The 144,179-nt window shown below is 40.7% G+C and overlaps 1 protein-coding gene and 1 pseudogene across 2 annotated transcripts; one reads left to right on the top strand and one right to left on the bottom strand.

Annotated features, from left to right (window-relative positions):
- Nucleotides 1-42,850: 42,850 nt before the first annotated feature.
- LOC141499561 (integrator complex subunit 6-like) lies at nucleotides 42,851-112,737 on the bottom strand. 2 transcript variants are annotated; one of them, XM_074202235.1, is made up of 18 exons: nucleotides 112,408-112,737; nucleotides 110,267-110,344; nucleotides 82,497-82,646; nucleotides 81,579-81,668; nucleotides 81,197-81,380; nucleotides 80,305-80,448; nucleotides 75,226-75,389; nucleotides 73,742-73,894; nucleotides 68,792-68,924; nucleotides 64,865-64,959; nucleotides 63,703-63,813; nucleotides 61,441-61,650; nucleotides 59,802-59,925; nucleotides 59,477-59,619; nucleotides 51,767-51,965; nucleotides 49,343-50,101; nucleotides 46,543-46,636; nucleotides 42,851-44,004 (listed from the first exon to the last, which is right to left on the bottom strand). In XM_074202235.1, exons 1-18 carry the CDS (start codon nucleotides 112,516-112,518, stop codon nucleotides 43,884-43,886), a joined length of 3,063 nt encoding a protein of 1,020 aa, XP_074058336.1. In that variant the 5' UTR covers nucleotides 112,519-112,737; the 3' UTR covers nucleotides 42,851-43,883. The 2 variants fall into 2 exon arrangements, with proteins under 2 accessions (XP_074058336.1, XP_074058337.1); XM_074202236.1 differs by having other exon boundaries at nucleotides 49,343-49,765.
- A 22,198-nt stretch (nucleotides 112,738-134,935) lies between these two features.
- LOC141498626 (transmembrane protein 187-like) lies at nucleotides 134,936-138,015 on the top strand (annotated as a pseudogene).
- Nucleotides 138,016-144,179: the final 6,164 nt, after the last annotated feature.

The following is a 144,179-nucleotide window of genomic DNA, read 5'->3' as shown; positions in this document are numbered from 1 at the left end:
TCAATGAAAGCTATGAACGATGTAAATCAAGATTAATGTAAGATAAAAGAAAAAACACTGACTGCGACATGTCCACAGTGACCAGTAAAAGGTCTTGCATGCCCTGGGACACCAGCCAAAATAGGACTGATATGGCATCTAGGTGTCTGGGGCCCAAGGTCAACTCTGAGCTGAGGAAACACCCAAATATTAGCCAATCCATACTAACATACTCTATAACCCTTCCTCCCTTTGTCTGATTTCTATAATCCCACAGGGGTTTGGGGAGCGGGGTTTCTTTGTTGGAATTTCAATATGTTATCTAACCAGTCAACCTCAGACTGCCCCAATATGCAGAACCCACTTTGATTATTAAATTACTTCTATAGTTAATCAGGAGCTCCTGATCTCTTCATAATTGAACTGGATCCTTTGTTTAGGATGGAGCCTTGAATATCCCATTATGGGGGGTTGTTGGGTAAGACAGTTATCAATAGCAATATGAAAAATTGCTCTAAATCACTAATAATTGGAGAAATATAAATTAAAACGATTCTAAGATACCACATCACACTTGTAGGATTGGCTAAGATGACAAAAACAGAAAATAAGAAATCTTGGAGGGGTTATGGGAAAATAGGTATACTGATGCACTGTTGGTGGAGATGTGATCTAGTACAACCACTCTGAAAGCTATTTGGAACTATGTCCCAAAAGCTACTGAATTGTTTGTACCCTTTGACCCACAAAACTGCTACTAGGTCTATACTTAAAGAGTTAAAAGAAGGAGGAAAAGGATACCCATGAACAAAAAATACTCAGGGAAGCTCTTTATGCAGTGGCAAAGAAATGGAAATATAGGGTATGTCCATTAACTGAGGATTGGTTGAATGAATAATGGTATATGCATATAAGGGAATATTGTTGTGTTATACCAAATGATGGAGACAAGTTCAGAAAAACCCAGAAAGATATTTATGAAGTGATGCCAAGTGAGGAGCAGAACCAGGAGAACAATTCTTTCATTTATTTGTTTGTTTGTTTGTTTGTTTGTTTGTTTGTTTAGTATTTTGTTTTTTCCTAGTTGTATGTAAAAACAATTTTTAACATTAGTTTTTAAAACTTTAGTTTCTAAATTCTCTCCCTTTCTTCTGTTTCACCCTTCCCCATTGAGAAAGCAAGCAATTTGATATAGGTTAAAAATGTGTAGTGATGGAAAACTTTTCCATAATAGCCATGCTATGAAAGAAAACATAGACAACTCCCCCACACACAAAAAGAAACTTCAAGAAAAATAAAGTTACAAAAGTATGCTTCAATCTTTATTTGGACACTATCAGTTTTTTCTCTGGGGATGGATAGTATTCTTTATCTTAAGTCCTTCAGAGTTGTCTTGGGTCACACTGTTGCTGAGAAAAGCTAAGTCATTCAATTGATCATCCCACAGTATTGTTGTTACATTACATTTCACTTAGCATCAGCTTATGTAAATCTTTCCAGGTTTTTCTGAGAGCAGCCTACTCATTTCTTGTAGTAGAATAGCATTCCATCATAATCACATACCACAATTTGTTCAGTCATTTCTCAAATGATGGATATCTATCAATTTCCAATTCCTTGTCACCAGAAAAGAGTTGCTAGAAATATTCTTGTACATATAGATCTTTTCCTTTTCCTTTTTCCATCTGTTTCAGAATATAGTCCTACTAGGTCAAAGGGTAGGAATGATTTTTTAAGCCTTTGGACGTAGATCCAAATTGCTCTAATGAATGGTTGAATCAGTTCACAACTCCCCCCAACAGTGCATTAATGTTTCATTTTCCCTACATTCCCCAGGAGACCAATTTATACAACAGCAGCAATATTGTGAAGATAATCAACTTGGAAAGAAAAGTAGTTTAAAATACTTTTGTCAATGAAATGAGTGCTAGAGGATAAAATGAAAAAGGAACAAGAGCTTTGGAAGAAAGAATTGGAAAGGAAATTACTAGCTTGGCACAAGAGGTAAAAAACTGCCCAAGCAACAAACTCCCTGTTACTCAATTCCTGACAGATGGGTGAAGGCCTGAGAGTGCAGAATGAGACACATACACTTTTTATCACGGTCAATGTCATGATATTTTTCTTTTGCTTGAAGATATATATATATATATATATGTATATATATATATATATATATGTATGTATGTATGTATATATACATCTATATGTATATTTGGAACAGGGGTTGAAGTTTTATTTTTATTCTCAATGGAGAAGAGTGGAATGAGAAAGAAAGAATAAGAATTTTTCTGATTAAAAAGTATGCTATTAAAAAAAGAAGTGAGAATGGCAATAATTGAGAGAACAATCTACTGGAGAAGATAAGATGGAACGGGATCACTTATGGATGTGGGGATTTGCTCTGGCAAGGAGAAAAGTCATTTTTTCATGTGAGATGGGGTGAAGGTGTACAAAGTGGCAGAAGGCATCTGAGAGATGTAGGAAGAGAAGGGGAGAAGAGAGAGCACTTGGTGAATGATCTCAATTTATTCAGTAAGATATGAAACAAAGTTCTCAAATGAGAGGGTGAGTGAAGAGGAGCCATAATTTGACAAAGGATGAAAGGTTTGGAAAAGCTGCTGTCATAAGTGGGACTATGAATCAATTAGCAAAAGTAAGGACTTCCTTGTCACAATATATATTTATAATTTCCAGAAATTATCTAAGAAAATTGCTCAAAACTCTTAAAACCATACGGCAAAGTAAGAACAGAAGGAATCTACTGATCACCTCCAGAAAGAAAACTCAAGATTAAAATTCCCCAGAACATCAACACCCAAATCTAGAGCTTCCAGAAAGATGTGGGTGATTTCCAGAATCTCATCAAATAAAATGTAAGATTCTTAAGAGAAGAAATTGTTTCATACTTTGTGTGATAAGGGCGGCTAGGTGGCGCACTGGATAAAGCACCGGCCCTGGAGTCAGGAGGACCTGAGTTCAAATCTGATCTGACACTTAATAATTACCTAGCTGTGTGGCCTTGGACAAGCCACTTAACCCCATTTGCCTTGCAAACTAAAAACATAACATACTTTGTGTGATGATCAACTAAGATAGACTTAGCTCTTCTCAGCAGTTCTGTGATCAAGGACAATTTTAAAAGGACCTGTGGTACAAAATGTCACATCCAGAGAAAAAACTATGGAGTCTGAAAGCAGACCAAAGCATATTCTTTTCATTTTTTAAAACTCTTTATGTTTTTTTCTCATGATCTTTTCCCTTTAGTTCTGATTCTTTTTTACAACATGGAAATATGTTAAACATATTATAAACAACCTATATCAGATTACTCACTGACTTGGGGAGGAAGAAGGGAAGGGAGGGTTGTAGAAAAATGTGGTACCATAGGTACCCTTTTAATTTTCCAAAACTTGTTTGTTTTAATCCTTTGACCACTTTTTCTTAAGTGGTCAAAGTTATTTATTATTTTGGATATCAAATTCTTATTAGAGAAATTTGACACAAAGATTTTTTTTCCCATTTCACTGCTTCCTTTTTTATTCTAGGTGAAATAATTTTGTTTGTGTAGATGCTTTCCACTTTTGTGTAATTAAAGTTATCCATTTTATAATTTGTAATAGTTTTTTTTAATAACATTTTGCAAGGCACTGGGGTTAAGTGGCTTGCCCAAGGCCACACAGCTAGGTAATTATTAAGTGTCTGAGGCCAGATTTGAAGTCAGGTACTCCTGAATCCAGGGCCAGCGTTCTATCCACTGTGCTACCTAGCCGCCCCAATTTGTAATAGTTTTTATGACTTTTTTGGTTAAGAATACATATCTATAGCAGGGGCAGAGCCAGGATGGTGAAGTAGAGGAAACAACTGAGTTTTTCCAACATTCCCCAAAACAATTTTAAAATGACACCTCAAATCAAATTCTGGAGTAGCAAAGTCAACAAGTGATTGGGATGAGACATTTTTCCAAAACAAGACAATTTAAGAGATCAGAAGGAGAGGTTCACAGCGTGGAATGGGCTTTGGTCCAGAGTTGTTCACACTAGCTTAGAGGAGACAACAAGAACAAAAGTAGTAGAAGCAGCTTCAGGATCTCTCAAGACAGAGATAAGAAGATTGAGCAAATGGTCAGAAAGAGATGATAGGAGACCTGTGTGCTAGCACTGGGGTTAGGAAAGGTGCTGTTTGGCAACTTCATTGCTCATACTTCTAGCTCACAGTTCTAGGGTGGAAAAAAGCACTTGCAGTCATAAGGGATCATGTGCCTAAGGTAAAATATCACTTTTGATCACAAGGGATCAGGAGCTCTGAAGAGCAGTAGAGATCATGGTTCCAAGGGATCAGAGGGTCTTTCTGTGTGAAGACCAGATTGCAGACCAGGAGAGCAGTGACCACACCTCTCCGCAGATCACACCATTTTGGAAATACCAAAAACTTCTAAATCCTCAGAGCTAGCTCTGAAAATAGCAGTATAAAAGAACCTAAAACTTGGGACAGTGTCCTACCCCCACCCCAGGAACAGAGTCCAACTTTAATATAAAATTCAAAGTCAATAAATGAACTGGAAAAATGAGCAAACAACAAAAAAGAACCTGAAGATAGAATCTACTATGGTGACAGGGAAGATCAAGACACAAAAGCAAAACATTAAGGGGAAAATGTGAAATGTACATAAACCCAACAAGATTTCCTAGAAAAGCTAAGAAGTGGTTTTAAAATGAAATAAGAAGGGTAGAGGCAAAATTAGGAAAACAAATTAGAACAATGCAAGAAAATTACAAAAATAAAATTAATAGATTATTTTTTAAAAGCACAAAAATACTGAAAAAAGTACTCCTTAGAAAACAGTTGGCAAATGATAAAGGAGGCACAACATCACCGATGAAAACAATTCCTTTAAATTAGAATTGGGCAAATTGAAGTTAATGATTTCATGGGACATCAAGAAACAATATATCCAAGTAAAAAGAATGAAAAAATAGAAGAAAATGTGAAATATTTCAATAGAAAAACAATTGACCTAGAGAATAGATCAGGGAGAGGCAATTTAAGAATTATTGGATTATACTATGGAGTCTACTATGTTCACTTTTTAAATTTTCTTTTTTTATGCTTTTTTTCTCTCATGGTTTTCCCCCTATAGCTTTGATTCTTCTTTCACAGCATGACTAATATGGAAGTATGTTAAACATGATTGTACATGTACAACTTTTACCATATTGTTCACTGCCATGGGGAGAAGGGAGGGAAGGGGGGATAGAAAAATGTGGAAATCATAAGCTTGCAAATGGATGAATGTTGACAACTACTTTTACATATAACTGGAAAAAAATTTAAAAATAAGAATTATTAGACTGCCTGAAAGTTATCATCAAAAAAGAACTTAGACATCATATTTCAAGTAATTGCAAAGGAAAACTGTCCTGATATCCTGGAACCAGAGGGTAAAATAGAAAGTGAGAGAATCTACTGATAACTTCCTGAAAGGAATCTCAAAATGATAGCTCCATAGACAAATTTGAAAACTCTCAAGTGAAAGAGAAAATATTACAAGCAGCTAGAAAGAAGTCATTCAAATATCATAGAACCACAGTCAGGATTATATAAGATTTAGTAGCTTACACAACAAAGGAGTGGAGGGCTTGGAATATGATGTGCTAGAAAGCAAAGGAGCTAGGATTATAATGAAGAATGATCTATCCAGCAAAACTAAATATAATCCTTTGGAGGAGAGGAGGTGAGAAAGTATATTTAATGAAATAGAAGACTTTGAAACATTCCTAATGAAAAACCCAGAGCTGAATAGAAATTTTGACATTCAGACACAAGATTCAAGAGAAGCATAAAAGTAAACTTGGAGGAAAAATCATAAGGGACTCAATAAGTTTAAACTGTTCACATTTCTACATGGGACAATGGTACATGTAACTCCTAAGAACTTCATCATTATTAGGGCTGTTAGACAGACTTTACATACACAAAGAGCATGAGAGAGTCAATTATGTTAAGATGATCTAAAAAATGAACCAAAAAAAAGGGATGCACTGGGAAAAAGAGGAAGGAAGAAGAGTGAGGAAAATGATCTTACTTAAAAGAGATGTACAAATACCCTTTGATCCAGCAATATCACTACTGGGTCTATACCCTGAAGAGATTATGAAAAAGGGTAAAGACATCACTTGTACAACTATATTCATAGCAGCCCTATTTGTGGTGGCAAAGACTGGAAATTAAATAAATGTCCTTCAATTGGGGAATGGCTTAGCAAACTGTGGTATATGTATGTCATGGGACACTATTGTTCTATTAGAAACCAGGAGGGGTGGGAATTCAGGGAAGCCTGGAAGGATTTGCATGATCTGATGCTGAGTGAGATGAGCAGAAACAGAACACTGTACACCCTAACAGCAACATGGGGGAGATAATCAACCTTAATGAACATGCTCATTCCATCAGTGCAACAATCAGGTATAATTTTGGACTATCTGTGATGGAGAATACCATCTGAATCCAGAGAAAGAATTGTGGAATTTGAACAAAGACCAAAGACTATTACCTTCAATTTAGTGGGGGAAATCACTTTATTTCATTATATAATTTTGCTATTATACTTTATTTTTCTTCTTTAAAGATATGATTTCTCTCTCATCACATTCAATTTAGATCTACCATGGAAACAATGTAAAGACTAACAGACTGCCTTCAGTGGGGGGCGGGGAGTGAGATTGGGGAAAAATTGTAAGACTCAAAATAAATAAAATCTTCCAAAAAAAGAGAGATGCACAAGGAAGAGCTTTTACAGTGAAGGAGGAAATAGTGAGGTGTCAGGTGAGTTGTACTTGAACCTTACCTCATTCTCAACTGAATTGGTTCAAAGAGGAGAAAACACATAGATAGATAGATAGATAGATAGATAGATAGATAGATAGATAGATAGACAGATATAGATATAGACAAAGATATAGATATAATTATATTCAATTGAATATTTTAAAAAACAGGGAAATTGGAAGGGAAGGAGATAAGAGAAAGGGGGAGGTGATAAAAGGGAAGGAAAACTGAGGGAGGCAGCAATGAGAAGCAAAACATATTTTTGAGTAGGACCATGGTAAAAAGAGAGAAAGATTAACAGAAGGAAATAGGATGGAGGAAAATGACAGTATCACAACTGTTATTATGAATGAGAGGAATTCAGTCATAAAGTGGAAGAGGATAGCAGACTGGATTAGAAACCAAAATCCAACAATTAATTGTTTAAAAGAAACATGATCAATTGAAATGGCTACATACACAGAATTGAAATAAGGGACTGGAGTAGAATCTGTCATGCTTGAGCAGAAGTAAAAAAGGCAGGAGTAGCAATCACAAATTCAGATAAAACAAAAGCAAAACTAGATCTAATTAAAATAGATAAAAAGAGAAACTACTTTTTGCTAAAAGGTGCTACAGACAATGAAGTAATGCATATATGTATCAAAGGGCATAACTTAAAGGAAAATTAATGATGTATTGGAGAAAATATACAGTAAAACTATATTAGTGGGGGACCTCAACTTTCTTATCTCACAGATAGATAAATCTAATCATAAAATCAATAGGAAAGAAATTAAGTAGATGAATAGAATTTTAGAAAAGTTAGACATGATAAACCTATCGAGAAAATTGAATGGGAATAAAATGAGTATACTCTTTTCTCAGTTGTATATGACACCTTCCCAAAAATTGGCCATGTATTAGGGCATTAAAACCTGGCAACCAAATGCAGAAATATTAAATGAACATTTTTCAGACAATAATATAATAAAAAATACATTTGATAGAAGCATTGGAAGCATAGATTTGATTTCCATTTCATTCAAAACAAAATAATCTAATCTTAAAGAATAAAGTAGATCAAAGAACAAATCATAGAAACAATCAATAATTACATTAAAAATAATGACAGCAATAAGGCAACAAGCCAAAATTTGTGGGATGCAGCCAAGTAGTATATAGTAGAAATTTTTTATCTCTAAATGAACATATGAATAAAAGAGGGAAAAGAGCAAATCAATGATTTGAGGATAAAACTAAAAAAAATAGAAAAAGAACAAATTAAACAATCTTCAAATAGACAACAGAATGAAAATCTTGAAAATCAAAGGAATGATTAATAAAATTGAAAGCAAGAGTATTTGATTAAAGAAAACATGAAAAACATAAAATAAACTATTGGCTAATTTAATCAAAAAAGAAGAAACTAGTATAAAAAATGAAAGGGTAGTGGCAGCTAGGTGGCATAGTGGATAAAGCACTGGCCCTGGAGTTTAGGAGTACCTGGGTTCAAATCCAGTGTCAGACACTTAATAATTACCTAGCTGTGTGGCCTTGGGCAAGCCACTTAACCCCGTTTGCCTTGCAAAAAAAAAAATGAAAGGGCAAATGCACCACCCATTGAGGAGATAAAACCAATTAGTAGGAGATGTTTTCCCCCAATTATATTTCTTTTTTTTAATTAAAGATTTTATTTATTTTGAGTTTTACAATTTTTCCCCCAATCTTACTTCCCCTCCCCCCCCACCCCACCCCACAGAAAGCAATTTGACAGTCTTTACATTTGTTTACATGTTGTACATTGATCCAAATTGAGTGTGATGAAAGAGAAATCATATCCTTAAGGAAGAAACATAAAGTATAAGAGATAACAAGATCAGACAATAAGATATCAATTTTTTTTCTAAATTAAAGGGAATAGTCCTTGAACTTCGTTCAAATTCCACAGCTCTTTCTCTGGATACAGATGGTATTCTCCATCACAGACAACCCAAAATTGTCCCTAATGGTTGCACTGATGGAATGAGCGCATCCATCAAGGTTGATCATCACCCCCATGTTGCTCTTAGGGTGTACAGTGTTTTTCTGGTTCTGCTCATCTCACTCAGTATCAGTTCATGCAAATCCCTCCAGGCTTCCCTGAATTCCCATCCCTCCTGGTTTCTAATAGAACAATAGTGTTCCATGACATACTCCAGTTTGCTAAGCCATCCACCACAAACAGGGCTGCTATGAATATATTTGTCTAAGTGATGTTTTTACCCTTTTTCATAATCTCTTCAGGGTATAGACCCAGTACTGGTATTGCTGGATCAAAGGGTATGCACATTTTTGTTGCCTTTTGGGTGTCCTCAGTTATATTTCAATAAAACTGACAATCCAACTGAAATGGGTAAACATTTACAAAAATATAAATTTCTCATATAAAAGAAAACTAGAAAATTTAAATTATCCTCCTAGAAAAAGCAATTGAACAAGCCATAAATGAACTCCCTAAGAAAAAAATACCCAGGACTAGGTGCATTTGCTAATGAATTCTATCAGACATCTAAGGAACAATTAATCCCAGGGCTACATAGACTACTTGAAAAAAATAGATAAAGGAGACCTACCAAATTCTTTTTATGACAAAAATATGGTTTTGATGCCTGAAACATAGAAAGAAAAAAACAAGAAATGAAAACTATAAGTCAGTTTCTTTATGCAAAAATCTTATTTTTAAAAACTAATTTATTTTGTTAAAAATTTTCCCATTGCATGTAAAATTTTTTAACATTTAAAAAAAACTTTTGAGTATCAAATTATCTTTCTCCTTCTTGCCCCTGCCCCCTCCTTGAAAAAGCAAGCAATTTAATATAAATTCTACATGTGAAATCATGGAAAACATATTTACATATTAGCCATGTGCCAAAAAAGAAACAAAAACAAAAATAATAAGAATGCTCTCATTTGCACTTAGAATTCATCAGTTATACAATATATATATATATATATATATATATATATATATATATATATATATGTATGTATGTATATACCTTTTACCAGACAGTTTGCCAATGGGGAAGGGTGGGTGGTAGAAAAATGTGTAACTTATAAATATGCAAGTGGGTGAATGTTGAAAAACTTTCATAAGATGTAATTGGGGAAAAAATTCATCAGTTTTCTCTTTGGAAGTAGATAGCACTTTGCATCATGAATTCTTTGGAATTGTCTGGGGCCATTCTCATGATCAGAGCAGCTAAGCCTTTCACTATTGATCACACTTAAGAATATTGTCATTGCTGTGTACAATGTTTTCCTGATTCTGATCACTTCACTTTTTTTTAGGTTTTTGCAAGGCAAACGGGGTTAAGTGGCTTGCCCAAGGCCACCCAGCTAGGTAATTATTAAGTGTCTGAGACTGGATTTAAACCCAGGTACTCCTGACTCCAGGGCCTGTGCTTTATCCACTATGCCACCTAGCCACCCCTGATCACTTCACCGTTCATTAGTTCATATATGTGTTCCCAAATTTTTCTGAAAATATCCTACTCATCATTTCATATAGCACAGTAGTGTTGCATCACAGTCAAATACCCAAACTTCTTCAGTCATTCTCCAATTGAAATTCCTTCAATTTCCAATTCTTTGCCAACACAAAAAAGGCTAATGCAAATAATTTTTATATATAGCTTAATTTCTCTTTTCTTTAATCTCTTTATGATACAGATATAGTAGTGGTCATTACTGAGTCAAAAGTATGTACAATTCTATAGCCCTTTAGGCTTAGCTCCAAATTATTCTCAAGAATGGTTAGATTATTTCACAACTTTACAAACATTGCATTCGTGTCACAAATTTTCCACATCCCCTCTAGAATTTGTCATTTTCCTGTCCTGTCAAGTTAGCCAATCTGATGGGTGTGAGGTGTATCTCAGAATTATTTTAATTGCATTTCTCTAATCAGTACTAATTTAGAGAATTTTTTGAATAATAATTTATTTTTCCCATCTATAAAATAATTTTAACATTTCAAAAAATAAAATCTTATTTTTTACAAAAAATTTAAAAGGAAAAATAGAATGAGAATGAAGATTAATTTTCCATCTATTCAAAATTTCCTTTTATTATTCAATTATAGTGTTACTCACTCCTAATAGTAAGCAAAATAGCTTACTCATTTGTTCAAATAAATATCTAGATCAAAATAAGGTTATATTTTATTTTTCCAACTACATTAAAAGTCAACTTTTAGCATTCATTTAAAAAAAATTTGAGTTCTAAATTCTCTCTGCTATCCCTCCTGTTTCCCCTCTCCCTAAGATGGCAAGTAATTTGATAAAAAGTTATGCATGTGCAGCCATGCAAGATATTTCCATATTAGTCATGTTGTGAAAGAGAACACAGACCAAAAAATATGCTTCAATCTGTATTCAGACTCAAATAGGTCTTTCTCTGGAGATGGATAGCATTTTTCATCATAAGTCCTTGGAATTGTCTCATTGTGTTGCTGAGAATAGCCAAATCATTCACAGTTATTTATTGTACAATATTGCTTTTTACTGTATACAATGTTCTGGTCCCATTCACTTCACTCTGCATCAATTCATGTAAATCTTTCCATGTTTTTTCTGAAATAATACTACTTATCATTTCTTATAGCACAACATTATAATCATATATCATAACTTGTTAGGCCATTCCCCTCAAATTCCAATTCTTTAGAGCTTCATGTGACTATTGATAGCTTTGATTTCTTCTTCTGAAAATCACCTGTTTATATCCTTTATTTGGCTCAGTTACCTATTTGAGAAATGAGAAACTTGATGCTAAAAATTTTTTTCTACCAAGTTTGCAACTTGTCTTTTAATTCCGGTGGCATTCATTTTTTGTGTAATGACTTTTAAAATTTCATGTAATCAGAATTATTCATTTTACTTCTTGTGATCCTCTTTATCTCTTGTTTGGTCATAAACCCTTCCCTCATCCATAGATCCATGCTCCTTTAAGTTATGTATGATATCCCCTTTTACATCTAAACCATATATATGCATTTCAACTTTATTTTGGTATATGGTGTAAGATGCTGGTCAATGCCTACATTCTGTCAAACTGCTTTCCAGTTTTCCCAGCAAATTTTGTCATGTACTGAGTTCTTGCTGTAAAAGCTTGGATCTTTGGATTCATCAAACACTAAATTACAGTGGTCATTTACTACTGTACATTATGTATCTCATCTATTTCAATGATTTATCACTTTATTTCTTATGCAGTACCAAATTATTTAGATGATTACCACTTTGTGAAATCTGATAGTTTGAAATATAATCCAATAGTTTGAAATATAATTAATATAGTGCAATATCAGGGCAGCTAGGTGGCTCAATGGATAGAGCACCGGCCCTGGAGTCAGGAGTACCTGAGTTCAAATCCAGCCTCAGACACTTAATAATTAAGTAGCTGTATGGCCATGGGCAGGCCACTTAACCCCTGCAAAAACCTTAAAAAAAATTGTAAATGTAGTGCAATATAGCTTAAAATCTAGGCTGCCTTCCTTCACATTTTTTTCATTGATTCCACTAATATTCTGTTTCTTCCCAATGAATTTTGGTTTTTTTAGTTTTGTAAAATAATTCTTTGATAGTTTCATTGGTATGGCACTGAATAAGTAAATTAATTTAGGTAGAATTCTCATTTAACTATATTGGTTTAGCCTTTCCATGAGTAATAGTTTTATAGTTGTTTAGATCTGACTTAATTTGTGTGAGAAAACTATTTTATAATTGTGTTCATATAGTAAAAAATATGAAAAAATAGATCTGAAAAATGTTGTAATTCACTACTGATTAGAGAAATGCACATGAAAACTACTTCTGAGGTAACAACTCACATCTATCAAATTTGCTAAAATGACAAAAAATAATCAATGTTGGAGAGGATGTGGGAAAACTGGGACACTCACTATTGGTGGAGTTGTGAACTAATAGAACTATTTTGGAGAATCATTTGGAACTAAGTCTAAAGGGTGAAAAAACTGTGTATACCTTTGACTCAGTAATACCACTACTAAGTCTGTATCCCAAAGAGATTAAAGAAAAGGGGAAAGGAACATTATGTATGAAATATTTGCACTAGTCCTTCTTAAAATGGCAAGAATTGGAAATTGAAGGGATGCCCTTCAATTGGGGAATAGCTGAATGAGTTGTAGTATATAATTATGATGTAACACCATTGCACTATAAGAAATGATGAATAGAATGCCTTCTGAAAAACCTAGGAAGACTTATGTGAACTAATGAAAAAATGAAATCAGCACAATTATCACAATATAGTACACAGTAATAGTAATATTAAGTGTGTTCAATTGTGAAAGGCTAAGCTTCTGACCAAGATAATGAACCAACACAATTCTTAATTTTTTTAATTTTTTTTAAATTTTTTTTTAGTTTTTGCAAGGCAATGGGGTTAAGTGGCCTGTCCAAGGCCACACAGCTAGGTAATTATAAGTGTCTGAGGCTGGATTTGAACTCAGGTACTCCTGACTCCAGGGCCGGTGCTCTATCCACTGCGCCTAGCCACCACTGACCCAACAAAATTGTATGGGACCCATGATAAAAAAAAAAAAAAGCTATCCACCTGCAAAAATAACTGATGAACTGAGTGTAGATTGAAGTATTTTTTAACTTTCTTTATGTTTCTTGTTTTTTTTCTTGTGTTTTTTGAAATGGCTAATAGGGAAATAAGTTTTGCATGACTTTACATATATAATTGATATTATATTGCTTGCCTTCCAAAAGGGGGTTGGAGGAACAAGAGAGAGGAAATTTAGAACTTAATTTTTTAATGGATGCATGCCCATAGCTGTGGAAGGTATGTGACCTACTTCTCTTAATTTTTTTTATGCTATGATCTCTAAATTTTAAGGTCCCATATTCACTTAGAATGTATTATGGAAGATAGAGACAGGTGTTGGACTAAACCCAATTTCAGCCAGACAGCTTACCAAATAGGGAGTTATTTCCTAAGTAATTTAAATTTTCAAGTTTGCCAAACACTGGGTTATTGACTAACATTGTCTCTGATTCTCCCTTGTTTAGTCTGTTCTACTAATCTAATTTTCTTTTCCACTATTACCAAGTGGTATTAATGGCTGATGTTTCAAATAATAGTTTGAGGTATAGAAGTGCTGTTCCATGTTCATCACTACCTTGCTTCATTATTTCCCTCTATGTTCTAAAGCTTTTATTTTTCCAAGTTAAACTGTTATTATTTTATCAAACTATTATATCCTTTTGTCGTAGCAAATAACTTTGATAGTGTATTGTCAAATTTATGACACTGGCACAGGGCAGTTTTGAACACTGAATAGTCCTTCAGCTAATTGTCATCCTTTATTTCTTTTTTTTAGGTTTTTTCAAGGCATATGGGGTTAAGTGCCTTGCCCAAGGCCACACAGCTAGGTAATTATTAAGTGTCTGAGACCAGATTTGAATCCAGGTACTCCTGACTCCAGGGCCAGTGCTTTATCCACTGCGCCACTAGCCATCCCTTTTTTTAGCCATCCCCATCCTTTATTTCTTTAAGGAGTACTTCGTAATTGAGTTCTTTAAGGAGTACTTTGTAATTGAGTCAATAAAAGTCTTTTATGTGATTTGGGAGATTGATAGAAGATATTCCAGGCATTTTTAGTTACTTGGAATGGGATTTTCCTTTCTATTATTGCCTCAGATTTCATTCGTAATATCTAGAAATGCCATTTAATTTTGAGGCTTTATTTTGTAGTCTGTAACTTTGCTGAAGCTATTAATTGTCTCATTTAATATCTTTGCTGATTCCCTAGGATTTTCTAAGTAAACCACCCTGTCATCAACAAGTAGGGATAATTTTATTTCCTCTTTAGCTATATCTTTCATTTCTTTCTCACCTTCTTGCTATTGCTTGGCATTTCTAGATCTATATGAAACAAGTGATAGTACTCTGGTACTTTTTAGGAAAAGGGTTACCTTGTATTCCCATTTTATATGATGTTTGTTTTTGGTTTTTAGATACTTTTTATGATATAAAGAATAATGAGAGCTAGCATTTATAGTTCTTACTATAGTTCTTACTAAGCACTTCATAATTAGTATCTCATTTTATCCTCACAACAATCTTGCAAGGTAGGTGCTGTAATTATCCCTATTTACAAATGAGAAAACTGAGGCAAAGGTTAAGTGAATTATCCAAGGTCACACAGCTAGTAAGACTTGAACTCGGGTCTTCCTGAATCCAAGCTCAGAACTCTACCCACTGTGCTAGCGTCTCCTTCCCCCAAGATACTTCTAGCCTACACTTAGTACTAAAAAATTTTTAATAATAATGAATGATTTCTTAGATAAATTGTCTGTTGGATAGGATTTCATTTGAATTGATATTCATCAATATATCTAAATTTATATAGAGTTCTGTGCTTTGTATCTATATTTGTGAATCAGGAGTATATCTATCTTATAAAAGGAGTCTAATATGGTGATTTGTCCCTTTTTTGAGAAAAATTTGTATAGTATTGGTTTTGTTTATTTATTCATAAGATTAATAGAATCTGTGCCAAGATGTCGGCATGAAGGCAGCATTTCCCGGGAACTCCTTCTACCCCAAACTCCAAAAAACAAACAAATGATGACTCTAGCCAAAATTTAGAATGGCTGAACCCACAGAAAGACTGAGTGATACGTTTTCCCAGTCCAAGATAACTTAGAAGTTCCATGGGAAAGGTGTGTTTCACTGGGACCAGGGGCTGGGAAAAAAGCCACAGCCACAGCTCAGCCCAGCCAGACCAGGGATCACTGGCAGCAGCTTGAAGGGGCAGTGAGAGAACTCTGCTGCACCAGAATGAGTGTGTAGTGAGGAACACCAGCAGCAGAATCTGCATCGAGAAATCTGGAGAAAGCAGCCTGCACCCCCTGAGACGTTAAGGGAAGTCTGCAGATATTTCTCTGCTCTCCCTTGGGGTAGGACTCAGCTGCTATCCTGCACTCAGATCCAGGTTGCAGTTTGGGCTTCCATACTAAGATAGCAGGGTCCTCCTTATAACCCCAGGGCAGAGGGAAGTATGGGGGCCATCTACATATCAAAGCATAGGGAAGAGAGCATAAGACCCTGGAGGAATAAAGGTCCCAGTGGGGTGTCCCCCCCAAAAAACCCCAAAGCCTTGGAATTGCTGTCTTGGGCTGAGGAAATGAGCAAACAACATAAAAGAAGAATCTGACCATAGAGGATTACTTTAGACCCATGGAAGATAAAAACATATACTCAGATAGTGACAAAATTCCATATCCAAAACCTCCAAAAGAAATAGAAAATGGGCTCAGAGTATGGGTGAGTTCAAAAAAGACTTTGAAAAGCAATTAGGGAGATGGAGGAAAAATTGGGAGGAGGGGCAGCTAGGTGGCGCAGTGGATAGAGCAACAGCCCTGGAGTCAGGAGTACCTGAGTTCAAATCCCGCCTCAGACACTTAATAATTACCTAGCTTTATGGCCTTGGGCAAGCCACTTAACCCCATTGCCTTGCAAAAATTTTTTTAAAAAGGGGAGGAGAAATGAGAATGATGCAGAAGAATCATGAAAACCAAATTAACAGCTTAGTAAGAGATATACAAAAAAAATATTGAAGAAAGTAATATGTTAAAAACCAGTTTGGGCCTAATGGAAAAAAGCAAAATAAAAGGCAAACGAGAAGAACACCTTAAAAAGCAGAATTGGCCATCTGGGAAAGGAGATAAAAAAGCCCTCTGAAAAAAATAGTTCCTTCTAATACAGAGTAGAAGTAAAGGAAGCTGATGACTTTGCAAGAAATCAGGAAGAAATCAAACTCTTCCAAAAAAGTCAAAAATTAGAAGAAAATGTGAAATATCTCATTGGAAAAACAACTGACCTTGAAAACAGATCCAGAAGAAATAATTTAAAAATTATTGGGCTATCTGAAAGCCATGACCAGGAAAAGGGCCTAGACTTTATTTTTCAAGAAATAATACAGCAAAATTGCCCTGAGATTCTAGAAGCAGAGGGTAAAATAAAAATCGAGAGAATTCACCAGTCACCTCCTGAAAGAGATCCCAAAAGAAAAACTTCCAGGAACATTATAACCAAATTCCAAAACTCCAAAATCAAAGAGAAAATTCTAAAAGCTTCCAGAAACAAACAATTCAAGTACAGAGGCACCATAGTCAGGATTATACAGGATCTGGCAGCATCTACATTAAGGGCTCATAGGGATTGGAATATGATATTCTGGAAGGCAAGAGATCTTGGTTTACGATAGAGAATCAAATACCCAGCAAAATTGAACATCCTCTTTCAGGGGAAAAGATGGACTTTCAATGAAACAGGGGACTTTCAAACTTTCCTGTTGAAACAACCAGAGCTGAACAGAAAGTTTGGTCTCCAAGTACAGGGCTCTGGCCAACTATAGAGGGGGTGGAAGAGAAGGACTTACTATGAGGAACTCAATGATATTGAACTGTTTGTATTCCTGCACAGGAAGAAGATACTGATAACTCATATGAACTTTCTCATTTATAAGAGCTGTTAGAAGGAACATATAGAGACAGGACACAGGAAGGAGCAGCATATAATGGTATAATATAGTAAAAAGATGGAGTCAATGGGCAATAGAGGAAAGTACTGAGAGGAAGGGAAAGGAGAGGAAGAAGAAGCTAAGAAATTTCACATAAGAGGCAAGAAAAAGCTTTTTCTTTTTCTTTTTTTCTTTTAAAAGATTTTATTTGAGTTTTACAATTTTTCTCCCAATCTTACTTCCCTCCCCCACCCCACCCCACCCCCCACTGAAAGCAATCTGTCAGTCTTTATTTTGTTTCCATGTTATACATTGATCCAAATTGAGTGTGATGAGAAAGAAATCATATCCTTAAGGAAGAAACAAAAGGTCTAAGAGATAACAAGATCAGACAATAAGATATCAGGTTTTTTTCCTATATTACAGGGAATAGTCCTTGAACTTTGTTCAAACTCCACAGTTCTTTATCTGGACACAGATGGTATTCTCCATTGCAGATAGCCCTGAATTGTCCCTGATTGCTGCACTGATGGAATGAGCGAGTTCATCAAGGTTGGTCATCGCCCCCCATGTTGCTGTTAGGATGAAAAACTTTTTCAATAGAGTGGAACGGGGGAAGGCAAGGGGGAATAAATGAGCCTTCATTCTCATCAGAAATGGCTCAGAGAGGAAATAACAATCACACTTAATAGGGTGAGGAAATCTATCTTAACCTAGAGAAAAATAAGAAAAAGGGGATGGGATAATGGAGAATGGGGGGAGGGAATGGGAGAGTAGGTGATAGAAGAGAGGGAAGATTGAGGGAGAGGGACTCAGATACAACACAATTTTGGACAGGGCCAAGATGAAAGGAGAGAGAGAATAGAATAAATGAGAGTGGGGAGGGATAGATTGTAGGTACAGCTAGTAATAGCAACTGTGGCAAAAACACTGAAGCAACTTCTCTGGTGGACTTATGATAAAGAAGGCAACTCACCCCAGATTCAGAGCTATGGGAGTCTGAACACAGACTGAAGTACATTTTTTTCTCTCACTATTCTTGAGGTTTCTCATCTGCTTGGGGGGGGGGGTGATGTTTACTCTTATAACACCTTCAGTTTACATCAATGTATAGCATGGAAACAATGTAGAGACTGCCGGACAGCCTTCTGGGGGCAGGGAAGGAAGGGTGGGGGAAAAATTGTAAAATTCAAAACCTTACAAAAATGATAGGTACATATTACTATTGTATATAATTGGAAAACACAATGTTTTTTTTAAAAAAAAAAAGGTTAATAGAATGTAAGGTTCTTGAAAGCATATTCCATCCTTCTCCAGGCATTCTCTAGGGTTTCCTTCAATTCCATAGAGTTACCTTGTACTTTCCCTTGTACCATTTCACCCAGGTTTCTAGTTGTGCACAGCTATCTGATTGATGCACACCCTCTCAACCCCAGCCCCCCAAACAACACCTGAGACTGAACCCCTATGGACAATGATAACCCACATGAACTTTTTCCTTAATGAGTAACATTCTTCTGTCATTCCCTCTCCATCCAAGTGATTCTGTACCCCTCGCTTCCACTGATCAAAATTCTCATGTCCCACTGAATGCTCCTCCCATCACCCTCAACAGAAAACTTTCCATTTTAAAGCTTCCCATCCTTCCATTGTTCACTTTGGAATGCCTGTTCCATAAGTAATCGACTTGCTTTCTAATCCCTTCCATTTTCTTCTACTCATTGAGACATGGATGATGACACAGCATTCCTGGCCACCTCTTCCCCTCTTTCACTCATATACCCCGACTCATTCATGGAGGTGAGGGATTTGGAATACTCCTTGCTCCCCATTGCCACTCCCAGGCCCTCCCTCCACCACCCTCACTCAGTAACCTTTCCTTCACTGAGATTCGTTCAAGCCACATCAACCATCGAATCAAGATTCTAGGGGCAACTAGGTGGCGCAGTGGATAGAGCACTGGCCCTGGGGTCAGGAGTACCTGAGTTCAAATCCGGCCTCAGACATTTAATTATTACCTAGGGGTGTGACCTTGGGCAAGCCACTTAACCCCATTTGCCTTGCAAAAACATAAAAAAAAAAGATTCTAGTGATTGTCTACTGAACTCCAGGACACTCCCCTTTCTTCTTCCACAAGTTTAATGCCTGGCTCACAGTCTTTCCTCCCCCCATACATATGATTTTCACCATACATATTGATAGTCCCTCAAAAACCCTAAACTCCCAATTCCTCAACTTACTCAGACCCCATGACCTTCTCTTCCATCCCATCTCAGTCACACACAGAGATGGCCATACCCTTGATCTTGCCATTACCCATAAACATACCATTTTCATGTTCATGAATTCTGAAATTTCCTTCCTTGATCACATTCTGTGGTCACTCCACTTCTCCCTCTGCCTTTGCCACCCCAAACCCTGTTTTTTGTTCAATCCCTCCATTCCCTGTTCCTTCCTAAGCCATCACTCCCACAGTGATTAATCTTGATCCCTGTATGAGCCATCCTCATCCCTGGGTGAACCAGTTCAGCTCTTCTCTGTCCTATTCTCTTCAGTTTCATGACCCATTTTCTTATCAAAGATCTCGTACTGCCAAGCTCCAACCTTGAATCCACCTGCCATCTGCTAACCTCACTCCTACTCACAAAGTGCTGAACCTAGTGGGAGAAAATCATGAGACTATGCTGACTGTGTCCACTACAAACTTATGCTACATCATCTCAACTGGGCCCCTCACTGTGGCAAGGCAATTCTCTATAATCAAATCCTAATAACCAAATGGGAGCACCTAGGTGGCATGGTGAATAGAGTGCTAGGTCTGGGGTCAGGAAGACACCTCTTCCTGAGTTCAAATCCAGCTTCAGATACTAGCTGGGTGACCCTGAGCAAATCACTTTCCCCTGTTGTGGGCCTTAGTTTCCTCATCTGTAAAATGGATTGGAGAAGGAAATGGCAAACCATTTCAGTATTTCTGCCAAGAAAACCCCAAATCAGGTCACAGAGTCAGACATGACTGAACAGCAAAAGATTCACTATCCTGCTCACTGCAGCAACTCTTCCAAAGCTTTTCATCCCTCCCTAAACCTCCCTGGGGTCCCTCTTCCCCTTCCCTCTTGGCTGAGAACCTTGCCTCATACTTCATTGGAAAATTAAAGCCCTTTGCCCAGAACTCCCTTCGCCCCTCCTACCCCTCCCCTCCTCCTCCTCCTCCTCCTCCTCCTCCTCCTCCTCATCTCACAGCAATGAGATGCTTTCTGCTTATCTTCAATCTCTCCCTTCTACTGACTGCTTTCCCATTGCCTACAAGCATGCTCCCCCATCCTTAATAAAACCTAACTTGTTCTGTCCATTTCCACTATCTATCCTACTCCATCTCTTCTCCCTTTTGTGGCGAATCTGCTTGAGAAGACTTTCTACAATCTCAGCCTCTGCTTCCTCTGATCTTTCCCTAACTGTCTGCAGTCTGCCTTCTGACTAAAACTGTTCCCTGTAAAGTTAGCAGTGATCTCTGACTTGTCAAATCCGACAGCCTTTTCTCAACCTGTATCCTTCCTGAACATTCTGCAGTCTTTGACACTGTCAATTGCCTGCTTTTCCTTGATATATGCTTCTCTCCATGTCTTTGTGACATTGCCCTCTCCTTCCTTCCCACCTGTCTGATGACTCCTCATTCTCCTTGGCTAGGTCTTCATCTAAGTCATGCCTGCTGGCCATGGCTGTTTCCAATGCCTTTGTCCTGAGTCCTCTTTCTCTTCTCCCTCTATACTATTTCACTTGGTGATTTCCATAACTCCCATCAATTCAACGATCATCTGTACTCAGATGGTTTCTCAGATTTATATATCCACTCCTAGTCTCTCTCCCAACCTGCAATCGTGTATCTTCCACTGCCTATTGGACTGTACCACAACCAAGTACTCATTAAATGGATTAAATACTGCTTCAAAGGAAGAGGGGTTGATCTGTGGAACAGATCAGGGATACAAAATACAGAAACAAAAAAGCACAATAAGCCCAAAGGTCCCAGTTACCAAAGGAAGGAAGGTACTGATTTTTTTTTGTCACTATTTGACAAAAACTTCTGGGAAAACTAGACAGCAATCTGGTGGAAATTAGGGTCAGACTGAGACTTCATATCCTGTACCAAGATATGCTCTAAATGGATTCATGACTTTGATATAAAAAGTCATATCATAGGGGCGGCTAGTTGGCAAAGTGGATAGAGCACCGGCCCTGGAGTCAGGAGTATCTGAGTTCAAGTCAGACCTCAAACACTTAATAATTACCTAGCTGTGTGGCCTTGGGCCAGCCACTTAACCCCAAAGCCTTGCAAAAACTAAAAAAAATCATATCATAAACAAATTAGAGGTCAAGGAAGAGGTTCTCTTTTATATCTATGGATAGATGAAGGTTCCCCAATAATCAATTGATAGAGAAGATCACACAAGATAGAAAGTAACATTTTGAGTATATAAACTTAAAAAGATTTTCCACAAACAAGTTTTATATAGTAAAAATTAGAAGAGAAACTGGTAACAGAGAAAAATCTTTGTAACAATTTTCTCTGATAATAGTCTCATTTTCAAGATTTATAAGGAACTGATTTAAGACTAAGAACCATTCTCCAATAGACAAATGGTCAAAGGCTATAAACAGGCAATTTTCAAAGGATGAAATCCAGGCTGCCAACAATCATGAAAAAATTCTCTAAATCACTAGTATCCAAGGAAATACAAATTAAAGCAACTTTGAGGTTTCACCTCATATCTATCAGATGACAAAAATGACAAATATTGGAAAGGCTGTGGGGAAAACAGATAAGCCAATACAGTGTTGGTGAAACTGAATTAGTATGACCATTCTTGGAAATCAGTGTGGAACTATGCCAAGAGAGTGAGCAAATTGAATACTCTGACTCAATTATTCCAGTACTAGGTTTATAATCTGAAGAAATTAAAGGAGGAAAAGGATTTGTACATACAAAAATACATATCGCGCTTCTCTTTTTGGTAGCTAAGAAATAGAAATGGGTTGCCCTATTAGGGAATAGAAAAACAAACCATGGTATGCTAATGTAGTTGAATGGGATGTAAATTGAAATGAACAGAACCAGGAGAACATTACAATGACCAGAGCATTATAGAGAAAACCAACTTTGAAAGATTTTAGAATTGTAATGACAAACCATGAGTCCACAAGACTGAAGATGAAGATGAATTTAAAATGTAGAGAGATACATTTTCTGACAGAGTCAATGAGGGATTTTTTTTAGTGCTGGACTATGCAGATATGCATTGGTGTCTTTTTTAATATCTCACTGTGGGTGATAGTATCAGAGACAGATTAATTTTAAATACTTGTTACTTGACTTTTTAAAAAGTATTTCTACCAGCTTCTAGAATAGACACTATGAATCTTTTACCTAGTCTTGGAACATAAATGATTCCCCAAGAACTAGCATTTGGGTCTTTTACTAATGGAGAGTCCCTAAATTTGCTTTGGGCTCCAACCCCTCACTCCCTAGTACCTACAACAGCAACCAGGAAGTATGTTAGTAGGAAATGATAATCATGTTGCTCTCAAAATTGACAATAGCAGAAATTTTTGTTTGCTTGTTTGTTTTTAAAAAAATGATTAAATATCTACTGTGCTCCAAGAACTGTTCTGGATAAACAAAGAGAAATACAAAAGAAACAATTCCTAGTCTCTCTAGCTTCAATTTCTTTTTTTTTGAAATGCATGATTATTACATTTTGTTTTAAAATTAACAATCATTTAAAAACTTAATCTGACCCTTTCCCAGCACTGAACAAAGAAAAATGCATACCTGAAGAACAAATGCTCTAATAAACATTTATATAGTGCAGGGGAGAAATCCCATATTGGCTCTTGAATGAAAATGTATCCTTTTCCTCTATATTTGAAGTTCATCATCTGTCAGATTGTGTAGTGTGTTTCATTTTCATTCTTTTGGGATTTGGGTTTTATCACTGCATTGATCAGAGTTCTAAAGTCATTTTTCTCTACAGAATGATGCAAAAGTCTTAATGCAGTTTTAAGGTATAAGAGCTTAAAATTTTTGGAATGTCCCACATATATATATATATATATATATATATATATATATATATATATATATATATATATATATGATCACATTGTATAAATTGTTTCCCTAATCTTGCTTTTCTTCTATTTGCATCAGTTCATCCCAGAGGTCTTCCCAATGGTTTCTAAAAATACCCCTTCATCATTTCTTATGGCATTGAAATATTCCATTACATTCATATGCCATAACTTTTTTAGTTATTCCCTAATAAGAGGACAGATCCATCATTTCCAATTTCTGGCTGCCACAAAAAATGATTGCTCCAAACATTTTTGCATATGTAGCTCCTTTTTCTCTTTCTTTGAGGCACCATTTCTAGTCTTGGTATAGGTAGATCAAAGGATAGGCAGTTTGGTAGCTTTCCTAACATGGTTCCTTTTTTCCTAACATGGTTGTCTCTTTTTTCTTTTAAGACCTCAGCCTTCCATATCACTCAGGCTGTGAGCACAGAAAATAAGGGCAGGGCAGATCTGATCAACATTTCAGACCTGGTTCAGTTTGTCCCTCTTATGACAATGTACTATTCCATTACATTCATATGCCATAATTTATTTAGTTATTCTCTAATGAGAGGACAGATCCATCATTTCCCGTTTATGGCTACCACAAAAATTATTGCTCCAAACATTTTTGCATATATGGCTCCTTTTCCTCTTTCTTTGAGGCATCATTTCTAGTCTTGGTCTAGGTGGATCAAAGAATAGGCAGTTTGGTAGCTTTCCTAGCACAGGGCCAAATGGCTTTTTTTCCCTTTTCAAACCTCAGCCTGCCATCTTGCCAAGGATGAAAATGCAGAAAGTAAGGACTGGACAGATCCCAGTGCTGATCACCATTTCTGATCTGGTTCAGTTTATCCTTCTTATAGCACTGTAATATTCCATTACATTCATATGCCACAATTTCTTTAGTTATTCCCTAATAAGAGGACAGATCCTTTATTTCCAGCTTCTGGCTGCCACAAAAACTGTTGCTCCAAACATTTTTGCATATATGGCTCCTTTTCCTCTTTCTTTGAGGCATCATTTCTAGTCTTGGTCTAGGTGGATCAAAGGATAGGCAGTTTGGTAGCTTTCCTAGCACAGGGCCAAATGGCTCCCCCCCCCCCCTTTTAAAACCTCAGCCTGCCATCTCACTGAGGCTGTATGCACAGAAAATAAGGGCAGGGCAGATCCCAGTACTGATCAACATTTCAGATCTGGTTCAGTTTGTCCCTCTTATGGCAATGTACTATTCCATTACATTCATATGCCACAATTTCTTTAGTTATTCCCTAATAAGAGGACAGATCCTTTATTTCCAGCTTCTGGCTGCCACAAAAACTGTTGCTCCAAACATTTTCGCATATATGGCTCCTTTTCCTCTTTCTTTGCGGTATCATTTCTAGTCTTCATATAGGTGGATCAAAGGATAGGCAGTTTGGTAGCTTTCCTACCAAACACAATTCTAAATGGCTTTTATTGCCTTTTAAAACCTCAGCCTGCCATCTTGCCAAGGATGAAAATGCAGAAAGTAAGGACTGGACAGATCCCAGTGCTGATCACCATTTCTGATCTGGTTCAGTTTATCCTTCTTATAGCACTGTAATATTCCATTACATTCATATGCCATAATTTCTTTAGTTATTCCCTAATAAGAGGACAGATCCTTTATTTCCAGCTTCTGGCTGCCACAAAAATTGTTGCTCCAAAATTTTTCGCATATATGGCTCCTTTTCCTCTTTCTTTGAGGCATCATTTCTAGTCTTCATATAGGTGGATCAAAGGATAGGCAGTTTGGTAGCTTTCCTAGCACAGGGCCAAATGGCTCCCCCCCCCCCCCTTTTAAAACCTCAGCCTGCCATCTCACCGAGGCTGAAAATGCAGAAACTAAGGACTGGGCAGATTCCAGTGCTGATCACCATTTCTGATCTGGTTCAGTTTGTCCCTCCTTAGGCAGCTGGGTGCCTTCATCTCTCACTATTTTGGAGCCAGATTTAGGGATTTAATGGGGATACCCTATGAGGTTCTGATTTCCTGAGCTCAAGAGATCCACCAACCTCAGCCTTCCAGCTCGCTTGGATTATAAACTTGAACCACCCTAATCAACTCCATTTTGCTTTCCAAAATGGTTGAATCATTTCGGTTTCCCCAACACTAACATACTGCCATTTTTTTTTTCTTTTAGAATTTAGAACACTTTTTCATACATTTCTGTGAAACCCTTTTCTCATTCCTCCTTGATCTTAGTATTTTCCTCCTGCAAACATCCCTGTTTCATGCGCTATATAGCTTGTTTCTGCAGGATTTGCATGTCATCTTCCCTCCCCCCCCTCCTGCCATTAGATTGTGACCAGGTACTTCAGAGTAGAGGCTTTTTTCCCCTGCCTTTCTTTCTACCGCCATTTAGAAAGGCCCGGTACCTACACATAGTAGGTGTCTGATAAAATACCTGTGGACAGAATGATTGCTGCTAGTTTGGCTTTCTTTCCTTTTGAAAATGGAATGACTGGGTTTGCAATACATTTTCAATGTCATCAGCGCTCAGGGGGGAACAATCCATTTAACAGGGTCCAATGTGTTCCGTTAATAATGAGAGTCACCCCCCACTCCTTCCTAATGTCATTTTTTTCTTAATTTTTTTAGGTGCCAAAATAATTAAATAAATCCGCGAGCAGCAGCTCTAAACAGTCATTTTTTTTTCCAAGAATCATCGCTCTGCCCCCTTTTTTTTTCCTCGTTTTGCCGCAGTTCTGTAGTACGCAGCTGTAAGGTTTGCTGCAGTCTCTCTCTCTGGTCCCTAGGGACAGCATCTCCAAAATAAACAGGATTGGTCTCTAGAGCTGGCTGCATCCATCCAGGACTCGAGCAGGCTGAGTCTTTAAAGGCAAGGGAAAGCTTAGGATGCTGAGATCTCTGGAGGAGCCGTGGCCAGCCCCACCTAGCCCCTGTCTCTAGGTGGGCCACCTGCCCGACGCCTAAATTCTATCTTTTCCTTCCTCCTTGCCAGGTTCGTGGTGGGGGAGGATGTGGAGTGGGAACGGCACGCCGGAGAAGGCCGCCCAGGCCCCAGCCCGGGAGGTGATCCAGCAGAAGCCGACCCCAGAGGCAGCCGTGGAGGTGATCGAGCAGAAGTCGACCCCCGCCCCAGGCCGGTATGGGAGCCAGCAGAAGGGCGGCTCGGCCCCCGCCCCCGCCCCAGCCCCGGCCCGGGAGGTGATGCGGCAGAAGGCAGCCCCGGGCCCCGCCCCAACCCCGGAGGGGGTCCGGCAGAAAGCAGCCCCGGGTCTGGCCCCGGCCCCGGCCCCCGGGGGGGGCCGCCAGAAAGCAGCCTCGGGCCCCGCCCCTGCCCAGGTGGGGGTTCGGCAGAAAGCAGCCCCGGCCCCCGCCCCGGGCTCCGGGGGGGGCCGGCAGCGAGCAGCCCAGGGCTCGATCCCTGCGCAGGGGGGGGGGCCGGCAGAGAGCGGCCGCACCTCGGGACTGGACCCCCATAAAGCCCGACCTCAGCAAGGTGAAGATTGAACCGGACCTGGACCGGGAGGTGGCCCGGAGCAAGGCCGCCCCGGCCTCGACCCCGAGCCCGGTGGTCCCGACTCGGGCCCCCGCCCCCGCCCAGGCTCAGGCCCCCGCGGCCCCCGGCCCGGCTCGGGCCCCGCCTTCGGCCCCGGCCCCCACCTCGGCCCGGGCCCCGCCTCCGGCCCCGGCCCCGCCTCCGGCTTCGGCTCGGGCCCCGCCTCCGGCTCGGACCCCGGCGCCCGCCCAGATCCCGGCCCGGGCCCCGCCTCCGGCCCCGACCCCGCCTCCGGCCCCGGCCCCGCCTCCGGCTCGGACCCCGGGTCCCGCCCAGATCTCAGCCAGGGCCCCGCCTCCGGCCCCGGCCCCGCCTCCGGCCAGGGCCCCGGTCCCGGTCCAGATGCCGACGCAGGTCCCGGCACAGACGCCCGCGCAGATCTCGACCCGGGCCCCGCCTCCAGCCCCGGCTCCGCCTCCGGCCCAGGCTCCGCCTCCAGCTCGGGGCCCGGCTCCGGCTCCAGCTGTGGCGCAAATCCCGGCCCGGGCCCCGATAGGGGCCCAGGCCCCGCCTCCGACTCAGGCCCCGCCTCCGGCTCAAGCTCCGCCTCCGGCTCGGACCCCGATTCCGGCCCAGATCCCGGTCCGGGTCCCGCCTGTGGCCCCGACCCCGCCTCCAGCCCAGGCCCCGCCTCCAGCCCAGGCCCCGCCTCCGGCTCGGACCTCAGTCCTGACCCAAGTCCTGGCCCGGGCCCCGCCTGCGGCCCCGCCTTCGGCTCCGGCCCCGCCTCCGGCGCAGGCCCCGCCTCCGGCTCGGACCCCGGCCCCGGCCCCAGTCCTGGCCCGGGCCCCGCCTGCGGCCCCGGCCCCGCCTCCACCTCAGGCCCCGCCTCCGGATCAGGCCCCGCCTCCGGCTCAGGCCCCGCCTCAGGCTCAGGCCCCGCCTCAGGCTCGAACCCCGGTGGTGGTCCAGGCGCAGATCCCAGCCCGGGCTCCGCCTGCAGCCCCAGCCCCTCCTCCAGCTCGGATCCCGGTGGTCCAGGCCCAGATCCCAGCCCGGGCTCCACCGACGGCCCCGGCCCTGCCTGCGGTCCCGGCCCCTCCTCCTCCGGCTCGGACCCCGGTCCCGGCCCAGACCCCGGCCCGGGCCCCGCCTGCGGCCCCGGCCCCGCCTCCTGGCCGGGCTCTGACTCCAGCTAGGGCCCCGGCCCCGGCCCCGGCCCCTACTCCGACCTCCGCCCGGGCCCCGCCTCCTGCCCGGGCCCTGACTCCCGCTAGGACCCCGGTCCTGGTCCCGGCCCCGGCCCCTACCTCGGCCCGGGCCCCCCCTGCGGCCCCGGCCCCGCCTCCGCCTCCTGCCCGGGCCCTGACTCCAGCTAGGACCCCGACCCAGGCTCCGGCTCCGACCCCGGCCCCGGCCCCGGCCCCGGCTCCGACCTTGGTCCGGGCCCCGCCTGCGGCCCCAGCCCCGCCTGCGGCCCCGGCCCCGCCTGCGGCTCCGGCCCCGCCTCCAGCTCGGGCCCCGGCCCCGGCCCCGCCTGCGGCCCCGGCCCCGCCTGCGGCCCCGGCCCCGCCTCCAGCTCGTGCCCGTACTCCAGCTCGGACCCTGGTTGCTGCCCCGGCTCCGGCCCCGCCTGCGGCCTCGGCCCTGCTTCCGGTCCCGGTCCCAGTCCCGGTCCCGGTCCCTGCCCGACAGGCGGTGCGGCAGGACCTGCAGCTAGCCCGGCCCTCGGCCCCCGGGGTGATTCGAGAGGAACTGATCCCGGGCCCGAACCCGGTCCGAGTGGTGCTGCGGCGTAAGCCCGAGCCGACTCCGACTTCGACCCCTCCCCCAGAGCAGGGGCTGGTCTGCTGGCAGCAGAGCGGCCCGACCTGGGTCCTGGAGGTGCTGCGGGAAAAGCCCCCCGCGGCCCCCGCGCCCGCCCCGGCCCCCGCGCCCATTCCCGCACCCGCGCCCCTCCCCGCTCCGGCCCCGGCCCCGGCCCCGGCTCCGGCCCCCGCCGCCGCGGCCCCCGCCGTCGCCGCGGCCCCGATCGTCGCCGCGGCCCCGGCCATCGCCGCGGCGCCCGCGGCCCCCGCCATCGCCGCGGCCCCGGCCATCGCCGCGGCCCCCGCCGCCCCGGCCATCGCCGCGGCCCCCGCCGCTCCCGCCATCGCCGCCGCCGCCGCCCCGGCCGCCGCCGCCGCCGCCCCGGCCCTGGAGGAGGGGATTCGGAGGAAGATCCCCGGGAAGGCACCAGCCAAAACGGCCAGCCGAGCGCCGACGGAAGCCGAGGTGTGCGCCGAGAAGAAGGCCAAAAGAGAGAAGAGGAGGAAGGAGAAGCGGGAGATCCGGAGGGAGCGGGAGCGGCGAGAGAGGAGGAAGAAGGAGAGGAAGCCCATCGAGGTAGTGGAATTGCTGGACGATGATGACGAGGTGCAGGTGGTGGAGGTGGTGGAGGTGAAGGATGATGAGGAGGAGGAGGAGATGCAGGTGGTGGAGGTGGTGGAGGTGAAGGATGATGATGATGATGTCGAGATAGTGGAGGTGGTGGAGGAAGAGAAGGTCGAGGTGGTGGATTTGGTGGACGAGGATGAGGAGGAGGTAGCTGGGCCAGCCGGCAGGCAGACTAGTGAAGATGAACTGTGGTTTCAGCTCCTCCGCATGGAGGATCTCACAGGGCCTTTGGGGCCCTCCCTCCCTCTGTTTGAGGACCTGGAGGACTGGACCCACACCCGGGTCAGGTCGGTCATTGCTGGCTGGGTGATGGATTATCTGTGTATGAATGTCTGTAATGCCTTCTGTGATGACCTCGCTGACGAATTCCACCAGAGTCTCACTGCTATGGAGTCTGTCTGCTGTGGGTTCCACAGTCATGCACTCATGCAGTTGAAAACCGTGCACATCTGTCAGTTTTTGAAAAGAATCTCCAAAGGAAAATCGGTGGAAATGAGGTTTGATGGTCACTTAGTCAATACTACTCCCTTGGAGTCAGCCTTGACCATGTGGATGAGAATGGGATTCTATAGGGACAAACGGTTTGACGATATTCATGATTTGCTTAGGATTCAGGCTGTAGCTATCTGCCTGGAGAAGAGAGGTTTCAGAGAAGCCGAGGTGATCTATAGGAGAGTGTTTGGTGAAAATGACAACAATCGGCCTCTCAAAAAGATCCTCTTTAGAATAGTCTACAAGAAAGATCCCAATCAAACCTTTTTTAACTACTTCAGCTATGATTGCATGATAAGGAAAATCAAGGGGTTTGTCCGTCATGTGATAAGTGAAAAGGCAACTAGCTTTCTGATCAGGAAAGCTACCAAAATCGTGAAAAATACTCCTCCGGAAAACAGAATTCCCAGGCACAGGCTACGGAGACTTAACAACCAGGTGGTGCAACCACAACCTACCGACAGGTCAAGGTTCCAAGTCAGGTCTGATGTGGGTTTTTTTTGTCTCACCCAAATGAAACGTCGTAAGTCCAAGCAAAAGGTTGAGGATGAAGCAGGGAGGGAAATGGGCCCTCAAAGGAAAAAGGCCAAGCAGAAATGTAACAACGTTGAGGATGACGAAGTGCAGACCATTGAAGATGATGATGATGAAGAAGAGGATGACAATGAAGCAGGTACCTCTGAGAGGCCTACTGGCAAGAAAAGAAGAGCCTGGACCTGGGAGGAAGACATGAAGCTGAGATCTGGGGTGAAGAAATATGGAGAGGGTCAATGGAAGAAAATCCTCTCCCGCTATGCGTTCCATGACCGAACAAACGTGATGTTGAAGGATCGGTGGAGAACCATAAAGAAAGCAGAAGGGCTTTCTTCTGATAGTGAGGCCTGAAGATGTCTGTCAAGGTTCAAAAAAGGTGGAAAAAAAAGAGAAAAAAAGCATCTCGATCAATGGGTTTGTTTAAAACTTAACCAGTTGATGTTGTATTTTGAAGTTTTAAAAATGTTTCGGTGTGATAGTATATTTTCTCTGGAACAAAGTCATTTGACAGGCTTCTTATTGCTATTTTCTTAAGCCTTAGACTAGTGGGGAAAGCCACATACTTTCTTACACACACACACACACACACACACACACACACACACACACCCCTTCCCCATATACACACAACCCCCACACATATACACAGATACACATACTCACAAACCCACATACACATACACCATACACACAACTATGATTCTATTCAGTCTATAAGAAATGACATTAAAAAAATCAGTCTTTTATCAAACCAAATTTGAATGTTCTAAGTCCCTTGCATTGTCCCCTTAAATTGGGAGACAGTGGCTTGCCTTTATGGCCTTATTATGTCACTACATTTTTAAGGCTCTCTGATAAAATCCCAAATGTACAGTGGTTCTTCAGCATTCCATATCTTCCTAGGAGGAAGGTTGAAGGTAATAAATCACATACCTAAAACAGAACCTATAGTATTAAAATGTAAGTATGTGAAACAGCCATGTTTGGCTTTTTTTTAAATGAGGGTTTTCTTTTTTCTCCCAAACCAAGATCCACCTTCTTTCTCTCCTCCCAGCCAAAACCCCCCAACAACAACGAAACCAAAACCTCAAGAACAAAAGCCTTGTTACAAACATATCTGTATTTGGCTTTGCCCACCCCCCCTCCAATGAAGTGTTAATCTATCCTCTGAGTCTGTCACCTTTCTCTCAAGAGATGGATTGCCTGTTTCATCAAGTATCCTCTGGAATTGTGATTGATTATTGTGATCAGAGTTTCTAAGTCTTTCAAAGTTGTCTTCACAATATTGTTGTTATTGTATAAATTGTTCTCCACCTTTGTTCCAATAGACATTTAACTTAAATGTTAGGCTAGACTTCTGTAGTACATGAAAATGTACACCAAGTTCTATGATTTTGATGTTATTTAACATAATGCCAGCAAAGTGGTTGAATTGTACTGTGAACGCTTGAGACTTGATACCTCAATTAGCAATTTTAATATCACTCTGATTATTACTGCTTAGCATAAGTGTGTTGTTCGCTTCTCCAGGATTTTGTTCTTTACATGTCTTGGTCAAGGAATATATAGAATGACTTATTAGTAGCTATATAAATGTACTAAATTAGCTAGAATGTGTTTCTTCCTTAAATTAGTAAACTAAGAACAAATAACATCTACCAGTTTAATTTATGATAATTCTAGAGTTGCTTGGCCTCTGTTATATGTTGAAGTTTGTATATAGAATTTAAGAAGTGTGTCTGTGTCCTTTCCATTTCCTATTATCTAAAGTCTTTAAAAAAAAATAAAGCCTTTCTGTTTCAATGTTACATGCGTTTTTTGAATCTTTAATATTTGTACAGCAGCAGCATGGCCAAAGTAATTGGCCATCTCAAATTAAAAGCCCGTGTTTGGCATCTCTTTTACCTTGGGGTGGGGAGACGTGGGAAGTAGAACCATGGGTTTTTCCTTCGTTCTTTAGAAATCTTTTTTTTTTTTAATGAATCCACTGGGGAAATAAGGTTTACAGTCATCTTTACAGGAATGTGTCTGTTCTGTAGTATAAGGGACATTCACATAGGCTTTTCTTGCCTTAAAAATCCTCCACTATGCAAAAACCCAGTCTCCTCTGCTTATAAAACCTTCCTCATCTTACTGTCACTCATGCTAATATTCACAATGGTCCACAATTCCTAATTTGATTTCCCACTATTCCCCTTCATAGCCAAATGTGCCAGCAAGCCTTTTCCAGATCTCACATTGTACCCTCCCTGCTCCATCTCCCCCCACCCCTCCCAGGGAAGGTATGCTTTGGTATAAACCCAGCTGCTTAATGCTGATTCACCTCGGCAGCCATGCAGGTCTTTTCTGTGGATCTTACAATGTACCATCAGAATCAAATGAAATGCCACCCATAAGGTGATTTTCACAGTTTAAAGAGCTGTATGAATGCTAGCTAGCTATATTATTACCATTAGTAGTAGCATTTTATGAGACAATTTTCCTAATACCTATTCCAGGGAAGGATAAAACAAAGAATTATAAACCAATATTATTAATGATTAGCAAATACAATTTAAAAATAAAATTCTAGGGAAAACCATACAGGAATATCTTTTAAAACTCACTATGACCAAGTTATATGCATACTAAGGATGCAAAGATGGTTCAATATTACAAGATGAATTAATAAGCATATTAAAAAAACAGAACAAAACCACGATTGTATATTTGGATGCAGAAAAATCCTGCGACAAAGTACAGTTCACCCATGCTAACAACCCTACCTAACATAGGCATAGAAAGATCTTTTTTAAATGATAAAAGAAGTATTTCAATCCCAAAGCTAAATTTCATGTAATGGGGAAATGCCTGAAACTTTTGCAATAAGTAGAGGAAAGCAAAGATACACCCTTTCCCTGTTCTTTAAGATGGTTTTAGAAAAATCAGTAATAGCAATAAGATAAATATTAAATATATAAAGACAGGAAAAGAGGATACAACTATTCCTATTTGCTTAGGTTTACTTGGAAAGTCCTAGGGAATCAGCAGAGAAAAAGATAATTGCTTCATTAAAGTAACAGGGTTTTTTTTTTTTAAATATACTCAGAATCAACAGCCTTTCTATAGAGCAATAACAAAATTCAGGAGGGAATACTAGAAAGGGAAAACCCTATTCAAAATAGCTGCAAAATGCATGCAATATCTAGAAATCACTCTACCAAAGCACATTTAATAACTGTAAAGAGCCAGTTACAATGGGAACCTTTAAGAAATAAAGAACAACTTAAATAATTTGAGAGAGTCAATGTTTATAGCTACTTCCAATATAATAAAAATGACAATTCTGTCAAAAGTAGCTTTACGGTGTCATAGCCATATCAAATTACCAAAAGAGGTACTTTACAAAGGTAGATAAAGTAAAAATATTTGGAGGAACAAAAATCTAGAATAAGGAAATGATGAGGGGAAAATGGAATAAAGGAGGAATTGGCAGTTCTATATTTAACATTATTTTACAAATCAAATCTATTGGGTATGGGTTAAAAAATAGAAAAGATCACTGGAAGAAACTAGAGAAGAGAAAATCATAAATAATGCTGATAACACTGATAACTCTGAAAGCATAAATTAACAAGGAAATATTAAAAAGGGACATGAAAATTGAAAGTTCAGAATAATATAACAATTTAGAAAGGAGGCAAATAACATACCATTCACAGATGTGGGTGGCAGTGACTTCTTAAATAACAACAGATAGAGACAATGATAAAAGAAAAAACAGATCATTTTGATTAAGTGAAATTGAAAAGTTTTTGCACAGCCATTGACTGCGGGGAAAAAATCTCTGATAAAGGTAACAAACATATAAGACCAAAAGCCAATTCTTTAATAAGTGGTCAAAGGATAGGAACAGTTACCAAAAGAATTGCAAACTATCAACAACCATATAAAAGAATGCAGCAAGTCACTAAAAGTCAAGAAATAAAAAGATCACAACTCTGAGGTTTTAATTCACATCTAGCAAACCAGCAAACATGACAAAAGACAGAACTGGTATTGGAGGAACTGTAGAAAGACAGGTACATCAACACATGGTTGAAAGAGTTGTGAATTGGTCCAACCATTTTGGAAAACAATTTAGCATTATATGAAGATAAGTAATTAAAATGTCATAGCCTTAGGAGTGGCTAGGTGGTGCAATGGATAGAGCACCCGCCCTGGAGTCAGGAGGACCTTAGTTCAAATCCAGTCTCAGACACTTAGTAATTACCAGCTGTGTGGCCTTGGGCAAGCCACTTAACCCCATTTGCCAAAAAAAAAAAAAACCAAAAATGAAAAAAAATGTCACAGCCTTTGATTCAGAGATTCCACTGCATGACACACCCCAAGGGGGACAACAACAAAAAAGAAATTGCCTCATATACACTACCTTATTTTTTCAGAGAGGTCAGACCACAACACTCCCCAATGCAGCCCAAACCAGATTAAAATGTAATTGGGAAGGGTGGCTAGGTGGTGCAGTGATTAAAGCACCTGCCCTGGAGTCAGGAGGACCTGAGTTCAAATGTGGTCTCAGACATTTAATACTTAGCCAGGTGCCCTTGGGCAAGTCATTTAACACCATTGCCTTGCAAAAATCCCCCCAAAAAACTCAAACAAAATGTAACTGGGAAATATTTAATGAAGTAAAAATATAGTAAAACATTGCTAATATTGCAGTTTAAAACTACATCTGTATGTGGCCCATAGGGATCTTTATGTACAGCTTAGTGGTCACCTTTCTCTTTGAGTTTGTCAGCACTAATTTATAACAGCACTTTTTGTAGTAACAAAGGCCAAAAACCAAAGTAGATGTTCACAGATTGGGAACTGGTTAAACAAGGTGTGGTATATGAATACTATGGAATGGTACTATGCTGAAAGATAAAAAATATGACTGCCATTCATGGGTCTATAAACATTAATTATTCACTATATGATAGGCACTGTAGGTCCTGCCCTCAAGGAGCCCCCAGTCTAATGGGGAGACAACAAGCTATATACAGGGGGAAAAGGAAACAATTACAAAAGGAAGGCATTAGAATCAAGAGGGGTTGGGAAAGGCTTCCTGGAGAAGATGGAGTTTTAATTGTGATTTAAAAGAAGCCAGTAAACTGAAATGAAAAGAAAGAGCATTCAAGGTGTGAGGGACGGTCAGAGAAATTGTCTAGAGCCAAGAGATGGGATGTCTTATTCAAGGAACCAACAAGAGGCCAGCGTCAATAGAGCAAAAAGTGTGAAGACGAGAAAGGGCTAGGAGGGGGGCAGGTTGTAAGAGACTTTGAATGGCAGAATATTCTGTATTTGCTCCTGGAGGCAACAGGGAGCCACAAGAGTTTACTGAGTAGGGCGGTGGCAAGACTGGACCTGTACTTTAGGAAAATCATTTAGGTGGCTGAGTGGAGGATGGACTGCAGTGGGGAGAGATGAGGCAGGCAGGCAGGCACACCCACCCCATCCCCTCCCATCAGCTATTGTAATAGTCTAGGCATGAGGTGATGAAGGCCTCCACCAGAATAGTAGCAATATCAGAGAAGAGAAGGGGTTGTATTGGAGAGATGTTACAATCTACAGGCCTTGACAATGGCTTGGATGTCAGAGGTGAGACAGTAAGGAGTCTAGTTGTGAGCCTAATGAACTAGGAGGATGGCATTACCTTCAACAGTTATAGGAAAGGTAGGAATGAGGAGAGCACGGGGAGGGATAAGGAATCTCATTTTGGACATGCTAAATTATGGTTACTATTGGACATCCAATTGGGTATGGGTTAGAGATGCAAGTTAAAGATGCAAGATTGGACATCAGCAGAGCAATTGGGGTAGAATATAGGTGGTTTTGAGAACTATCAGTATAGAGATTGTATAGACATGAAATACAAGAGAACTGATGAGATGACCAAGTGATGAGGTAAAGATATCGAGAAGAGAAGAGAAGAGAAGAGAAGAGAAGAGAAGAGAAGAGAAGAGAAGAGAAGAGAAGAGAAGAGAAGAGAAGAGAAGAGAAGAGAAGAGAAGAGAAGAGAAGAGAAGAGAAGAGAAGAGAACCCCAGGGCAGAACTCTGTACTACACCTAGGGTTAGAAGATGAGATTTGGTTTGAGAGATTGGGAAGTGGTTGGCTAGGTGAGAGGAAAACCAGGGGAGAATGGTATAGTAAAAACCCAGAAAGAAGAGAGGAGAAGATACAAGTATCAAAGTCTTCAGAGAGGTAAAGAGAATGGAGATTGATAAAATGCTATGAGATTTGTTAATGAAGAGATAGATTATTGATATGTAGAGAAACCAGTTTCAAAGAAATGATGAAGTTGGAAGCCAAGTTTTAAAGGATTAAGAGTGGAGGCACTTATGTATGGTCCATGGCTTTCTGGAATTTAACCCCAAAGGACAGAGGAGATAGGGGACAAGAGAAAGGATCAAGGGAAAGTTTTTTTTTGAGGATGGGGGAGACATGGGTAGTACAAACAAGGAGAGATAGGGAGAGATATAGGTGATACTGGGCAATCTGGTAGAGGAGACAATATTGAATAGGATCCCTTGGGAAGGTGGTACTGCAGCAGGGCCTAGAATCAGGAAGACCTGAGTTCAAATTTGACCTCAGACACTTCCCTGGGCAAGTCACTTTCACCCTGTTTGCCTCAGCTTCTCATCTGTAAAATGAGCTGGAGAAGGAAATGGTAAATGATTAGTATCTCTGCCAAGAAAACCCCAAATGGGGTCATGAAAAGTCAAACACAACTCAAAAACAACTGAACAACAAAGAAATAAGAAGCAAGGGAAGATACATGAAATGATGCAAAGAGAAGTAAGCAGAACTAGGAAGGCAACCTGTATAACACAAGTATAAAAAAGCCAATAAAGAACAACCAAAACCAAATACTATGAAATTATAGCAATCTAGCTTGAACCCAATGAAATGAGAAGGTATCCCTGCCTCTTCAAAGTTATGGAGGACTTGCTACATTAATGACAAACTTTTTTGATATGCAGGTAAGTGTTGTTACACTTTTTTTATTATTCGAAGAGATAGTATTACAGGAGCAAAGAAGAGGGAATATTATACTGGGAAATGTAGGTGTTATAAAAACAAAAGATCAAATTCTCATTTAAAAGAAGAAATTTGTATAAATTTGAATTGAAAGTTTTCAAATGCCAGCCAGGAGCCTTTAGAAAGGGTTTATGGTCACTTCTGAAATCATCCACCCACTGCCTTCTCAGAAGCACTCTGGCTTTTGATCTACTCCTACTGAAAAAGCTGTATTAGTTACCATAGCTCATAACCGGTCAGATCCAATGGCTTTTCCCCAAACCTAACGCACTCATTCACAAGCCTTTCTTAATCTCCTAGGGACCTGGAACTGTACTAAATACTAAGCACATCAAGAAACAGGACCTCAGGAAGCTTACAGTCAAATAATAGAGACAACAGGCAAACAACCGTCATTTAAGCAAGATATAGACAGGATCTGGTAGAGTTAATCTTAGAGGGAAGTCTAGTATCAGGATTGAGAGAGACCAGGAAAGGCTTCTTGCAGGTGAGGCTTTAACTGAAATCTGAAGGCAAGCAGGAAAGTTGGAAGGCAGAGACGAGGAGGGAGAGCATTCCAGGCAGCCAAGAAAAACAGCCTAAGTTGGGAAGGGGAATGTATTATGTTAGGCAGGAACAACAAAGAGGCCAGTGTCACTGGATCACAAAGTGAGAGAAGACTGGAAAGGTGGTGGGGAGCCTTTAAAAGATACAGGATTGAAGGTGGAGCCAAGATGGCGACAAGAGCAGATCGTGTCTTAGGCATTCTCTCATAAAGCTTCTAAACTGACTCTAATTAAACTTTCGAGAGACAGAACCCACAGAGGGACTCAGTGAGGCAGCTCTCCTACTCAAGGTAACCTGGAAAAGAGCAGAAAGGCTCTGCTCCCCGGGGGTCGGAGGGGCGGCCCGCCAGAGGGGTGGCCCACAAGAGAGAAAGAACTTCAGCCTCCGGGAAGCAGCTCCAGGGTGCAGGGAGCCGAGGCCCACAGCAGTGGGGCAGTTTTGTGAGCCACGCCCTGGGGAGCACTGAGCACAACTTGGGGGAACAGCGAGGGGACCTCTGGCAGAGTGAGCAGGTGGAGCCCAGCTGTCAGGGCACACAGAGAGCAGCAAGCAGCCAAGGCAGTCCCAATCCAGGAAACAGAAGCAGGCGGAGCCAGTAAGCAGGAGCCCCCAGGGCATGAGCCCATTGAACCCAGGGAGGGGAGTGAAGAGAGACTGCCCAGATCTGCCCTCTGCCCCTGTAACAGGACTCTGGGGCTCTGACCACATTCAGATCCTAATCACAGTCTAGGCCCCTCCCATAGAACAGCAGCCCCCCCCCAGCGAGGTGTGTCAGAGGGGGGCGCATATGGTCATTCACAGACCAGGAAGGAGGACAGAGCCTCACACACTGAGACCCTTGTGGGAGTGTCCCAAAAGCTCAGGAAGCTCCCCCAAAATAGGCTTAGGCTGGGAAAATGAACAAGCAGAGAAAAAAGAGGAACACCAATAAGAAATATTTTGCCTGTGAGCCCAAGAAGGATCAAAACACTCAGTCTGAAGATGAGGAAGCACAAGCTCCTGCATCTAAAGACTCCAAGCAAAAGAGAAATTGGGCTCAGGCCATGACAGAGCTCAAAAAACTTTGAAAAGCAAATGAGGTAGATAGAAGAAAAACTGGGAAAAGAAATGAGATGCAGGAAAAACATGAAAATGAAGTCAGCAGCTTAGTCAAGGAAATCCAAAAATGCTGAAGAAAATAGCATGCTAAAAACCAGCTTAAGTCAAATGGGTAAAACAGTTCAAAAAGTTATTGAGAAGAATGCTTTAAAAAGAAGAATTAGGGGTGGCTAGGTGGCGTAGTGGATAAAGCAACGGCCTTGGAGTCAGGAGTACCTGGGTTCAAATCTGGTCTCAGACACTTAATAATTACCTAGCTGTGTGGCCTTGGGCAAGCCACTTAACCCCATTTGCCTTGCAAAAACCTTATAAAAAAAGAAAAAAGAAGAATTGGCCAGATGGAAAAAGAGATAAGAAAGCTCTCTGAGGAAAACAAATCCTTCAATCAAAGAATAGAACTCAGGGAGACTGATGAATTTATGAGAAATCAGGACTCAATACTTCAAAGCCAAAAGAATGAAAAATTAGAAGCAAATGTGAAACATCTCATTGGAAAAACAACTGATATGGCAAACAGACTTAGGAAAGATAATTTAAAAATTATTGGAATACCTGAAAGTCATGATAAGGAAAAAAGCCTTGACCTCATTTTCAAAGAATTACTACAGGAAAATTGCCCAAATATCCTAGAAGCAGAGGGCAAAATAGAAATGGAGAGAATCCACAGATCTCCCTGAGAAAGAGATCCAAAAAACCAACCCCTAGGAATATTATAGCTAAGTTCCAGAACTCCCAAGTCAAAGAGAAAATATTACAAGCAGCCAGAAGGACACAGTTCAGATATTGTGGAGCTGCAGTCAGGATCACATAGGACTTAGCAGCAACTACACTGGAAGCTCATAGGGCTTGGAATATAATATACCAGAAGGCAAAAGAGCTTAGAATGCAACCGAGAATCAACTACCCAGCAAGGCTGAATGTCCTCTTCCAGGGAAAAAGATGGACTTTCAATGAACCAAGGGAATTTCAAATGTTCCTGTTGGAATGGCCAGAACTGAACAGAAGGTTTGATATTCAAATACAGAACTCAGGTGAAGCATAGAGATTGGAGGAGAGGGGGAAAATATGAGGGACTTGATGCACTGCATGTATTCCTGCATAGAAAAATGACACTGATAATACTCATATGAACCTTCTCAGTTAATAGAGCAGGTAGAAGGAGATTTTATAATTGAAGCACAGGAAAAAGCTGAATTTGAAGATAAAATATGGTGTAAAAATGGAGTCAATAGAAAAAAGGGAAATGAAATGGCAGAAAGAAAAAGGAGAGGGAGACTAGGCCAAGATATTTCATACAATAAGATTTTTCTTTTTTACAATGAGCTATTGCAATGATATGGAAGGGGGGAGGCAAGGGGGAATGAGGGAAACTTCTCTCTCATCAGAGGTGGCTAGGAGAGGAAACAGCATATATGCTCAATGGGGTACAGACATCTAGAGTAAGAAGGAGAGGGGGGACAGGGGGAAGGGGGGATGTGAATGATGGAGGAGAGGATAGACCATGGGGGGAGAGTGGTCAGATATAGCACATTTTCTTTTTTTTACTTCTTGCAAGGGACTGGGATTGGAAGGCCTGTCCGGGAGCATAAGGCCAGGTGGATGCTGGGCCTAAGGGGTGCTATAGAGCCTCAGGGTCTCTTGGCTCCAGGGCCAGGGATCTGTCTGCTGCGCCACTCAGCTACCCTACAGCAGAGTCAGAGTGAAAGGAGAGAGAAAATATAGTACATGGTGGTGAAATACGAAAGGAGGGAGTTGCGATCAGCAATGGCAACAGTGGAAAAATATGGAAGTAACTTTTACAATGGACTTACCATAAAGAATGTGATCCACCCAGGACAGAGTTGTTGGTGTTGGAACACAGACTGAAGCAAATTTATTATTATTATTATTATGGGGGGGGTGCAGGGCAAATGGGGCTGGGTGGTCTGCCTGGGGCTGCATAGCAGGGTGATTGTTGGGTGTCTGAGGCCAGACTTGGACCTGGACACTCCTGGTTCAAGAGACAGTGGTCTGTCTGCCACCTGGATGCCCCTACTATTATTACCATTTTATTTTATGTCTTTTTTCTTTTTTTTGGTTTTTGCAGGGCAGTGTGGTTCGGGTGGCTTGCATGTCACACAGCTGGGTGATTGTTGGGTGCATGGGGCCAGATGTGGGTTTGGGTGCTCCTGGCTCCAGAGCTGGTGCTCCGTCCATTGCTCCACCTAGACATACTATAATTATTACTACTATTTTTTAAATTTAAATTTTAATTTTTTCTCTCCCCTTTACTTTATCGCTCAAGTGAGTCTATATTTTTTGGGTAGAGGGAGTATTTTGTTTACTCTTAAACAAGAATATTTTATTACTGTATAAAAAACATTATTTGTACAAAATGAGAAATAAATATTAAATAAAGAAAAAAATAAAAATAAAAAAGATAAAGGATTTTATATTTGGTAATAGGGAGCCACTGAAGTTTTGTGAGTGAGTGAGAGAATGAGAGAGTGAGAGCAAGAGACAGAGTGAGAGCCAGAGCAAGAGAGAGAAAGAGAGAGAGAGAGACAGAGTGTTTGTGTGTGTGTGTGTGTGTGTGTGTGTGTGTGTGTGCGCATTGTGAGTATTGTGTATCATGTACCCAACTTTTATTTTGCCAACTCTTCAGATGGTTGACTTTTAGTCTCCTGGATACTCTTTCTTCCCATGGTTTAAGTCCACTTCTCTCTCCTGGTTCTAGTTTGACTTGACCACTTCTTCTCCTGGTTCCTTGTTCATCTTCTTACTTCTAGACATGATTGGGGGGTGTGAGGGGAAGGGGCTCCAGGCTTCAAGGGGGCCTATCTGGGACCTATCTATAGTTAGCAGCTCCCAATGTTTCAATTAACCCATAGGTTCAAGAAGGATGCACTTTTAGGAGAATGAAAACGATTTATTTGAGTTGAAAGCTTATTTGTTACCAGATACAATTATCACAGAATTTATGCCTTTAACAACACTGCTCAAAAATAATTCTTTATAGAACATGAAAAAACTTTTAACCTTTACAAAGCAGCACAGTGAATACAAATCTGCCTAGAGAAGCACCAACCTCAGAAGATGAAAAGAAAGTTGAGGTCAGGGATCTGAAAAATTTCAAATAGATTTTCACAAAAATATGTAAACAAAGCTGAAGAGAGTCTGAGAGACAGTTTAAGGGACTGGCAGGAGGGATTGATCAAGAAAGATTTTATTAAGCATCTGTGTGTGAGAATGTTCTAAGCAATTGGGCAAACAAAGAGAAAGGGAATATCATCCCTGTTCTCAGAGAGCTTACATTCTAATGGGAGAGACAAAATGTCCATAGATAGGCATATAGAAAATCCATAGTGAAGAGGTAAAATACAACCTGAGCAGCAAAGACACTGGTGGTTGGGATGGGGGGAAGGATATGGACCCTTGGGGGGAGAGGGGGGAGACCTGGCAAGTTAGGGGTGGGAGAGGAGGGAGATGGGGACCTGGCAGACTGGGGGTGGGAGGAGAGGAGGGAAATGGGGACCGGGCAGACTGGGTGGGGGGAAGAGGAGGGCAATGGGGACCTGGCAGACTGGGGGTGGAAGAGGAGGGCGATGGGGACCTGGCAGACTTGGGGGGGAGGGGAAGAGGAGGGAGATGGGGACCTGGCAGACTGGGGGGGGGGGGAGGGAAGAGGAGGGAGATGGGGACCTGGCAGACTGGAGGGAGGAAGAGGAGGGAGATGGGGAACTGGCAGACCTGGGGGGGGGAAGAGGAGGGCAATGGGGACCTGGCAGACGGGGGGGAGGGGATATGAGGGACCTGGAAGGTCAAGGGGGAGGGGGAGTTAGGGACCTGGCAGGTTGGGGATGGGGTCACCTGGGAAAAGGTCTCTTGAAGGCAGCTGCATCTTGAAGAATTCTAGATGGAGGAAGTGAAGAGGGAGAATATTCTAGGCCTGAAAAACAGTCAGTTCAAAGGTACTGAGATGGAAAATGGAGCAATATATGAACGGAATAGGAAATAAGCCAGTATGGCTGGCCTCCAGAGTAGAACAGTGAGGTGGTGGGCCTTACTGACACCAGAAGAGTGGGCCCAGCAACAGGTTGTCTCAGAGTTACCTTCCTGTATCATGAATACCCAATCAGCAGGTTTCTTTCTTTCTGGTTCTATTTACTCAGAAGCCTGCATCATTTAAAAGGCATAGCTAAACCAAACTTCTCTCTTTCCATGGGAGAAATAAGGGATTATGGGTGTTGTGGAATGTTGCATACACTGTCCAAGTCAGTTGGTGCCAGTTGATTTTGCTTTAAATGGTTTTTTTTCTCATAAGGGAAGGCTCATTGAGGGGGCATTGGGTTTGGAAGAGGAACACTTAGATCTAGAAATAACTAAAGTAAAAGCAACTAGCATCAAAGTATGTTTTTAAAATCACACCAAATAATAAAAGTTTGTGAAATTACGGCTGTGGCAATGTCTACCAACTTTTGAATTATGATGGACAGGAGTAGGGTAGCTTGTCTTTCCAAAGAAAGGTGATGGTCTTTGCAGGGGGCAAGCGTCAGACTTTGCAACTTGCTTCCCACTTCACACAAAGCTACCTGTGGACCCTCTGAAAGAATGATCACCCTTCAGAGGCAAAAATAGTCACCCCACTCCCAGGAAATTGCTATGGCTACATGTCCCAGCTTCTGCTGGGCAAGAGATATCAAATGAAAATGCTATCATATCTGTGCTCGGATTTTTATAGGCAAAGGCAGGAGTATACACTGGGAACATTCATGAGAAAAAGAGATAAGCAAGCTGGTCATTTCTCAAAACATTACTTTGGAACATTAACATTTTTCTCTTGGTCAGCATTATTGGAATTGGTTGGCATGTTTTGTACGTGGATTTCTTCTAGTAGTGACTCCAGGCGTCGAATTAAGACTTTTTTTTTAAATCTGAAAATAGTCATAAAAGAGATTAAGTCAACCAGCATATATTATTCAAGTATCTTTTTCCATGCTAGGTGCTGAGGGGCATGTGAAGATGACTTCAGACTTTTGGATACACAACATGTTCATGTTGTTGGATCAACTGGGGTCTTACTGTTGTATGTATATCAATCATTTTCTTTTTCCCCCCAAGTTGATTTTAGACTCCCTAAAGTGGCTATTCCAAATTCATATCCTAATCCTTCCCACTGATGGATCAACTCTTGCTTTACTGAGAAAATTAAGGTCATTGGAAGTCTGTCTTTACCTCTGCCTATCAGAATCCTTCTTCTTCAAGGCTCAAACCAGGTGGCAACCTCCACACCAAGAAGTCCAGTCCAATCTCCCTATTTATTGGTGTTCTCTTTTTTTGCCTTTCTATTTATTTATCTGTCAGCTCCAAACATATTACCAAATTCAATAAGGAAAAGAGGTGTTTAGGTGAAGAGTCTATTTGAGTTAACCAAGTTACCACATATACTATAGTTGGAGATTGAACTGAATAGAATTTGTACTATCTGGAAATCAAATCTTGGCAATGACTCTTCTGAATCCCTATCTCCTGTGCTTTGTCCCTCTTGTCATGTACCAGAAAATTCTACTTATTCTGGTTGGCTGAAAATGATAACAGTCATCATCCTGGTATAAAATATAGACCCTACGTTTTCCCCCAAATATAGCTTGTATAAGACTTGAGGGTGGCTTCTTTTTCAGTGCAATCAGCCAATCAGTAAACATTTTTTAAGTATCCACTATATACCAAGGATTTATGGACATTTACTCTGTACCAAGTACTGGAGATACCAAAGCAAAATTAAAGAGTCTCTGTCCTCAAGAAACTTGTCTCCATACAGTTACAAAGAGCTCTCCTTGGACGGACGTGGCCTATGGTCCAATGAGCACAATATCCCACACCTCCAACGTTACTCAACCTTCTTGTGGCAACTCAGTGGGCTGGCTGATCCAGGGCTCCTGAAAAAGGGAGTTTGATAGAACCGAAAGAACCTTGGTCTTGGAAGGTTTGAGTCAGAAGTCTGGCTTGGCCACCCCTACTCCCCTCAAGCTTCTTAGCCAACATTAGTCATGGGACCCTGGGGAAACAACACAGCCTCTTGGACATACTCAGGTGGAAAACATACTGTTTGCCTTCTCAAGGGGTGAGAGAGGGGCAGGAGAGAGGGAGAGAACTTGGAACTCAACATTTAAAGAAATAAATGTTAAAAATTTCTTAAACATAATTGGGAAATATTTAATGAAAAATAAATAAAAATGTATTAAAAAAAACAACAACAGGGATATTAGGTTTTATATTACCTGCCTTACAAGGCTGCTGGGAAGAAAAATACTTTGTGAAATCACGAGTGTAAGCATTAATGAGTCTGCCACTAGCATCAGCTTATAAAACTGGAAAATAAATCTTGCAAAGGAATTGATTAACAGCTATGATAGATAAGGAGGCAGTTAGGCAATTAAGTGGATAGGGCCTGATGTCAAGAAAACCCGAGTTCAAATGTGATCTCAAACACTTCTTAGCTGTGTGACCCTGGGCAAGTCAATTCACCCTGTTTGCCTCGGTTTCCTCATAGCTAGTGAAGGAAATGGCAAACCATACCAATATCTCTGCCAAAAAAACCCCCAGTGGGGGACATGAAGAGGCAGATGTGTCTGAAAACAACTATAAACAACAGGGCTTTTAAGCTTGCAAAGCTGTACCTAGTGGTATTTCATTTGACTCTCACAGTCCTGTGAGGTTGGCCCTATTATTATCATCACCACAATATGTACACAAAGTAGGAACTGTTGATCATTTTTTTTGCAAGGCAGTGGGATTATGTGGCTTGCCCAAGGCCGCACAGCCAGGTAATTATTAAGTGTCTGAAGTAGGATTTGAACTCAGGTACTCTCAATTCCAAGGCTGGTGCTCTATATACTGTGCCACCTAGCCACCCCAACTGTTGATCATTTCAATATTTTTCATCAATGGTCACTACAGAAAGGCTCTCAGAGTCAAAGGCATCATCTAGAGGTGGGCCTTTCTTCCTCTGAAATTCTGGTACTGCTCTGCCTCTAATCCCTTCCTTTATTCTTTTCATTATCTCTGCTCCATGATTGTAGCTTGGATCCTGACAAAACAGAAAATTCCCACTCCAAGTCCCTAGCCTGTCTGCCCACTGATGATAGCAGAACTAGGGGTAGTGCTACATCACACAATGTTTGAGCTCATTTCAGAGGCTAAAGTAGAGGTCTCAAGAGGGGAAAGGATTTGCCCAGAGTCACACAGGCAAGAAGGGACAGAGATGGGATCAGAAATGGCTGGCTCACTCCAAATTGAGTTCTCTTTGCAACAGATCCAGGCTTCCTCTCAGGTTCCTGCTCATCCATTTGGTGGCAAAGGGAAACAGGATGAAGGTGGAGTTAAAAGTCATGCACCCTCCATGCCCCCCACTCTGGCTCCCTGCCTTGTCTTTAGCCTATAAGTCCTAAGTATCTCTGCTCAATACATACCTTGCTGCCTCCCTGATAGCAACAAAAATCAAACGTTTCTGCATTTCCACAGATCCATGTGCTTTCCCAAGCAGAGTGAAGATCTTTTCATAATCTGAGGGTATAAAAAACAAGTGTTTTCTGAATTTTTTTTCTTTCTAAAAGCACTAAATTGTTATTGAATTCATGAAAAGAAAGTCAGAGCTAAGAAAAACCAGTGAGCTGAGCTAGCAGCATGGACAGTATATGGGCCAACTTCCTATTGTTTGCATTCAAGCTAAAGAATTTTCATATGTCAGTAAGCACCACCTAAATGTTCAATATTATTATTATCATTATATGCTGTTTTTCATTTGATATCTCCTTTGCCTTGCTTAAATAGCATTAGTCCAAAACACTCTGATTTGGCAACTTCCATATACAAATATATGAGCGTTCTAGAAATGTCCCAGAGGAGGGCTTTTCCTTTCCCAACACAGATTACAACAGAATAAGAAGTCCAAGGGACTCTGCCATTATTGACAGACACATCTTAAAACAGTCACTTCCCTGCTTGCCATTGGGCATACATTCTCATTATTGTCATTTACAACTGCTGAAAAGCTAGATCTTGTCTGGGGAGTTTTACAATCAAAAACTCAAAGTGAAGAAGTGACAGTATAACTTGTCAAAGAGATGAAGAGTTTCTTGCTTGTTTGTTTTTTTGCAAAGTAATAGGGTCAAGTGACTTGCCCAAGGCCACACAGCTAAGTAATTATTAAGTATCTGAGGTTGCATTTGAACTCAGGTCCTCCTGACTCCAGGGCTCGTGCTCTATCCAGCGCACCACCTAGCTGCCCCCAAGAGAAGAACAGTTTTGAAAAGAGATGTAACCATCTATAACCATGTAAAAAAATGACCCACATCACTAAAATAAATGAAAAATTAAAACTGAAGATTCCCTTCATATCTAGTAAATTGGAAAAAATGACAAAAAGATTAGCAATCATCTAATTAGAGAGACTGAGAAAATAGGCACACAAATAGACTGTTGTTGAGACCATGAATCAGTGCACCCATTCTGGAAAACAATTTGGAATTAGGCCAGAAAAAGCTATCAAATTATTTATATCCTTTGATCTAAGCAATTCCAATAGTAGGCATGTGGCCCATGGAGGGCAAATGGCAAAGTTCCCACATATACCCTATACCAAAGTATGTAGAGCACCATTCTCCTTTGTGGTAGCAAAGGACTAGAAATAAAGCAGGCATCCACCAACTGGAGAATGGCTGGAGTAATTGAGGAAAAAGAAGGTAATGGATACTATTGTTCTACAAGACATTAGGAAAATAAAAAACTCAGAGAAACACAAGAAAGGTTGTTGGAAGCAAAGTCCAATAAAGAAATCAGAACAAGAAAAAGGATATACACAATAACTCCAGTAATATAAAGGAAAATAAAAGGCATCCGAACTTGGATTAAATGCAATGACCAACCTTAGTTCCAGAGAATAGATGATGAAACACACTTCCCTCCTTTTGATAGAGTGGTGGGGGGCTACAGGTGCGGAATGTCACACAGGATGTCAGACGTGGTCGTTGTGTTGGTTTTTTTTTTTACCTGTTTTTCTCTTTTACAAGGGGAGGGTGGGAGTGGAATATATGGGGAAGTGATTATGATGTTTTAAAAAAGGCATCAATAAAAATAAAAATAAAAAAGACTCCAGGAGGGAAGTCAGTGCTAATAAGTGACCATACCTTGTCAAAGGATATGAGCAGTTATTAAAAAAAAGAAATGTAAAGTATTGACAGTCCTATGAAAAAATTATGCAAATTATCAATTGCTGCTGTTGTTTGGTAGAGTCTGATAGCACACCAATGCTGGTTGTGGAGTTTTCTTGGCAAAGATACTGAAGTTGTTTGCTATTTCCTTCTCCAGTTAAGGCAAACAGGGCAAAGTGACTTGCCCAGGGTCCCACAGCAAGTAAGTGGCAGAGGCCAAATCTGAACTCAGATCTTCCTGACTCCAGGCCTCTCACTCCATCCACTCAACCACAAAATGCAAACTGAAACAATTCTGTGGCATCATCTCTCACTGATTAAATTGGCAAATGAAATAAAAAATGGGAATAATCAGTGTTGGAGAGGCTGTGGTAAGAAAGGCACACCAATATGGTTGGTGGGGTTGTGAATCGCTTAAACTTATCTGGAAACTAATTTGGAATTATGTGAGAAAAGTGACTAAGCTGTTCATACCCTTTGACCCAGTACTCCCATTCCTGGGCATGTACCCAAGGATGTCAATGACAGAAATATCCTTTATGTACCAAAGTATTCATGGAAGTCCTTTTGTAGTAGCCACCAGCTGGAAACAAATTACGTGCTCACCAATTGGTGGAATGCTTGAAAAAACTATGGTACATGAATCTGATAGAATATTACTGTGCTATAAGAAACGATGACTATGACGAATTCAGAGAAACATGGAAGACGTAGAAGCAGAAGTGATAAGAAATGAAGAGTCAGGAGAACAAAATACAATGATAGAAAGGAAAGACAACACAATTCAGATCAAATACAATGACCACCGTTGACTCCAGATGACTGATGTTAAAACACACTTCCTTCCTCTCTCTTAAGGAATGGTAAGCTGCAAGAGTAGAATGTTAGATGTTTTGTCAGTGACAGTTGCTACAACAAAGAGATAAGCAGTGCAAAGAACCATCCAAAGATGGGGAAAACGTGACTATAGAAAGTGACAGTAGTTTGGGAGATTTTTCCCCTCATGGCAGTTATAAGCCCTCTCTCAGTGATTGTGCTGACAGGACTTTTTAATACTTACTTCTTCCAGGCTTTCGCACTTCCTTCAGTATTTGAACTTTGAGACTAGCTTCACTTTCCGGTAGGCTTGAGGAACTGGATGCTTCGCCCAACTGTGATGTTGATGTCGATGCTCTTGCAGTTGCTGCAGGTGCTACTTCTAGGACTGCAGTGGCGGTTGCTGCTGCTGCTGCTGATGTAGATGCTGTTTCGACAGCTGCCATGGCTGCTGCTGATGATGCTGCTGTTGCTCTTGCAGCGGCAGCAGCGGCGGCGGTGGCAGCAGCTGCTGCTGAGATTGATGCTATGGCTGCTGAGATTGATGCTATTGCCGCTGCTGTGGCTGCTGTTGATGTTGCTGTTGATGTAGTTGCTGCTGCTGCTGCTGCTACCGCTGCTCTTTGTTCATTCAGGAAGAAGGTGTAATTGTCCGATTCTCTGCCAACTGTATCATCATCATCATCATCATCATCATCATCATCATCATCATCACCATAATCATAATCATCATCATCATCATCATCATCATCATCATCATCATCATCAGCATCACCATCATCGCCATCATTGTCACCATCACCATCGTCATCGTCACCATCACCATCACCATCTCTACGGACCAACCCACCACTCAAGCTATTCAACTCGTTGAGCAGAATATCCAAATTATTTATCAGACCATTAGATTCCTCAATAGCTTCATCTGAATGGGATGATGAACTAAATGGAATCTGATCATCTTCCAACCCTTCTTCGCTGTCATCTTGAACTACACTTGTATCTGGAAATCACATTAAGATATGGAATTGAGAAAGGACTCACTGGATCGCAAGCTCTGGTTCCTCATTTAGGGACAGATTCCCACCAGTTATTACTTTCTTCAAATACAAATGGAGAAAATGAAAGGAGCCAATAAATTCAAGTAACTATGGCACAAAAACGTCCAACAAAAGGAATCAAGAGGATGACCCTAGCCACCTTTTCCCTTTGCATGATGAATCTCTACATGAAATTTAAAAAACCCACCATTTGTCTAATCTTTTGCATTTTATTTTTTAATTTTTTCATATTTTTAATTTTTTTTTTAGGTTTTTGCAAGGCAAATGGGGTTAAGTGACTTGTCCAAGGCCACACGGCTAGGTCATTATGAAGTGTCTGAGGCCGGATCTGAACCCAGGCACTCCTGACTCCAGGGCCGGTGCTCTATCCACTGTGCCACCTAGCTGACCCATCTTTTGCATTTTATAAGCTACTAAAAAACTGGAACCGCACAAGTCTGTCTCAGAATGTTTTGACTTTAACATTGAAAATATAAATTGTCAGAGGCTTGTTGTTTATACTGAAGGATTATACTAAGAATTCAGTAAAAAGGCGAACACAATGCTTATCTACAGGATGTATGGCTGGAGGGGTGGGGTGTAATAGAAACTGGCTTATGTCTGATTTAGTGATGGCTGACAAAGCTCTCAGAAGCTTTGGGGAAGACTTGTCAATGATCTTTGCACATTCTAAGGAATGATGACTGTTTATTTGGGGATATGGGTGGATTAGAAGAGAGACGAGGAGGAAAATGATCATGAGGAACAATCATCATTACCACCAAGATATGAGGGGGCAGGGGTGGCTAGGTGGCACAGTGGATAGAGCACCGGCCCTGGAGTCAGGAGTGCCTGGGTTCAGATCCGGTCTCAGACACTTCATAATGACCTAGCCGTGTGGCCTTGGACAAGCCACTTAACCCCATTTGCCTTGCAAAAACCTAAAAAAAATATGAGGGGGTGACCAGCACTTGAAAGACATCAGTTAAGGCAATATTGATTGCTGCTAATGGTGATGTAATGACTGTGAAAAATAACTAAGGCAAGATATGTTCAGGATTGATGACAGTGATGCATGAGGAAAGAGTAACATTATGGGGATGCCAGACATAGGCCCTTAGATCTAGAGCTGGGAGGGACCCCAGAGGCCATCAAGGCCAGTATTCTCATTTTACAGACAAGGAAACTGAGGCCCAAGGAAGAAAAGTGACTTGCCCAGGATCACAAAAGTACTCAAGTGGCAGAGTGAAGATTGTGTATATGTGTGTGCATATACATATCTATATCTATATCTTTATTTATAATGTATATACACATATATGTATCCACACATAATTGCATCTATGTGGAAAGCCATGTATTCAGACCAGCACCAAGAAAGTACCTTAAAGAAAGGTGCTTAATAAATGCTTTTAGAACTCCAACTATTTTAGAGGCATGAGCTACTTGCCCGTGCTATATGGAGACAGACAATACATGAATAATAACCTCAACCATCTCTTGCTCACTCTTCAGCTTGGGAAGGCTAAGAGGTAAAAAGGTGAGCCCTGAAACAACAACATTTCCCCAAGAACTTTCTTCCTGAAAGTTCAAGGAAAATGGTCATCAACCAGAAATCACAACTATACCTCTATATCTTAAGAGTTCCTGAGGATTTGAAAATGATGGCAGGTCATTTCCACTTGAGCTTGTAGCTTGGGACTTCTTCAATAGAGAGGATGGGGATGAGTTTCGCTTTTTCTTTGGGGATCCCATAGAGTGTTGTTCTCCAGAGCGCTTATTTGAAGGTCCTGCTATAAACTCATCAGTTTCATCAACCATCATCCCCTAAAAAGCATCAACAAATGAATTTCAATAGGAAACAAAAATAAAACAACACACAGTGAAATGCAATCCATTGCTCAAATGCATTTGGGTTTTATATTTTGCCTCTTTGCATGAACTGTGCTTTGATGATTCTGCTCACACACGAACCAAGTCGAGCCAAGTATGGCAGGATTTCATATTCTAATTTGGAATATGGTGAACACTTGATTATCCAGGATAAGTTTTAATCCTGAGCCTGATTCTTCCCACTGCTGAACAACCCTCTGCCAAGAGAAAGGCTGACTGGTTTGACCATTCACCTAATGGAGAGAGGAAGAATGTGAATTTGTGGCAAAATGTATAGGTAGCACAATCCAAAGCCATTTGCATTTAGGAATGAGATGTATATTCTGGTTAATCATTTTTTTAAATCGAATTCATTTAATTAGCACTATCTTGGGACTTCCGGCCAAGATGGTGGAGAGAAGACAGACACAGTTCTAAAGTCTCCTGATCTCTTCCCCATCTATCACATGAAACAAACCTCTTAAAAGAAATCCGAACCAGGAAACCCAGAAAGAAAAGCCAGGAGAGGAAAATCTACCTCAGGATTTGTCTCCCGCAGCACATAGAATGATCTAAAAAAAAAATACACTACCTCCCTAAAAAGGGGGACAGGAAAGAGATGGGAGGAGGGAGGGGATTGAATGGGACAAATCTCATTACACTAAGAGGTACAAAAAACCTATGGTAATAGAGGGGAAGAAGGAAGTAGAGGAGAAACACCTGAATCTTCTTCTCATCAGACTTGGCTTAAAGTCAACCTACACATACTCAGTTAACTTATAAAGCATCTAACCTTTCAAGAAGTAAAAGGGGAAAAGGGGAGGGGGGACAGAGAAAGGGAAGGGGAGTAGAGGAAATAAGGGGAAATAACAAAAGGAAGGGAAGGGAACAGGGAAAGGGGAAAGAAAGGGGAGGGTGTGATATAGGAGGGCAAACACACTGAAGGGGGTGGTATTCAAAAACAAAATACTGGGGACTATGGATAAAAGGGGGGAAAGGGGGGAAAATACAAACAGAGGGAAGATAGCACAGAGGGCAATAAAGAATTAGTAATCATAACCTTGAATGTGAATAGGATGAATTCTCCCTTAAAATGTAAGCAAATAGCAGAGTGGATTAAAAACCAGAATCCTACAATATGCTGCTTACAAGAAACTCATTTGAAGCAGAGAGATACATATAGAGTAAAGGTAAAAGGTTGGAGCAAAATATATTTTGCTTCAGCTGAAGTAAAAAAAAAGCAGGGGTAGCAATCCTTATCTCAGACAAAGCAGCAGCAAAAAGAGATAGCATTAAAAGAGATAAGGAAGGAAACTTTGTCCTCCTAAAAGGTACCATAGACAATAAAGTCATTTCAATATTGAATATATATGCACCCAGTGGGACAGCACCCAAATTCTTAGAGGAGAAGCTGAAAGAATTACAGGAAGACATAGACAGCAAAACTCTACTAGTAGGAAACCTCAACCTCCTGCTATCAGATCTAGATAAATCAAATCATAAAACAAACAAGAAAGAAATTAGGGAGGTAAATAGATTGTTAGAAAAATTAGATATGGTAGACTTATGGAGGAAACTGAATGGGGATAGGAAGGAATATACCTTTTTCTCTGCAGTACATGGAACTTATACAAAAATTGACCATGTACTAGGACATAAAAACCTAATGATCAACTGCAGAAAGGCAGAAATAGTGAATACATCTTTCTCAGATCACAATGCAATAAAAGGCATATGCAATACTGGGCCAAGGAGATATAGACCCAGAGCAAATTGGAAACTGAATAACCTCATCTTAAAAAATGAGTGGACCAAAAAACAAATTATAGAAAGAATTAATCATTTCATCCTAGATAATGATAATAATGAAACAACATACCAAAACCTATGGGATTCATTCAGAGCAACTCTCAGGGGATATATTATAGCTCTAAATGCTTATATGAATAAATTGGAGAAAGAGGAAATCAATGAACTAAACATGCAACTAAAAAAATTAGAGAAAGAACAAATCAAAAATCCCCAATCAAATACCAAATTAGAAATTTTAAAAATTAAAGGAGAAATTAATAAAATTGAAAGCAAAAAAGCTATTGAATTAATAAATAAAACCAAAAGTTGGTATTATGAAAAAACCAATAAAATTCATAAACCGCTGGTCAATTTGATTAAAAAAAAGAAAGAAGAAAACCAAATTGCTAGTATTATAAATGAAAAAGGTAAACTCACCACCAATGAGGAGGAAATTAAAGTAATAATTCAAAATTATTTTGCCCAACTTTATGCCAATAAATTTGATAATCTAAGTGAAATGGATGAATATTTACAAAAATATAAGTTGCTCAGGTTAAATGAAGAAGAGATTAAATACCTGAACAACCCTATCTCAGAAAAAGAAATTCAACAAGCCATTATTGAACTCCCTAAAAAAAATCTCCAGGGCCTGATGGATTCACAAGTGAATTCTACCAAACATTTAAGGAACAATTGGTTCCAATCCTATATAAACTCTGGAAAAATAGGGAAAGATGGAACTCTGCCTAACTCTTTCTATGAAACCAAGATGGTACTGTTACCTAAACCAGGAAGAGTTAAAACAGAGAAAGAAAATTATAGACCTATTTCCCTGATGAATATAGATGCAAAAATCCTAAATAAAATCTTAGCAAAACGACTACAAGAAGTCATCACTAGGATAATACATTATGATCAAGTAGGATTTATTCCAGGAATGCAAGGTTGGTTCAATATTAGGAAAACTGTTAGTATACTCAATTGTATCAACAACAAGCCCATCAGAAATCATATGATCATATCAATAGATGCTGAAAAAGCTTTTGACAAAATACAGCATCCATTCCTATTAAAAACACTAGAGAGTGTAGGAATAAATGGAGTGTTCCTTAAAATAATGAGCAGTATCTATCTGAAACCATCAACAAGCATTATACTCAATGGGGAGAGGCTAGAGGCATTCCCCATAAGATCAGGGGTGAAACAAGGGTGCCCATTATCACCACTACTATTCAATATTGTATTAGAAATGTTAGTATCAGCAATTAGAGAAGAAAAAGAAATTGAAGGAATTAGAATTGGGAAGGAAGAGACAAAACTCTCAGTCTTTGCAGATGACAAGATGGTCTACCTAGAGAATCCCAAAAAATCATCTAAAAAACTACTGGAAACAATTAGCAATTTTAGCAAAGTTGCAGGTTGTAAAATAAACTCCCATAAATCCTCAACTTTCCTATATATGACTAGCAAGAAACAGCAGAGCTAGAAAGAGAAATCCCATTCAAAGTAACCTCAGACAGTGTAAAATACTTGGGAGTCTATTTGCCAAGACAGACTCAGAATCTTTTTGAAAACAATTATAAAACACTTCTCACACAAATTAAATCAGATTTAAATAACTGGGCAAATATCAACTGCTTATGGATAGGTAGAGCTAATATAATAAAAATGATAATTCTACCAAAACTAAACTATCTGTTTAGTGCCCTACCAATCAAAATTCCAAAAAAAATTACTTTAATGAGCTAGAAAAAATTGTAAGTAAATTCATATGGTGAAATAAAAAGTCAAGAATTGCCAGGAGCTTAATGAAAAAAAGAGCAAACGAAGGTGGCTTAGCACTACCCGATCTAAAATTATATTATAAAGCATGAGTCATCAGAACTGTTTGGTACTGGCTAAGAAATAGAGTGGTGGACCAATGGAATAGATAGACTAGGTGTAAAAGCAGGAGACGATTATAGTAATCTGCTGTTTGATAAACCCAAAGAGTCAGGCCACCAGGATAAAAACTCCCTCTTTGATAAAAACTGCTGGGATAATTGGAAGTTAGTATGGAAGAAACTTAGATTAGACCAACACCTCACACCCTTTACCAAGATAAGATCCAAATGGATACAGGACATAGACATAAAAAACAATACTATAAGCAAATTAGAAGATCAAGGACTAGTCTACCTGTCAGATCTATGGAAAGGGGAACAGTTTATGATTAAGGAAGAGTTGGAGAACATCACCAAAAACCAATTAGATGATTTCGATTACATTAAATTAAAAAGGTTTTGCACAGATAAAACCAATGTAATCAAGATCAAAAGAAAAGTAGTAAATTGGGAAACAATCTTTACAACGAATGATTCTGACAAAGGACTCATTTCTAAAATATACAGAGAACTGAGTCATATTTTTAAAACAAAAAGCCATTCCCCAATTGACAAGTGGTCAAAGGATATGCAAAGGCAATTTACAGTAGATCAGGAGATCAAAGCAATCCATAGCCATATGAAAAAATGCTCTAAATCATTAATTATTAGAGAAATGCAAATTAAAGCTTCTCTGAGGTACCACCTCACACCTCTCAGACTGGCCAGTATGACCAGGAAAGATAATGATCATTGTTGGAAGGGATTCGGGAAATCTGGGACACTATTACACTGTTGGTGGAGCTGTGAACTCATCCAACCCTTCTGGAGAGCTATTTGGAACTATGCCCAAAGGGCAACAAAAATGTGAATACTCTTTGACCCAGCAATACCACTACTGGGTTTATACCCTGAAGAGATGAGGAAAAGGGTAAAAACATTTCTTGTACAAAAAATATTCATAGCAGCCCTGTTTGTGGTGGCAAAGAATTGGAAATCCAGTAAATGTCCTTCAATTGGGGAATGGTTTAGCAAACTGTGGTATATGTATGTCATGGAACACTACTGTTCTATTAGAAACCAGGAGGGACGGGATTTCAGGGAAACCTGGAGGGATTTGCATGAATTGATGAGGAGTGAGATGAGCAGAACCGGAAAAAAACACTGTACACCCTAACAGCAACATGGGAGTGATGTTCAACCTTGAAGGACTTGCTCATTCCATCAGCGCAACAATTGGGAACAATTTTAGGCTGTCTGCAAAGGAGAGTACCATCTGTATCCAGATAAGGAGCTGTGGAGTTTGAACAAAGTACAAGGACTATTCCCTTTAATTCGGAAAAAAAAACCCAGATGTCTTATGGTTTGATCTGGTTACCTCTGAGAATTCTGTTCTCTTTAAGGATATGATTTCTCTCTCATCACACCCAATTTGGATCGAGGTACAACATGGAAACAAAGTAAAGACTGATGGAGTGCTATCTGTGGGGTGGGGGTGGGGGGAGGGAAGCACGATTGGGGAAAACTGTAAAACTTAAATAATATCTTTAATAAAAATTAAAAATAAATAAATAAAAACAAAAAAATAATTAGCTCTATCTCTTTTAAGCAACATAGCCCTATTTTAATCCTTGGAGTGAACTATCACCCTCAAATGGATCAGGATCCTGTTCTGGCTAATTTAAGTGTAAGCTAATAAATGTAATTTGGTTGTACTGATTCAATGTTTTAAAAGCAGTCTCCCCCTTTTGACTCATGATAAGGATCAAGAATCATGGTTTTGCTCTTTAGCTGTAGATGATGGTCAGACTCTTTTACCTGGTATTGAGTTCCTTTTAAGTTTGGTGCAGCCTCATCTAGTTTCCTTCCTTTCACTGAAAGTTAGGTATTTAAATGTCTTTTTTGCTTTGTTTTGTTTTTGCAAGGCAATGGGGTTAAGTGACTTGCCCAAGATCACACAGCTAGGTAATTATGAAGTGTCTGAGGCCAGATTTGAACTCAGGCTCTCCTGACTCCAGGGCTGGTGCGCGATCCACTGTGCCACCAAGTTGTCCCCGGGTATTTAAATGTCAATCACTGCAAAGTTAAGCAGGATTGTACTGATTTTTCAGTATTTCTTTGCCAAGGACCTTCCTCTAACTCTCAAGTCATTGCATAGACACCAGTGGAGCATTTGAGTTATCTAGCAGTTGACCCTGACTCTCTCAATATAAATAGTCAAATTCTTTTTCTAGTCACATCTCTGATTCTTTTAATATGCAACTTCTCCTTTGCAATTGGTTGGTAATATTGCTGTCGATTAACACCCACCATGTACTGCCCCACTGCTTTGTGGAAGACCCTCAGGTTTATTTCTTCAGAAACTCTGGTATGCTGTCTCATAGCTATATAGCATCATTGGAAGAATATTAATGTCAAAAAGACTCATTAAAGGGCAGCTAGATGGTGCAGTGGATCGAGCACCAGCCCTGGAGTCAGGAGTGCCTGAGTTCAAATCTGGCCTCAGACACTTCATAATTACCTAGCTGTGTGGTCTTGGGCAAGTCACTTAACCCCATTGTCTTGCCAAAAACAAACCTAAAAAAAAAAGAGTACACCTTCCTCTTGTCTCCAAAATCCAAAATGTTTTATAAAATTATTAAAAAATATTATAGGGGTTAGCTAGGTGGTGGTGAAAAAAGATAGAACCCTGGCCCTGCAGTCAGGAGGACCTAAGTTTAAATCTAGTCCAGAGATACTTACTAGCTGTGTGATCCTGGGCAAGTCACTTAACCCTGATTACATTCAACACCCCCCCCACCGCAACCCTATCTTAAAAAACCACGTCTTTCCCTCCTTCCAACAATATCTCATATAATCCTCCTCCACACACTTGGTGCTCTATCCAAACCTGTCCACTCTGTCCCTAAATTGGGTTATGTATCTTCCTACTTAGTCTTCTCTAGGATGCTAATAGCAAAATAGTACCATAAAACTCCAGTATGATATAGGACTTAAATTGTGTTTTACTGTTAAAAAAGTGTCCTTATACATGAAAAGGTTGGGAATCAGTAGGCTAAGAGACTGGACTGAAAGTGTACTAATCCCTAGATATACCAAAAAAGATTGCTTTGGGGAATAAAATTCCATTATAACTATTTTTCCTTGGCTTTTCCTCTTTCATAGAAGTTTAAGGCAAAGGGGGAGGGTGGAAATACCAGTTGAGATTTTTGAATACTTGGAATTCAATTAATTAGTATTTTATTATAGAATAGCCTATTGGTTATTTGGGATTATTCATTCCAAAAGTGTACTCTATTAGTACAAATAAAAATCAGCCAAAGTAACAATAAACAATGTCAGCATCTGGATGCCTTTACCCTTTTTCCTCTTAACTACCTTTCTCCATGGCAAAAACTGTCTATAACAGGACAGCTCATTGACTATGGTAATTCATGTTTACTTAAGGCCACCCAGTCAACAGCAAGATGGAAATGTTTTGAAATAAACCAGTTGATGGCAGTAAGCAGGAAACAACAGGACCCCCTCCCCCATTCCCAATTATGGGCTTCTTTCAACAGGAAGCTGATGGCAGTTCAGAGGTCATTTCTAGCCCTTCAAAAGCAAGATGGACAAATTTTAACACATAAGGATCTCATCAAAAAAGATAATATGGAAGGGGCAGCTAGGTGGCAAAGGAGTCAGGAGGATCTGAGTTCAAATCAGAGCTTAGACAGTTACTAGCTGTGTAACCAACCCTGGGCAAGTCACTTAATACTGATAGTCATCCTTCCCCATCTATTTGGGCAAAAATGGGACTGTTTCTCTTACCTTCTTAATCTGTTTGAAAGGATTTCCAAATGCTTGAGTTTTTCTTGGTTGTTCTGAATCAATCTCCCGAAGTGGAGGAGGCATCGACTTTAAATATTCCTGGTAGTTGCCCATTTGTGTAATTGGGATACTGTGAGAAGAATCTGTGAGGATATGGAAAGAACCAAGGCCATCAGCAGCAGCAACAGAAGCAGCACAGAATGTCCAAGTTAAACCCCTCCAAGATCAGCTAGTCCAACACTTCCTTGAACGAGAATCCTGCCTACATAGTGGCCACTTGAATAATGTATAAATCGACAAAATCTCGTTCTCACAGTCTACTTACCTTGATTTTGTCCAATCGCATTTGTGTTTGTGCTCAGCAGTCTAGCTCTCATTCTATTTAATTGGTCTAGAAGACAGTTTCGAGGAATGTCATAAGGATTCTTGTACAGGCAAGGCTTCATATCCTGTTTTAACCAAAGTGTGATGAATGCCAATTAGAGTGTCTTATTTATGCAAAAAAATAAGCACAACTCTATTAAAAATGGTTACTAGAGGGGAGGAATAAAGAGGGAATCAGAGAAACATATGAAGACATGTGTGAACTGATACAGAGTGAAATCCGTGAGAGTAGAACATGTTGAATTATATATATATATACATATATATGTATGTGTATATATATATATATATATATATACAAAACAATGAAAAGATCACTAAAAATAAGTCATACTCTGAGGAATTGAAAAACCACTAATGGTTCAGGAGAACAGATAATGAGTTGAAAGAATAACAAAGGTAGAATGACAAGAGCTGAATTTCAATCCTCAGTTTCCTCCACTTTAAAATGAGGAGAATGGGCTAGAAGATATCGATAGCTCCTTCGAGCTCTAGTGATGATCCTATTGCCCTCTTCTAGGCAGTGGTGGGCAGAATATTGGGCCTGAATGCTGTATACATTATCAGACAAGATCAATGGGTCTCTAACTTCTCGTTCAGGGACTGTTTTCCTTTGTGACAAGGGAGGGTTCAATTTCAGGGGGGGAGAAGGGGAGGAGAGGATGTTTTCAAAAAAAGGCAGCAATAAAACTTTTAGGGCTTTCCTGTAAGGTAGGAATTTTGCTATTCCAACTCTTAGGTTCTACAGAAAACATTCATGCCTTCTAGGTAATGCTTAAAGACTCCCCTCTTCTAATTTTTCCTATTTCAGAGCATCACTATCCTTTCAGTGGCTCAGGTTCCTAGGCTCGGCATTCTTCCTATTATCCCTCAGTCCTTCAGTGCCAAACCCTACCTTTTCCACCCTCATGACATCTCTCTGATCCAATGCCTTTTATCTACTCTCAGCCACCACCTTAGTTCAGGCCCTTGTCATCTCCCCTATATTATTATAACAACCTTCCATACAGGTCACCCTGCTTCAAGTCTTTCCCTTCTCTGATCTATCTTCCATATGCTGCCAAAGTAAATTAAACACAGATCTGAACATGTCACACTCCTACTCAACCAACTCCAGAGGTTCCTTGTTGTCTCTAGGACTGGTCCCTTCTATCATTCTAGCTTCAATGAACACTCTCCCTCTCCCACTTGGCCTCCTCTTTGCTGCTTATCTACCACACCACACCCTCTATTCTCTTGTATTGGTATACTTATGTTGGTCATATACTTGGCATGCTCTCTCTCCTTCCCTCTAACTTCAAGAACCTCTCTTTCATGAAGATGCAGCTCAGCTGCTGTCTGCTACAGGAAGGCTTTCCTGATCCCCACAAATGGCTAATGCCCTTCCTCCCAAACTACCAATGTTAAACCAACTTTGACTAGATCCAAATTTATTCCCTGTGAATTTTTGTTTCAAATCTTTCAATTCTTGTCTTCCCTATTGAAATGTAAGCCCCTTAAAAAGTAGGATTTTCATTCTCTGTGTGTGTCCCTAATATCTGGCAAATAGGAGGTATTTCTAAATGGTTGGGATACTTTACCTTGTTTGGCATTGCTAACTTGAAGCTAGAGGCTTCTTTTCCATTCATTTTCACAAGGCTATAGTTAGCCTCTGTAGGTGGCATCTGTGAACCACTGCCAGTACCAGAAAATGTGGGGTTGCCAGAAGAGAAATTTTTCACCCTGATTACTCTTTCTTGGGGAGGTTTAGTCCCCACCAATGCATTCCGTTTCTCTACCTCAACTTTGCTCTAAAAGAAAAACATAAAATGTATGAAAAAAGGACTTACTTTATCCTTGTTTAGTCAACAATCTGTAAAATAATACTTTAGGAGGTCTCCCAACTTCCTTTCCCCTTCATTATTATTCAGTTTGAATCAGTCATTCAAAATGAAACAATGGACAATCCTGTGTTTCTGTAAGGCAACCATTCCTTTCCATGCCGTCAACAACAACCAAAACCATTGGGTAGGAGTGGTGTTGCTCAGTGGGGTGCAAAAAGACAAAAGTCTTCAGTAACGACTGGCTTAGTTTCCAATCTGGGTTCTTATAATCAATCATAGACTTCAGAGAATTTTGAGATCATCTTAGCCAGTTAACAGAGTGAGAAACTAAGGTCCCATGGTCACACTAATGACCTAGAAAGGAACAGAGGTGGGATGCCCACCCTGATCCTCTAACCAAAGCACCCACACTAGGAAAACATTACAATTTAATCAGAAGAAAAAAACAACCACAGAAGAAAACTTCGGTTTGCGCAAACGTTTTAGAATGTTGTTCAGTCATGTCTGACTCTTCGAGACCCCATTTGAGATTCTCTTGGCAGAGATCCTGGAGTGGTTTTGTCATTTCCTTCTCCAGTTCATTTTCCAGATGAGGAAACTGAGAGAAACAGGGTTAAGGGACTTGCTCAGGATCAGTTGCTTGTTAGAAAGTATCTGAGGTTAGATTTGAACTAAATGAAATACACTTAGGGTTCACCTATCAATTCCTTTATTAAAAAAAAAACAACCTGGATCTATGACCTCCTCAGTCTAGGATGAAGAAGGAACATTCTCTGTCAATACAAGTCAGCACCTCCTCTCCAACATCTGTAGTCTTGTCAGAGAGTTGTCTGAGGCATTGAGAAGCTAGGTGACTTTGCTTAGTGACATGACCAGTGGATATCGGAGGGGGAAAGTTGTAGATTTCAATTTTTCAAACTTTTGCTTGAAAACAAAAAAGATTTTGAAAAAGTACATTCAACTAATCCTACATTGTTGGACAGAATCTATGTCTTCTAGAAATCTAAGCTAGGTGGGGCCGGGAATCCAGTCTCATACTATTTCCTAGCTGTGTGATTCTGGGCAAGTCACTTAACTGCTGTCTGATTCAATTTTCTGACCTATAAAAAGGAGAAAATAATAGCACCTATCTTGAAGGGTTGTGGTAAGGATCAAGTGAGATCATGTGTAAAATGCTTAGTATAGTGCTTGAGACATAGTAGGCATTTAAGATCTTTTCTTGTCCTGTTCAATGGGTCCCAAGGAATTTTGAAGACTTTGCAGCTTAGTGAGTGTATTCTGGGTAGTAGCAGGCCACAGCCCCTACTGGGATTAAGTATGACCCCAGGCTGCCTTCTTGACTCTCTGAACGTTCTCTAGTATGCCAAAGAAACATCTTTACTCTGAAAGTTCTCACACTAGAAACGCCTTTTGCCCTTTCAGCCTCTTCCTCTGATTCTCAATGAATCTATGCCTTAATTTCCCAATGTAGAATGGAAATGACATAACATTTCCTATAAAAAGGGACCATGAAATGATGGGGCATAATAGAGAGAGGGCTACTTTTGGAGTTATAGGAAGATGAAGCCTTAGAGAAGGCCAGTTGTCGACCATATCTTAGGGAAAGCTAGTAAGCGAGAGATGAGGATTGAGGAAGGAAGTTTCTACACCAAAGTCAAAGGTCTGGACTATACCTCCCCCCAAAAGAACCCCCAAACAAACAAGGGATGCTCTAAGTCAGAGCTTAAAATCTGAAGACTGAAGCAAGGAAAAACATGGCCCTCCCAGTCTGGTGGTTGGTATAACCAGGCAGCAAAAGTGTAACCAGGAATAGATATCAGTACATGTTACTAACAAACTCCTAACTGCACTTCAAGGGGCATTGTCAATAATCTCTTGTCAATAATCCAGAAGATAGAGAGATCTATACATATTTCTAAGAACTGAACAAATAAGAGAATCTACTTCTAAGTGCAAAGCCTTTTTTTGGCTGACAATGACAATTTTTAAAGATTAAAATTCATGTAAAAAAAATACTACCTGATGGCTGAGTTTTTTAAGGTAATTGGTGATGTTGTAATTGAGTCCAGAATCTGAAGTCTCTACTATCACATTGATAGCACCCATCATCCTTAATGCTTTCTTTAGTGGCTATAAGGGAAGAAAATCCACCATAACATGAATAGAGAGAAACTTAAACGACTTTACAATTCAGTTCAAGGTTTACAACTCATAAGTAAGAAACAATACTTTTGCACAGAGCTACATGTGAGACATTAAGGAGGAATGAAAACAGGAGAGGACAGAAGCAGGTGAAGATTCAGGAAAGTAAAAACACCAGAACAGAGGGGCGAACCACTTGAAACAACAGATAGCTGGCTCTCCAGCTCTAGTCCCATGTAAAAGCCTACAATTTTTCTGGAAAAAAATCAAAGGTCATGATGCTTATTTTCTTTTTTTCCATGTATACCAATGAATGGATGGAGAGGCCTAACTTTCAGGTTTCTCTAGTCAATCCTGGAAATGAATTAGATGATGAAATTCTTTTAGCCTACCTATACCCAGTCACCATATTAGAACAAAACAAATTCTGTTCTAATTAGTTTCCTTCTTTGAGGTCTCAATTTGTAAAAATGAGAATAAGACAAACCAGGCAGCTTCTTGGCAATACTTGCCCTAGCCTGTAGAGGACCTAACATGGTAGTTTACCCACAATTAAGTACTAATGTGTATTTGTTTCAAGAGAGCAGGTACAACCCCAATGTCACACATAGAATGTGACCACAGAGAGGTTTATTTGTGTAATCCAAAGAAGATGCTCCCAGTCCCAGAATGTGAATTTGACAAACTACATTGTGGAGAGCCATCTTAAAAATCTTCATGGCCTAAGAAGACAAATTAAGAAGGGGGGTGGGGGGAGGCAAAAATCTCATTTGGTCTTCTAGTAGAAGGGCTGTATCTTGTTCCTTGCTGATGTTACAAATTGATGCCTATCCCTCCAGTTGCTATGGTAAGGTAACATGGCGAGCAATCATATCACCAGTCAAAAGCTAAGGCGTCACTGCTCTCTGGGACCGGTAACCATCGCTTTGAATTCATACATATACACGTATATGCGGACATACATATATGTATATATATCTATATATATATATCTATATATATATATATATATATATATCTTTATCTATATATTACATACAGATAGGAAGTATGCAGGTATGGATTTTAGGTATTCATCAAACTCCTGCCGCCACTTTGGGCTTGGATTAAGCTTGTGAACCTTGAACAATTCATCTATTATGGGAAACAAAATGAGAAAAGATTGCATTATCCCAACTGTGAGTTTCAACATCTATTCAAATGAGCAAATCCGTATTGTCGTCATGTTCAGAGCTGTGACTGGGAATTCTTGTATCTGGGCAAATTGAGCTGGGGGAAGGGTGAGCCTGGAGAGAAGGATACCATGGCAACAGGAGACTAGGAGTGACGGTGACACCAGGGCTGGTGGAAGACTGAGAGGAAAAGGGATGGATGGTGGGTCAGTGAAGCTCTGCTCTAATTGTTTTTGATCAGGACTAAAATTCAGCATGATGACTTTATATAGTAAGGCATTTCTCTCATTAATATCTCAATTTTAAAGGTTAAAGAATAAAAATTATATTCTCTAATAGCGTGTAAAAAAGCAAATGCTGGCAGACTAAATGAATTTATAGATTCATCTCAATCAATTTGTGCTGTTAATGATAATCATTACCTACCACCTCACCTCCTTTTTTTCTAACCTAAATTTTATAATTCTAATACATATTTTGCACCAAACTAATACTAACCTAAGGAACTGTGCCAAGGATCTAGTGAAGGGAGCACCAGTTCTGAGGAGGAGGGGCCTTTTTGAGCTCCTCTAGTACCACTATTGCATTTTACAGAAGAGGAAACTGAGGCCCAGAGAAGGGAAGCAGTTGCCCTAGCAACACAGACTATAAGGGGCATGACTGGGACTTGATAGCCTGCTTCTCTGGCTTCAAATCCATTCTACTCTGGCTGTATCCCACCTGAGAACTCGGACTTAAGACAAATCAAATCATGGTTCCCTTGTAATAACACCGAGCCCCTGAACAATTAAAGGCAAATGAGGGGTGGGTCTCAAAAGACAAATTAATGATGACCACAACAAACCAACCAACTAATTCCCTGCCCCCCCAATTCATTCTGGCTCCCAACAGATTTATAATGGATCAATTGGTCCTTTAGCCAATCTTCTGCATTTCTCCCCTGCCTAGTTTAATTGGGTTGAAAGATTTTATATTTTTACACAAATCTCCTAATTTGGTTCTGCTGATTTGAAAGGCATCTCTGAGGTCATTGAGTCTAAAGTCCTCTTTTTATAGAGGAGGGAACAGTCTCTGCCCACACAGTACCTCTCCCATCCATATCTATCTCCTTTCCTCTTCAGTCCCATGGCAACCACTCCAGCACAGGGCCTCATTCCCATTAGCCTGACAATTGCAAGAGCCTCCTGAAAGAACGCCCAGCCTCTAATCTCTTCTCTCACAAATCCATCCCATACTCCACTATAAAAGTAATCAGAATGCATAGGTCTCATCATGAAGCCCCCTTTACTTCAAAATCACTAATGGCTTCCCACTGCCTAGCCAATTAAGTCTATACTTCTCTTCCTAATATTGAATGCCCTTCTTCATTGTGTACCTCAGAGCTGAAAGGGAGCCTTTAGTCTCAAATCAGGTTCAATTATTATCAACAATTCATTAATTAAGGGTGGCGATAGAAATATTATCAACAATTAATTTACAGTATTGATACAGACAATGTGACCCAAACTATAAATAATTAATCATCTGCATTGAGCTATTAGCAAATCAACAGTTTGTTATGCTTCAAGTTATATTTTTCTATTTTGATTTGAGCAGGTAGGCACCGAAGGTAGCCAATGGGAGGGGGCAGCGCTTTTAAGCCCTTTAGGAAACCATCAGTCATAGCTTTTGAAAAAAGCTACTCATAAAAATCCAGGAAGCCAACGCACATGACTTAGCAGCAGACATATGAGAAGGTGGAAAGCCTAGTTCTCAGGAACAAGCTGTTGCTGGTCAACTGGATTACCAAAGGAAATGACCAAGACACTTAGGCAACAGACATTTTTTAAGGGCCTGCTTTGTGGCAAGTACCCAAATAAGCAGTGGGGGCAGCAAAATAAAAGGCAAAATCTCGGTCTCTACCCTTGAGAAACTCTCATTTCAATGGGGGAGACAGTATGGATAGAACAATGCACATCCAGGATTAGGGAGAGTCAGGAGGAAGGAAATCTCAGAGGGAAGAGACTAGTCACCGGGCAGGGAGGTGGGAAGAGGAGCATCCTCCTATAGATGGTGGTGTTTGAGCCAAATCCCAAAGGAGGTAGAGGGGAGGAGGCTGGGATGTAACACCTCTGGGAGATTACAAAGTGGTTAGCTGGGGTAGCCAGAGAGGTCCCAGAAGTACAAGGAGTTGCTTGACTTTACTGAGGAAGGGGAAACATGGTCAGCTTGACCTTTGCAGAAAATCATGCAGATGTTCCATTGAGAAGGCAGTCTCAACAGTCTTTCCTTTCAAGTGTTGCCTCGTTAGAGTTATTGTTCCTAGTCTAAAGGAAGTCAAAGAAAATACTGGGAGGTTGGACTTTTCACCAACTGATGAGGCACCATAATGCCATGATCAGAAGAATCCTTCAGTTAAAACTCAACCTAGTCCATGAGGAATAAGATAATTAGATTATTCTGTCAGGGAAGACAGGGGAATGGATGTCAAAGGCAGTGGGGAGAGAATCTGGTCATGGGAATCTGCAGGTCCTAGGCCTGGAGCTTCCATGACCATAACTGTCCTGGACCTAGGAAGCCACCCGAGAGAGATCTGAATCCTGCCTTCTCTAAAAAGCTCCCCTAGTGGCTGCTGGTGTCATAAAGTACAAGAAGCCACCTTGGGAGGGGGTAAGTTCCCCCTTTTCTCCTGCCATCCCCATGCTGGCTGGCTCACTTGCTAGGAATAAATTAGAGGGCATTCTTGTTCAGATATAAGTGGCAATACATGGCTTTCGAGATCCCAACTCAGAGAAGTGAGGAGTCAATAACAGGGTTCTCGGATCCCTCTGACCTAGGCTGAGTTACTAACAGTATGAGTTTAGAATCAGGATTAGGGCCATCATTCCAACCTCAACAAATTGTGTACCTCAAACAAACACAATAGAGATTTCACTTTTTCTTTCATTTACAAGGCAATTTTTAAAAAAACATATTTTATTGGGACACTAATGCATTATTTAGTGGAGTTGTGAATTGATCCCACCTTTCTGGAGAGCAATTTGCAACTATATCAGAGGGGAATCAAACTGTGCATGCCCTTTGATCCAGTAATATCAATAATGGGTCTGTATCCCAAAGAGATCATAAAAAGGGGGAAAACATCCATATGGGCAAAAATATTCAGAATAGCTGTTGAGTGGCAAAAAAGTAGAAGAAAATTGAGGGGATGTCCATCAGTTGGGAAATGGCTGAAAAAGTTGTGATGCATGAATGTCATGGAGATCTATTGTTCTAAAAGAAATGATGAGCAGGCAGATTTCAGAAAAACCTGTAAAGACTTACAAGAATTGATGCTGAGTGAAGTGAGCAGAAGCAGGAGAACATTGTATACATACTAGCAACACTGTGTGATGATCAACCACGATGGACTCAGTTCTTCTCAAAAGTACAACGATCCAAGACAATTCTAAAAGACTTGTGATGGAAAATACCATCCACATCCAGAGAAAGAACTATGGAGTCTGAATGCAGAGCAAAGTTTACTTTTTATATTTTTTCCTTGTGGTTTTGGTTTTTCCTTTCTGTTATTTCTTTCACAACATGATTAAAATGGAAATAAGTTTAAACATGATAGTGCCTGTATCACCTATATAAGATTGCTGGCTGTCAAGGGAATGGGGAAGGGAAAAGAGGAAGGGAGGAAGAAAATTTTAGAAAAACAAAAACTATATATGTAATTGGGAAAAAAATACGATTAAGATTTTTAAGGAGAAAAAAAAGAAAAAACTGTCTTTTTTCTTAGACAAAAAACCCCACAAAACCAGTTTACTTACCCAAAAGTGGGAATAAGACTGGGTAGTTGTAAGGCAGGATGAAGAGATTGACACATTTTAAGTTCCTGCTGGCCTTCAGGTATCCAAAGGGGTGCTCCAGTTCACTGTACTTCCCACTATTGGCCACAAATACCTAAGGAGAAAACAAAGAAAGGAGAGGGTATGAGAGGGAAGGTCTCCCTGGTCAGGAAGGGCATTTTGTTGCTATTTTGTTGATATCTGCTTTACTGATTTTGTATTCCCCTTTCATGAGTTTGATCAAATGATTGGTTATCTGAGCTCACTCTTTGGGGAGAAGAGCAGGGTGGAGAAGACTGGGTGAAATTCTGGTGATGGAAGAAAACGAGACTTCAATAAAATTTCTTTTAAAAACACTAAACAAAGGAAGCGAATACTAAAAGACTAAAATACTAAACAAGTTGATCACTTCCATTGTACAGTTGAAGAAACTGGCTTTCCCAAGAGGTGAGATGACGTTACCCCAGGTCATCCAGGGTTTGAGCTCTTGGACTCCCAAGCTTAGTAGCCTTTGGAACATATTACACTGGCTCCTCTACACCCAATTAAGTGTCTTAGGTTATTTCTGGCAGGGCACATGTATTCTCCATTAAAGCAATTGAAACCCTCTCCTCCTCCTGCTCCCCAAAAGAACACAATTCCCAGGCTGAAGGGCACTGGGGAGGAAGAATCAATTAGGAGCTGTTCGTTTGGATCAAACAGGAATTTTCATTTCCTTTTTAGGCAAGTGTGGCCAATGGAAAGATTCATGGGTTTGAAATCAGGAACTGGGTCTGCGTTCAGATCTCAGCTACATGTCCTGTGGCCCTGGGCAAGTCCCTTTATCTCTCTAGGACTCAGTTTCTTCAATCAACCAAGCAGTCCATTAACAGCAAGCATTTATTAAGCTCCTACTATACCCTGTACTAGAACCTGGGGAAACAGACAAAAGGAACCAGTCCCTTCTGAAAGGCACTTTACATCCTCATCTGAAAAATTAAGGAGCAGACTACGTGACCTCTGAGGTCTCCACCAGCTCAAAATGTCTGATCTTCTTCATCACCATCCCATGGTGCTTCATTCTATCGCCATCTCATGGTGGTGCCTTTTCTAATAAGGAGATTCTCATACAACTCCCATAAAGATACTGGCTGTCAGATTCTTCTAGCACTCCTCACCCCCCACACACACACACATATCTCCTTATGGTCATGAGTCCATAGATCTGCTCCTGTTGCTGGAAGGGGACTGGAGGGGTCAACAAGTCTATATCCTCATTTTAAAGAGGGAGAGAGTGACTCTACCTCCACAAAATCTCTCATATCCTCACCTATCTCCCTTCCCTTCTCTTCACCCCCATGGTTACCACCCTGGTATAGGTATTCTCACTGTCCTGGAATAACCATGACCTCCTGACTGGTCTCCTAACCTCTACTTCACATCCTCATCAATCCATCCTAAACACTACTAGCAAAGCAATTCACCTCATATACAAATTTGATCCTGTCATTTTCCTCCCTCCTACTCAAAAAACCTTGCTCTCAATGACTTCCCTGCCCACCCAATTTATTCCATTGCTTGATATTCAAAGTCCTTCACCTATTGCGCAGAATCGAAGTTGGAAGAGAATACCCAGTCTAAACTGGGACTGAATAAAGCAGCATCCCTGCCAAGTAGGCATCCAAACTTTTCTTTTGCTTTAAGACTTCCAGGAAAGGGAAGGTCTTTGAGCAAAGACTAAAAGCCGAGGCTTACTACATTCTGAAGTAGCCCATCCCACTTCTACCTATCTCTAACCAGTGGGAAGTTTTTCTTTCTGTTCCATTTCATTCTGTTCTTTTCTTTCCCTTCCATTGGTCCTAGCTCTACCCTTTAGGGACAAGTGTCTAATCCTCCCCTTGCACATATCTGTCCTTCAGAAACTTGGACTTGGCCCGCACAACCCTCTAGTCTTCAAAATAAGGATTCTCAGCTTCTTCAACTGATCTGAGTATGACACAGAGTCCCTGGTCTCCTTACTATTCTGGTTGCCCTCCTCTGAACACTCTCCAGTTCATCCCTCCTAAAATGCGGCATCCAGAATTGAACACAACATTCCAGAAGTGGTTTGACCAAGGCAGAGGACAGCACAACCATGACCTCCCACCTTCTGGACATTAGGGAATACCAAATTCTCCAAAGAATAAAAATTGCAGGTCACCCAAAGGGGAATGGAGAGACTTAGCTTGAGTTGACTGAAGTATACTGCCAACAATCAACCGCATGAATGACATGGAAGCAGCCAAGTCATGTACTGAAGCTGAGGGCTAGGTGATGGATAACCATTGTGCTAGTCTGGTGCAATTGATATATTAGAGGGAGGATTCAGCACCTCCCAGAGAGTGGGGGGCCCCCAGGATATGTAGGATGGGTCAAACAAGATGGACAGGTATTGAAGGACTATGAAAGGCTAATGGAAGAGAGACCCACATCAATGAGACTGCAGAGTTAAGTATTTGAACTAATATCCATTAGATTACAAGAAAAACTGAAGCATGTAGCAACTTAAAGTAGAAGACCCAAGCAGGGTTTAGTCTCATAATTGTCATGAGGAGGCAATGATTCTATGAAAGGGAAATCATTTTTGAAGTTATATTGGAGTTGATTGCAACATACCATAAATGGTTTAACCCCATTCATTTCTAACCCATTCATCTCTTTTAGCCTTGCCAAATTTCCTTGCTTTTTTACTCATTCTCCTCAGTACACATGAAATTAAACTAAAATCACCCCTTCCCCAGACTCAAAACCAAAATAGTGTGGGATAGAAAAGATGGTTGCCAGCAAATGGCTTTGCAAACCTCCAAGTCCTACAGAAGATGGGAGCAATCATCAGTATTATTATTAAGACAAAGGAACAAAATTTCTTGGGTTCATTTGGAGAGAACATATAAAAAAGAATACCTAAAGAGGCTCAATTTCAATCAGAAATGTAATTTTTCTCAACTTGGGAGGGAGGGGAGGGAGGGAAGGAGAGGGCTTCAGAAGACCTACACATGTGATCCCATTTCCCAGGGTGTGGAATTGCCCTGCACTGAAGTATATCTGCAACTCAGTTCGAAGTTACAGTCTGGGATATAAGACTATTAAAGAAGACACCCCCGCACTCATGTCAAAGGCTAGCCTAGGGAGGCAAAGGTGCTTGATGAAGAGCTCGCTGAGTCATTCCATTTAGCTGTCTCTCAATGCTTCAATCTATAAATTTGGGGCACATGTGTTTCTTCGAAGTTAGCCTCATTCTGCCACCTTTACGTTTTCTAACCCCTTTATTTCTGGTTTTCCAGCTCTTTTCCTTTGCCTAACAGGTTTCAGCTTCCTGGGGGAATTTTGGACAGTTTCACTAATTAGTCAAGACAATCTCCTATCTTGAATGAAGGCGCTGTCCACTTGAAAAATCTTTTCTTGGAAAAGTAGAGAGAGCTTCATCATCCCTGATCACTCAATAGTCTTACAGCATAGAAAGAGAAAGAGAGGATAATTGGCCAATTACAATTAGGAGTAAATTGATCTCTTCATCATTTTTTAAAAGAAGAGGTGACAATACAGGAGAGATGCTATTTGATCATTTAGATGTTACTAGACCGTCTCCTTATTTTTGCTATACACAACTGCTATCCCTAACACACAGATATGATAGGTAGTATACTATAGTGGGTGTATTATTGAACTTGGGACACGGAAAAATGGGCAGGAAGCTTGCCTCAGACACCAGCTATGTGACCCTGGACAAGGAACTTAATTTCTCTGTGCCTCAGTCTCCTTATCTGTCAAAATAAGGATGATAATGCCACTTACCCCTATGGGATTGCTATGAAAACCAAATGAGATAATACATGTAAAATTCTTTGCAAACCTTAAAGCACTATAGAAATGTGAGCTAGCTGCCCCGTGTGCAAGGATCCCGCCACAATCCCAAAGAGTTTTTGTGCTAGATCTTTGATGACAAAATTCAGCTTTTTTAGCTAAAGCCAAAAACCATTCTGCCAAACTAGGATTGCTAACACTAGTGATCGTTGGCATAGAGCTGGAAGGGGTTTTGGAGGTCACCTAGTCCATTTAACACATGACAGGGGAAGGGATTTGCCTGTGGTTACAAAGGGAGTAAGTGGCTGAGGCCAGATTCAAATCTGGATCCTCTGGATTGGTATTTTTTTTAGGATTTTGCAAGGTAAATGGGGTTAAGTGCCTTGCCCAAGGCCACACAGCTAGGTAATTATTAAGTGTCTGAGACCAGATTTGAACCCAGGTACTCCTGACTCCAAGGCCGGTGCTTTATCCACTGCACCACCTATCCGCCCCTGTATTGGTATTTTCATGCTATCTAAAGAGAGCTATGAGCACTAAAGGCTGAGGTGATAGGTCAGTAATAGCAGGGACTTGTGACTGTGTTGGGGCGAGCTCCCACTACCAAAGCATTTGACAGAACTTGTCTGAATTTTGTTGAGGCCATGACTGTTGTAAGAACTCACAACTAGCAAGCATTAGAGGGGGAGATTTGTATCTAAACCTTCCCAGCTCTGAAGCTAACACTCTGCCTCTGCTAGTACATGTTGCCTATTATTGGGCACAGGAATAGATCAATGATACACATTGAGGCCTAAAACCGTATGCTTGATTATGGAAGCTCTGCGTTAGACATTTTAAATTTGTAATTAAGGCAATGGGGTTGAGTGACTTGCCCAAGGTCACACAGCTAGGTATTTGTTAAATGACTGAGGGCAAATTAGAGCTCAGGTCCTCCTGACTCTAGGGCCAGTGCTCTATCCACTGCACCACCTAGCTGCTCCTTCTGTGTTAAAATTTGTATATTTTTTTCCCTCTAGACATTGAAGAATTTGTTCTCCTGAAATTAAGGAAACTGCAGAGAATAACGGAGGCTCTGCATGCATTTATTACCAGGTAAAGATCAGGTACCTGCCAACAAGTCAGAGGTGACTTGTGCTTCAAGATATACTGAGTTAAGGGCGAAGATTCAATTTCGTATTTGTCAAAAGGCATTTTCTCTATCACCACGGGATCAGAGTCTTTGCAGGTGAAATGAACGATGGGGTGAGCTGTTCGAGGAGGCTGAAAGAGAGAGAAGACCATCCATTATGGTCAATCCAAACTCCATCATGATTTTTGGTATAAAAAAGCAACCCAACAACACTTTGTGATTTTTTTTCTTATAGTGCTCCCATAGTGTTATAGCATCTCTAGGTATGAGCAATGTCTTCCACAGGGGTCACCCAGACTGTTCACCTCCACCAACTGGTACATCAAGGCAAATCAAACCAAATGAAAGCCCTCCTAATTGGAACCACAGTGAAGGCAGGAGCCACCCTGAACATGTGACTTGGTTCTAATTCAAGAATTCGCCAAGCTTGATCTTATTCTTCAGCACCTAGCAAGTAAGTAGTCAGGGAAGAGAAAGCCAAAGGAGATTCTGGGAAGAGAGAATGGCAGGTCTGGAGGCACTGATAAAGAAAAGTAAACAAATAAACATATTTGACCTTGAGCTGCATTATTAAGAGGGACATAACTTCCGGGAATACTGTATTCTCTACCCACTTGAAATCTCATTTAGATCACCATTTCAATTCCGGGCATCACAGTTCAGGAAGGTATCACAGTCCAGAGAGGGTCAGGAAGGAGAAAAAAATGAAGCTCCTGGTCAAACAACAGCTAGTCAGGGGGCTTTTGCCAAAGGCAAGAAACAATTAACATCATGTGGAAAGCAGCATTGTCCATGAGGACAACAATGCAATAGAATTCCCTCCATTTTTCCATTCTAGGGCCTAGAACTGCTAATTCATTGTTAGGGGCCTATGGGTTAGACTGAGAGAAGTACCCCAGGGAAGAAGGTTTTTAGTGTTCTTGTAGAGCAGGGACTTTGCTCTAAACTTGGGGCTTTTAATTAGAGGGCCCATCATTTTTTGGATGTTCTAATAACCATGTTTCCATATAATCGGCTTCCTTTATAGAAAGAATTCTGATTTTATTTTATGCTTCCAAGAGCAAGCCTAGGATTCACTTGGCACCCTCTAGTGTCCAGTGGGAGTTACTGCAGCTTGTGTACACACAAATATGGCAAAAATTAGCCTGCTACAAAAGAAAAAATGCTGGCCTCGAAATCAGAAGAGGGCTCTGATACTTTGCAACCCCTTGGGGCCTCAGTTTCCTCTGCTGTAAACTGGAGGTGATAATTCTGGCACCATACCTTCCAAGACCATTATAAGGAATTAATCCTAAATAAATGGAGACTGCCATTCCTACTTCCAGCCTGTTCCACAGGAAACCTAGGAGCTTCGATTGTATTCTGTAATCTGTTTCCCAGGATTCTTTTAGAAAGGTGTTCTCTGAAACTAGAAAATCAAAAATGCAAAAGACCTTTTCTGCTTTATCTTAAAGATACTTACCAGTGTGGGTGAACTTTGGTCAGGCCAAAAAGATTCAGGGATTGGCCAGTGTCCAAAAGGAACCCCAGTTCTCGAGTCAGAGCGTACATAAATCATCTTTCGGCAACTGTACCATGGCTCTTTTTCAGTGAATGGTGATGAATGGAAGGTCTCCTGATGTTCATCTAAAAGGACACAAGAGAAAGAATCAATCAGGAATAGTCTTTTAGAACTCGGTTAGGATTCCATGATGTCAGCGTGGTTGACAAGTGATCGTATGTGGGTTGGATGAGCTTCCGTTTAGACTTGGTGGCTCCAACCTGCATGCAATGTGTTCAAAAGCCAAGCAATCAGCAAAAACTATCAACACGATTTGGTACTGGTTAAGAGATAAGAGTTATTAGTGAAACTAATTAGGCAGACAAAATACAGAAGCAAATGAACCAAATAACCTAATGTCTGATAAACTGAAAGACTCTGACTTATTGGGGGACAAATGCACCTTTAACAAAAACTGCTCGGAAAACTGGAAAGTTATATGGCAGAAACTAGACACAGACCAATGTCTCTCATCATATACCAAGATAAGCTCCAAATGGATGTATGACTCAGACATAAAGGATGACATCATAAACAAATTAGAGAGGCAAGGACAAAAATTATTTTTCGGATTTATAGACAGGGAAAGAGTTCATGACCAAACAAATAGAGATTTAATGAAGATAAAGTGCACAATTCTGATCATATAAAATTTAGAAGTTTCTATATAAAGAAAACCAATGCATACAAACTATTGTAAATGAATGTGATGAAATACTATTGCACTACAAGAAATGGTTTCAGAGAAACATGGGAACTGATGAAGAATGAAGTGAGCAAAGCCAGGAGAACAATTTATATAGCAGCTGTTAAGATAACTATGAAATAGGGCTGCTAGGTGGCACAGTGGATAGAGCACTGGCCCTGGAGTCAGGAGACCTGAGTTCAAATCCAGCCTCAGATACTTAATAATTCCCTAGCAGTGTGACCTTGGGCAAGTCACTTAAGCCCACTGCCTTGCAAAAAACAAAAAAACAAAACTATGAAAGATATAAGAATGCAAAGACTAACCACCATTCCAGAGAATTCACAATGAAATAAGCTATCATGTTTCATCAGACAGAAAGGTGATAGACTCGGTGTATGTTTGTTGGATGTGGACAATGTAGAAATTTGTTTGGCTTGACTAGGCATACTTATTACAAGGGTTTTTTTTTTCTTTTTCAATTTGAAGAGAGTGAGGGGAGAAGATGGATTTTCATTAAGTGAAAAAAATTCAATGAAAAACAAAGCAATCATATGTGACTTTCATTCTTGATTCAAATGGAAACACACCAGCAATACATAATCCAGTCAAACTTAGAGATAATTTTTTTTCTTTTAGTGTTAAAAAAAGGTGTCCCACATTCTACTGTAGAGAGGGGGTTATTTCTACTAAAGAATAAACATTCTGCTTGTCTTAATTATTAAGTCACAGCATGAATTTGAACCCAGCAATATGTAAATCAGTCAGGTCTATAGTTATTTTCTTCCTTTTACCAGAAACAAAAGCATCCTAATAAAATACTCTAGAGAAGTTTATTTCATTGTAAAGAATAAGCATTCTGCTTGTCTTGATGATTAGATCAGAGAATTAGTTTAAAACCCAGCACATGGCCATAGCCCACCTAATATTTTTAACTGTGAAAACATAATTTTAGGAAAATGATCATATCAAGGTGACTGCCCAGGGCCAAGGTGAGAAATGGGGAATCAGCCAAGTGATAGAATACAGTAAGTTTGGTTATATTAACAATGTTCATGAAACAGAGCTGCCTTCCCTGGGATAGAGCAAGTCTTTGTCACAAAATGAATTCATTTTGATCCCTGGGATCTGAGATTTCATCTCAGTTAGGAAATCCCAGTGTGGAAACTCCCTCTACTGCCGAAGAGTGGAGTTGGAGCCTTCCTGGAGCCCTTATCAATTTCATTGACTTGTTTAAGATCACATTGCACCTAGGATGTATTGGAGGTGAGTGACCTTTGCACCCAAGGGTTTTACCAATCTGTAATCTTGCCTTCGCAGTACCTTTAGTAGGACACAACTGAAACAAGCTGCTCTCAATCCCCAGAAAAAAAAGTCATCATAAATGATACCACGGGGATATGGAACACAATAAATATCTAGTTAAAATGAGAAACCCTCCAATTTCAGTCCAGCTCTCCCTGTCAGAGGTATTGCCTAGTAAGTGACAGGGTGGCCACCTGAAGTCTCCAAATCTAGGATTCTGCCCATGATGCTTCACTGCCTTGTAAATTCCTAATATCCCAAAGAAATATAAAATAGACCATAAACTGTCTCTACTTTTCTTAGAGGTCAAATGACACTAGTGTAAATGGAAAACATTTATTAGTTTTCTACCAATTGCTCTGTCCAAAACCTTTTTATAATATAGATTACCATAATATGCTAACACTCTACTATCATTTGATTGACAGTTTGTAAATCTCAAGAAGAAATATTTTAAAACACTTTGCATTGTTGGGTTCCAGAGAGCAAATAATGACACATACCTCTGGCCTCTCAGTAGAAAGGTGGGGACCTATGGGGAGAGAGTGCTACACTGCCCAACAAGGTCTCTCCCTAGATTTGTTACAAAGGAGAGTTTAATTAGGGCTCAAGTGACTGTAATGTAAAGACAAAAGGCAGCACAATTTGAATCAAAAATGAAATTTTTGATTTAGTGACTTGTCACCACAGAGTTCATCTCATCCCTTCTTCCTTCCCAAGCCAGAAGGGAAGATTCTACTACGATACATGCTACCAATATAGAATTTTAATCTTATCAAAAAGCATCCTGCTAGAAAAAGGACTTAGCCAAGTTAATCTGGGAGTAAGAACTGCTCAGAAAAGCCAGAAAACAATACCTTCAGTGGAGGCAGAGGCAGAAGGGGAAGAGGGATAGCACAACAAATGAATATAAATAAATTCAGGATCCCTAAGAGTGGTGGGATTCCCAAGGTTCTGTTCCTTGGGGCAGAATGCCTTCATCCTGTGAGAAGCAGCTCCTGGGAAGAAAGGGTCAGCCATCCCCATCAAGTGGGAACCCATGATACAGACAAGTTAACCCAACCAAAGGTAGCATGTGCCAGGTAAGTGCCACCACCACCTTGACCACAGTCTCATGCCCCAGTGAAGACATCCTGGGACCCTGAACTCAAAGGCCTCGGGGATAGCAATGCTTCCCCACCCTCAGTCACCCTTCTGGGAAGAAGATACAACCTGTCCATGGCCCCTTGCAGCTACTACAGAAAGTCATAGCTACTGAAGGCCCAGAAAAAAGGTCTTGCCACCAAGGTTTTTGGCCCAATCAAATGGCTGAACATCAGAAACTGATGCAATTTTATAAGAAATGTCATTAAGAAAGAGGCCTTACCATTTGTACCCTAGAGGGCCATCCATGTGGCAGTCAGCTGAAACCTCCTCTATTAGAGGAGTGAGGGTAGGGCTGTCTGACTGATCTGTTTGTATTCCAGTGTAGCACAGTGCTTTGGACATAATAAGCACTTGATATATAATTTAATTATTCATTTGTTCATTTCTACCTAATAATTTGAGGAGTAGGGAGAGAGCACTGACCACCAAGGAGATCCTGAAAGGCTTCCTGTAGGGGATGACTTCATCCAAACTGAACTTTTGGAGAGGGTTCATGAAGGAAGAAGATGTACTTGAAGCCTTGAAACATAGGCCTGGAGTCAGACTATAAAATTCTTTAAATGCCCATCTCAGGAGTGTCATTTATCATGGAGCTTCTGAAGGAAAGGCAAGCTAGGGGGATGTTTTAATGGATAGAGCACCAGAGCTATCTCTAGGAAGACTCATCTTTGTCAGTTCAAATCTGACCTCAAACACTTCCTAGCTATATGACCTTGGGTAAGTTACTTCACCCTGTTTGCCTCACTTTCCTCTTCTGTAAAATGACCTGGAGAAGGAAACAGCAAACCACTACAGGATCTTTGCCAAGAAAACCCCAAATGGGGTCACAGAGAGTCAGACACAGCTGAACAACCACAACTACTCCATATGAAGGCTTTTGAGGTGAGAGTGTTTTGGAAAGACACTTTTTGACAGTTCTCTCCTTCCTGTCCAATAGGATGGAAGTTCCTTGAGGGCAGAGACTTTTGTGTTGTCTTTGATTATAAAGCAACTATCCAGAAGTGGACCTGAGATATTGATATCTATCTACATCTAGAGATATGGAAAAAGAAACATTAACCAATCTATTTATATGCAGATAGTAGATACTTCTATCAGGACCTTGGCCCAACTGGATTTTGCTTTTTATTTTTTTTTAAAAGACAATCCCAAAGTTGGGGAAACAGGTTCAACAGAACCATGATCACACTATGTATGGCTCATATATCCTTGAGGCTTTTTTCAATGACTGAAAATTGGATTTTCCAAGTGAATTATTTCTCCTGTCTGAAAAAGCACTTGACAAAAACTGTCTCCCTATCTCCCCCTACCGTATTGTGCATCAGCTGACTCTGAAAACTGTATTACAGTGAAGAGGCAAGGATGAGATTCTGGTAGACCTTTACATATGGTATAGGACCAACAATGGCCTGATAATAATGTTTGTCCTTCATTCTCAAAGAGGACATCAGGGAGGTGATACCATGACAAGCACATGAACTGGATTTGAGTGAAGGGGGCTGTGTTAAGTCCCCAGTCTCACATTCTTCTCCAGGGCCATCTGGATCCAGTGGCCGATATAGAGATCAGGATGACTGGAGATGGCCCTGGATGAAAGGCAATCAGGGTGAAGTGACTTGCCCAAAGTCACACAGCTTGTAAGAATCAAATGTCTGGGGTTAGATTTCAACTCAGATCCTCCTGATTCCAGGGCTGGTGCCCTATCCACTGCACTGCCTGGTGGTCTGATAATTTCTCAGTAGGAAGCTCTAAAGTCAAGCAAGGCATAGATGGGGGTGAGTGCTGTGTTAAGCAAAAGGGGGGAAAAGCCAACATAGCCTTCTGGCCCTTCATCCTCTCTCCTCTCAAGAAGTCCCAATACCCACCTCTCTTTTCTTTTAAATCTTCAGAGGAAGTAGGATCTGGTCCTGATTTTTCAAATTGAACAACAACACCATTCTGAATTTTTTGAAGTAATAATTCTAAGCACTGGTTCAACATCTTTTGTGTTCTTATACAATAGGAACGGCCTGAATGAAAAGAGAAAGAAAGAATAAAAGGGTGAGCATTTTGTTTTCCAACAGACAATTCAACAAAACAAAATATAGATATCTGAAAACCTTGCCACATTATTGGGTATAAGCTGCTATTCAATTGTATTCAATTCCAATATTTATTAGGCACCTACTGTGTGCTTAATAATGCACCTGCAGGGGGTAGCTAGGTGGGGTAGTGGATAGAGCACAAGTCCCTGGAGTCAGGAGGACCTGAGTTCAAATCTGACCTCAGACACTTAATAATTTCCTAGCTGTGAGACCTTGGGCAAGCCACTTAACCCCATTGCCTTAAATAAAAAAAATAATGCACTACAGGTGCTTAATAAAAGCTCCTTTGATTGACCAAAACTAAGGGATATAGAGATAAAATGCAAATATTCCTCATCCTTCAGGAACTTAAGTTCTCCGGGGACTGGATGGGGGCATGGGGAAAGAGGGAATCAGGGAAGGCTTCCTGGAAGAGGTGGCACCTAGAGCAAGAAAAATATACCCAGATACATAAAATCCAAAATAACTGAGAAGAGAGAGAGAGAGCCCTAACTACTGGGCAAGAAGGAAGGATTGGGGAGGGTTTTCTTGGGTATGGGGGCAAGGGGGTTCTTGAGTTGAGCCTTAAGAACAGACAGACTACCCATTGGCAACAAGGTTCATCTAGCTGTCACTAACTGGCAGGCCTCCCCCTCCTGTCACTTCCAGACCGTAAGTAAATTTTGTTTGATACCTCCTGTAACTTCACACATTTGTGTAATAACAGAATCATCTGATGATAAGCCCCCTGGCAGCTCTGGCTCTGTCGAGATCATCCCAGGTATACGCAGCACCAGGGCAAATACCCTCTGGTCCCAGCGGAAAGGTTCTTTGGTTAGTTCACTTCCAGGCAGAGGAGAAGTCAAAGGGATTTGAAGCTGATGAGGCAAGATCAGACAAAGTTCATCTTAGAATGCAGCACTCCAAGCCCCCATTCCTCCCGTGCCTTTCAGGGATGGGCAACATGGAAGGTTTGCTCAAAAGCTATTTCTCTGAGGAACCAATCTACCTTCCCCGGAGCCCGACTGCAAATTCCCGACTATTGAGATCAGACTATATTAAAATGACAATCTTACCTCCTCTTGTACATCATTAATATTTGTCAATTTACTGCCATCTGTGATGACAATTAAAAGAGCTGGTTCCAGAAAAAATGGATTCCTCCCCTAAAATGATATTTGGAGAAAAAAGATCAGTGTGTGAAACAATAACCTTTTATCAATGAATTTTCATTCAGCAGACAGCTCTCAAAATACTGATGGAGAAGGGTTCCCCACAGAATTATGTCAAGAACCAAGGTGTGAAATGGTTGATTTAAATGGGGACTGAAGTTCAAGGGATCAGAATCTAGAAATTCAGAAATGCTGATTTATCTCATTGCTGGAGCCCAAATAATTATCAAATGAATGTATTAGCAAGATCAAATAAAACACTCAATAGTGGGTTTGAGTATTGGCACAGGTGGGCAAAGGGGATTCTCCTTGCCCCCTAACACAGAATCCCTGTAACCATTCAGTTGGTTCTAGTGCCAGGGTCTATGCCTACAGTTGGCTGGGCAGACCAGGGAAGGGATCAGAGCGCCATGGTGAGTACATCTCGCTCTTTCCTTCCTTCCTCAATCCTTTTAGTTGGAAGTTGTGAAAAAGGCACTCACTCCACCTATTTACTAATTTTCACCCAATCTGTGGCACCTGAGGCTTAGCCTCCAGTAGAGAAAGACATGTGCTAGAACAATGAGCTCTTCATCTAGCTGCTCTGTTTCGTGATCCATGAGATTGAGAAATGACACAGGTAGAAAATGTAAACCTGTAGTTTAAGGTACAGGTGAACAGCATCATCAAGAAAACTCTAATCTTAAAAAAATAAAGAATAGAGTTTATAGCATCTTTTCAGAGTCCACTGGAAAACTTCACTATGCCCAACTATACATCCTTTGGCATCCACACACCAAAACCCAAAAACAATTAGCTGTAATCACTTAAATGTGTTGTTACCTGTCCATAATTGTCTATTCCAGACACCAATCTGTTCATATTTAATAAATCAAATGCAGATTTCAGAGCCTGGCCAAGAGTAGTCAGTCCAGAAGCATGAAGATTTTTCAGTTCAGTCATGAATGTGGTATGGCTCTCTCTCCAACCAGCCTGTAAGATCAAATAACATTTAATTTTCAAAATGGGATACACAATTAGGCAATGAATGAGATGTGAAATGCATTCGGCACCATTTGGGGCTTGAATATTTTCTTTCTGCTTTCATGTCAAACACTATTCTTTCCTCGTTGCTCCTTTGGTCTCTGTTGGCCACTGCTAGTTCTATATTTCTCCCATCTCTGAAAAAATAATCAGGCTCTTCTCAAGTCCGAATCCTTTGAAACACACTTTCTGAGAAGTCCCTTCTTCAGATAGAATTCTTGATCTTAGCCAGAAAGCTATGAAAAGCTGCCCATGCCAGAACCTGTAAAGGGGCAGATGTAGCTTACCAATAGATCTGAAAGTGTGCAGTGGACCTGCTTGGTGGGGCGGGAGTAGTGGCTCCCCATCACTGAGGTCTTTGGGAGGAAGCTACATAACCATTTAGAAGGGATGTGGGAGAAGGAATTTTCATTCAAACCTAAATTTGACTAGATGGCCTCTTGGCTCCTTTCCTACTGCTTGAGGCTTCTTTTTGAAGTTACAAAATATCTGAATTATCTGCCTGCCAAATAAGGGAAGAGCACCCCTTTCCCGTGCCAAACTTTTGGTCTCCTAGAAGAACTCCAAAGGGAAGATAGTCTTCATTTCTGCAAGATCAACATTCAAATCAGAAGCTCAAATTGATGATGGGGTCAAAGGGTTGGCCCCAAAGGCTCAATCTGTATCCTATTATGGTTGTGCCAAATCCAACAAAATCTGTGAAATGTTGACAATGAATGAAACATAAAAGAAAACCTTGACTGAAATACACGTGGTCAACAAACTTGAATGTATATAAATTGTCATATGAGTGATGACCTTCAGATCTGTTCCTAAAAAATCAATGGAGTCTGAAGTAAGCATGCAGTCGCAAGGAAGCACGTAGTCCCAAGGAAGCACGTATCATATTGAGATTCTGATCCTTCCTACCAGAAATTTAGGGGGTGCACTCTGAAATTGTTATGCTTGAAGGAGAGGAGATAAGAGATACAAAGCTGGCCACAGAAAAGGTCAGATCACGGAAATGCTTGCATTCTAAAGCAGCAGCCAAATCTGTCATGAGGAGATAGGAGTCCTAAAGACTCTGATGAGGTGCAGTGGAAAGCTATTGAGTACAAAGACCTGAGTTCAAATCCAAGCTCTGCCATTTACTAGCTGCGTGACCTTCAATCACATTCTTTCCCTTTCTGGGCTTCGACTGCCTGCTCTGCCAAATAAAGGGCTTAGACTGACTGCCTGAGCTCCTTTCCTTGATTCTACGATTATAGCCCACGCCTGGTGCCATTCAGGCTGACTGGCTGGCAGAATTAATGAAAGGTCAAGTCTTTCAATGGGAAACTGAAAGGGATGGGACTGGGGTGAGACCAGAGCAGGATTTTTTTTAACCCTTTGTATGCCACGAACCGCTTGGGCAGTCTGAGGAAGCCTCTGGACTCTTCAGAATAATCATGCATAGGATTTCAAAGGAAATCATTTAGGTTGAAATACAGCTATCAGAAAAAAAAATTTTTTGAACAAGTTTATGAACCCCAGGTTAAGATATCCATGACTAGAGAGATTCCAAAGGGAAACTTAAAGGCAGAGAGAAGAAGGGCCAGAGCTGCAGGTGGCAGGTCTGAGAGTGGGGCATATCCTGAGATGAGCCAAGGCAGCTCTGCAAACAGCTCTGTGTCATCCAGTAGTTCACCTGCATATGGAAAGTCCTTGAGGACAGGGACACAGGAAACCTGAATGCAATCTAGAGGCAGGTAGGAGGTAGAGAGTACACAACCAGTCGCAGGCAGGCAAGAGAGCTATTGGGGTCTTTTTATTCCAACCTTGACCCATGAGTTAGTTGGCCCTGGCTAAGTCCTTCCCCCGCCTCCCTTTAGAAGGGATTCTGGAATTCAGGGGGTAGATGAAGATAGATATTTTTTGAGCATGGTTGTCAGGGTGAGGAGTTTATTTTGCTTAAATATATATATACATATATATATATATATGTTACAAAGGTGATTTTTCTTTTCTCAAGTTGAGGAGATGGAGGATGTGGGATGGGGTGAAGGTGGATTTCAGTCAACTAAAGAAAAACTTTTAATTAAAAAAAAGAAAATGGAAGAAGGGGTGATTTGGACATGGTGCTTTCTTGTCTTATGAGCAGCCTGTAACCCTGGACGCTCACTGTCCAGTTTCGCCAACTAAGGGAGGGGGGGCTGAGGAATTCGCTGTATTCTCTTACATTGACAAACCAAATAGGACCAGGAAAACACTGTAGCCTGTAGGCCAGTGTAGCCACATCACAAATCAACAGACATTTGCTATCTGGCTACTAGGTGCCTGACACTGTGCGAGGGGCTAGGGATACAAAAACAGTTAAAGAACCAATCCCCCATTTGCTGGACGTAGTCATCTGAATGGAAGAGGGGCTGCTGAGGATTGCACTAAGACTTTTGGGGCACCCAGCAGAGAGAGAATAAACAAGTGGCAGAAGAGGGCTTTAACTATATTTTAGAAACCATCCCAAATTGCACAGACTCCAAATGTCCTCAATGAAGAGGCAAAAAACCCAAGTAGAAGATGGCTGTCCCAGTGTCAGAGGAGAGAAGGGCCATCCATGCATGACTTTGAAAAGGGTGAGGATAGGAAAATGTCAGTGAATCAATATGGCAGCATGGCATCGGTGATGCTATCAAGGATCAGAGATGGCAGTCGCTGAAATTCTTTACCAATTGAGTCACCTAAAGTTGCTCGACCCAGGCCGGAATTAGAGTACCAGCCTGGATTTTATTTAAGTGGTTCTCCTGGGCAAAGAGCAGAGAGTGCCTCCCCCGACACCTCAAGTCCAGGTCTCACAGACAAGGCTGAAAGATTTGTCTGAGCTCTCAATTCTGTGAAATGAGAGATACTGATTGTCCCACAGACAGAAAAAAATAAAGATAAAACCAGTAAGCACAATCAGCCCGATTCTACATGATGAGTCAGCACTATAGGCAGGTGAGAAATAAGTGTAATTCTTTGTAACCCAATCCAAAACCTTCTGGCCACTTCTACCACAGACTAACTGAACTGGGGATATGAAGAAGGGGTTACCATTGATTTTGTTCTGATTAACTAGCAGAATACACTGGGAAGGTTTTGAATAATGTCATCAGTCATATTTAGGAGCCAGAGAGAAAAGGTCTCATGAGAAGGAAGCTGTCTGGTTCCTCAGTTCCTGTAGAACTAGTTCTCTAATAGAAGTCCAGTTTTCTTCCTAGTTCCTGCCTTTGATAAGCTGAGGTGTCCAAGTGGGGACTTGCCCACACAGGACAAGAGACAGTGGTCCCTCCTTTCTTGGAAGAGGAGGAAGATGGGCAGCATTCATTACACATGCCATTAAACTCAGGGGATGCCTCAGTTACCTTTTGTCCCTCTCTTTCAAAATTTTCTAATGGATGTTTTCCTGGGCAAGGAAAAGAGGGAGAAATTCAGAAATAAAATTGATCCTTAAAAAAGTTATCAACAGGAAATTTTTTTTAAAGAGATAAGGCTAACTGAAAATATATCACTGTTTAGTAGGAAAGGCTGTAGGATATTTAATTTAGTAATGTCCTGGGAGCAGGTTATCAGGCCCTAGCTAGGTAATTTTTAGATCTTTAAAACCAAAGGCTCAGATTTTGTGGAGGTCTAGGAGTCAATCTGTAAATAAGATGGAATAGTGGAGAGACACTGGATCTGTTGTTAGGAAAGCACCAGCTTTGGAGTCAGGCAACCTGGGTCTGAATCCCAGCTCTATCAAGTCACTTGCCCTCCTCAGGCCTCTTGTTCTTCATCTGTAAGATGAAGGAGTTGGAACAGAAAAATCCATGATATTAAACTATTCTGAGCCACGAGGGCTGTCCAAATGATTAGTCACCATCAAATACTACCAAGGGAAAACAAAGAACTCTACGAAGCCAAGAAACAGAGCTTGAACCCTCTTGAGATGTCATCTAGTTCAACCCTCCGGTTCCAGGCAGATCAAAATCAATTAAGAAGTAGTTGTCAGGCTTTTAATAGATCCCTGGAGATATAGGAGAGGAAATAGTAGTCCTTAATTTCAAAAAAAGGCAGAGAGAACATAAGGAAGACACAGGCAGGTAAGTGAGCAGAGTCTGTATAGTAGACAGTAATAAGGTGGGATGAGATGTCATTGGAGGCCAGATTCTAGAGAACCTGAAGGCCAGGGGGGGAAAGAGTTTATAACAACTTTCTTAAGCTGTAGATATTTGGTAGTGACATAATAAAAGCAATATTTTAGAAAGACTGAGCTGGCAGAAGAGTGGGGACTTGATTGTGTAGGCAGTGGTGGGAACTATTGTAGATTCTTGGGCAGGAGGAATGGCATGATGAAAATGGATGCTTAAGAAAATTAAGCTAGTAGAGAGGACAGATAGGTTTGGGATGGGATAAAACAGGGAAGGAAGATCAATGGGCCCATGGCAAGAATCCAGACATGTGGGCAGCTAGGTGGTGCCATGGATAGAGCGTGGACTCTGGAGTCAGGAGCACTTGAGGTCAAGTCTGACCTCAGACACTTAAATGATTACCTAACTGTGTGATCTTGGGCAAGTCACTTAACTCCATTACCTTAGGAAAAAACCAAACCCCCGGGGGCAGCTAGGTGGTACAGTAGATAGAGCATTGGTCCTGGAGTCAGGAGGACCTGAGTTCAAATTTGACCCCAGACACTTAAAATTTACCTAGCTGTGTGACCTTGGGCAAGTCACTTAATCCCATTGCCTTGAATAAATAAAATTTAAAAAAAAAAAACCAATCCCTCCCCAAAAAGAATCCAGACATGAAGAATTAAAGGGAATGGCAGCAAGACTATAAAAGAGGGACAAATCTAAGTCACAGCAAAGGCAGAAAGGAAGAGATTTCTTACTAAATTCTTTTTTTTCTTTTTTTCAGGTTTTTTTGCAAGGCAATGGGGTTAAGTGGCTTACCCAAGGCCACACAGCTAGGTAATCATTAAGTGTCTGAGACCGGATTTGAACCCAGGTACTCCTGACTCCAGGGCTGGTGCTCTATTCACTGCACCACTTAGCCGCCCCTTACTAAATTCTTTTAATTCCTCCAAGGCCCTATACAAAAATGTGATTTATTATGGATAGTAATAATAATAATTGGCATTATATAGCAAATATGTACACCAAAAATAATGGGCATATATACCAAAGCTAGGTGGTGCAGTGGATAAGCAATGGACCTAAAGCCACTCAAATCCAGCTTCAAATAGTTACCAGCTGTGTGACCCAGGGCAAATCACTTAACTTCTGTCTTTCCTCAGTTATAAAATGGGTGCAATAATGGCACCAAGTTCCCAGGGTTGTTGTGAGGATCAAATGAGATAATAGCTGTAAAGAGTGGTGCAGTCCTTGGTATACTGGCTAAATCCTTCCCCCCCCCCCCCCCCGTTCCTAACCATTTATACATATCTTGTCTCATTTGAGCCTCACAGCAATCCTGGGATGTAGGTACAATAGGGGGTATTATTAGCCCTGTCATATAGGTAAGGGGAAACTGAGACTCAAGAGATATTACCCATGATACTAGAGGCCGAATAGGAAGACGAGGTTTTTTGCCTCTAAGTTCGGCACTAAGTTTTGATGCCTCTCAATAAATACAGTTAACATTGGCGCAGTAAAGCCCAGTCCTCCAGCTGTCCTAAAACTGCAGTTTCTTATCCCTTTGGAGTTGTTGCCTTCAAGACTGAGAAGTGAACTTCTCAAAGAGATAGGAGAATAGCCTTGGCCATTTGAACATCCTCCCTCGATTTCAGGGCTGAAGATGGCAATGAGAGAGACAGAAAACTAACCAAACAAAATCATCCTCTCCTCTTCAGTATAAATGCATTCTTGCAATTACAGATATCAGAAATCACCACTGTCACTCCTTCCTTTTCTATAGTGGGAATACACACACAACTGGTTTTTGTTTAAATCCTGTCTCTTTTATCATCTTGTGACCTTGAAAGCACTAGTTTCTTCTCTATAGAAACAAGTTAGACAGCTACACAGAAGAGAATTATAGAGCAATTAAGATCTTCTTCAAGGACCAGATTAATTTAGAGTGGAAAAAAGGCAGGAGAAAGGGAAGTAAGAATACACATGGGACCGGATTATACCACATTTGGTCTGGGAATTTACAAACTCAACTTGCCTGGTTTGGTTGGATATGATTTAATTCTGCCCAGAATTGTTAATACATCTAATCTATCTGTCCCTTTCAAGGAAGGTAAAACAATAGGACTCTCTAGAAAACACCTGCCACCATATTCATGTGATCTTTTCTTTAATCCTTTCCACCTCTCCCATACATTCGTCTTTGACAGATTAAAAAATCAGTTGTGCCACTTGGAAATAATTAGAGCTTTAGGATGCTTTCATGAGTTACCAAATGGCAAAGAAGTTAAAAGTGGGGCACAGGGTACCAAGAATCCCAGAGTTCTGAGACTATCCATGAACATTAATTAATTCAATTGTTGGTACACAAAATATAAGGTCCTTGTCTACTGACTCAGTCAATATACTTCTGCCAGAATTGAACCATGCTAATATTGGCATTCTTACCAGAAATCATGACGGACAAACACAGGTTTCCCTTTGAGAAGCAAGTAATGGAGTTAGACCTGTTTTCATCATTCACCCAGAGCAACACTGAACATCTCTGTCTTTCCTTGCAACATTCATGATAGACATAATAAAGATCATCACAGCTTCTGCTAATAACAATGATTTGGTGGACCTCCTACTTTACCTCTCTACAGTCTTGGGGTCTGTCATCATTTTTTTAGAAAGATTTTAATTATTTTGAGTCTTACAATTTTCCCCCTAATCTTGCTTCCCTCTTCCCACCCCCAACAGAATACATTCTGTTAGTCTTTATATTGTTTCTATGATGTACATTGATCTAAGTTGAATGTGATGAGAGAGAAATCATATCCTTAAGGAAAAAATAAAGTATAAGAGATAGTAAAATTACATAGTAAGATAGTGGGTTTTTTCTAAATTAAAGGTAATAGTCTTTGGTCTTTATTCAAACTCTGCAATTCTTTCTCTGGATACAGAGGGTATTCTCTATCACAGATACCCCAAAATTGTCCTGATCATTGCACTGATGGAATGAACATATCCATCAAGGTTAATCATCGCCCCCATGTTGCTGTTAGCGTGTACAGTGTTTTTCTGGTTCTGCTCATCTCTCTCAGCATCAGTTCATGCAAATCCTTCCAGGCTTCTCTGAATTTCCATCCCTCCTGGTTCCTAATAGAACAACAGTGTTCCATGACATACATATACCACAGTTTGCTAAGCCATTCCCCAATTGAAGGACATTTACTTGATTTCTAGTTCTTTGCCACCACAAACAGGGCTGCTATGAATATTTTTGTACAAGTGATGTTCTTACCCTTTTTTGTGATCTCTGCCATCATTTTTCAAAATCTTATAGCCACTCTGAGCATCAGGGCCATAGGTAATGGGGTACTCTAAGCACCAAATCACCTCTGGACACCCAGTCACCACTCCTCCCCAGCCTGAAATAGAAAGGTTAACTGCTTGAAGGGCAAGGGAAACATAACCCAAGAAAGCTTGACCAACTAAAGCTATGTTGTTATCCCCCCCCAAGTTCAAGATTACACTGAACTTCAGATCTTAGCAGATCTTAGATTATAGCATAGATTATGACCCATGCAAGAAGACTCACAGAATCACAGCATTCTCTGAATGGGAAAGGGCCTAAGAGGCCTTCCAGACTGACTTCTATATGAGCAAAAATCTACCCTGGACAACATAAAGTCAGAGATATTCAAAATCTTTTCCCTAAGTTTCAAAATGGAAGCCTGCTATAGAACTGAGATCAAAGTAAAAAGAAGTTCCTATAGATAAATTCAATAGAGCTTATTACTGGACTACTGTGCCCTGGGCAGTCCAAGTGAGAAGACTATGTATAGCAGGCTGAAATTCCTGGCTCAGGGACTATGGCATTGAGGCATATTATCACCATGAGAAAATATCAGTAAGGAGCTACCAAAGGAATTCAGAGAATCATCTAGTATCACAGGTTGGAAATAAAACTGCTAATTTGCCTTAGCTCTACTCATCAGAACCTCCAGGAAAATTTAAGGGTGGGACCTTTTTCATGTTTGTCCTATTTCCAGTGTCTAATGCAGAACATCCACTTTAAAAATGGAATCAAGGGGCAGCTAAGTGGCGCAGTGGATGGAGGACTGGCCCTGGAGTCAAGAGGACTTGAGTTCAAATCCAATCTCAGACACTTAATAATTACCTAGCTGTGTGGCCTTGGCAAGTCACTTAACCCCAATGCCTTGAAAAAACCTAAAAAAAATTGGAATGAAATCCTACAATTCAGATATACCATGAGTCACAGCTCAAAAGGTCTGATCTGATGAGGAAGTTTTAAAAATTGATGTCATTTTAGGGTCCAGAATGGGGGCAGTGAGAAGTTCCTTAACTAAAGTCACCATAAGATCTCATTGGAACACTATTATTTAATTCAATGTATAGCAGTGTAGGCAGGACAGCACCCCTGGAAAAGGGTCATCAGGATGGTGGGAGGTCTGGAAAACATGCTATATATAATAAAGACTGGAAGCATGGTTCTGTGGAAATTGGGCCTCATGTGGAATCCAAGAAACTGGGTTTGAATCAGGTAACTTGTGTGACCTAGGGATGTTCAGCTTAGAGAAAAGGCAATAGAAAAAGGAGGGAGAAGAGAAGACAGACAAGATAATAGTTTTCTATCGCATGAAGAGCTTTCCTACAGAAGAGGGACTAACTTTGTCCTACCTGGGCGCAAAATCAGGGGCAGTGGATAGAAGTTCAAGGGAGGCATATTTTAGCTCAATCCAAGAAAAAGCAGCCTAACAATAGAGGGGAATGGGCTGTCTTAGCAAGGAGTGAGTGTTCCAGTCCTGGAGGTCTGTGTGCAGAGGCTCCAGCAACTCTTGGTGTTCCTGAGATACAGATTGGGATCTGCAGTTCCTGAAGCTCTGGGCTCTGTAAGGCCCACAATCAAGTTGTGGGGCCTAAAATATTAGCTCATATTTCACTGGAGAATGTACCACCAGGAGCCTCTCTTCAATTTAATAAAACAATCATTTATTAAATGCCTACATGGCAGGCTGAATTCAGCTCTTAGTACTCTTTCATGCCTAACTTTATTGGTACAGTATCTGGCAGTCTGTACCTGCCTCAACAGTAAAAAGCTTCTTCCCTAACTGGAGGAATGGGTATCACAACCAGTGCCAGAACTGGCTCCAGGCTTCACTCTGGGGAGAGTGTTCAGGGATGGATGTGGAGGGAGTTAGAGGGAACTAGCATACACCATTGTTAATAATCAAGAGAGGGACAGTGAAAGAGAAACAGAGGGGCAAAAAATGTATAGAGACAGAGACAGGGGAATAGAAAGAGAGAGAGGAGAAGAGACAAAGGAGGAAAGAAGGGAGAGAGAGAGAGAGAGAGAGAGAGAGAGAGAGAGAGAGAGAAAGAGAAAGAGACACACAGAAAGACAAAAAGGGAAAGAGGGAGGGGGAAAGAGAGAAAAGGACAGCTAGAAAGAGAAGGAAGGATGGAGGGAGAGAGAGAAGAGGGAAAGATAGAGATGGAGAGACAGAGACAGAGAAAGAGGAGGGAGAGAGGGGGAGGAAGAGAAAGGAAGAGAGAGTAGGTTGAAAGAAATAGAGAGGAAAGGCAGAAATAGTGAATACATCTTTCTCAGATCACAATGCAATAAAAGTCATATGCAATATTGGGCCAAGGAGATATAGACCCAGAACAAATTGGAAACTGAATAACCTCATTTTAAAACATGAGTGGACCAAAAAACAAATTACAGAAAGAATTAACCATTTTATCCTAGATAATGATAATAATGAAACAACATACCAAAACCTTTGGGATTCATTCAAAGCGACTCTCAGGGGATATATTATAGCTCTAAATGCTTACATGACTAAATTGGAGAAAGAGAAAATCAAAGAACTAAACATACAACTAAAAAAATTAGAGAAAGAACAAATCAAAAATCCCCAGTTAAATACCAAATTAAAAATTCTAAAAATTAAAGGAGAAATTAATAAAATCGAAAGCAAAAAAAACTATTGAATTAATAAATAAAACCAAAAGTTGGTATTATGAAAAAAACAATAAAATTGATAAACCTCTGGTCAATTTGATTAAAAAAAGAAAGAAGAAAACCAAATTGCTAGTATCATAAATGAAAAAGGTGAACTCACCACCTATGAGGAGGAAATTAAAGTAATAATTCGAAATTATTTTGCCCAACTCTATGCCAATAAATTTGATAATCTAAGTGAAATGGATGAATGTTTACAAAACTATAAGTTGCCCAGGTTAAATGAAGAAGAGATTAAATACCTAAACAACCCTATATATCTCAGAAAAAGAAATTCAACAAGCCATTATGGAACTCCCTAAAAAAAATCTCCAGGTCCTGATGGATTCACAAGTGAATTCTACCAAACATTTAAGGAACAATTGGTTCCAATTCTATATATAAACTCTTTGGATAAATAGGGAAAGATGGAACTCTGCTTAACTCTATGAAACCAATATGGTGCTGTTACCTAAACCAGGAAGAGTTAAAACAGAGAAAGAAAATTATAGACCTATTTCCCTGATGAATATAGATACAAAAATCCTAAATAAAATCTTAGCAAAACGATTACAACAAGTCATCACTAGGATAATACATTATGATCAAGTAGCATCTATTCCAGGAATGCAGGGTTGGTTCATTATTAGGAAAACTGTTAGTATATTCGATTATATCAAAAAAAAACCTATCAGGAATCATAAGATCATATCAATAGATGCTGAAAAAGCTTTTGACAAAATACAGCATCCATTCCTAATAAAAACACTAGAGAGTGTGGGAATAAATGGACTGTTCCTTAAAATAATTAGCAGTATCTATTTGAAACCATCAACAAGCATTATATTCAATGGGGAGAGGCTAGAGGCATTCCCAATAAGATCAGGGGTGAAACAAAGGTGCTCATTATCAACACTACTATGCAATATTGTATTAGAAATGTTAGCATCAGCAATTAGAGAAGAAAAAGAAATTCAAGGAATTAGAATTGGGAAGGAAGAGACAAAACTCTCACTCTTTGCAGATGACATGATGGTCTCACCTAGAGAATCCCAAGAAATCATCCAAAAAAACTACTGAAAACAATTAGCAATTTTAGCAAAGTTGCAAGTTATAAAATAAACCTTCATAAATTCTCAACTTTTCTATATATGTCTAGCAAGATACAACAGAAAGAGCTAGAAAGAGAAATCCCATTCAAAGTAACCTCAGACAATATAAAATACTTGGGAGTCGTCTATTTGCCAAGACAGACTCAGAATCATTTTGAAAACAATTATAAAACACTTCTCACACAAATTAAATCAGATTTAAATAACTGGGCAAATATCAACTGTTCATGGATAGGTAGAGCTAATATAATAAAAATGACAATTCTACCAAAACTAAACTATCTGTTTAGTGCCCTACCAATCAAAATTCCAAAAAAAATTACTTTAATGAGTTAGAAAAGAATTGTAAGTAAATTCATATGGAGACATAAAGTCAAGAATTGCCAGGAACTGAATGAAAAAAAGTGCAAAAGAAGGTGGCTTAGCCCTACCTGATCTAAAATTATATTATAAAGCATCAGTCATCAAAACTGTTTGGTATTGGCTAAGAAATAGAGTGGTGGACCAATGGAATAGACTAGGTGTAAAAGCAGGAGACGATTATAGTAATCTGCTGTTTGATAAACCCAAAGAGTCAGGCCACCAGGATAAAAACTCCCTCTTTGATAAAAACTGCTGGGATAATTGGAAGTTAGTATGGAAGAAGCTTAGATTAGACCAACACCTCACACCCTTTACCAAGATAAGATCCAAATGGTTACAGGACATAAACATAGAAAACAATACTATAAGCAAATTAGAATATCAAGGACTAGTCTACCTGTCAGATCTATGGAAAGGGGAGCAGTTTATGACTAAGGAAGAGTTGGAGAACATCACGAAAAACCAATTAGATGATTTCGATTACATTAAATTAAAAAGCTTTTGCACAGATAAAACCACTGTAACCAAGATCAAAAGAAATGTAGTAAATTGGGAAATAATCTTTACGACTAATGATTTTGACAAAGGACTCATTTCTAAAATATACAGAGAACTGAGTCATATTTTTAAAACAAAAAACCATTCTGCAATTGACAAATGGTCAAAGGATATGGAAAGGCAATTTACAGAGGAGGAGATCAAAGCAATCCATAGCCATATGAAAAAATGCTCTAAATCATTAATTATTAGAGAAATGCAAATTAAAGCTTCTCTGAGGTACCACCTTACACCTCTCAGACTGGCCAATATGACCAAGAAGGATAATGATCATTGTTGGAAGGGATGTGGGAAATCTGGGACACTATTACACTGTTGGTGGAGCTGTGAACTCATCCAACCTTTCTGGAGAGAAATTTGGATTTACACCCAAAGAGTAACAAAAATGTGCATACCCTTTGACCCAGCTAATACCACTACTGGGTCTATACCCTGAAGAGATGAGGAAAAAGGGTAAAAACATTTCTTGTACAAAAATATTCATAGCAGCCCTGTTTGTGGTGGCAAAGAATTGGAAATCAAGTAAATGTGCTTCAATTGGGGAATGGCTTAGCAAACTGTGGTATATGTATGTCATGGAACACTATTGTTCTATTAGAAACCAGGAGGGACGGAATTTCACGGAAACCTGGAGGGATTTGCATGAACTGATGCTGAGTGAGATGAGCAGAACTAGAAAAACACTGTACATCCTAACAGCAACATGGGAATGATGTTCAACCTTGAAGGACTTGCTCATTCCAACAGTGCAACAATCGGGAACAATTTTGGGCTGTCTGCAAAGGAGAGTGCCATGTGTATCCAGTTAAGGAGCTGTGGAGTTTGAACAAAGTACAAGGACTATTCCCTTTAATTTAGAAAAAACAAATATCTTATTGTCTGATCTTGTTACCTCTTAGACTTCTCTTCTCTTCTTTAAGTATATGATTTCTCTCTCATCACACCCAATTTGGATCAAGGTACAACATGGAAACAAAGTAAAGACTGACAGAGTGCTTTCCATGGAGGGGGGGAGGTAAGCAAAATTGGGGGGAAAACTGTAAAACTCAAATAATATCTTTAATAAAAATAAATTTAAAAAACAACAAAGAAAGAAATGACAGAGAAGAAGAGAGGAGGGGAAGGAGGGAGAGAGATAGAAACAGATGGAGGAGAGAAAGGAGAAAGAAAGAGGGAGGGAGCAGGGGGAGAGATAGAGATGCAGGGGGAGAGAAGTGGAGAGAGAAAACAAGAGAGATACAGAGGGAGAAGGAGATACAGAGAGGCAGGCAGGAATGAAGAGAAAGAAGGAGAAAGAGAGAAGAGGGTGGAAAGAGGAAGAGAGGTAGAGAAGGAAGGAAGGAGAGAGAGATGAGACAGAGAGGAATAGAGAGATGGAGAGGGGAATATATATAATATTTAATATATATCTATATCGAGAGACAGAGGGAAGGGTGGGAGGGAACAGAGAAAGAAAGAGGAGAGAGAGGAAGAGAGAAAGAAAGAAAAGGAGGAAGAGAGAGATAGTGAGAATTAGAGAGAGAGAGAGAGAGAGAGAGAGAGAGAGAGAGAGAGAGACGAGAAGGGCAAGAGAAGAAAAGGAGGAAGAGACAGACAGAAACAGAGAAAGAGAGAAAAAGGGATGGGGAAAGAAAGAGCAGGAAGAGAAAGAAAGAGGGAGGCAGGGAGGGAGATAGAACAAATCGAAAAGTGCTCTTCCCAGAAGTCTTTTCTTACATTTTAAATGATGTTAAATAATGTAGAAAAATACTGCTTTCTTTTTGCCCCTAGTTTTGCGAAGTTGCCATAGCAGTGTCTTGGCTGACTTGGCTTGCAAGGTTTCTATTGTAATTCAAATTCTGAATTGAGCAAGAGAATTAAAAGAAATTTAGGAAGACCTGTAAGAACTGATGCAATGATGAAAGGAGAAACAGGAGAATAATCTCCACAATAATTAGAGTAATAGATTTAGTGCTGGAAGGGACCTTAAGAAGTAGATCTAATCCAACTCTGTCATTTTAATAATGAAGTAAATGGAAGTACTGAGACTTAATAAACACTCGGTGAGTTTAATTTAAATACTCAAAGGCACAAAAACATGTGACAAAACTGAGATTCTAACTAGGGCCCTAACTCTAAATCCAGTTCTTTCCTCTACCACTTAAAGGCAGGTGAACTCAGATGCAGTACAATGAGCAACCTTGATCCTAGAGAACAGATGAAGAAACACATTTCTGTCGCCCTCTTCTCAGTAGAGATGGGGGATCAGAGTATAAAACCTGACATGCTCTTTCAGACACAATCATTTTGTCTATCATGTTTGCTTAACTGCTTTTCTTCAAGAGGTACATGTATATACGTATGGGGGGGGGGGGCGGCAAAAGGCATGAGTGGTGAACAGTGAAATTATTACCGTAAATACAAAAGATACCAATATAATTTAAAAACAAATTATGACGGGAAGAGGCAGGAGGGACAATGCTTGAACCTTACTCTCATCAAAATTGGCTCACAGAGGGAATACCATACACCATCAGCTGGGTATAGAAATTTATCTTACCCTACAAGGAAATGGGAGGGAAAGGAGTTAAGAGAAGGGGAAGGGCGGTTGAGAGGAGAGAGTACAAATTAAGGGAGGCCATGGTCAAAAGGAAAGAGATTATTTAAGAAGGGTAAAAAAAGAGACAGACAGAGACAGAGAGGGAGAAAAACAGAGAGACAGAGAGGACAGATAGAGAGACAGAGACAGAGAAAGAGAGAGACAGAGAGAAAGAGACAGAGACAGAGAGACAGAGAGAGAGAGAGAGAGAGAGAAAGAGATAGAAACACAGAGAGCAAACAGAGAGACAGACAGAAAGAGAAAAACAGAGACAGAGAGAGAAAAACACGCGAGACAGAGAAAGAGTGAGAGACAGAGACAGAGACAAAGAAAGACTGAGAGAAAAACAGAGATAGAGAAAGATACAGATATAGACAAAGACAGACAGACAAAAAAACAGAGAGACAGAGATACAAAGATGGAGACAGAGAGAAAAACAGAGAGACAAAGACAGAGAGAGAAGACAGAGACAGGCAGAGAAATAGAGACAAAGACAGAAAGAAAAACAGAGAGACAGAAAGACAAAGAGCTAGAGAGACAGAGACAGAGAGAGACAAAGAGACAGAAAAACAGAGAGACAGAGATAGAGAAAAACACAGAGAGAGACAGAGAGAGGAGAGAGGTATAGAGACAAAGACAGAGACAGAGAGAGAAAAACAGAGAAGACAGACAAAGAGAGAGACAGACAGAGTGACAGAGACAGAGACAGAGAAAAACAGAGAGACAGATTAGAGAAAAACAGAGAGACAGAGAGAGACAGAGAGACAGAGAAAAAGACAAAGAGGGAAAAACAGAGAGAGAGAGAGAGAGAGAGAGAGAGAGAGAGAGAGAGAGAAACAGAGAGAGAGAGAGAAAGACAGAGAGGGGGAGAGGGAGAAAAACAGAGAGACAGACAAACAGACAGAGACAGAGAAAAACACACGGACAGAGACAGAAAGAGACACAGAGACATATAGAGAAAAACAGAGACAGACAGAGACAGACAGAGAGACAGTGAGAGACAAAGACAGAGAGAGACAGGGAAAAACAGAGAGACAGAGACAGAGACAGAGACACAGAGAGATGAGACAGAGACAAAGACAGACAGAGGGAGAGAGAGACAGAAAGATCGAAAGAAAAACAGAGAGAGAGAGACAAAGACAGAGAAAAACAGAGAGAAAAACTGAGAGAGAGAGAGAGAGAGAGAGAGAGAGAGAGAGAGAGAGAGAGAGAGAAAGAGACAGAGACAGAGACAGACAGGCAATGACAGAGCCAGAGACAAACAGAGAGACAAAGACAGAGACAGAGAAAAACAGAGAGACTGAGAGAGACACAGAGAAAAACAGAGAGGCCAACAGAGACAGAGACAGAGAGAAGTTAAACAGCAATAAAAAATAGTATAGTGAAATACTTAATAATCTTAAAACTATGTGTCTGAATGGGATGAATTCACCCATCAAATGGAAGTCCATAGCAGAATAAATTAAAAACCAGAATGCAACAATATGTTGTTTACAAGAAAAACACTTGAAAACGAAAGACACACAAAATAAAAATAAGGGGCTGAAGCAGAATCCATTATGCTTAAGCTGAGGTTTTAAAAAAAGAAAAAACGTTAGCAATCATGATCTCAAACAAAGCAAAAGCAAAAATAGATCTAATTAAAAGAGATAAGCAGGGAAAATATATTTTCCTACAGGGCACCGAAGACCAATTAATATCAATTCTAAACATATTTGCACCAAATGGCATAGTATTCCAATTCTTAAAAGAAAAGTTAAATGACATATAGGAAGAAACAAGATAGTAAAACTCTACTAGTGGGGGACCTCAACTTTCCTCTCTCCAAACTAAATAACAAACAAAAATGAAGTTAAGGAGATGAACAAAATTTTAGAAAAGTTCGTTATAATAGCTCTCTGGTGAAAAAGAATGGGAAAAGAAAGGCATATATATATATATATATATATATATATATATATATATATATATATATATATATATATTTTTAGTTGTGCATGGCAATTCATAAAGCCTTTATTGGGGCATAAGAACCTCACAATCAAATAAAAAAGTAAAAATATTAAATGCACCCTTTTCAGACTATAATGCAATAAAAATGACATTCAATAAAGGGTCATGGAAGCACAGATTAAAAATTAATTTGAAACTAAATAATCTCATACTAAAGAATGAATGGGGGGCAGCTAGGTGGCATAGTAGATAAAGCACCGGCCCTGGAGTTAGGAGTACCTGGTTCAAATCCAGTCTCAGACACTTAATAATTACCTAGTTGTGTGGCCTTGGGCAAGCCACTTAACCCCGTTTGCCTTACAAAGAAAAAAACCTTAAAAAAAAGAATGAATGGGTCTAAGAACAAATCATAGAAACAATAAATAATTTCATTAAAGAGAATGACAACAATGAGACAATATACTAAAATGTATGCAATGCAGTCAAAGCAGTACTTGGGGAAAATTTATATTTCTAAATGCTTACATCAATAAAATAGAGAAAGAATAGATTATAGAATAATATAATAATATTAACAGAATATTGCGCATACAACTAAAAAAACTCCAAAAAGAATAAATCTTGAACCCCCAAATACCAAACTGCAAATCCTGAAAATCAAAAGGAATAGTAATAAAATTTAAAGCAAGAAAACCATTGAACTAATAGGTAAAACTAGAAGCTAGTGTTAGGAAAAAAACACAACAAAAATAATTTTGGGTTTGGTTAATCTAATTTTTAAAAAAGGAAAAAAAACAACAAATTACCAGTACCAAAAATGAAACGGGTGAATTCTCCAATGAAGATAAAATTAAAGCAATTGTGAGGAGCTATTTTGTCCAATTATATGTCAAAAAGTCTGAGAATCTAAGTGAAATAGATGAATATTTACAAAAATATAAATTGCCTAGATTAACAGGAGACAGAATATCTAAATAAGCCTATTTGAAGAAAAGAAATTGAGCAATCCATAAATGAACTTCCTAAGGAAAAAAAAGCATCAAGACTAATGGATTTACAAGTGAATTTTACCAAACATTTAAAGAACAATTAATTCAAATAGCACAGAATCTATTAGGGAAAAAATAGACAAAGAAGGAATCCTACCAATCCCTTTTACAACACAGATATGATATTAATACCTAAACCCATAGACTATAGACTAATTTCCCTAATGAATATTGATGCAAAAATTTTAAATAAAATATTAGCAAGGAGTTCACAGGAATATATCACAAAGATCATATATCATGAACCAGAAATGCAAGGCTAGTTCAATATTAGGGAAAATTATCAGTATAACTGATCATATCAATAACACCCCCCCACCCAAAAATTGAAGATTATCTCAACAGAGTCAGAAAAAGTCTTTGACAAAATACAACAATCATTCCTATTAAAAAACATCAGAAAGGGTGGGGTGGTTAGGTGGCACAGTGGATAAAGCACCAGCCTTGGAGTCAGGGTTCAAATCCGGTCTCAGACACTTAATAATGACCTAGCTGTGTGGCCTTGGGTAAGCCACTTAACCCCACTGCCTTGAAAAATCTAAAAAACAATAACAAAAAAAAAAAAAAAAAACACCAGAAAGGAGCAGCTAGGTGGCACAGTGGTTAGAGCACTGGTCCTGGAGTCAGGAGGACCTGAGTTCACTTTTGGCTTCAGACACTTAATAATTCCCTAGCTGTGTGGCCTTGGACAAGCCACTTAACCCCATTGCCTTGCAAAAAAAAAAAAAAACTAAACTAAAAAGCAATTAACAACTTCCACAAAGTTCATCAGCATTTCTATATATTATCATCAACGTCCAGTAGGAAAACACAGAAAGAAAAATCCCGTTTAAAAAAAAATGCAGACAATATAAAATGTTTGGTGATCTACTTGCCAAGACAAACCCAGTAACTATATGAACATAATTACAAATTACTTTCACACAAATAAAGTTAGATCTCCAAAAATTGGAGCAATACCACTATTAGCTCTGTATCCTACAGAGATCAAAGAAAAAAGAAAAGGACTTCTATGTACAGAAATATTTATGGCAGCTCTTTTAGCAAACAAAAATATTTATACCAGCTTCAGATCGATTACATAAGTAGTTTAAGAATCAAATACTCCTTGGCTTCTTTCTTCAGAATTAAACTGGACCACTTGTTTGGGGGAATCCTGAATATTCCACCAAGGGGGGATTTTTGGCAAGACATATATGTACAAAAATAATTATAGCAGTTCTTTTATGGTTTACGTTTTCTTTTGTAATATGGTTAAAATGGAAATATTTTGCACGTGACGCACATGTATAATCTACATCAAATTGCTTGCCTTCTGAAGGAGGGGGGAGGGGAGGGAAGGAGATAAGAGAATTCAGGACTCAAAATTTTGAAACTTAAAAAAAACCTTTCATTTGAGAAAAAATTATATAAAAATCAACCAATTAAGATCGGCAACAGTAAATTCATTTGCATGAATTCTAACTAACATCCTTTGCATGGGAAAATCCATGTCCAACCTAACTAATCAAAGCAATCAAACTGGCTTTCAATACAAATGGGAATAGCATTTATAGCAACAGCAGAGATTAGAGTGATCAACTCATCCTGATTGTTAGCCTTGTCAGTTTGTTCATATAAGCAAGAATTTGGGAGATAGAAAAGCTCCCTCCCTCTGGAAATGATTTCTAGGACAACAAAAAAAATTTCTCAAAAGGAGGAATATAAGCAAGTCTTCAACTTCCAAACCTATGATAATCCTCCCTGGTCCCTGGCCCCAAGTCCCAATGCTGGCTGTCCCAGCAGCTCCTGTCCCTTCCTTATCTTTGCTCCAAGCTGATGTTCCTCTACTGAGAGCTTAAGCAACTTGGGCCCACACAGCTCAGGTTGTTGGAGGCAGGTGATCCCACATTAGGTTGCCTCTCAGGGGTCCAGTTACCTTATAAGCTGAATATCTTTCATGGACTGACTTGAGAACCTGTCTACCTTAGGAAGGTTAGAATGGAACATTTTGCATTTGTAGTAATAATACAATCTTGTGGGGCATCAAGATCTGCTTCATTTCATCTGTATCCTCTATATGAAACTCCTCACAATTTTCTGCCAGCATTTAGAAAAATTTAAGCTTTTGGTGGGGGTGGGGGTGGGGCAGGGACTGTCTTGGGGTTGTTTTAGCAGTTAGCAAAGCCTCTGGCACATAGCCCTTAAATGAGTCTTTTTTATTCTTCCTATAAGAAAATGTATTCAGTTCCAAACACATTTTCGAAAGGAGCCTCTTCATCAAGCTGCCACTGCCCATTAGCTTGGTCATTCATATATTCCATAAGAGTGGGCTAAGAGGGCCGATTTGCATAATAGGTTTCACTTACGTGCTTAATTGAGCTTAGTTAACCCTTATCTAGCACATCATGTAACATATTCTCCAAACCCTCTGCTTTTCGGCTTATTAGGAAGTGTGCCCTGCAACTGAGAGTAGATTTGAAACTTTTCCTGAGAACTTCCTGTGCTGTCTTCAGGGGTTGAGCAGACAAGACAAGGTTAGTCACCCTTTGGGAGGGGAGTCCTTCAAATAGCTACGATGCCTCTCCTAGTTAGTTGTCTCTTCTCCAGGCTGAGTCTCCGTTTCCTTCATGTCATATGACATGGACTCAAGGTCTTTCACCATTCTGGATGCCCTGCTCTGGATGTTCTCAAACTTATCAGTTTTATTACTCATCTCTGGCACTGAGAACTGACTCTAAGACTCCAGCTGAGATCTACAGAAGGCAGAGTGTAAAGGGACCATTACCTAGCTCCTCCTCCCTGGAGGTTAGGCCTCTCTTCATGCTGCCTAAAATCAGATTAAGCCTTTAGGAGCAGCTCTGTTATGCTGGTGAGTGCTACTGAGTCAGTCATCTAGTAAAACTCCAGCTCTTTGTCAAAAGCCCTCTTCCCAGACTTTTGAAGGAGGGTTTTTTGAGCCCAAATCCAAGATTTTACATATTTATCCCTATTAAATTTCATCAAAGTAGATTCGACCCAATATTCTCATCTATCAAAATCTTTGGAGACCCTGACTTTGGATTCCAAGTTTGTGTCTTCAGCAAATCAGAAAAATGAGTTATCTGTCCTTTCTCCTTTTCTATTGGTAACTCTAGGGCTCAGATGATATAACTTGCTCACTGATAACTCCAAGCCATAAATATTGGCTTTGGGTAATACCAATGCCCAAGCAGGCCCTTCTTAGGCTGGCAGCAGATCTGCTTTGTACATGGTAAGCATTTAATAAATGCTTCATTCAGTCTATGCCTTTGGATGTATGGGTTATTTATCTAATCATCTTCAGTATCAAGATTTGGAACCAATGACCCTCTATTTTAATATAATATCTTAAGCTAATTCAGGCCAGGATAGATTGACAATTGACTTTACCCTCTCTCTAAAAATGGACATACTCACAGGTCAATGTAAATGGGATTAAACACGATCACTTACTCACTGGAGGAGAAGCTGTTGGCACACATTTTGGACACACGTATTTGCTTATCAAAAATGGATAAGCAGAGCCTTCCAGAGCTCTGCTTAATGCTTTGGTGTGCTAATTCTCAATTATTCTTATGGATTGGCTGGAACAGGGCCTCTATGACTAGTAAGCACATTGGTTAACATTTATGTAGTGCTTTAAGATTTCAGTTCCATACCAATGCTGATTGCAAACAAGTGGTCTGATGAGACCAGTTGTTCTTAAAGACCATTTTTCCCTGCACGATGGGGTTTGTGCAGGGAACCAGACATTTCATGTACTCAAAACTATCTCCTTCCAGCAAAATTCCACTTGCAAAGACTCTCCCATGAAGAATTACTGTCATGCTGTATCATGTAGCTATTTCACTACAGAGATGCTGGGTAAGTGCTTCTATAAAAACCATCTTCTGCGACATTCATGCCTACTCCAATGCCAACAGAAAATATTTTTTCTAGTAGGGGAAAAATTGAACAAAGAAAATGCTTTTTTTCAGTGTTTAAAGCTGGCTATATAAATTGAGACCTGGGAAATGTGAAGTTCTGTTTATTAATGGGAAAAGAGTACTGCTCAGAACTCAGAGTAAATGAATAGAAAACCATACTGCACACTACTTTGCTAAGACTAGGCTACGGATTGTATTAACCCAGCTAACAGGATATGGTTGAAGGGATCACAGATTTGAATGAGCAGTGAAATTTACAACAGAAACAAAACATCTACTGCCAACCTGAGAAGAGCCGACTTGAGAATCAGTCTGACCAAAAGCTATTATTTGTAGCTTGGAGCTATTGGCAAATAAAAAACTTTCACTCAACTTTGAGTAGGAAAATTCCAGATGTTATTAAAACATCAGCCCGGGGGCAGCTAGGAGTCAGGAGTACCTGAGTTCAAATCTGGTCTCAGACACTTAATAATTACCTAGCTGTGTGGCCTTGAGCAAGTTACTTAACCTCATTTGCCTTGCAAAAACCTAAAAAACAAAAACCCACCAGCCCCAAAATGACAAATCAGAGTTTAGAAATAGAATGCTTAATCATGGCTTGCGGCAGGAAGAACTGAAGTACAATTTGAAAAAGTCCAAAAAAGGACTCAAAGCTTATTTTCTTAAATTGATAAGCTTCCTAGGTTGACTTGAGGGACTCTTGTCTACAGCCTGGATTTCATAAACCCATGTTATTTTCTTATTTAAGAGGAAACTCATACATTATGTGTTAAAAATAATAGGTATCAAAGCTGAACCCAAGTCTTCCTGAATATAGGCCCACCCTTCACACTGAAAACAATTGGGTCCTGATTGTGAAGTAACAACAGCATGTTCTGCTATCTATACTTCAAATATGAAGTAAGATATGCAATCAATTAAAGGATTAGGGTACAAGTGTGAAATCAAATTTGAGTTAACATCTTTCCATATTTTTGACCAAAAATTCCACCTTCATTTCTAGAATTATTAAAATACTATCTGTAATATTTTTAAGTTGGTTATTAGACTCTGGTGTGCATAGGATAAACATAAAGAAGTTATTTTAAAACATTGCTTCTGTAGTGTCCAATTGTAGTATCAAGAAAGAAATATCCATTGAAGAACTACTGTGCCAGCCTCAGGAGGACAACAACTATTTAGTTAAGATTTCCCTTAGCCTCCAGAAGACTCCCCAGAGATGGCAGGACAGTGCAATGTTGAGAGCACTTTGGTTTGAATCCTGACCCTGATATTCCTCCCTTTGCAGCCTTGAGTAAATTCCTTAGCAGATAACTAAAGAATAGAAGGGATGGGCACAAGGGAACAGCATATATGGGACACTCCTAAGCCTGAAAAAGTGGCATGGCATCCAACTGAGCCAGTCCCGTATCCCTAGAAGTCATTTAAGGCAGGGACTAAGACTGGTGAAAAATATCACTTGTATAAAAATATTCATAGCAGCCCTGTTTGTGGTGACAAAGAATTGGAAACTGAGTGAATGGAGAATGGATTAACAAACTGGGGTATATGTATGCCATGGAACACTGTTGTACTATTAGAAACCAGGAGGCGGGGCAACTAGGTGGCAGGGCGAGGCTAGGTGGCAGAGTGAACAGAGCACCAACCCTGGAGTCAGGAGTACCTGGGTTCAAATCCGGCCTCAGACACTTAATAATTACCTAGCTGTGTGGCTTTGGGCAAGCCACTAACCTGGCAAAAAAAAACTAAAAAAAAAAAAAAAGAAACCAGAAGGGATGGGAATTCAGGGAAGCTTGGAAGGATTTGCATGGACTGGTGCTGGGTGAGATTAGCAGAACCAGAACATCGTATACCCTAACAGCAACATGGGGGTGATGACCAACCCTGATGGACTTGCTCGTTGCAGCAGTGCAACAATCAGGAACAATTTCGGGGTTTCTGAGATGAAGAATACCATCTGTATCCAGATAAAAAACTGTGGAGTTTGAACAAAGACCAAAGACTATTACTTTTAACTTAGAAAAAAAAAAGTGTTATCTTCTTATGTAATTTTGCTATCTCTTATACCTTATTTTTCTTCCTTAAGGATATGATTTCTTTTACATCCCATTCAACTTAGATCAACTTATACCATGAAAACAATGTAAAGACTAACACACTGCCTTCTGTGGGGGTGGGGAGGGAAACAAGATTAGGGGGAAAATTGTAAAACTCAAAATAAATAAAATATTTTTTTAGGTTTTTTTTGCAAGGCAAATGGGGTTAAGTGGCTTGCTCAAGGCCACACAGCTAGGTAATTATTAAGTGTCTGAGACTTTGAACCGAGGTACTCTTGACTCCAAGGCCGGTGCTTTATCCACTACGCCACCTAGCCGCCCCTTAAACAACCCTGCCCTCAGGGAGCTTATGTTCTTTTTTTTTTTTTTGCAAGGCAAATGGGGTTCAGTGGCTTGCCCAAGGCCACACAGCTAGGTAATTATTGTCCGAGACCGGATTTGAACCCAGGCACTCCTGACTCCAGGGCCGGTGCTTTATCCACTAACGCCACCTAGCCGCCCCTAATAAAATATTTCTAAAAAAATAAATGAAATTAAATTTAAAAAAAAAAAACAAGAGTGAATCCCTCATCATAAAAAAGTCAGTTTTGAGGTCCAGCCCTGAGAGGATCTGTAGGAGTCAGAAAATGAGTAATAAGTGAAAAGACTGAAATTACCAAAGATTTGGGGAAGAATAAAACTCAGAAACCTTGAACATAAACATTTAAATCAACAGGAAAGATATTAAAAGAGAAGATGACCACCGAGTCATCAAAACAAGTCCAAACTCTCTGAATAAACGATGCAAAAGAAACGAAATTGAATCAACCAACAGAACTACAGCAGACCTTCTGATTGGTTCAAGAAAGAAATAACTAAGATCAGAATTTATGGTCTGTACAGCATATATAACAGGCAGAATAGAAAAACTTGAATGTATGGTGGTGAGTCTTTGCACAGAAGCAAAAGAGAACACAAATGCATGGAAATATAAAGAGAAGACAAGAACAATTGGGAAGAAAAGAAGCAAAAAGGAATAACATCTTTTTTAAATAAAACTATCTCTTTACGAGCAAAATATATTGATTTTGAAGAATTATGAAGCCATACATTGGTCTGGTGAAAACCATTTTTGGGGTTTTTTTAGAAATCATCACTTTAGGTGTAACATGATTGTGCATGTATAATCTATATAAGATTATTTGCTATCTTGGGCGGGGGAAGGACAGGTGGGAGGGAGAAAATTTTACAAAAATGAAGGCTGATTATCCATTTAGTATTGAGTCCCTCTACCAAATGAATCTTTCAAAGAATAATGCCATCGTATTGTTTTTCTATTATCTTCTATAAACCTGGGCTAGCAGATTTTTAAAGGGCTTTATGTAAACCATGAAATTATCATTTTTTCTAAGCATTTAAAAACAATAACAAAATTATATGCTTATGTACTAATGTTGTTTGAAAACATCAGAAAATTATTCTGGTCTTCATTAGTTTTAACTGACTGGAACAGTTCCTTTTAATACCATTTGTATGGTAAAGAAATGAAACACTAACTTAAATATGTGTTCATTTTAAATGGTTCTGTTTTTAAACTTGTTAAACAAATCAACTTTATACATTAAAGATTTTTTCTCCCCCAACAACTTTTCTTCTGTAAAATCTTAACGTGGGACTTACTCCTAACCAAAAATGAAAGTTGGCAGGAAAAAAAAACCCCTCTAGCAAAACACTTTTTAAAATTGTATAGTGATATGTTTAACATAGTTGTACATGTATAAATCCATATACAAAACCTTATAAAAATGATTGTTGAAAACTATCTTTGCATATAATTAGAAAAATAATTTTTAAAAGCAAAATTTTCTAAAAACTGACTAATGGCAGCCTAAAATTTAACAGTTTTATAAAATATTGCCATACTGACTTGTTTTGTGGATACACTTGAAAATAAAAGTTCTTTTTGAATGCAAAAAACCAAAACCAATAAAGGATTAAAGAAAACTATCTTGACATGTAATTGGAAAAAATAAACAAACTGGAAAAATTTTTTTTGACATTTTTGAAATCTAAAGTTCCCCAGAAATGTACCTGCAAACCATATCTTTCCTAAATAGAGAATGTCAAATGATGAAAATATTTTTTACAAAATACTCGAATGAAATTAGGTAGATACATACAACAGGAGATTTAAGGAGAAAAAAATCAACCAAAATGCCATTTTATGCTACAAATGACAAAATATTAATTTCATTCTATTGCTTTCGAACAAAATTATCTTTTGGCAACTTTGCAAGTTTTTTCACTTGTTAAAATAGCTGTGGGACAACAGTTGATTAAGAGGCAGCAGCCCGGGTCGGCTAGGCAGCTGAAGTGGATAAAGCATTGGCCCTGGAGTCAGGAGTACCTGGGTTCAAATCCGGCCTCAGACACTTAATAATTACCTACCTGTGTGGCCTTGGGCAAGCCATGTAGCACCACTGCCTTGCAAAAAGAAAAAAATTAAGAAAACACAGTGTGGGATCCAGAGGGCACAATGGCTATATGTCCCTTGGATTCAGGTAGGTTGGGGTAGAGAGGGATGAGAAACTAGCAGTGAAAGGTGTTCAGCCTGAGTAGTGACTATGCCAGAAGTTTAAGGAGAAGAGCCGATGAGAATTTGCAGACATGTGAATGGGGAAAGAAATAGATGATCAGGGCCTCCCACAGTCAAAGGTCCTGAGACAAGTGAGTTCAGGATCATTTCCAGAGAGTTTTGTTATGGCTGTTCCTTACTCAGGAGAGGTAGGGGGTGGAAGTAGGGAGATGGAACAAGATGTTCCGGACTGGATTCACAGTAGATTTCAGTCCTGTGGCCTCATCTTAAGATTCTCAGGGCAGAGCATTTTAGAGAACATCTTTATCAGTGTAATCTATTACTTTAGTAACATTTTTTTGGTCTGTGTGTTCTGAAAAGGGCCCTTAATAATAATTGCTGATACTTATGTAATACTTTCTGTACATTTTCATTTGCTTCTCACAAAAAAAACTTTGGGGAGGGGAGGTCCTAAACAATTATCTTTATTTTAGAGGGAAAACTGGAAACTGAGAAATGAAAGGCTACAGCCCTAGAGGAGGAATTCTGGGCCTTAGAGGCAGGGTTGCAATTCTGTGCCTGTAAACTGTAAGATCTCGGCCTTTTCTGGATACAGGTGGTCCCCAGAATCGCTATTTGCCCCCTGGAATAGAATACTTGATGATAGAATATACTTCTTTGTGGGATGTTGCCTATTGCAGTGCTTGAAGCACGAATATAGACCCACCCTAGTTCACTAATTTTCTCGCTCGATTGTTCTGCGCGCACGAGGCTTTGCAAAGTCTTACTGTATCCAAGTTGTACTGAACGCACCTTGTCTTGGAAGCTCCCGGATTGGCAAGAAGCTAAGGGTTGACGTGGGGGTGGGGGGAGGAGAGAAAAGGTGGGAAGACTTGCTTTGGCAAGAGGGAGCCTAGGGAGGTTGTAGGGGGAAGGTGTGGCAGATCGAAAGGCAAAGAAGGGAAATCAGGAGCAGGGGTCAAGAACCAGGAGTGGCAGGACCCCACCCTTCCATCTCTATGGCACCCATATTTCCAAAGACAAATATCTGCCATTTTCCCGGAGCAGTGGGAAGTTAGGTCCACCTAGGGAGCACCCTGCCTTTACGTTCCTCAGTCTGGGCACCCTTGGGGTCAACCTAAGAACAAGAGAATGCCGCCCCCCTCCCACGCGCACACACACGCCCTCCCCAGTTTCTATTAAGCATCGTCACTATGGAACAGGTGGCTGGGGTGGGAAGGGGTGGGAAGGGGCCAGAGGAGGCCCCAACTGCACCCCACACCCACATCATACTTGGGCTTACCTTGATACAATAGGGTGGTTCTTCACAGGTGACCAGCATGTACCTGTCTGCCCGACTGGCTGGGTCTCTGGAGCGGAGCTAAGGAGGGGATGCCCAATTGGCGGAGTTAGCCAGAACCGAGCCTCGGCCCCGTCCCGTCCCTCTCCCGCTCTGCCCCGCGCCCTGCCCCTCCTTCTTTGCTACTGGCTTTGCTCCGCGTTTTGCCCCGCCCCTCTCCTTTTGCCACGCGCTCTGTCCCGCGCCCTGCTGCCCCATTCCACTATACCCCGCGCGCTGCTCCGCGTCCTGCCCCCCACCCGCTTTGCCTCGCGTTCTGCCCCTCTCCGTGTGCCCCGCGCTCTGCACCCCTCACCCACTTTGTCCCTTGTTTTGCCCCCCACCCACTGTACCCCGCGCTCTGCTCCGCGTCCTGCCCCCACCCGCTTTGCCCCGCGTTTTGCCCCTCCCCCGCTGTACTCCGCGCTCTGCCCCGCGTCCTGCCCCCCCACTCGCTTTGCCCCGCGTTTTTCCCCTCCCCGGATGTACCCCGCGTCCCGCCCCTCACAATTTGCCCCGGGCTCTGCCCCGCGTCCTGCCCCCCCCACTCGCTTTGCCCCGCGTTTTTCCCCTCCCCGGCTGTACCCCGTGCCCCACCCCTCTCCATGTGCCCCGCGCTCTGCTCCGCGTCCTGCCCCCCACCCGCTTTGCCTCGCGTTTTGCCCCTCCACCGCTGTACCCCGCGCCGCGCCCCTCTCCGTGTCCTCCGCACTCTGCCCCGCGTCCTGCCGCCCCACTCGCTTTGCCCCGCGTTTTTCCTTTCCCCGGTTGTAACCCGCGCCCCGCCCCTCTCCATGTGCCCCGCGCTCTGCCCCGCGTCCTGCTCCCCCACCCGCTTTGCCCCGCGTTTTGCCCCTCCCCCGCTGTACTCCGCGCTCTGCCCCGCGTCCTGCCCCCCCCACTCGCTTTGCCCCGCGTTTTGCCCCTCCCCGGCTGTACCCCGCGCCCCGCCCCTCTCCATGTGCCCCGCGCTCTGCTCCGCGTCCTGCCCCCCACCCGCTTTGCCTCGCGTTTTGCCCCTCCACCGCTGTACCCCGCGCCGCGCCCCTCTTCGTGTCCTCCGCACTCTGCCCCGCGTCCTGCCGCCCCACTCTCTTTGCCCCGCGTTTTTCCCTTCCCCGGCTGTAACCCGCGCCCCGCCCCTCTCCATTTGCCCCGCGCTCTGCCCCGCGCCCTGCTCCCCCACCTGCTTTGCCCCGCGTTTTGCCCCTCCTCCGCTGTACCCCGCACTCTGCCCCGCGTTTTTCCCTTCCCCGGCTGTACCCCGCGCCCCGCCCCTCTCCATGTGCCCCGCGCTCTGCTCCGCGTCCTGCCCCCCCACTCGCTTTGCCCCGCGTTTTTCCCCTCCCTCGCTGTACCCTGCGCCCCGCCCCTCTCCATGTGCCCCGCGCCCTGCTCCCCCACCTGCTTTGCCCCGCGTTTTGACCTTCCTCCGCTGTACCCCGAGCCCCGCCCCCTCTCCATGTGCCCCGCGCTCTGCTCCGCGTCCTGCTCCCCCCACCCGCTTTGCCCCGCGTTTTGCCCCTCCCCCGCTTTACCCCGCGCTCTGCTCCGCGTCCTGCCCCCCCACTCACTTTGCCCCGCGTTTTACCCCTCCCGCGCTGTACCCTGCAACCCTCCCCTCTCCAGGTGCCCCGCGCTCTGCTCCGCGTCCTGCTCCCCCACCCGCTTTGCCCCGCGTTTTGCCCTTCCCGAGCTGTACCCCGCGCTCTGCTTCGCGTGCTGCCCCCTACCCCGCTTTGCCCCGCGTTTTGCCCCTTCCCCCGCTATGCCCCGCTCTCTGCCCCTCTCCGTGTGCTCCGCGCTCTGCTCCGCGCCCTGCCCCCCCACCCGCTTTGCCCCGTGTTTTGCCCCTCCCCCGCTTTACCCCGCACTCTGCTCCGCGCCCTGCCCCCCCACCCGCTTTGCCCCGCGTTTTGCCCCTCCACCGCTGTACCCCGCGCCCCGCCCCTCTCCGTGTGCCCCGCGCTCTGCCCCGCGTCTTGCCCTCCACCCCGCTCTGCCCCGCGCCCCGCCCCTCTCCGTGTGCCCCGCGCTCTGCCCCGCGCCCTGCCCTTCTCCCCCTCTGCCCTACCTCGCTCTCCCGCCCCCTCTTCCCACCCCACCTTCAAGAAAATCTCCACCGAGTTCTTGGCGATGTCCAGATAGGTGGTCCCGATGTCGGTGCGCTGGTTCATGGAAGCCGACGTGTCGAGCAGAAATAGGATGATCGGCATCTTGGCCACTGAGCCCCCGCCGCCGCTGGACGAGGTGAGGAGCCGGGTCGAAGCGGACACGCGTGGCACGCGTGGGCCGGGCCGGGCGTCCGGAGCCCTGGCCTGTGCGCTCTGGCCGCGCGTCGGCTGCTCGCCGCCGGCCGCCGCCGGCCTCCACTTCCCCTCCTTCCCCTCCTGCAGCCCGGGCAGTCGTCGCCTGTCCGCACTACCCCTGCTCCCGGGAACACTGCCTCGCGACTGCCAGCTGCCCAACTTCTTAAGGGCTCACCTCGGAGGGGCTGGGCATCACGTGCTGAGGGCTCTCGCCATTGGTCAGCCCGCTTTCGAAATTTGCGTATTCAATTGCGGGGCAGGAGAAAGGGGTGGAGCCGCAGGGGGGGGGCAGCTATTCCCGGGACAGGATGGGGGGCCGGCCGCCGAGGAAGCCCTCGGTTGGGGCCCGAGCACATGCTCCTCACTTCGAAGAGAGAGGGAGGGAGGGCGGGGGGGGGGGGCGGGGAGAGGAAAATGGCCACAGGGTGGGTGGAATACAGCACGGGGAAAGGAGGACCACGGGGTGCCGGCGTGGGGAGGGGGGAGGAACAACCCCGGGGGGCCGGAGGGGGGGGCGAGGCGGAAGAGGGTCACCAAAGCAGAGAAGAAGCGTCACCTAGCTAGAGAGAGAACAGTCAGCCTAATACTTTGCTCTCCCTTCCGACCTGACTTTGCAGAACGCAGCGTTTCGGGGGGTAACTGCAAACATGTCCGGGGAGCTTTTCGGGCGGGGGGGGGGGGCGGGGAGCGAGAAGAGCTGGACTTTCTCTGCAGTCCAACCTTTGCAGGAGCAAGCCACCAGGTCACTCTCAAATGTGGAGAAACTAAGCCTTTTCCTAAGCAAGGGCTCTGTGCTCAGAAACCGCCGAGGGGGCTTTGGCGTTTCTCTCCCCTGGGTGGGCAGCGAGCAGCTGCAAACAGAAGCTGCAAATCGGAGGTACCTCCCTCCCTCCGCCACTAAAAGCAGAGAGTTGTACCCTTCATCAGCGAGGGGTAGTGCCTAGGAAGAAAAGGTCTCAGAGGAACAGGTGGATCGCCCAACCTCCGTAGCATTGCGCAGCCAGGCAGGAGCTTCCCCGGGTTGAAGCGAGCACTCGTGGCGCGGGATGGGAGCGGTCGTGCTGGGGCCGGGCTTCTCTAAACCACTTAGACTGTTCGGGGGCAGGGAGACGGGGGAGCAGCAACCCAAGCCCTTACTGCAAGGCATGCCAGCTTCGCTAAACCCCGCCACAGCTTCAGGACCAACGTGCCTGACTTTCTCCCGTCTCCCCAAGTCACGACATAGATAAGGGAAAGAAAGGACTTGCTGGGAGAATCCCCCCCTCCAAAGGCACACTCAAATGTCCTCACAGGCACTTTGTCCAGACCTCATCATTTCCAAATTTTTTTCATACCCTGGTTCCAGCGCTTTTTCACCAAAACTTTCCCATGCAACCATTTTGCCCGAGGCTGTTCCCAGAGGTGGACAAATTAGCTATGGTGCAAGGTCTCACAATGCCCTCTACATATAGTATCGCTGCTAACTCTCACAACACACTGAGGTGCAGTCCAGGTATGAGAAAGAATCTGTGATTCCTGAAAGCATAGAAACAACTCCCAGGGTGGAAAATAGTGCCACTAACCCACTACTGACTTGACATATGTCCTAAACAGGTGCAAATACTCCCCCTTCTACTAATAAAATATTAACTCCAGCTTTACAAATCAAGAAACTGAGGCTTTCAGATGAAGTGACTTGCCCCTGACCAACCGACCAAGAAATTTCAATATTGTGGAAGGAGTCCTAGAAACTTCATGCCCCCAAATGGCCTGAAATTCAAAGTATTAATTATGCACCATGGGGTGGCTAAAGTGGCACAGGAAATAGAGCACCAGCCCTGGAGACAAGAATACCTGAGTTCAAATCCAGCCTCAGACTTCATAATTACCTAGCTGTGTGGCCTTGGGCAAGCCACTTGACCCCATTTGCCTTGCAAAAACCTAAAAAAATAAAAATTATGCACCTAGCATAACCGTCTATGGAAGGGGCGGCTATGTGGCAGTGGATAAAGCACTAGCCCTGGAATCAGGAGTACTTGGATTCAAATCCAGTCTCAGACACTTAATAATTACCTAGCTGTATGGCCTTGGGCAAGCCACTTAACCCCATTTGCCTTGCAAAAGAACTAAAAAAAAAAAAAAAGACTATGGACACTGCTGCATTTTTGGAAGTTTGCTAAATCAAATGTCTGCCCACATGGTGGCTAGTCATAGAAAACCAGAATCATCAGAATTGTAAGCAATAGCAAACACAATTCAATCTAGAGAATAAGAATCCCAGCATGGTAACAACCATCACCACCACCACCACCACCACAACAGCATTTTACAATAAAATAACACCAGGTTCTTATTTCACTGAATCTTCAGAACAACCCTAGAAAGCAGGTGGTATTGTCATACACAGATAAGGAAACTGAGGCAAATGTTAATTAAGTGATTTACCCCAAATCACATAGCTATTAAATAAATATCTAAGGCTGGATTCAAATTCAGGTCTTTCTGATTCCAAGCAGGTTGCTCTAACCCAACAAGTGTATACACATATGCTGCTTAGAGCCCTCCAGTAAGGGAGGAGTCACCTGATGTGAGGCAGCCCATTCCCTTCAGAAATGCTTCCAATTATTGGAAATCTCTTTCTGATATCAAGAACCTCTGAGCCACACCCCACTCCCAGCCTCTACTGCTCCTGGTTCTGTCCTCTGAAGCCAAAGAGAGCAAGTCTGTTCCATCTTCCACATGAAGTCCATTATAATATACCTGTTCATGTTCCTCCTGGACCTTTTCTCCTCCAAAAACACAGTTCCTTCAACAAATCCTCCAATATCATGACTTTATTATCCTTCACCATAATGGTTAGTCCCTTCTAGATGCTCTCTAGCCTATCAATGTATCCTAAAATGTGGCATCCAGAGCTAAACACAAGATTCCCAATGTGACCATTAGATTGTGAGCTCATCCACAGTAGGATCCTCTTTTGTATTCTCAGTATTTAGCATAGGAAGTGCTCAGTAAATGTTTGTTATTTGATTAACCAGGCTAGAGGACAGAAAGACCATCCCCTCTTCAATCCTATAAGCTAGTCCTCTCTTAGCAAAGCCCCAAATCATTAAAAGTTTTTTTGAACAAGTCTCCTATGTAAAAAAAAAAAAAAAATGAAAATAGCATTCATTGGCGTTGCCACACAACATAAAGTCTGAATCCACAAGAGAGAAAACTGGCTCTGAGCTGATAAGATCAGGAAAGGCCTCATAGAGAAGGGTAGTCAAATCAATAAACATTTATTATGCTCCTACTGTGCTCCAAGCACTATGCTAGAAGGTGGCATTTGAAAAGCACTTTACAATTATTATTGTATATATGGAAAAGAAGACTAGGGTTATGATTGACACAGAAAGGAGGAGAAAGGTCTTCCCTACTATGAGGAAACCATGGAAGCAGAAGCACTGAGGCAGAAAGAGATAGATTTTGTCTCAGAAAATATAGGGGAGCAGTGAGAGACCAAGTGGGAAAGGGGAAATTATTGCCAAGCCTGGAATGGAACTCTGATCTCACAAGATTATAAATGTATTTCACACCTTCTGTGTGACCTTGGGCAGATCACTCCATTTTAACTTCTCTACCTGTAAAATCAAGGGGTTGGAAAAGTCTGAAATCACAGATCTCCTGTCCTTTAAACTCCACCTCCCTTGTGCCAGGCTGCCTGGCTACTTGAGTACAATGAGGTCTGCTAATGCAGTGTGCTACCTTGCTTCCAAGTATAATAGGAGATCTGCTAATGCAGTGTGCTACCTTGCTTCTATTCCACTAGCCTTCCTACTGCTGTTTTCATTATTTCCCTTGATATAATTGACCTTCTGGTTCTTCCACATGAGTTTTATGATTATCTTGTCTGGTTCCACAAAATAGGCCACTGGTATTGACTTAAATGTGTAGGTTAATTTCAGTGGAATCATCATTTTCACTATTTTCTCATGCTTTAGTCTTGAACATTGAATATCTCATTGTTTATTCCCTTGAGAATTTGTTTCATAGTTATCTTTTCAGAAATTCTGTGTGGGGCCTGGTAAACTAACTCCCAGATATTTAATACATTTTGTTATTTTAAATAGCATTTTTCTCTTTCTATCTATTTTCCTCTGGTTGTATGAGTAACAAAAATGCTGAGAACTTTTGTGGGTTGATTTGGGATCCTGCTCTTTGGCATGAGTACTCTGTTATCTCAATTTTGGAGGTTGCTCATTCTCTTGGATGTAGCATAGCATATTATCTGCAAATAGAAAATATTTTAATTACTTTTTTGCTGGTGTTTCTGATTCCTTTGGCTTTTTGTTTCTCGTTGCAAAAAGTAACATTTTTAGAACTATGCCAATTGATACTGCTGAAATCAGGCATCCTTGGCTTTATTCAATTTGCTTGGGGGAGCATCTGATGTTCCTCCATTACAAAAAATGCTAGCTCTTGGTTTCAGATAAATACTTTTTACAATGTTGAAGGGGCAAAAATCCTCATTCTTTTCAGTGTTCTTGACTAATGAATGTTGTATTCCATTGAAGTCTCTTTTTCTCCATCTATTCATATAATCACATGATTTTTATTGTTTTACTAATATGATTTATTAGACTAATTGTCTTCCTAATATTGAAACATCACCGTTCCTGGAATAAATCCAACTTGGTAATAACACATTTGGGGGGAGGGGAGTGGCATGTTGTTATGATCTGTTTTCCTAATCTTTTTATTTATTAATCTTTCTCTCTCTCTTGCTCTCTCGCTCTCTCGCTATCTCGCTCCCCCCCACTCTCTCTGTGTCTCTGAATCTCTATCTCTCTCCTCCGCCTCCTCCTCCTCCTCCCTCCCCCTATCTCTGTCTCTATCTCTCTGTCTCTATCTTTGCTTCACAGATCCTGATCTGCTCTCTTTTTTAAGTCAAGTTCAATGGTATGACCCAGATTTACATTGTTCATGACTCAATAAATCCAAAGGACATAGATTATCTGGCTGGTATCCAAAGATGTGAAGGGTCTTGAGTCCATGCCATAGGAGGATCAGTTAAAGGAACTGAGAATATTTACCCTAAAAAAAGGAAACAGGAGGGAAGAAGGGGTGAGGAAGGAGAAGACGAGATACCTGTGTTCAAATACTTGGAGGGCTATCCTTTAGAAAAGCCAGACTGGGTCTGCTTGGCCCCAAAAGACAGAACCAGGAGCTATAGGAAGGGAGGATGGGGGTGGGGTGGAAGGTAATTATAGGGAGGCAAATTTAAACTCATAAAGAAAAATTTCTGGCCAATTATAAGCATCCATAAGAGAAATTAGCTGTCAGGAGGCATGTTTCATGTTGTATATTTAAAAACATGATTTAAAAAAAAACAACATGATTTTGAGAAGGGGTCCAGAAACTTCCCTAGACTGCTAAGGGGTCTGCGGTTCCAAAAGACTAAAATTTTCTGAATTAGAGGTCAATTTTAAGAGATTTGGGATGGACTAGATTGCAAAGTCCTATGTGCTGTCCCAATGAAGATGAATACATCCAGTATAGGGAGACATTTGTCACAAAGCCCTCATCCATCAGCCTTGTCAATATTGAATAGGCTCCCTCCTGTGTTCCCAAACCAAATCCAGATTTTCTCTTCTATGGCTATTCAGGACACCCATTTTTTCCACTTAGTCACAAGTCTTGCCCTTTGTGAACCAGCTCTCATCAAAGTCACCTAAAGCACAACTTTGGTGGCTTCCTTGGACTCTTCCCAATACCACTTGATCAACTTTTCCTTTCCCTGGAGCCCTCTAGGTCTCCCAGGACAAATCCCCCAAGACACTTCCCATTGAAGAATTTTTTTTCTAGAAATACACTCCTTTCCATGAAGGTCTATGACTTGGTCTCAGTCATTCTGTCTCTCCTTCATATTTCTCATACTTTTTGACTTCCAAGTTTCTTTAAAACATACTCCTGCTACCCTTCGTGTCTCCTTTGCCTTTAAACATGACCAACTTCACCTGTCTTGGGGGGAAAAACCCTTTACTTGATCCTCTTTCTAGTCACATGATATGGAACAGAGAATAGTGAATTTGGAATCATGGGGCCTTGGTTCAAATTCTGGCTGTCACACTAACTGTGCATTCGTAGGCAAGTTTCCTTCCCTCTCTGGTTCTCATTTCCCCCTTTGAAAAATAAAGAGGTTGGAATATTAATTAATTAATAATTAATATTCCTTCCAACTTGAAATCTAGGACCCTATGATCCTTTCAACACCTACATTTCATGACTCAAATGGGATTACAAAGACAAAGGCAGAAATGACTCCTGCCTTCATGCAGGTTACTTTCACATGTAGATCACTTCGAGTTGGGAAGATATCAAAATTCAAACTTAGGTAATGATGGTCCATCATATATATATAGCATGCCTCAGATGCCTTCTCTCCATATGAAGGAAACTACAAAACTAGCTTGGGGGAAGGGAAGGGGAGAGAGGGTCATGATGTCTTGGAATGGAAAGTGGCTTGGGGAGACTATGGAACATACATGGACATTCTGTAATGGGTTAATGTTGCTTGTCCTTCATTCTTTTTTTTGTTTGGTTTTTTTTGGGGGGGGTTGTCCTTCATTCTTGACGACCAATGACCCCAGGAAGGTGATTCCATGTCTTTGTTTCCAGTTCACTAACTATATGCTGAAGAGGAAGCCCCTTGATTAACTCTAGAGGCATTCAAAGGGCTTGTCTTTAGCTATATCCTCTATCTCATTTGGTGAATCAATAATCTACCAAAGGCATGAATGTGTCTCTACATTTGTTCTTTTCCATTTTTGAATGTTGGAGTTTCTGACCTTGTGAATTTAAAAGGTCAAAAGGCACCCCAATATTGCAAAATCCAGATTCTAGAAACTAGTATACCAGGATAAACAAGTGAATATTGGGAATGACATTAAGGCAACCCCACCTCCCCCCAGGCCAGCTGAAGTTGAGACAAGAGCTCATCAAATTCTTTGTGAGCTTAATGGGATAAATTATATAAGAACTGAACTAAATCACAAACCTACTTCCTTCAAATTGTACAAAATGTTTATACTTTGTTCTTGCTATATCTTCAAAATAGATGTACTTTTGTAAAAGTCAGTTGATATCAAGAGGTTAATTGGAACTACAGTGCTAGTTCCTTGGCATCAGTGAGCCACAATAGAAAAGAGACACTAAAACCCTTCAGGGCACATTAGACCCCTAAAGGGAGCTATAGCAGGCTTAGTATGAGGATGGGCTAAAGTATCGCTTGCTACACTTTGAATCTAATAATTGGAAATGAATCAAAGACTCTGCTTTCAGCTGTGAGGGATTCCATACCATTGAGAAAACTAAATAGGGCAGTGTTGGGCTCCAGAATCAAAAAAGATCTGAGTTGGAATCCCAGCTCTTCCACTTAAAACTGTGTGATCTTGGATAACTCATTTTGTTTCTTCCACGCTATTAGTTTCAGCTTCTATAAAAAGGGAGCTATAATATGGTCAGATCTATTTTTTCAGATTTCCAATCTATTGTTGCGAACTGAGTACAGGAAAGTACTTCCTGGTTGCTTTATCAGTTTCTCTATCACTGCAATAAAAGAACCTCCTAGATGAAAGACATTTCTGTTTTTCAGCAGGAAGGCTGCTGGGAAGGAGTGGGGTACTACCCAAATCTATTAAATCATACCCAGGAAGAAGGGGGTCAGAGTCATATTAAGTGTAGCATGTGCAACAAATTCCTGTACCCAGGTAGATTCATTTGACTGAGAATAGAGCACATGAGACAATCAGCTGTCGTTGGGTTCAGTAGAATGAGTAGAGGCTTATCCCAACCTCTATGGCAATATAACACCCAGTCCTGAAACTCTCAGGGAAAGGAAGCAGCAAAAAGGGGGAATGGCATGGGAGAATACAAACCCCTGCCCAAAAGGGCAGGACCCTCTGAGGTAGAGGAAATACATCCCCTTTGGTGTTGGCACCCTGAGACAAAATACCAGTTTTCTCACCCAGTTCTGGCTTTAAATCAGATGATAAGTATAGAGATTTACTGCCTAAATCCTAGCTTAGTAGAGATAAAGAGTACCCTTTGCAGGGGCATAATTTGTTTGATAAAAAGGAAGTCCTTTTTTTGCACAGTGAGTGATAAATTTATAGAACTTGTCACTCAAAGGAGCAAGAGAGGCTGAAGACATAAATAGTTTGTGTCAGCCTCCAGAAAGAAGGTCCCCTGATAGGTTTTGTTACTTTGTCCCATCTTTGGCATCTGATCCTTTAACCTTGGTTTTCCACCAGAGACAATGGGTTTTGGACTAATCTTCCTTTCTTTTGAAGCATCCTCCCTTCGTGTTATCTATCCATGACTCTTTACTCTTACTCATATCCCACCTTTTGCTAAGATTTCTTGTTTCTATCTTTGAAACATCTCTTATCTGTATCCCCTGCACATTCAATGCCATCACCTACATTGGGCCCTCACCATTTCTACCGGCACCAGGACAACTCTTTTTAAATGACCTCCTTCCATTCCAGTCTATCCTCTGAAGGCCTAGCTCTGCCACTCCCCCACACAAGCTGCAGTGACTCCCTAGTGTTTCCAGGAACAAAGAGAACTTTTGGTGTTAGGCATTCAAACTTCTTCATAACCTAGCCTTTTCCCTATATTTTATTTCTCTTCATATATTCTCTCATCTCTAGGCCTTTCCACTGGCTCTCTCCCCCTGGAATGTTCAGCCCTTTCTCCTTCACCTTTCAGTTTCCCCGACTTCTCTCAAAACTCAGTTCAAATCCCAAAAGTCCTTTCCAGACTCTCCAACTACTAATGCTTGACTCAGATTGTTTCCCATCTACTTTCTACATAGCTTGTAGAGACTCTAGGACTTTTTTGCATTAATTGCACCCCCAGTGCTTAGCACAGTGAATGATATATAGAAAATATTTAAATGCTTGATGGCTTGGTGGAGAGGATGGAAGAGCATCTCAACAATTAAGAGAAGAACCTTTGTGGTGGAGAATAACAGAATGAAGCAGGTGACACCCAATTACAGGTAGTAAGAGTACCTGGATGCCCCCAAAGGAGTCACATGGTCTGGTTTACAGTTACTGCCTCTGAGAGAACTCAAAAAATGGCACCTAGTGTCAGTGCTGCCAGAAATATAGGGAACTGGAAGTGTTCCAGGGCTGGAAAGGGGGCAAAGAATGGAGCCTGCAGACTGTTGGCTAGTGAGTGAGAGGCCTGGCATCTAGGGTGAAGAAGGTAACAGTACCTTTGTGCCATGCCCAGGTCAAGGCACATTGGAAATGCTTGTGATCAGTTTTGGGTGCACATTCTGGAAAGGACGTGGATAGGGAACATTCCATGCCATGTGAGAATTGACTGAAAAGGCTGGGAATGTTGAAAGGAAGGATATGATAGGTGTCTTCTAAACAGTATTTGAAAGGCTGTCCATTCTACTTGTCCCTAGAAGGTAGAATGAGGGAAGGACACAAAGGATCCCATTTGGGCTTGATGGAAGGGAAGATTTCCTAAGTCTGAGCTGCTCTATAGTGATAGGCTGTCTCCATAGAAGCCGGTTCTCTCTTATTGGAGGTCTTCAAGCAGAATGATGATGTTGGGTCCGTTAGAAGGGAGAGTCAGGAAACCCCAAGTTCAACACATACTGGCCTCTAACACATACTGGCTGACTGGATGATCCTGGGCAAATCACTTAACCTCTCGGTGTTGTAGAAAATTGGTATCAAGTCAAAGTGGAGAACATTGACAATCTGTATTGGTAGAAGGAAATTCATCATCAGAACTTCCCTATTCCAATGAAATCAGAGGTGTGGTTTTATACCGCAGTCCACCCCTGCGCCATTCCTCCCCCAAATCTAGCCAAGTTGAGTTCCTCTCCCTTCCTTCAAAGGTCTTTCTGCATAGTGAGGACTGCTTCAGAATAAGCTACTTTAACATCCGGGAAACTGAAACCCAGAGGACACAGGTTCATAGATGGAGACCTCAGGGGTCATAATTTCCACCCCACCCTGTTTTCTCAATGAGGAAAATGATCAACTGAGTGAGTTGCTCAGGACCACAAATCTAGTAGAACACCGAGGTGGTCTTCATGCGTAAAGTCACATACCTGATCTACAGCACCCCGCTGCTGCTCAAAAAGTTGAGTGACTTGCCCCAACTCCCATAAGCACTAGGTGGTACAGGTTCAAGATTCACACTTTTGTCCCCTCACTCCAAAGTCAGTATTTCTTCCCTCCTTGGGCCAGAGGACAGATGCTGTGGGAGAGAGCCCCATATCAACTCCTACCTAATTAAAAACCCCCATCATTAGAGGTTTGGAATTCTTTTTAAGTTTTCCCCCCACTAGGAAAAGGGATGGACCCAGGCCAGCCCCTTTGAAATCTGTAAATAGTGGCATTTCAGTTACAGTTTAACAGCCTATTTGGAGCTGGGCTTGCAAAAATCCTTCTCTAATGTAGAGAACAGAAAAAGTTCCCTTGAGCCAAGCATGTGCAGTGGAAATCGCTGATCTATAGCCACTACCAGCCAGCCTACCCAGAAGGATCAATGGGAACTACATGCAGAAGAACCCACTCTAAAAGCCTCATGGGGTACACAAGTGGGTGATCAGCAAGTGAGCAGGAGATCAGTTCCAAGACACAGAGGGTCACTAGTCCAAGGGAGAAGACAGATCAGGAAGAGCAACACAGATCCTAGCTGGGGGCCCTCAGACATTTCCATGGTTTCAAGCCAACCCCAACCAAGGTGGTAAGGGGAAACCAAGCAGGCATACTGAGAAGAGGAGAAGCATTGATATCAGGGTATAATCACATCAGTGGGGTGGGAAAAAAGCAGAGCTATAGAGATGCAAGGGCTGGAAGGAACTTGGAGACCATCTAGTGCACTAATGCTTCACTTTATACATGGGAAAACATGGACCTGGAGAGGAAAAATGACTTGCTGAAGTATTCCTTAATGTGAAATCTTGTATACTTGCTAGACAGGAGCACAAATTTTGAGCTAAAAGGAACCTTAGAGATTGTATAACTCAAAAATCATTTGACAGCTAAGGAACATTAGTCCCAAAGGGATAAAATGATTTGTCTAAGACCTAAATGATAGTTAAGTCACAGAGATGGAATTCTCAAGAGTCCACTTTCTACTATGCTACATTACCTCTAAGAAGGGTTATGAGAAATTGAAGGTAAAGCAACCAAAGGTCATAGAAGCTTAGAGAGCCAAAGAACCAAAGACACAAAGTAAGAACAATTGCTAAGAAAAATTCCAGTGTAAAAAAATAAGGTTCCTGAATGGTAGTAAGCCATCATAATCGAGCAGAGCTTAATATATCTCAATCCCACCTGAAAGATGGGAACACTTGGAGGCACCTGGCTGGGGCAGGGTAGGCATGGACAGGATCACTAGGCATTCTAAGATGATGATGATGATCCTTCCTTCTTGAAGAAGACCATGACATCAGGGAAGTGATGCCAATGCAAGCACATGAATTGGATTGGGGTGGAGGGGCGGGGAGAGTAGACTGTGCTAAGTATCAACCTCACTTCCTCCTCTGGAGCTAACTGGATCCAGTGGCCAGATACAGATCATGATGACTGAAGATGACCGTGGATGTGAGGCAATCAGAGTTAAGTGACTTACCCAAGGTCACACAGTTAGAGTTTGAGGTTACATTTGAACTCAGGTCCTCCTGACTTCAGGGACTTCAGGCACTCTAGCCACTGTGCAACCTAACTACTTCCACAATGGGAGTGGTAGAGGCATAGGCAGAGTCATCAGGACTTGGAGACAATGAAATGAAATTAGGCAAAAAATATCCATGAGCCCCAAGAGGCAGGGGGATTGATCTGTAGATGGGAAAACAAAAGGGGAGATTGTGAAAAGATGGTTAAAAGGCAAAAAAGAATGGGGAAGAACCTATGATTAAAGAGGGAATGAGTGACAAGCAGAGAAGAAAAAGTATAATTTAATAAGATAGAAGGAAATATACAATCTCTTAACTGACACTGGGCTGAACTCAGGCAAAAAAACAAAGGCTGACAGCAGAATGGATTTTTTACAAGATTGTTTGTTTACAAGAAATGCACCAGCTCAGTTCAATTCAATAAACATTTATTCAGATCCCACTATTTCCCAGGAGTTATAATACTAAGCACTGAGGGATACAAAAAAATAAGAAAAAAGGTAAAAGGCAGTCCCTGCCCTCAAGGAGCTTACAATCTAAGGGGGGGGGGAGATAAGATGCAAACAAATCTAGACAAAACAAGCTATAGATAGATAGAATAAATATAGACATACATAGATAGATATAGATATAAATGTATATATATGCCCATATATACACATATATGTTATTAGGAAATAATTAAAAGAGGGAAAGCACAAGAATGAAGAGGGGTTAGGAAAGGCTTGCTGAAGAAGGTAGGATTTTGTTTGGGACTTAAAGGAAGTCACAGAGGTCAGTAGACAGAGCTGCGGAAGGAGAGTATTCCAGACACTCGAAACAGAAAGATGCACACTATTAAAATAAGGGACCAGAGAAAAAAATTCATGCTATCTGTGAACTCAGAAAAGCAGGAGTAACAATCACAATCATAGGCAAAACAACAGCAAAAATAGGTTGGATCAAAAGATAAGCAAGGAAACTACATTTTGCTGAAAGGTACCACAGGCAATGAATCAATACTTTTTTCCTACCAGAAATGGGGAAAGGGTTAGTTTCAGAGAAACCCTGAAAGACTTGTATGAACTGATATATAGTGAGTAGAAGCAGAGGAATAATTATTATACAAACAATAACACTGTCGAGACAAACAATTTGGAAAGACTGAGAGTTCTGATCAATCCAAGGACCAACCACAATTCCAAAGGAACAATGATGCAGCATACTGCCCACCTCATGACAGAATGGTGATAGACCTGATATAAAAGGAAAGATATATTTTTGGTCAATGTAGCAATTTATTTTGCATTAATATGCATATTTGTTACAAGGGTTTTGTTTTTCCTTTTCTCTCTCTCTCTTTTTCAGTTGGAGGGTAGGGAGAGAAATCAAATTGAAAAAAAAAAAAACAATTAGGAAATGATAGAGACTAGCCAGAAAATCAGAATGTTTTTATTTGGAATATACTCATAATATCTAGGAAGACATTTTGACAAAAAGTTAAAACTGATTCCTACAAACAAAAAATGAATAAATCTCACAATTGCAAAAAATAGCCCACAGGAATCTTTCTATTAACTGCATGAATAGAAAGGGCTCATAAGGAAGTAGTAAAAGTGGTCCTAGTTGCCCTTGAAGAATTTAAGCTTCCATAACCAGATGAATTACATCCTTGAGTAATAATGACATTACGCATTTCTACATATAATGGGGCTTGGAGTTTACCCAACTTGCTGAACATGGGGACACGTTGTTTCTTGCATTCTCCATGCTACCCACGGGTGGGAGTAACCTCCTTCAACTAGATGTAACCATAAAAACTGTCATATTGAGACAATCTCTCTTTTCTGTTACATCTCAAGGGTGAAGGTCATATAATTCACTCCCCAGTGTGGATGCCATGAACTGAACCAAGAAGGGGGGAAATACCCCCCACCCCTATCCTTTTGGACACCATTCCTTATTTGTCCCATTTTGTTTGTTCTTCTCAGTTTCATGTGTAGATAATAATCCCTACTAGACCTGGGAGTTTGGGCAGGCCATGGTAACTTGGGAGGCAAGATTCCAAAAGAGATGCTGCAGCCAGCCAACTCAGCAGGGAAGCCCTGAGAAAGCCAAGGTGCCTGGGGCTTGAGCCTGAGGAAGGTTTAGGACCTGAAACTTGGAACTGTGCTCTTTAGGAACTGAGCTAAATTATAAAAGCTAATCCCCTTTTTTTCCCCAGAGACTGAGGTGCTATTGGAAGGGGGGATTATGCCTCCCACATGTTGTGGAGTCTGTTAGTATATTTGTTAATATACCTTTGAAGTCAATATTCTTTTGTGAAGGCTAATCTGACTGCTATTGGCTAAATAGCAGTATAGGGGGTATAGAGGACCAATCTCCTACACCTGAAGGAACATAAAAGGTGGGGTTTGGAGTCATTGGCATTGAGCCTAGATTCCACTCCCCCCTTCAGTGCTCCTTAAGGGTCTTGGAGAACCCTGGGGGGAAGATGAAATGTAAGATAGATGGCATTCAGCAGAGAGCATCAAGGCTGACAATTGACAAATAGAGCATTCTAAGATTTGCAAATATCTTCCAAGGTGTCTCATTTGATCCTTACTGCAACACTTTGCAGATGAGGAAACTGCAGATTTGCCCAGAGCTAATAGGCACAGCTAGTAGATGTCTGAGGCTGAATTTGAACTCAGGTCTTCTTGACTCCAAGTCCTCTCTCCAATTTGATACTTAACTGCCAGTGAAGCTTCCCAGAGGACTGAATTTCCAGATGTGATAACTAACTCACTGGCAGCAATCACAGAAAGATCAGAAAGGTCACTAAGGCTATTGCAGAGCTGGAGACTATTCCCCCACTAGAGGAGAAAGATTGTAAAATAAATTCCAGTGAGATTGACTTAGATTTTGGTAACAGAGAGCTCACTATTTTGAGAAAGCCAGGTGGTACTGGGTTAGTATACTGGACTTAGTTGTTTAAACTCTGGACTAAATTCATGCCCATCTGGCAAAATGGGAATAATAGCATCTACCTCCCAGGGTTGTTGGGAGGATCTAAGAGATAATATGGGTAAAATGTTTTAGGAAACCTTGAAGTGCCATGTAAATGTAAACTCTTATTAAGGAACCATGGGCATGAATCCATTTGCAAAGACAAAAGACAAAGGCAGAGGTCATGTCAGAGGGAAAAGAACCATACATGTACAAAAACATTTATAGCAGTATGGTTTGTTGCAGCAAGGATTAGAAGCAAAATTAGTGACAATCAGAAAATGATTAAACAAATTATGCTATGTGAATGTAATGGAATTTTTCCTAAACCAAAATAATAAATGTGACAGATTGAGAGAAATATGAAAAGACTTGTATGAACTGATTTAGAATGAAATCAACAGAACAGAATAATTTACCTGATGACCACAATAGTAACATGAAAGGAAACAAATTTGAAAGACCCCAGAATTCAGACCAAAGTAGCAACTGGTCAGTCTTGGAAAGTCTAGGATGAAAGTTACCTCTCCCTTCTTGGTAGAGAGGTAGGTACAGAATTCAATATGTATTCTCAGACATGCCAATGTGTTGATTTGTTTTGCTTACTTTCATATATTCCTCGCAAAATAGGGGTTCTATTGTGCATTGGAGAGAGGCAGGTAGAGGTAAAGAGGGATTAGTGAGTGGTGATAATTTTGTAAAAAAGAGCATTAATAAAACATTTTTAAATGTCCATAAGTATAGAACACAGCAAGAACAATTTTGTTACCACTTTGTTAGTTTTTTTCCCTTAAAAAAATTTTTTTAGGCAACCAAGTAGCATCAAATAGAATTTAAAAGACAGATCTACTAAGAATATATAGCTAGAAGAGCTGATATGAAACATCCCCAGGGCCCACAGCACAAGCTCCACAAATATATATAGTCTCTGGGAACAGTGGGTACAATGATAATTAGTCCTCTTGTCTTGGAAAAGTTCTTTTCTCCCTTCCAGGGAGTTTTCATCAAGTTTACTAAAGGGCTTAGTGTGGTTGATGGACCAGTAAATATATTGCTAGACTAGTTCACTCCTTTGAGGGGTAGGGCTACTTTGGTGTTGGTGATACTTTCCCTCTTCTGCTCAGGTTTTGGGGGTGGGAGAAGAAAAATACCCATTATCAACTGTACAATCTTTCAAGACCTTACAATACTCAAATCCTGGGCACATCCATCTCAAGGTGGCCACTCAATGACTTCCTATAACTCCTGTGGCTACTGCCAAGCTCAGAGAGTTGGTTTTACTTAGAACTATTCTCTCCCCAGTATTACCCCCCCCCCCTTACCTCCACCTGTTTCTGTGAAAGTTGGGTGTATTTCTACAACAAACTGTAAGCTCTACCCTCCTTTATCCATTTTCAACAAGAGCGAGGTTAATATGATGTCATTCACATTGGTATTCTCTCTAATCTTCCCAAATATTAAGAAATACTAAGCTCTAACCCCCTCTCCATTCTGCACTAGTGAATTCTCTTTACCTCTCCTTTTTTCCCTTTCCTTAAAACCCTTAGAACAGAACCAGTCCACTACCAGGTCCTCCTTTTTTTTTAATTCTCTGAATGTCCTCTGAGGACCTTAAGTTTCTGAAGGGGCACTGGTTTCTTCTTCCCCTTTTAGGATGTTAGCCACAAGCTATTATGTAGCCCCTTTCAGTAAGTCTAATAAATTTAGTTTTTTTCTGGATTTCTCTAGATTTTTGTGCATGCATTTCCAAGTTCCTATTCATCTCGAGCCTTTTCATCAGCAATGCTTAAAAGTCTTCTATTCCATTCAAAATCCATCTTCCCCTACAACTACAATAGGATAATAGTTAGTTTTGCAGGTTGACTTATTCTTGGTTATAAGCCTATCTCTTTTGCTTAGATTTTGGCTGTGACATTCCTAGGACTTTTCCTTTGGGGCTTTCTATCAGAGAGGATGAGTAGTTTTATTCTTTCTTTACTTTGCCCTCTAGCACTAACAAATCTGTGTGGTTTTTCACTTATGATTTCTTGGAATATCATATCCAAGCCTTAAAAATTATGTTTTTTCAATGAGTGAAATGATTATTTTTTGAATAGTAAAATGTTTTTCTAATGCCAAATATTTATCTTTTCTCCCTCACATCTTCACCCCCACCCCAGTGGAAAAAAAGAAAAGAAAAACAAAACACTTGTAACACAAAAGTCGAGCAAAATAAATGGCCTTTTTGGTCATGTCCAAAATTGCATGTCTCATTCTGTTATCTTCTTTCAACACTTCTCCGTCAGAAAGTGGACAACATTCATCTTCATCAGTCCTCTGGAATTGTGAATGATCATTCCATTGATCAGAGTTACCGTTGTTCAAAATTATAATAAACTCGATGAGTACTAGAGGAGGATTCCCAGGAGAGATACAAAAGTTCCAAAACCAGAATTCCTTTCTTGTTGTTGGCTGTCCTGAAGTTATATTGTCAGCATAGGATAAAGCAAAATGACTGAGTACATGCAGCAAATAGAGAAACAGATCTAGGGTTTGAGGGACCACAGAATAAGAGCCTTTTTAGGTGATTGAGTTGGAGAATTATTCACACCCAGGTCCCATAAAGATGAATTTCCATTGGAGTCAGTTCCCAATTTGGGGGGGGGGGGGATCTGCAATGGAGCAGATAAAGTTCCTAAAGGGCATGAGTCAAGAATAAGACCCTCCAACCCCATCCAAACCTAAAGTATCCTCCAAAAACCTGTACCCTATTTAGATCATTTAGAACAGGCTACAGAGAAAAGACCATGGAAGGATGGGGTATCATGGACTCTCTCAGGAGAGTATCTGTGCAGGCCCTTTTTGCATCCTCTATACATATAAGTAAGGACAAATGGAAATATTTAGAGTTACTGAAAACAATCAGAGGAACCCTAATAATATTAGGTCCCTAGGGGGAAAAGGTTTCTTCTCTAGTGAAGGAGATGAAGTAAGTTGGGGTACTTTGTTATACCAGATTCCTTTACAGCAACTGTGTGTCACCCATGTGAAATTTTAACTGGGTGATATGAGATCCTGGTAGCAGAGGCCCTAGATCAGATGGTGATCCATATGAGGGCAAGAGGTGGGAAATCAACCCTAAGAAAAATTCAGGGTCTAGCTTGCACAGTCAAGTTTTAGAAAATACAACAGGTAGGGAAAACTCAGAGGATGCTTGACATAGTTTCTAGGAATAAGCTCCTGTTACTCTCTTTCTAGACCTAGAAAAAATAATGGCATTCATCAAGAGGAGCAAAAAGTAAAGAATATCAAGGGAAATAATGAAAAATGGGAAGGAAGGGGCAACACCAAATTTCAAGCTATGCTACAATGCAGTTATTATCAAAATGATTGGTACTAGTTAAAAAATAGGACAGATGAGGTACACAAAAAAATGGAAGTAAAGGAAGAGAGTGGCATAGGGTTCAAAAAGAACTAGTAAGCCCAACTATTAGAAAATGGACTCACTAATGTGACAAAAATTGGTGGGAAAACTAGAAAATAGTCAGGAGAAATTACTTTAGGTTAATATTTCATCATATACCATAAACTAGGAAATAATAGTCAGAATTTGTGGGAAACGAAAGAAATATATTTTACTACTCTGGCTGGGGAAGAGTTCATGACCAAAGAAATGATAGGGAGGCTCAGAAAAGATTAAATGGATAATTTTGATCAAAATTGAAACATGTTTATACAAATAAAATAGATACTATTAAAATCAGGGGGTGGCTAGGTGGCGCAGTGAATAGAGCACTGACCCTGGAGTCAGGAGTACCTGAGTTCAAATCCAGCCTCAGACACTTAATAATTACCTAGCTGTGTAGCCTTGGGTAAGCCACTTAACCCCATTGCCTTGAAAAAACCTAAAAAACAAACAAAAAATCAGAAGGAAAACTAATAAGGAAGGAAAATCTATTTTCCATGTCCAAGAAATATAAGGAACTGATAGAACTATTAGCACAAGAGTTATTGCCATAGTTATTGCCATCCATAGTCATATGAAAAATTCCACAAGATCAAAGTGTTTAAAGGGTTTTCAATGAGTATAAGTTGAGCCTTCTACTCCCTCCTGCCCTCCACCATATCACCCTAGTGGTCCACCTGTGTGTGTGTGTGTGCATGTGTGTGGTGTATGACAATCTTTTGAGGATCCGAGAGAATTATTCTCATTTTGTATTTGTCCAATTTTATTTTCCAGTAATTGATTTTCTTGTTGAAAAGTGTTAATCTTCTCTTGTATTTCTTTTCCCAAATTTTCCAAATGATTTCTAAACTTCCTTATTTCTTCAAGGAAGTCTTTCTGTGCTGGAGAGCAGGTCATATTCTCCTCAGAGGTTCTAGGTCTCTCTGAGTTAGGATCTTTTCCTTCCAAGAATATTTCTATGGATCCACCTTTCTGCTGACCTTTCTTCCCTTTGTTAAGACCTTGAGTTGGGGAGGGGCTGGTTCACAGAGGTTTGGTGTTGGGATCCCTAGAGGCTTTACTCATTGAGTGCAATGTCTCCAGCTGGCCAGTAGGGGGGTACTGGTTGCTTTCTCTGGAGTGTCTGTGACTTGATGGAGGCCTTCTCCCTTGGCCTGGAGGGAGTGATTGAAGCTGTTGAATGCTTTTGTCTTCAGTCAGTGGTGGGCTTTACCCTGGGGTGAGGTCATCCCTCTCCCTATTGTAAACTGGGCTGGTTCACCTGCTCACACACCTGTGCCTGAAGCAGAGGTCTATAATTGTGTTTGTTCTGGGAAGAGGCCATTGGACCCAAATGGCTCTGGAGGAGAAAGTGAGTCTGGTGACTTGGCACAGCACCCCTTCACTCAAATCCAATTCATGTGCTTGTCATGGCATCATCTCCCTGATGTGGTCGTCTTCAAAAATGAAGGACAAGGGGGCGGGGGGCTAGGTGGCACAGTGGATAAAGCACCGGCCCTGGAGTCAGGATTACCTGGGTTCATATCCGGTCTCAGACACTTAATAATTACCTAGCTGTGTGGCCTTGGACAAGCCATTTAACCCCATTTGCCTTGAAAAAACAAACTTAAAAAAAAATGAAGGACAAAAAACATGTGAAGATTCAGAACCTGAGGCGAGATAGCACAATGACTCCTCACCAATTAAAATGCACTATAAAATACAAAGGAGAAGTTACAAGTGGAAAGCCAGAGAGCGGACCCCAGAACCAGATTCCCTAAAGTATAAATTATGGCTCAAAGTGTGAGTCACTACATGCACTGATCTGCCCATGGGTGCTTTGTGCTTTGCTTCATCATGGATGATATGACTGCAAGAGGTACCCCTGAGGAAACTGGAAATATGCAAGAATTGTGAGGATCAAAAGTAACTGAATCTTACCCTAATCAGGACTGGTGATGTGAGTATGGATCTTTGCTAGGTTACCGTATTAAGGATAAAACCAAAGCTATGCAAGACATGTGGGAGGTACATTCCTTTCTGTACTCTAGTGGGAGCATGATATTTCACTGAGGTATCAACTTTGGATGTGGGAAGGACTGATCACCCCACTCAGCCTGGCTGGGCACAGTTGCCACTCATTAAGGTAAAATAGTCTTTCTTGTCAACCCCAAACAAGTCATGCCAGAATAGCTTCATTTCTTTTTTGACAAGCTTTTTCAACTGGTAGGACAGGAAAATGCTGAAGATATAGACTTCTCTTGGTTCTAACAAAGCTGGTAACAAAGTCTCTCATGATTCTCTTATGAGAAAGGTAGAGAGAGGAACTAGACAGTTGTACATTCGAGTGGCTTTGAACTGGTTGAAAATGACCAGACCCAAAGAATAGTCCTCATCTATAAAAGGGAGATAAAGGCACCTACTTCACAGAGTTGTGAGGATTGAAGCATTTTACACATAATAAAGCATTTTATGAACAGTTCACAAAACACTTCCTTAGTTATAGTAGGAGGAAGACACTCAGAGCCCAGAAGGGATATCCAGTGAGGATACAGCCTTGATTCTGATAAACTCAACTTCCTCAACTGGATTGGTTTTTTGGGGGTTTGGGGTTTGGTTTTTTTTTTGTTTTGTTTTAGCCAGTGAACTGCATCAATGGATTGGGTCTTTAGTTTTCTGAGACTACTAATTATTACTAATTAATTAACAAAGATGGTTTAAATATCTTTGAAGACAAAGAACCATATTAACTCACATGGCAAGGAATTCTAGGAGATATTCTTCTTACCATACTCTTTAAGGTGAGGCTTTAAAGGTCTTCTAGGGCGTATTCCACCACTGACTTTAGAGAAGTTACTAGAAAAATCTTAATATTAGTGATGTAAGAAGCCTATAATAGGCAGTACAGAGAAAGAAGAATTAAACGAGAAAAAACAATAAAAACAACAACAAAAAAGACAACAAGCAATATAACAGTCCCCTGAGATTAAGTACTTCAGAACCCGGGTCTTCCTGACCCCAAGTCCAGTGCTCTATCTACTATGCTGACCTTACCACATCAGAGGTCAAAGCCTAGGGAAGAGGATGTGGGTTATGTCAGTTATGTGAAGTAACTAGCAACTGGTCAGTCTTGGAAAGTCTAGGGTGAAGAACTTTATGTCAGTTATGTGAAGATTCAGAGGTTTGGTGTTGGGATCCCTAGAGGCTTTACTCATTGAGTGCAATGTCTCCAGCTGGCCAGTAGGAAAAATCTAGAATGTCGACAGCTTATGAAATTATAATGAGGGACTTTAAATGGTTTCAGGAGTGAAAGAGAAGGAGAAGGAGGAAGAGAAGGAGGAAGAGAAGGAGAGAAGAAAGAGAAGGAGGAGGAGAAGAAATAAGTGATTGGGAAATATCTTTATATCAAATATTTTAATAAGGATCTGATCTCTAGGATATATATATATAGATATAGATATAACTAACAGAAATATAGAAAAGGAAAAGTTATTTCCCAATTGATAATTAATCAAAGGATATGAACAAGCAAATCTCAAGAGAATTGCAAACTATGAACAATCATATGAAATAATATAACAAATCAAAGAGGAATGAAAAGGAAAATCATTCTGAGGTTTCATATAAAACCTAGCAAATTGGCAAAGATGACATAAAAGTAAGGGAGCAAACATTTATATAGTGCCTACTATGTGCTGGTCCCTGTGCTAAGAATTTTACGAACACTATCTCATTAGATTCTCACAACAACCTTCTCTCCATTTTAGAGTTGAGGAAACTGAGACACAGATATTAAATGACTTGCCAGGATCACATAGATAGTAAATATCTGAGTGAAGATTTTAACTTCTTGGGTCTTGGGAGTAAGACTCCAGGATGAATATAATAAAATATTATTATGTTATGAGAAATGATGAAAGAGACAGTTTCAGAGAAACCTGGAAAGACTTGTATGAATTGATTAAAAGTTACACAAGGAAAAGTAAGAGAACAATGTATATATACTGTACAACATTGTAAGGGGATTGTGGGAAGATGGCAGAATAATGCAGGAAACTACATGAGTCTCTGAAATTCCTCCACAAATAACTTAAAATGATGCCTCAAAGTAAATTTTAGAGCAGCAGAAATAATTAATTAATAAATAATTATGTAGTAATACAGGGTAAGACTACTTGGGAAGACATTAGAAAAGATCTGACTTCCCAGAGTGGAGGCCTAGACTAATTGAGGTACATCTTCTTCTGAACAGATTAGCAATGAATCAACAACCAGCAAACCCCGAGGGGCAGCTACAACTTCAGCTTCCAGAGCTTTTGTCCCACAGCTGGTTACAAGTATAGGCAGTTAATCAGGGGAGATTGTTGGGACCTTCTGCTGGTATTGGATACAGGACTCAGGGGCACTGACCAGACTGGCAAGCACATACTGCTAAGTATGGCACAGAGGAGCAGAGGCCATGTTAGTTGTGGCCACTCACAGTAGAGTCTCTGGTTTCCAGGGCAGAGGAATAAACTGACATCTGCAACCAATAGAGCATTTTTGGCGGTAGCAGTGCTGGGGACCTTTGTCAAGTCCCATGGCAGAGAGGAACACCTGAAGTCACCTATAGACCAAAGTGGGAGCCAGAAGAGTAGTGACCACATCTGGCCTCAGGTTATAGAACACTGGAAAAGCCAAGAGGTCAAAGATAGAGCTCAAAATACAAGAGCATGAAAAACCTGAACCCTAAGACTTTATCCCCCGCCCCCGCCCAGAGCAGAGCTTGATTCTAGCATAAAAGAAATAGGCTGTTAAGAAATGAGTAAAAAACAAAGAATCCCACCAGAGATAGTTACTATGGTGATAGAGATGATCAGGGTTCAAACTCAGAGGACAAAATGACTTCATGTAAAGCTTAAAAGAAGAATGTAAATGGTCACAAGCCCAAAAAGAGTTAGAAGAGCTTAAAAAGAACTTTAAATATCAAATGAGTGATATTGAGGAAAACTGGAAAAAAGAAATGAGATGAATGCTGAAAGAATGCAAGATGGGGCGGCTAGGTGGCACAGTGGATAGAGCACCGGCCCTGGAGTCAGGAGTACCTGGGTTCAGATCCGGCCTCAGACACTTAATAATGACCTAGCTGTGTGGCCTTGGGCAAGCCACTTAACCCCACTGCCTTGCAAAAACTTAAAAAAAAATAGAATTTGGTAAAGGGGAGCTAATGACTTCATAAGACATCAAGAAATAATAAAACAAAATCAAAAGAATGAAAAAAATAGAAAAGAATATGAAGCATCTCATTAGAAAAATAAATTGACCTAGAAAATGGATCAAAGAGAGGTAATATAAGAATTGTTGGACTATCATGGATTTGAAAGTCATGATAAAAAAAAAGAGTCTGCATATTATACTTCAATTTTCTTTTTAGTTTTTGCAAGGCAGTGGGGTTAAGTGGCTTGCCCAAGGCCACACAGCTAGGTCATTATTAAGTGTCTGAGGCCGGATCTGAACCCAGGTAATCCTGACTCCAGGGCTGGTGCTTAACCCACTACGCCACCTAGCCACCCCTATAACTAAGTTTCAGAGTCTCAGGTCAAGGATAACATTGCAAGGAACTAGAAACACTTTAAATATTGTGGAGCTCTAGTCAGGATAACACAAGATTTAACAGCTTCCTCTAAAAAAACAAAGGGTATGGAATATGACATTCTGAAAAGCAAAGGATCTGGATCTGCTACTAAGAATAACCTGCCCAGGGGCATTTAGGTGGCACAGTGGATAGAGCACCGGCCCTGGAGACAGGATTACCTGGGTTCAGATCCGGCCTCAGACACTTAATAATGACCGAGCTGTGTGGCCTTGGGCAAGCCACTTAACCCCATCTGCCTTGCAAAAACCTAAAAAAAATATGGTATTGATACATAAACCAGGAAGAGCAAAAACAGAGAAAGAAAATCAGAGACCAATTTCTCTAATGAATTTGATGCAAAAATCCTCAATAAAATACTAGTTAGGTGACTTCAACAATATATCACAAAGATTGTACATTATGACCAAGTGAGATTTATACCAGGAATGCAGGACTGGTTAATTATATCAATAACAAAAGTAACAAAAAAAATCACATAATTATATCAATAGATTAAGCAAAAACTTTTGGCAAGATATAATAATCATTCCTTTTAAAAAACATTTGAAAACAAAGGGATAAATGGATTTTTCCTTAAAATGATAAGTAGCATCTACCTAAAACCATCAGCAAACATTATTTGTAATGGAGATAGTTAGAAGCGTTCCCAATAAGATCAGGAATGAAACAAAGATAACAATTATCACCCATATTATTCAATATTATAGTAGAAATAAAAGAAATGGAAGGAATCAGAATGTGTGATAAAGTAATAAAACTATCTCTTTTTTTCAGATAATATGATAGTATACTTGGAAAATTCTAGAGATTCAACTAAAAAGCTAGATGAAACCATTAATAGTTTTGCCAAGTAGCAGGATATAAAATAAGTCTACATACATCATCAATATTTCTATATATTACCAAAAAAAAGTTTAGCAAGAAGATAATAGATAGGAATAGTACTGGCTTCAGAAAAATTAGAAAGTAATAGAAAATAATGAAGATGTGAGGCAGATTCATTACCTCAAAGATGTCTTTGTTGGCATGGCCCTACTTTATGATCCTGTTCAATAAGTATGCATCTGGATCTAGACTCACCACCATACTGTTCTAGCTCAGTAGTTTATTTACATTACCAATTTTGGCTTGGTCAGTGTTCTAGTACTGCTACCTAGGGGATGGATGGCAACCTTGGTAGCTCTTTTTATTGAGTACATATCTCTAGCCAATTACTGCTTTACCCTATTCCATCATTTTGAATTTGATATAACCCTAGAATGTCACATTCTTGGGGTGGCTAGGTGGCGTAGTGGGTAAAGCACCGGCCCTGGAGTCAGGAGTACCTGGGTTCAGATCCGGCCTCAGACACTTAATAATTACCTAGCTGTGTGGCCTTGCCCCGTTTGCCTTGCAAAAACCTTAAAAAAAAAAGAAAGAAGAATGTCACATTCTTGATGCTTTGTGGAATGCCATACACATGCGCTGCAAATATGGAGATTCTAACACTGCCAGCATGTATCAGCCTGGTTTTGGTATCTTGCCTGTGCTTTATTGTTTTTAAGCTGGGTAGCCACTGGCTTTCTCATTGGCTATTTGTTCTTCAAGGAATTGACTGGACACTTCTGATCTAAAATTTGTGACATGCAGTTCCACTTTGCACTTTTGTTCTTGACACACTCCAGTCGTCCCCAAAGACACATTGCTGAGGAAAAGAATATTTGAGTAGGCTAAAAAAGCTTCTAGCTTAAGTGTTTTAGTTAATATATTCATTTAAAAAAACAGGGTTTCAGTCAAATATATGCATCCCTTCCATATTTATGCTCAATTCATTGCCTTGGTTTTTCTGTTTCTCTTGACTATGTTCTTTTACAGAAATCTAAAAGAGAGGAGAAACTGGGAGTGTTCTGGGACAAGGGTGGGATTGGGGGACTTCAGTTGAACCTTAAGGTTAGATAGGAATTTTTTTTTGTTGTTTTTTTGTTGAGCCAATTCGGGTTAATTGATTTGCCCAGGGTCACGTAGAAAGTATCAAGTGTTTGAGGCCACATTTGAACTCAGGTCCTCCTAACTCCAGAGCCTCTCCATCCACTTTTTAATGGCTAGTAAATAAAATTTGTTAATTTAAAAAAAAAGGAAGCCATAATAAGGGATAATTCAATTAAATTAACTGTATACCTTCCAAGTCAAACTCAGGAACTATTTGAACATAATTATACAATACTTTTTTCTACAAATGAAGTGAAATTTAAATTGCTGGTGAAATATTAATTGTTCATAGGCAGGCTGAGCCAATATAATAAAAATGACAATTCTACCTAAATTAATCTACTTATTCAGTGCCATCCCCATTAAATTACAAAAAAAATACTTTATTGAACTAGAAAAATATTAACAAGTCATTTGGAAGAACAAAAAAATCAAGATTATCGAAGGAATTAATGAAAAATAGGTAAAGGAAGAAGGTCCAGTTGTGCTACATCTTAAATTATATTATAGGGCAGTAATTAGCAAAACTATATGGTGCTGGTTCAATAATCAAAGACAATTCTGAAGCATTTGTGTTGGAAAATATCATTCACATCCAGAGGAAAAACTATGAAGTCTGAATGCAGACCAAAGCAGACTATTTTCAATTTTTCAAATTTGTTTTATGTTTTTATCCTCTCAAGGTGTTTTTTCCCTTTTTGTCCTGATTCTTCTTTTCTTTTGTCCTGATTTCTTCTTTTGATATTTGGCCTTTGCTTGAAGATTTCTACTAAAGGGGAACCCCAACTGAACAATTTTTCTTTCACGTGCCATCCCTTGAGATGCTTGAAAACAGCTATGGTATTCCGCACCCCCTCCCCAGTCTTCTCTAGGTTAAAGAGGTTCAGTTCTTTTCACTGATTCCCAGAGGACATTGAATCAAGGTCCTACACCCTCCAATTCATCAGTGTCCTGCCTAAAAGGTGTGACATTTACATGAAGTAGCTTCCTCTTTATGAAGTCTGAGAACTCAGGAGCTTTCTTGTTGCTTTATGTGTCACATTGCTGCTGATCCTTGCTAAACTTGCGGTTGATTAACCATCCCCCCTCAATTCTTTTCACCATAACTCGTATCTAGTCAAGGGTCCCCTCTCTTATCCCTGAGAAATTGATTGTATTTAATCCAAGCATAATACTTGTAATTATATATAATTATTTCATATTTTCTGCTATTAGTCTGTCAAGGTCTTTTGAAATCCTGACTCTGTCACACTGTCCCTCTATTGGCTGGTCCTCTCGGGTTTATGTCATCTACCAACGTGATGGACAGACTGCTTCTGTGATACAAATGTTCACCAGTGCAAAGCCAGGACCAGAAGTTTACTAGCTTGTAGTCCGCATTGGTCTATCTTGTCCACAGGAATAACATTTTTCTATGTCATGTTAGAGCTCACTCTCCCATTCTTTGTTCTAGTCTGTGTTCCTATTAAAAAGGGAAATTTCTGCTGAATTTTTCATCCCCTTAGACCCTTGTCCATGTTCATTTAGGTCAGGTGACTCAAGCTCCTCCTCATGGGCAGCTGGGAAATCTCTTCCTGTTCCCTTTTTCAGAAGCTTCCTTTTAGCATTTTTCTCCTGTCTTCCAGACTAAGGAAATTTTCCTTAGCAGAGAAAACCAAGAGCTGAGTGACATATTCTCTCTGTTATCAGTCATCATCTCCCACACCCTGAGCAGTTATTCAGACCTTCTTTTGATCCTCCTGCTTTCCCCCAGCATATCTTTTAAAATACACACACACACATACATTCACATGGACATACATGCAGTCATCATACACATATGTACATGTGCATGTCTATGTGCACACACAGTATAAATATACATGTGCATATATGTTAGTATATTGTACACACACACATATGCACACAAACCCTTTATTGACCTTAACTGTCCTTGCTCTCTGTACTTCCTTCTGTGTTTTACCCCTCTTGACACTGTTTTGGCATCCAAAAGGATCTCTCTAGACCAGAGCTACCAAACAAGTGGCAGCCCACCAGCTGCAGATCAACCAGTTTAAAATGTCATTGGGAAATGTTTAACAAAAGAAACAAAAATACATTAGGACATAGGTATTGTGAATATGTGGTTTTCTAAGTCAATATACAGCCAGCAGACACCCTTAAATCTGATTTAGTGCTCCCTGTTTTTATATAAGTTTGTCATCAATGGTGGAGACAGCTCCCTTTTCCCCATCAGAATTGTTTCTCTTTGTGTCTTGAGAATTCTACCACTGAGAACTTTGTCTCTTTCCTGGATTATTGCTGCTGCAGATTGTAGGCTTCCTATTTTTGCTCTGCCTCCTTTATGGTTTACTTTCATCAAATCTAGGATATGTATGAGTCAAGCTGTGTAGGCCTAGCTTTGCTTTCTTCTCTATCACAGATTCTGGTGGACACTTCTCCACAGAGTTCCCATCATTTCCAACTCAACAACCAGTCTTTTCTGTTGGTGAGACTCAGATCCAGAAGATAATTTACCCTCATGCTCACTTGACCTTTGGAAGGATAAAATGATCGTTAAGGCAAGTCAGGAAATTCCTGTGGCTTCACCTTTCCCAGAGAGACTATCAGTAGCCATCTTGGTCATTTCACTGCCTCTACCCTAGACTGGTTCTGGGTCCTGCTTGTGTTTTTTCTCCTAAATTTCCCTAGTTCTTTTTTTGTCCAGGTGACCTGGAGTATATACTCTAATGCTAATATCACTTCTGTTCCTGCCTCAGTTGCTCCTAACTCACGAGTGTATCTTCATAATATACAAGCTCCTTTGCCCCACCTTTACCTATTCTGATTCTTTTAGATAAAGTACATATACATATATATGTATATAGAGAGATATGATTAATATGGAAATATTAACAGTGATATATGTAGAACCTATATTCAATTACTTTCTATCCAGGGGAGGAGGAAGGAAAGAAAGGGAAGGAGAAAAATGTGGATCTCACAACCTTACCAAAAAAATGATTATTGAAAACTGTCTTTACATGTAGGTGGAAAAATAATTTTTTTAAAAAAACTATTTGATGCTGGCTAAGAAACAGAATGGTGAATCAGTGCAGTAGAGTATGTTGTAAATGATTATAGTAGTGTTGTGTTTGAGAAATGTTAAGGTTTAATCTTTTGGAATAAGGATTTTACTCTGGTAAAAGTTGTTGGGAAACCAGGAAAGCAGTCTGGCAGAAATTAGGTATAGACTACTAGTATCTTACAATATTTACTAAGATATGGTCAAACTGGATACACATCCTAAGACATAAAGGGAGATATCATAAGTAAGTAAGAAGAACATGGAATATGTTACCTATCAGATTTATAGATAAAAGAATTTATGAATAAAAAAGAAATAGACAACATTGTGAGATATCAATGGATAATTTTGATAGCATTAAATTTAAAAATTTGTACAAATAAAATCAATGTAGCCAAGATTACAAGAAAAGCAAAAATTGGAAGGAAAATTTATAGACAATTTCTCAGATAAAGGCCTCATATCCAGATAACTGCAGAATTTTTTTTCTTGATCTAGAAGTTCTGGGTTTTGGCTATGATATTCCTGAGAGTTTTCACTCTGGCATTTCTTTCAGGAGGTAACATATATTCTTTCTATTTCTACTTTATCCTCTAGTTGTAAGAACTCTGGGCATTTTCCTTTTATAATTTCTTTAAATATGATGTCATGACAAATATATATCTGATGAGTCTTCAGTTTTGTCTCCTCAATCTATTTTTCAGGTCATTTGTTTTCTACTATGAGATACTTTCTATTTTCTCCTTTTGACTTTATTTGAAAATTTCTTGTTATTTCACGGGGTCATTAACTTTGATTTCAGTCTCTTGGTATTCTCAGGGAGTTTGTTCTTTGGGCAAGCCTTTATAACTTGTGCTAAGCTGTAATTCATTTCTTAAAAATTATATATATATATATATATATTTAATTTTAATATGTTGTTCATTTATTTTTCCAACTACATATAACAAATAGTTTTCACCTATCTTTTTTGCAAGGTTTTGAGTTTCACATTTTTCTCCCTCCATCCCTCTGACAGAAAGCAATCTAATATAGGCTATACAGGTATAACTATATTAAACATAAATCCATAGTAATCATGTTGTAAAAGAAGAATCAAATCAAAATGGGAAAAATGTAATTATTTTTCTAATTCTTTCTTCTATAGCTCTCATTTCTTTTCAAAGTTTTTTCTTTCATTCTGTTCATAAAAACTTAAAAAAGAATACATAGATTAGTACCAAAAAATTTATTGAGCATCGATTATATGTTATCCACTGTATTAACAACAGAGGGTACACATATGGAAAAACTAAATTATTATTTCTATAGCTCAAGACTAAAAAAACTTAGGATAATAAACAGTAATCATAATGATAACTTATGCACTTGCCAATGCTCCTATTCTCAAGAATTGGGCAACTAGGTGTCACAGTGGATAGAGCACTGACCTTTGAGTCAAGATGACTCCAGGATGACAGGAATTCTAATCTGATCTCAGCCATTTGACACTAGCTGTGTGACCTTGGACAAGTCACTTGACCCTGATTGCCTCACATCCAAGACCATCTCCAATCGTCCTGATCCAAATCTGGTCACTGGACCCAGATGGCTCAGGAGAATAAAGTGAGGCTGGTGACTTACCACAGCACTCCCTCAACTCAAATCCAATTCGCATGCTTATCATGACATCACCTCCCTGATGTTGTGGTCTTCTTCGAGAATGAAGTACAAAAAAACAAAACAAAACAAAAAAAAAGGACTATCAAATTTATAAGCATGAGTCATTCTCCAATTGATAAATGATCAAAGGATATGGACAGGCAGTTTATAGAAGAAGAAATCAAAGTTATATATACTTACATGAAAAATGTTATAAATCATTATTAGACGAATGCAAATTAAAACAACTTTGAGCTTCCCTCTCATACCTATTAATTTGGCTAAAATGATTGAAGGAAAATGACAAATGCTGGAGAGGATGTGGAAATATTGGAACACTAATACACTATTAGTAAAAACTAATACACTGTTAGTAGATACAGCCATTTTGGAGAGAAATATGGATTTATGCCCAAAGAGTTATAACAGTTAATCACCTTTGACCTAGCAATATCACTATTAAGTATAATTCCCAAGGTTATCAGTGGGAAAAGGAAAATAACCTATATATTCTAAAATATTTATAGCAGCTCTCTTTGTGATGGCAAAGAACTAGAAATTGAGGGGATATCTATTAGCTGAGGAATAGTTGAACAAGTTGCAGTATATGATTGTGAGGGAATACTATTATGTTGAAAGAAATGCTGAACAGGTTGATTTTAATAAAACATGGAAAGAAGGCAGTTAGGTGGTGCAGTGGATAGAGCATAGGTCCTGGAGTCAGGAGGACCTGAGTTCAAATCCAGCCTCAGACACTTAATAATTATCTAGCTGTGTGACCTTGGGCAAGTCACATAACCTCATTGCCTTGCAAAAACAAACAAAAAAAGAAAACATGGCAAGACCATGAGAACCAAGAGAATATTATATATATATAGTAACAGTGATACTGTTCAAAGAATAAATATGAATGACTAAGCTATTCTGAGTTATATGAATATTCAAATCAGCATGAAGGAAGATGCTACCTACCTCCAGAGAAAGAACTGATATATACAACTTATATATGTAATTTCACATACACACACACACACACACACACACATACACATACATGACAAATGTTGGCCTTCTCTAGTGCAGGTTAGGAGAAAGGGAAGAGGGAAATTGCTTACAACATAACAAAAAAATAAATAATAAAAAATTAACAACATTGAAAAGAACAACTTTGAAAGACTTGAGAACTATGATC

The sequence above is a fragment of the Macrotis lagotis genome, chromosome X, assembly GCF_037893015.1.
Source record: "Macrotis lagotis isolate mMagLag1 chromosome X, bilby.v1.9.chrom.fasta, whole genome shotgun sequence".
Lineage (NCBI taxonomy): Eukaryota > Metazoa > Chordata > Mammalia > Peramelemorphia > Peramelidae > Macrotis > Macrotis lagotis.
Note: the sequence above shows the minus strand (reverse complement) of the source record. Positions and strands in the feature narration are given on the sequence as shown.

Coding starts and splice junctions, on each gene's coding strand:
- LOC141499561 (XM_074202235.1), bottom strand. CDS start 112,518: ATGCCGATCATCCTATTTCTGCTCGACACGTCGGCTTCCATGAACCAG. Junction 68,925..73,741: donor CACCTCTGACTTGTTGGCAG/GTACCTGATCTT, acceptor TTTTCTCCTTAG/GTATTTGTGGCCAATAGTGG. Junction 59,620..59,801: donor TGCGATTGGACAAAATCAAG/GTAAGTAGACTG, acceptor ATATCCTCACAG/ATTCTTCTCACAGTATCCCA.